This window comes from Salvelinus namaycush, chromosome 11 (genome assembly GCF_016432855.1).
Source record: "Salvelinus namaycush isolate Seneca chromosome 11, SaNama_1.0, whole genome shotgun sequence".
In the NCBI taxonomy this organism is placed as follows: Eukaryota; Metazoa; Chordata; class Actinopteri; order Salmoniformes; family Salmonidae; genus Salvelinus; species Salvelinus namaycush.
Window position 1 is genome coordinate 2,153,503 of NC_052317.1, and position 144,179 is coordinate 2,297,681.

Consider the following 144,179-nt stretch of genomic DNA (forward strand, 5'->3'; position numbering starts at 1 on the left):
TGGTCTTGTAGCCCATTCCAGCCTTATGTAGGTCTACAATCTTGTCCCTGACATCCTTGGAAAGATCTTTGGTCTTGGCCATGGTGGAGAGTTTGGAATCTGATTGAATCAAATCAAATCAAATGTATTTATATAGCCCTTCGTACATCAGCTGATATCTCAAAGTACTGTACAGAAACCCAGCCTAAAACCCCAAACAGCAAGCAATGCAGGTGTAGAAGCACGGTGGCTAGGAAAAACTCCCTAGAAAGGCCAAAACCTAGGAAGAAACCAAGAGAGGAACCAGGCTATGAGGGGTGGCCAGTCCTCTTCTGGCTGTGCCGGGTGGAGATTATAACAGAACATGGCCAAGATGTTCAAATGTTCATAAATGACCAGCATGGTCAAATAATAATAATCACAGTAGTTGTCGAGGGTGCAACAAGTCAGCACCTCAGGAGTAAATGTCAGTTGGCTTTTCATAGCCGATCATTAAGAGTATCTCTACCGCTCCTGCGGTCTCTAGAGAGTTGAAAACAGCAGGTCTGGGACAGGTAGCACATCCGGTGAACAGGTCAGGGTTCCATAGCCGCAGGCAGAACAGTTGAAACTGGAGCAGCAGCACGGCCAGGTGGACTGGGGACAGCAAGGAGTCATCATGCCAGGTAGTCCTGAGGCATGGTCTTAGGGCTCAGGTCCTCCGAGAGAGAGAAAGAAAGAGAGAAAGAGAGAATTAGAGAGAGCATACTTAAATTCACACAGGACACCGGATAAGACAGGAGAAGTACTCCAGATATAACAAACTGACCCAAGCGCCCCGACACATAAACTACTGCAGCATAAATACTGGAGGCTGAGACAGGAGGGGTCAGGAGACACTGTGGCCCCATCCGATGATACCCCCGGACAGGGCCAAACAGGAAGGATATAACCCCACCCACTTTGCCAAAGCACAGCCCCCACACCACTAGAGGGATATCTTCAACCACCAACTTACCTTCCTGAGACAAGGCCGAGTATAGCCCACAAAGATCTCCGCCACGGCACAACCCAAGGGGGGCGCCAACCCAGACAGGAAGATCACGTCAGTGACTCAACCCACTCAAGTGATGCACCCCTCCTAGGGACGGCATGAAAGAGCACCAGTAAGCCAGTGACTCAGCCCCTGTAATAGGGTTAGAGGCAGAGAATCCCAGTGGAGAGAAGGGAACCGGCCAGGCAGAGACAGCAAGGGCGGTTCGTTGCTCCAGAGCCTTTCCGTTCACCTTCACACTCCTGGGCCAGACTACACTCAATCATATGACCCACTGAAGAGATGAGTCTTCAGTAAAGACTTAAAAGTTGAGACCGAGTCTGCGTCTCTCACATGGGTAGGCAGACCATTCCATAAAAATGGAGATCTATAGGAGAAAGCCCTGCCTAGAAATTCTAGGGACAATTAGGAGGCCTGCGTCTTGTGACCGTAGCGTACGTGTAAGTATGTACGGCAGGACCAAATCGGAAAGATAGGTAGGAGCAAGCCCATGTAATGCTTTGTAGGTTAGCAGTAAAACCTTGAAATCAGCCCTTGCCTTAACAGGAAGCCAGTGTAGGGAGGCTAGCACTGGAGTAATATGATCACATTTTTTGGGTTTAGTCAGGATTCTAGCAGCCGTATTTAGCACTAACTGAAGTTTATTTAGTGCTTTATCCGGGTAGCCGGAAAGTAGAGCATTGCAGTAGTCTAACCTAGAAGTAACAAAAGCATGGATTGATTGATTGCTTCTGTGGACAGGTGTCTTTTATACAGGTAACAAGCTGAGATTAGGAGCACTCCCTTTAAGACTGTGCTCCTAATCGCAGCTCGTTACCTGTATTAAAGACACCTGGGAGCCAGAAATCTTTCTGATTGAGATGGGGTCAAATACTTATTTCCCTCATTAAAATGCAAATCAATTTATAACTTTTTTGACATGTGTTTTTCAGGATTTTTTTGTTGTTATTCTGTCTCTCACTGTTCAAATAAACCTACCATTAAAGTTATAGACGGGTCATTTCTTTGTCAGTGGGCAAACGTACAAAATCAGCAGGGGATCAAATACTTTTTTCCCTCACTGTACGTACACAGAGGTGGGAAAAGATTCATTAAAATGTATCTGTTACAAAACATAAAATACCCTAAAGACCAATGTATTGTATTGAACTACAAAATACTGGTGCCAACAAATGTATTTGATGAAAATACATGTATTTTGTATTTTCAAAATACAGAAAATACTTTTACAGGCAGCCCCTTTAAATTAGTTATAAAACAGCCTGTGAACCTTGGCTAACACTCTATGAACAGAATCTATTGCTTAGACAATTGTCACAGTTCTAGTGTTAATCTTCAGAGCTTTGTGGCCGCATATTATTCCAAATTCGCTGCATTGGTGTCAGAAAGGAGATACCATATATTACTACGAGCCTTACATCATCAGAGGGTGTAGGTGGAAGGAAAGTGGGTGTAGGTGGAAAGAAAGTCACTTGCGAATGAGAGTGAGTGTAGTGATAGTGTGGCAATAAAAATCGAATTCACTTTCAGTACTTTCAAATACAAATGACAAAATACTCAAAAGTAATTGAAATACCTATCCAATCTCTGTATGTACAAACAGAAAGTATTTCTCAAAATTGTAGACTCTCTGTCTGGAGTGGCACACAGCTATATGCCACTCCGGGCAGAGAGCAGAGAATGCCTCACACTGGTACCTACGAGTGGGATGAGTGTGCCATTAGCAAACATCATCAATATTCAGACCGGCCTCTGCAATTATCCATAACAGCATTGCTAAGACAACATTCATTAGTGCACACTGTAGCAAAACATTTTGCAATGTAATTCGTTTCTTATTAGACAACTTCAGGTAGTCCCTCCCAGTTTCGGTCCGTTTTCTTCCGTTTGATTTCTACTGAACACGACCCAGGACATTTTGTTAACAACATTTTAAATAACCATTTTGTCTATATATACTTAGATGTATTTTTCTAGTGCTGCTTTCATTGTCGATGATTCGCTTTAACACGCTATTCAGAATATTTATTTTCTTTTTGGATGTGAAATGAATACGATATATGAAAAATTGTGGATATTATTGCTTGTAATAAAACATTTATTGCAATCCAGGTTAGGATATTCTCGCTGGTGTTTGTTTGTTGTGTAAATTTGGAATAATCTGCAAATGTTTTATTTCCAATTTCTATAAAGTGTAATTATAGGCTAATTACAGAGATGCATAGATACTCATGCTTTCTTCTGGGCTTTTATTTTAATGTTGTTTCAATGTAATTTGTCAACGTATTGTGAAGTGGAATCTATGTGGAAAATACATTGGATTTGAGTAAAATTGTTTTAAGGGTGAAGTTTCAACCACATGATTATGTCATCGTGGTAACCAAATTTCAACATAGACAAACCTTGTATAAAATATGTTAAATTTGTACCTTTAAAACAACGTCAGATCTTCAACGTTATATCCATCATCAGAAAAAAAAACAATAGGCTGGGCAGTACCCACTGGCGTAGCGGAAACCCCTGCAGCCCCTCACACATCATCTCACACCTATGTCAAAATTGTATAAATGTTTGAAATAAATTATTTTGACTAAATTCAAATCAAATTGTATTTGTCACATGCTTTGTAAACAAAATGTGTAGACTAACAGTGAACTTCTTACTTATTCTTACTTATGTACATATAACTAGGAATAAAGTCACTAGATAACAGGATAGATAATTAACAGTAGCATCAGCGTATGTGATGAGTCAAAAGAGTTAGTGCAAAAAGGGTCAATGCAGATCGTCCGGGTAGCTATTTGGTTAACTATTTAGCAGTTTTTATGGCTTGGGGATAGAAGATGTTCAAGGTCCTGTTGGTTCCAGGCTTGGTGCATCGATACCTCTTATTGTGCGGTAGCAGAGCGAAGAGTATGACTTGGGTGGCTGGAGTCTTTGGCAATTTATAGGGCCTTGCACTGACACCGCCTGGTAAAGAGGTCCTGGATGGCAGGGAGCTCGGCGCAAGTGATGTACTGAGCCATACGCACTGCCCTCTGTAGCACCTTGCGGTTGGATGCCAAGCATTTGCCATAACAAGCGGTGATGCAGCCAGTCAAGATTCTCTCAACTGTGCAGCTGTAGAACTTTTTAAAGGTCCATGCCAAATCGTTTCAGCCTCTTGAGGGAGAAGATGCGTTGTCGTGGCCTTCTTCACGACTGTGTGGGTGTATGTGGACCATGATAATTCATTAGTAATGTGGACACCGAGGAACTTGAAGCTCTCGACCCTCTCCATTACAGCTCCGTCGATGTGAATGGGGCATGCTTGGCCTTCCGTTTCCTGTAGTCCACGATCAGCTCCTTTGTCTTGCTGACGTTAAGGGAGAGGTTGTTGTCCTGGCACCACACTGCCAGGTCACTGACCTCCTCCCTATAGGCTGTCTCATCGTCATCGGTGATCAGGTCAACTACCGCGTTGTCGTCAGCAAACTTAATGATGGTGTTGGAGTTGTGCGCTGCCACCCAGTTTTGGGTGAACAGGGAGTACAGAAGGGGACTAAGCACGCACCACTGAGGGGCCCCCGTGTTGAGGGTCAATGTGGTGGATGTGTTGTTGGCTACCCTTACCACCTGTGGCCTGTCAGGAATTGAGGATCCAGTTACAGAGGGAGGTGTTCAGTCCTCGGGTCCTGAACTTAGTGATGAGCTTGTAGGGCTCAATGGTGTTGAATGCTGAGCTATAGTCAATGAACAGCATTCTCACATAGGTGTTCCTATTGTCCAGGTGGGAAAGGGCAGTGTGGAGTGCAATAGAGATTGCGACATCTGTGTATCTGTTGGGGCCGTATGTGAATTGGAGTGGATTCAAGGTGTCTGGGATGATGGTGTTGATGTGAGCCATGACCAGCCTTTCAAAGCATTTCAAAGCACCAGTGTCCCACTCCTTGAAAGTGGCAACTCAAGCATTTGGCTAAGTGTGGATATTACCTGTAATACACGGCTTCTTGTTGGGATATTTACGGTACATACAGCCACTGTGGGGACGACGTCGTCAATGCACTTATTAATAAAGCCAGTGACTAATATGGTAAACTCTTCAATGCTATTGGATGAGTCCTGGAACATATTCTAGTCTGTGCTAGCTAAACAGTCCTGTAGCTTAGCATCCGCTTCATTGGACCTCTTCCATATTGAGTGCTTCACTGGTACTTTCTGCTTGATTAGTTTTATTTTATACAGTAAATTTGAAATTTTAGCACATCACAGTTGATTAAATTAATTTTTTTCCCTCATCAATCTACACATAATACCCCATAATGACAAAGTGAAAACAGGTCTTTAGAATGTTTGTAAATGTATTAAAAACAAAAAACAGAAATACCTTATTTACATAAGTATTCAGACCCTTTGCTATGAGACTGAAAATTGAGCTCAGGTGCATCTTGTTTCCATTCATCATCCTTGAGATGTTTCTACAACTTGATTGGAGACCACCTATGGTAAATGTTATTGATTCGATATGAAATCAATAAAAGGCACACACCTGTCTATATATTGTCGCACATTTGACAGTGCATGTCAAAGTTAAAACCAAGCCATGAGGTCGAAGGAATTGTCCGTAGAGCTCCGAGACAGGATTGTGTCGAGGCACAGATCTGGGGAAGGGTACCACATTTTTTTGGCAGCATTGAAGGTCCCCAAGTCCTCCATCATTCTTAAATGGAAGAAGTTTGGAACTACCAACACTCTTCCTATAGCTGGCCGCCCGGCCAAACTGAGCATCATGCTGTGGGGATGTTTTTCAGTGGCAGGGACTGGGAGACTAGTCAGGATCGAGGTAAAGATTAACAGAGCAAAGTACAGAGAGATCCTTGATGAAAACCTGCTCCAGAGCGCTCAGGTCCTTAACATAACAACAACCAAACATTAATAACAGAAAAAAATAATAAATAATAATAAATAAATACAGATTATAATATGCAATCGCAGATCATGTAGATTACGCTTCAACCACCTAAAAAATAGAGAATATTCAGATTTACAGTTCCAATGCTTCTACAATATCACCGGTTTACAAAAAAATCTAAATAAAGATCCCAAACACTCTGGGGCAGGTGTACTTGCAATACAGTCGGGGGTACGCCAAATAAAAATGTGATTCAAATAAATAAATACAAATATTCCGATTTTCAAACAGTTAATTTATATTTTCCAACGGGGCTATACATTTGGTTGATGTTTTTTTCTCTCGCCCGAGTAGCCTTGTTTCACTGCCAAAAATAAAATTAAACCATCTAGTGTTCAGTGAAATAACAACACAATGTCAAATACAGGTAGCCTAGTCAAATAATTAACATCCAATCACATTAACCGTTACTCTCTCACGGGAATTCCACTAATGGTCTGTATGTAGCCAAACGTAGCTGCTGCTCATTCCGTTTGCTTGAAAATTGATAAATGGTTAAAAAAAAGTAAGGCTCGCGTCCATAGAAACACATACCAGCTCTACTGGTAGTACTGCTACTACGAGCAGCACTACACCTGCACCTGTCGACGACACAAGTTGTTCTGCTTCCACGAGCACATCAAATGCTAGCATCAGTAATTCTACATTTGTTGTTGGCCCAGCTAGCATGGACATTGACAGTTGTGAATCTGATGCAGCCGAAGAGCTACTGCCCCCTTACCCGGGAAAGCACCGAACAACAGACAGTGATGTTGGACCATCGAAGAGGCGCAAATACGATGATGCACATTTTCTAGGATTAAAAGTTGAAGGAAAAAGGAAACTGCACACTGCTCTTGATAGTATCACTGATATTTAATAAGCTTACGTATCGGGCTCACAGCCTTTGTCAGAGCTTTTATGGATTTTTTTACATTTGCACCCTTATGTAGACCTAGCCCCACCCACATCCATTCCACACATCGAAGGGGGTTGGAAGCAAAGGAAAAACAAATAAGTGCTACCAAATATAACAATATGCATTTCATAAATATTACAAAAGTGTAAAAATAAGACGTATTAAACACGTCTGTAAAACCACAATGAGGACATAGCAAGTTTTCATTCGTCATTGGGTACATCGTACGAAAAACATCAGAGTAATCTTAAATAGGCACATAATTCATGTTCAAATTCACAACATAACATACATTGGCATTTCATGATTAATCATCCTTTAGGAAATAATGTCTGGAGGGTGAAAATCCCAAAATATTCTCTTTTACTCAGAGTATTATTAATATCACCTCCCCTGTCTGATATCTTAACTTTCTCTATGCCACAAAATCTAAAGGTAGAAATGTCATGCTTTAGGTAATTAAAATGTACTGTGACTGGATAATCCCTGTCGTTTCTCCTGATTGAACTTTTATGTTCACTAATTCTCTGTTTGAGAGAGCACCGAACAACAGACAGTGACGTTGGACCATCGAAGGCTCTAGAAGGTTCTCAGGGTGAGAAACAGCCTCGTCCATTTGCAATAACTTAAATAAAAAATCTATGTCGCGAAGATGACAACATTTAGAAAAGTCCCAGAATCACACGACTAGGTGCACTGAAACCGCCTCAGCCCATAGAGATGGACCCTAAAGTTTCTGTCCAATAGCTCTTTCAGAGACCCCGTAGCTTCGCCCGGAAAAAAGTGCATTTTCAGCACTAGTTAAGGTCGCTGCTCGGGCTCCGAATGACCTATCGAGCTGAAAGTCGTGATTCGGGCTCGCCTCAGCTAGGCCTACACATAATGTCAGATCTGGACCCGCAGCTAGAACGTAACTACGTGTTTTATGTATTTTTTTATGGTTTTAACTTCTTATGGCTGCAAGGCAAAGTGTTGAGTAGCCAGTGAAATCGTGCCCATTTCAAACGGCCTCCTACTCAAATCTTGCTCGTACAATATGAATATTATTATTCTTTTTGGATAGAAAACACTTTCTAGTTTCTAAAACAGTTGGAATTATTTCTCTGAGTGAAACACAAGTCCTTCTGCAGCACTTTTCCTGACCAGGAAGTGAAATGTCAGAAATCTATGCTCTTTTCAATCTGATGCCTATACATGGTCTTAACACCTAGGAGTCTGCTGACAGTCTATACGCCTTCCTATTGGTGTAAAGAGGATGTCAGAGAAGAAATTTTTTTGCTCCTCTTGGTCTGTGGTGGAAAAAAACCTATTTCTTTGACCTGAGCGCCCACTTCCGGTATTCTGAAGGAAGTGGGATGGACTTCTGTTTTGCCTTCCTAACGAACGGCTAACGTCTCCGGCTCGATTTTTTTTGGATATATGTGACCATATCATCGTAATGTATGTTTTTTCAATATAGTTTAATCAGATTATTGAAACTTTATTCGGGAGTTTTGCCGTGTTCCGTCGTATGACTGTGTTTACGTTGGACCACGGCTACTGGAAATGGTAAATGAACAGGGATATTTCTCATTCTGAAACGAAACAACGACTCATCTGGACAGAGGACGCCTGTTTCAACATTCTGATGAAAGATCAGCCAAAGTAAGACTCATTTTATGATGTTATTTCATATATCTGTCGTGCATGTGAACGGGTCGTGGGCGCCCAAATGTGTCTCTCTATTGTGGCTACGCTAATATAGCGATACATTTTGTTTTCGCTGTAAAACATTTAATAAATCGGAAATATTGTTTGGAATCACAAGTTGCCTATCTTTCAATTGCTGCAAACTATATATTTTTCGGAAATGTTTTATGATGAGTAATAAGCTATTTGACGTTGGTGTCTGTTGGTGTCTGTAAATATTATGGCTGCTTTCGGTGCACTTTCTGATTTGTAGCTGAAATGTAAAATATGATTTATACCTGAAATATGCACATTTTTCGAAAAAAAATATGCTATACAATAAATATGTTATCAGACTGTCATCTGATGAATTTGTTTCTTGGTTAGTGGCTATTTATATCTTTATTTGGTCGAATTTGTGATAGCACCTGATGGAGTAAGAAACTGATGGAGTTAGAAAAGTGGTGTCATTTGCTAACGTGGTTAGCTAATAGATGTACATATTTTGTCTTCCCTGTAAAACATTTTAAAAATCGGACATGTTGGTTTGATTCACAAGAAGTTTATCTTTCATCTGGTGTCTTGGACTTGTTAATGTGTGAAAGTTAAATATTTTTAAAAACTAGCTTTTGAATTTCGCGCCCTGCACTTTGAGCTGGATGTTGTCATATTGTGGGCGGTGTCGGGCTTGCAGCCCAAACAGGTTAACAGAAGGCGCTGTGAATTTTGGGCCAGCTCTGAAATATGTGATAGTTGGCTTCTAAACGAGTTGGAAAAAGTGGGTTTGTTGTCAGTTATGTATCAGTTTGGTGTCAGAATGATATCTTATTGACTGATGGACGCTGACTTGATGGCTGACTTTTGTCCATTTCCAATAAGTTTAGACGATGAACCGTCACCAAATGGACAGGCTGAAATCAACACTGATTTCAGTTGGCAAATAGCATCATTGTAGTCTCTAGGATGTGCCGAGTTCAACGAGGTGCTCCACTTGACCGTAGCTCGCTCGGTCTGAATGCAGCAACTGTGCAAAAAATTAGGGCCAAAATGAAGTCTGACTTAAATTTGAGGTGCTTTTGGGTTACAGCCACAGAACCATTGAGGCTAGAAACACAATTCAACCACAGGAACATTTCTAAGGTCCTCCCGATCTGCGCAAGCCTAACCTTGACCATGTGGAATTAACCCTTAACAGTTAAAACAGGGTGTTTTCTTCTAACAGTTTACATTGACATCTCTCCCCATAGGAATACATTACCGGCTCCTCTAACTTCAACCTGATGCCTATGTGGGTTATGATTTCCATATCATATCGATGACAATCCATCAGGCCACTATGAGGACTACCTGTGTTGATTCTAAGCTTCCTGGAGCAAATTCACCCTAAAAGTGGTTTTGATTTTACCAACCTGCAGTTAGGTAAAAACACTGCATTCAACCCTCTGTAAATCAGTCAGTTCTTAATGTAAAGACTTGAAACTCAGGATTCTGTAAAAGCCTACCTCAATGAGGATATGTGACAATCGGAAGTGCCTTAAAAATCGAGGTCATATGGGGCTGTTTCCAAGGGTTAAAAAGGTTCACATCTTTCCAAAAATTCTTATGTGTGGTTAGGCAACCCTTATGAACTGTAAATCAGTAATTTCTTCCATCAGATGTCCAAAAAAAACTCACACACACACACAACCAGGATGGAGTGACACGATGTGGGGCTTACAGACACACAGAGCCTGCAATAGTTACCGGTTTTCGAACCATCAAAGAACCGTCAGACCTAGAGCTCTGAAACTTTACAAACCTGTTCTAGAACTTGTCAGAAGTGTACGGTGAGTTATGTGGCTCTAGAAGGTTCTCAGGCCGAGAAACAGCCTCGTCCATTTGAAATAGCTTTAATACATTTTTTACGTTGCGAAAATGACAACATTTAGGAAAGTCCCAGAATCACAAGACTAGGTGCATTGAAACTGCCTCAGCCCATAGAGACTGACACTACACGTTTCTGGTCGATAGCTCATGCAGGGACCCCATAGTCCATAGACCCCCCGAAATAAGTTAATTTTCAGCACTAATTAAGGTCGCTGCTTGGGCTCTGAATGACCTATTGACCCAAAACTCTGGATTCGGGGACACCTCAGATAGGCCTACACATAATGTCAGAACTGGACCCGCAGCTTGAATATAACTATGTTTTTTTAATGGTTTTAACAAAAGGCACTATGAATTGTGGGCCGGCTCTGAAATATGTGAGAGTTGGCTTCTAAAAGAGTTGGACAAAGTGAGTTTGGTGTCAATATGATATCTTATTGACTGACGGCTGACTTGATGGCAGTATAATATATCGGCATTGTACATTTTATATTGCAAATGGACAGTGTACATTTCCAATGTATTTAATGAGGGATTTACCATCACCAAATGGACAGGCTGAAATCAACACCAACGAGCGATGGAGAGGAACCACTATTGCTGCTCGGCCATCTCGAGTTCAACGAGCCAGTCATTTAGGCATTTCTGCAGTATATTAGAGCATGTCCAATTCGTGATGGTAAATGCCCATTGTAATACATTGCAAATGGACAGTGTACATTTCCAATGTATTTCATGAGGGATTTACCATCACCAAATGGACAGGTTGAAATCAATACCAACGAGCGATGGAGAGGAACCACTGTCACTGCTCGGCCATCCTGAGTTCAACGAGCCAGTCAATTGGGTATTTCTGCAGTATATTAGAGCATGTCTAATTCGTGATGGTAAATGCCCATTGTAAGACATTGCAAATGGACAGGTTAAAACTTGTTCAACGAGCCAGAGACAATCTAATGTTAAATACTGTTGAAGTAATATGGCTACAGGTTCATCTGCCTCACCTGCATGAGACAAATGGTGGTCACACCAGATACTGACTGGTTTTCTGATCCACGCCCCTACCTTTTTTAAAGTATCTGTCATCAAAATATTCATATGTGTATTCCCAGTCATGTGAAATCCATAGATTAAGGCCTAATGAATATATTTCAATTGACTGATTTCCTTATATGAACTGTACCTCAGTAAAATCTTTAAAATTGTTGCATGTTGCAAATATATTTTTGTTCCATGTAGTATTTAAGTAATCCATGTTCATGAAGTAGGCCTCAGGGGCCTTATCTATTCAACATTTACATTTACATTTAAGTCATTTAGCAGACGCTCTTATCCAGAGCGACTTACAAATTGGTGCATTCACCTTATGATATCCAGTGGAACAACCACTTTACAATAGTGCATCTAAATCTTTTAAGGGGGGGGGGGGGGGGGGGGGGGGGGGGGGGGGTGGGGGGTAGAAGGATTACTTTATCCTATCCTAGGTATTCCTTAAAGAGGTGGGGTTTCAGGTGTCTTGGTCATTCAAGATGACAATTGTTGGCTATTACATTATTAACATGCTATTATTATGTAACATAAAGATATTATTGTTATATAATAAATATTTGCATCAATTGATGTTCGTTAAATCTGATCAAATAAATAATATATTATTTATGATCTAAAAACCGAAACTGAACAAATTAGAATTATATGTATCTGATCAAGTCAGACAAGACAAAAGTTCTGCAATGGATAGCTACAGACGATAATATGTGGTCATGGTGGATGTTGACAGCGCATTCTCAATCTCATTCTCAATTCTCAAACCTCTTATCATCACCCAGTGCCTGGGCTTGCCTCCGCTGTACCCGTGCCCCACCATACCCCTGTCTGCACATTATGCCCAGAATCTATTCTACCACGCCCATAAATCTGCTCCTTTTATTCCTTGTCCCCAACGCTCTAGGCGACCAGTTTTGATAGCCTTTAGCCGCACCCTCATCCTACTACTCCTCTGTTCCTCGGGTGATGTGGAGGTAAACCCAGGCCCTGCATGTCCCCAGGCACCCTCATTTGTTGACTTCTGTGATCGAAAAAGCCTTGGTCTCATGCATGTCAACATCAGAAGCCTCCTCCCTAAGTTTGTCTTACTCACCGCTTTAGCACACTCTGCCAACCCTGATGTCCTTGCCGTGTCTGAATCCTGGCTTAGGAAGGCCACCAAAAATTCTGAGATTTCCATACCCAACTATAACACTTTCCGTCAAGATAGAACTGCCAAAGGGGGAGGAGTTGCAATCTACTGCAGAGATAGCCTGCAAATTTCTGTCATACTTTCCAGGTCTATGCCCAAACAGTTCGAACTTCTAATTTTAAAAATGAATCTCTCCAGAAATAAGTCTCTCACTGTTGCCGCCTGCTACCGACCCCCCTCAGCTCCCAGCTGTGCCCTGGACACCATCTGTGAATTGATCGCCCCCCATCTAGCTTCAGAGTTTGTTCTGTTAGGTGACCTAAACTGGGATATGCTTAACACCCCGGCAGTCCTACAATCTAAGCTAGATGCCCTCAATCTCACACAAATCATCAAGGAACCCACCAGGTACAACCCTAAATCCGTAAACATGGGCACCCTAATAGACATTATCCTGACCAACTTGCCCTCCAAATACACCTCTGCTGTCTTCAATCAAGATCTCAGCAATCACTGCCTCATTGCCTGTATCCGCTACGGGTCCGCGGTCAAACGACCATCCCTCATCACTGTCAAACGCTCCCTAAAACACTTCTGCGAGCAGGCCTTTCTAATCGACCTGGCCCGGGTACCCTGGAAGGATATTGACCTCATCCCGTCAGTTGAGGATGCCTGGTCATTCTTTAAAAGTTACTTCCTCACCATCTTAGACAAGCATGCTCCGTTCAAAAAATGCAGAACTAAGAACAGATATAGCCCTTGGTTCACTCCAGACCTGACTGCCCTCGACCAGCACAAAAACATCCTGTGGCGAACTGCAATAGCATCGAAGAGTCCCCGCGAAATGCAACTGTTCAGGGAAGTCAGGAACCAATACACGCAGTCAGTCAGGAAAGCAAAGGCCAGCTTTTTCAAGCAGAAATTTGCATCCTGTAGCTCTAACTCCAAAAAGTTCTGGGATACTGTAAAGTCCATGGAGAACAAGAGCACCTCCTCCCAGCTGCCCACTGCACTGAGGCTAGGTAACACGGTCACCACCGATAAATCCGTGATAATCGAAAACTTCAACAAGCATTTCTCAACGGCTGGCCATGCCTTCCTCCTGGCGACTCCAACCTTGGCCAACAGCTCCGCCCCCCCCCCCCCCCGCTGCTACTCGCCCAAGCCTCCCCAGCTTCTCCTTTACCCAAATCCAGATAGCAGATGTTCTGAAAGAGCTGCAAAACCTGGACCCATTCAAATCAGCTGGACTTGACAATCTGGACCCCCTATTTCTGAAACTGTCCGCCGCCATTGTCGCACCCCCTATTACCAGCCTGTTCAACCTCTCCTTCGTATCATCTGAGATCCCCAAGGATTGGAAAGCTGCCGCGGTCATCCCCCTCTTCAAAGGGGGAGACACCCTGGACCCAAACTGTTACAGACCTATATCCATCCTGCCCTGCCTATCTAAGGTCTTCGAAAGCCAAGTCAACAAACAGATCACTGACCATCTCGAATCCCACCGTACCTTCTCCGCTGTGCAATCCGGTTTCCGAGCCGGTCACGGGTGCACCTCAGCCACGCTCAAGGTACTAAACGATATCATAACCGCCATCGATAAAAGACATTACTGTGCAGCCGTCTTCATCGACCTGGCCAAGGCTTTCGACTCTGTCAATCACCATATTCTTATCGCCAGACTCAGTAGCCTCGGTTTTTCTAATGACTGCCTTGCCTGGTTCACCAACTACTTTGCAGACAGAGTTCAGTGTGTCAATTCTCGGGCCGACTCTTTTCTCTGTATATATCAATGATGTTGCTCTTGCTGCGGGCGATTCCCTGATCCACCTCTACGCAGACGACACCATTCTGTATACTTCTGGCCCTTCCTTGGACACTGTGCTATCTAACCTCCAAACGAGCTTCAATGCCATACAACACTCCTTCCGTGGCCTCCAACTGCTCTTAAACGCTAGTAAAACCAAATGCATGCTTTTCAACCGTTCGCTGCCTGCACCCGCACGCCCGACTAGCATCACCACCCTGGACGGTTCCGACCTAGAATATGTGGACATCTATAAGTACCTAGGTGTCTGGCTAGACTGCAAACTCTCCTTCCAGACTCATATCAAACATCTCCAATCCAAAATCAAATCTAGAGTCGGCTTTCTATTTCGCAACAAAGCCTCCTTCACTCACGCCGCCAAACTTACCCTAGTAAAACTGACTATCCTACCGATCCTCGACTTCGGCGATGTCATCTACAAAATAGCTTCCAATACTCTACTCAGCAAACTGGATGCAGTTTATCACAGTGCCATCCGTTTTGTTACTAAAGCACCTTATACGACCCACCACTGCGACCTGTATGCCCTAGTCGGCTGGCCCTCGCTACATGTTCGTCGTCAGACCCACTGGCTCCAGGTCATCTACAAGGCTATGCTAGGTAAAGTGCCGCCTTATCTCAGTTCACTGGTCACGATGGCTACACCCACCCGTAGCACGCGCTCCAGCAGGTGTATCTCACTGATCATCCCTAAAGCCAAAACCTCATTTGGCCGCCTTTCCTTCCAGTTCTCTGCTGCCTGCGACTGGAACGAATTGCAAAAATCTCTGAAGTTGGAGACTTTTATCTCCCTCAACAACTTTAAACATCTGCTATCTGAGCAGCTAACCGATCGCTGCAGCTGTACATAGTCCATCGGTATATAGCCCACCCAATTTACCTACCTCACCCCCATACTGTTTTTATTTATTTACTTTTCTGCTCTTTTGCACACCAGTATCTCTACTTGCACATGATCATCTGATGATTTATCACTCCAGTGTTAATCTGCTAAATTGTAATTATTCGATTTATTGCCTACCTCCTCATGCCTTTTGCACACATTGTATATAGATTCTCTTTTTTCTACCATGTTATTGACTTGTTTATTGTTTACTCCATGTGTAACTCTGTGTTGTTGTCTGTTCACACTGCTATGCTTTATCTTGGCCAGGTCGCAGTTGCAAATGAGAACTTGTTCTCAACTAGCCTACCTGGTTAAATAAAGGTGAAATTAAATTAAATTAAATTTAAAAAAAAATGGTGTAAAGGTGATTCAGATCTGAGGCTGTATACATTGAAGCTCCAAATGGTGGTGTGGGGGGATACCACGCTGTGTTGTTGGGCCTGCTTTATGTTGTTGGGGGACAGCTTTGGTGAGGTAGGACAAGGGCCCCTGCCACACGTTCAAATGTGTTTGCCAAGTGCTGAAACACAGTAAGAAAGATCTTATTTTCACTGCTGAAGCTGCCTTTCACTGCTCTTCTCCTCATTTGCTGTCCATAACCCGGGTGATCTGCAAGCTCGCTCAAGAGGCGGTCAGTCTCCAACTTCATAAACAACATAAATTGTTTCTTCTGTGTGTCTGCAATTGCTGCCATGGTACTTGGTGTGTCAGGTGCCTTCCTTTTCCTCTTTGTCCGCCTAGCCTCACTTGTGGTACATGTCCCCGCTTGCTGGATAACATCCCCTGAAGTACAAGCAGGATCATCTAAAAAACAAAGGTCAAATCATTTAATACATTTGCAGTATTGGTTACTGTAACCAAAAAAAGTTGGAATGTGACTGAGCTAGCTAGTTATTGTAAGCAATGGACTAATCACAGGCTGATGTTACTTGGTCTAAAGTTATTACTTTTTGCTGGCTAGCTCACGTTAGCTTACAGTGTACCATTGCTATGCATAGCCTACTGTCAACTTACCACTGGGGAAGAAATCGTCAATTTCAGATGACAAACTGTTCAGTGTCTTGTTTGGACTTTAACTTGCAGCAGCAGGCACAGGACTGTCTCTGACGATGTATCCACAGTTCCGACTGGATTGCTTGTTGGTCGTGAGCCAATGATAGTGTCAATCATATCAAAATATTGACACTTGTCCTTTTCATCTGCTGAGCTTCCCGACTTCCTGAGTGCATCCCTCGCTGAAATGTATTGTGAGCGTAGTTTAAAAAAAATCTTTGTCCTACACTGCTCTGCATTCCCTGAATAGCCTTTTGCCGTATTTTTGTGGGTGTTTGCCATTTCTGCCTTGATACTCTCCCCCAGATCTGCAGTAAGGTCTCGGTTTCACAGACGGTCCATGTCACCCCTTTGCCCTTATTTGAAATGTAATTTTTTTCCGCTAATTGTCTACCTAACGTTAACTGGATAACAAAAGTTGAATAACCAACAAAAAATTACGAATATCGCTCCAGTTGCAACCTGTATTTTAAAAGTTTTATGACACATGAACATCAGCACAGGGTGTTGCCGTGTCACAATACCTGGTACCCTGGTACTGGATCTCTGACCCACAGCCCTTGAAGGGTCCAGGATTTATTTGTGCCAGGATTCATTTACGTTTCACATATGCTTTTTAGCGTGGATCAGGATATCAACCGCTCCAGGATCCAGATCATACAGAAATATGTGAAATATGTGCCCTCAGTGAGACCTGCTAGGTTGGATATGGGATTTATGGAAGTTGTGTAAAAATTAACAAAATCAAAAATGATAGTTTTGAGATATTTATATAAATATTTTTTTATGTTGAATAAATGAATGTGAGCATTTGTATTTCAGAATCTAGACATACTCCATATGTTACAGCACACTACAGTATAAGGAGCATAATGACACCAATATGTTTGTATCATGTATTTAGGGCCTTACAGGAGGCATGTGTAGGGCATAAAATTGTCCCTTTCGTAATGATTTTCCCAAAAATGGTTTGTGACAAAAAAAAATAACATTTCAAACATCCTCCTAATTTAGTTTCTATGTGAGAATTGCCAGAACAATCTGCAATACCCAAAATATCCAGATTTTCTTTTGATAATGGGCCCTGAGTTGCAAAACCACCCCACTGCAGAAAGGGCCTAGCATTGAGCTGTAAACGTTAAGAACAAAGGCCTCTGCATAAAAGGCCTCCTGAAATATAATGATGTCAAACATAATGTCATGGGTACGTCTACACATTTTACACGCTTTAACTTTAAAAGGGTTGATGTTCATATCCAGCAATAAAACAAGGCATTACAAATTACATAAATGCAACAACAACAATCACATACTAAAAAAAACTGTAGTTCCAGGCTTAGTCCTTACTGGACATCCTTGAGATAATGTGAATGTGAAGAAGATCTTACTCCACTGTCATGTACAGTTTTAAACTTCAGGAAGAACCTAGGAAAACTCCTAGGAACAAGATTCCACAGCAGTGAACACAAGCAACAGCCAACAACAATAGTTCCCTAAATGTGTGTTGCATTGTTGTTTGTTTGTGTTTTTCTATTAGTATATATTTTTTTCATCCCACAATTCAAAGATCAATTGTTGAATGTTAATGACTTAAATTAACTTGAACTCCCCTTACAGCGAGAAAGATGGCCATAACAATTCCCTCATTACTTTAGGCAGAAGATTTGCTGTCCGCATTCTTCCTCAGGTAGTGGAATACACATTTTTGTGCAGAGGTGGCGCTGCCAACTCTGGACCACAAAATGCCTCTTAAATGTCCTGTGCTGTGTTTCACCTCAACTTTCTCCCCCTCTCATTCCTATCTGCATTTAAACATAATAATATGAAAGGGAAGTGGAATTCCAATATACTTAAAAAAAATTATATAATAATATATATAATATATATATACAAAACAGTACCAGTCAAATGTTTGGACACAGCTACTCATTCAAGGGTTTTCTTTATTGAACTATTTTCTACATTGTAGAATAATAATGAAGACAATCAAAACTATGAAATAACACATATGGAATCATGTAGTAACCCAAAAAATATTAAATACATGTATTTCAAATTAGCCACCCTTTGCCTTGATAACAGCTTTGCACACTCTTGGCATTCTCTCAACCAGCTTCATGAGGTAGTCACCTGGAATGCATTTCAATTAACAGGTGTGCCTTGTTAAAAGTTAATTTGTGGGATTTCTTTGGTGTCTTCACCATTATTCTACAATGTAGAAAATAGTAAAAATAAAGAAAAACCTATGAATGAGTAGATGTGTCCAAACTTTTGACTGGTACTGTATATATATGTATATATATACTGAACAAAAATATAAACGCAACATGTAAAGTGTTGGTCCAATGTTTCATGAGCTAAAACATATACATTTTTTGCACAAATTTGTAGTGAGTTAGTGAGCATTTCTCCTTTGCCAGGATAATCCAACCACCTGACAGGTGTGGCATATCAAGAAGCTGATTAAACAACATGATCATCATTACACCTTGTACTGGGGACAATAAAAGGCCACTTTAAAATGTGCACTTTTGTCACACAACACAATGCCACAGATATCTCAAGTTTTGAGGGAGCGTGCAATTGGTGTGCTGACCTAAGAAATGTCCACCAAATCGGTTTCCAGATAATATCTCTAATTTCTCTAACATACACCAGCGTTTTAGAGAATTTGGCAGTACGTCCAACCAGCCTCACAACCGCAGACAACGAGTAACCAAGCCAGTCCAGCACCTCCACATCCAGCATCTTCACCTACGGGATCGCCTGAGACCAGCCACCCAAACAGCTGATGAAACTGGGGGTTTGCACAACTGAAGAATTTCATCACAAACTGTAAGAAACTGTGTCAGGGTCATCTGCGTGCTCGTCGCCCTCACCAGGATCTTTACCTGACTGCAGTTCGGCGTTGTAACCGACCTCAGTGGGCAAATGCTCACATTCGATGGCCACTGGCACGCTGGAGAAGTGTGCTTTTCACGGATGACTCCTGGTTTCAACTGTACCAGGAATCCTGGTTTCAACTGTACCAGGAAGACAGCGTGTATTGAGTCGTGTGGGCAAGCGGTTTGTTGATATCAACGTTGTGAACAGAGTTCCCCATGGTGGCGGTGGGGTTATAGTATGGGCAGGCATAAGCTATGGACAACAAACCCAATTGCATTTTATCAATTGCAATTTGAAACCACAGAGATACCGTGACGAGATCCTGAGGCCCATTGTCGTGGTATTCATCCGCCGCCATCACCTCATGATAAGGCGCGGCTCCATGTCGCAAGAATCTGTACACAATACTCACAAAACATGTCACCAATTGAGCATTTTTGGGACGCTTTGGATCGACGTGTACGAGAGCGCGTTCCAGTTTCCGCCAATATCCAGCAACTTCGCACAGCCATTGCAGAGGAGTGGGACAACATTCAACAGGCCACAATCAACAGCCTGATCAACTCATCTGTCGCGATACATGAGGCGAAACGTGGTCACACCATATACTGACTGGTTTTCTGATTCACGCCCCTACCTTTCTTTATGGTGTCTGTGACCAACAGATGCATATCTGTATTCTCAGTCATGTGAAAACCATAGATTAGGACCTAATGAATTTATTTAAATTGAATGATTTCCTTATATGAACTGTAACTCAGTAAAATCTTAGAAATTGTTGCATGTTGTGTTTATATTTTGGTTCAGTGTACATATATATAAAGATTATTATTGTACTATATTTCCCTTATCAAATCAAGGCAGGGGACATGCCTGCTTCCCTGGTTTACATCCTCAGGCAGTAGGGCTGTAAGTTCTTCCCTCACATCTTCAGACAGAAAAGCAAACTTCCCTCCCTACTACTTCCTTACAAGCCTACCCTTCTTCAACCTCTTGGCCTGCGACAAAGACGACAACAACGGTGACCCGGGCAACAGCGGTGGTGACCGCTGTGTCCATGATGACCGCAGTGTCCATGGCGACAGGGGCGGCTTCACTGGCGGCATGGGCGCAGCCACCTTAACCGTATTCTTCCCATAGAGCCTCTTCTCAAACTCTAGTAGCTGCGCCCAGAAACCCGCGTTGAGTCGTACGTACGGCCGACTCTCCTGCACCCATGCGTGGGCCCGGCACAGAGTCACGCCCCGGTAGCGCATTAGGTATGCTATGACCAGGGCCGGCGAGCGGCTCATGCCAGCCGCACAATGCACCAGCGTACCCCCCGTCCGGTTGCTGTGGATGCGCTCTGCCACACGGTCAAAGTGGTCGCCCAGACGGGCGCTGGGCAGGTCGGAGACGGGCACACGCAGGCACTCCACGCCTGGGTAGACTGGGCAAGCGTGGTTGAGGGTGGCATTGATGATGAGGGTAATGCCCTTGCGGGAGACCAGGGCCTGGTTGAGGGGGGCGTCTGCTCCACTCAGGAACAGGGTGGGGGTGATCTGAGAGACCGACATGGCTGCCTGCGAGGGAAACACAAACAAACACCTCATTACCAATACAAGCTTTAGTTCCGTCTCAGCACTAGTAACACATGCATCAGCCTATCTGGGTCCAGACAAAAAAAATAATGATCAGACCATGATATTACATAATGTTATTGATTATTTGAAACAGGTGTGTGATTGGAGGAACAAAACCTTTACACTCTACCACTTAGAACCTGAGTGGGGGATCTATAATATGCCTAATATGCTGTAGCTACTAACCCTGGTCTTGGAGTGCAGGCTTTTGTTCCAGTTCAGCACTAGCACACCTAATGCATCCAAAGTCATATATCGAAATACATAATCAAGACCTTTAGTTGAATCAGGTGTTTTGGCTGTTTCCAAAGCATAACCTGTTCTCTAGGACCAGACTTGGCGACCACTTCATTTCCATCAATACAACCTAGTAAGAGATCATCATTACTAAATTGTTGAGTTCAACACAAATATTTTACGAGGACCTGGATAGAAACAAATTGTAGCATGATACGCACTCAAAATACTTGTACCACTTTATCATAGTAAAAAGACAACCTTTTGAACAAAGTGGACGTGAAGTTAGTAAGAACCAATCAGTCTTCTATTATTCTATGAATACCCATTCTGCACACTTTCACAATCCTTTACCCTCAGTAAAATGAGCATGTCATGTGGGTGACTAGAAAGACATTGTGGTTCAATACCATGAACATTTTAAACGGTAGGCTTATATGTAGATGCAATGGTGTCATATTCATAAAGTAAAAGCTCTGTGTGTTTAAATGTTTTAGAGTTATTTATGCTTGCCACAGTATGCAAAGCTTGTGCAATTCTCAGTCACGTTTCATAGGAGTGAGCCTATGTGTTGTGTAATGTGTTGTGAGACGATGTTAGTCTCAGCTGCCGCCTGTGTGTTTGTGTGTATAGTGACTCACCTGGTCCTTTAGTAGTAGGCTGCCTCTGTATGTCTGGATCTGTCTCTCAGGTTAGAACATTTCTGGTCACGAGAAGCGAACCCCTGTTGGGGCACTCACATAGCACAAACACACACCCATAAAAAGGCTTTGGGCCTGATGGCCAATAAAGAGAGAGATTAATTTTAGACTACCCCGGCAGCTGGGGTACAGCTCCTGAAAACACCCCCCACATTCCACCCCCCCCCCCCCCCCCCCCCCCCCCCCACACACACACACACACATATACACAAATGTCCTATAGATCCATTTCCATTATCACCAGTCTCTACAGTCGAAATGAAAAGCACTATTAGGCGACATAACATTTGAAGACATTGAACAGTTTCACATAAACATTCAACTTTCTGTTTAACAGAAGTCCCGTCAGTGAATGAATAGCATTTGCAGATGTATTTTAGGTTTTGGATGGAATTACCAGGAGAGGCAGTGACATACGTTACTACAGCAGACAAAAGTCAAACGACATGTTGCAATACACAACAGTTGTCCTTTGATCAGTATTTTTTGTGGTTGTAAAATCTCAGTCAAATTTGTATTCGGGCTCTAGACAGCATACAGCAGCTCTCTCTTCATTGGGTGTCAGATCGGTTTGGATGGGGAAAAGTTAACCAATGCCTAACCTTACCCTAATCCTGACCTTAAATGTAGCCCTATTCTTAGCCCATTTTTATCCCTATGCCTAACCTTAACCATTGGATATACCAGTAGAATATTAACTTCCTTTTCTTATTTGATATGGGGTGGGATGCATGGTCAAATAAAATACATTTAAATCATATCTTGTGACATCAAGACATAGACCTACATTGACATTAGTGGATTAACATACTGTTCATATTTAGGCTAATATGTTTTCTGGATTATTATAACCCTTGTGAAACATGCAATAAATGCACATAAAATATTAAACTTAGTTTTCTTATTCATGTTTTTGTCAGTCACCTTTCAAAAAGACAGACTCTACTAACAAACGTGAAACTTTGTCGATACATTAATCATTTTTTGCCAGGACGTATACCTTGAATTGACTATTAATATCAAATGCATTTGGATCAGAGAGGAAGAGGCAAAGTATATAGATGCTCTATGTTTGGAGGCAGAAATGTCTAACGTTATACACAACATCAATGTGCGTTTAAACGGCAAGTGATGTAGTTAGTCTGCACCATCTTGTTTTTGCATTCCAACCATAGAGATAGATAGAGGACACATCATGAATATAACCTGTTTTAGCATGGACATTGCAATTGAGGGCTTCCACCATGATTCCGCCATTTTAAATTAATCAACTGGTAGCCTAGTGGTTAAGAGAATTGGGCCAGTAACCGAAAGGCCGCTGGTTCAAATCCCAGAGCCGACTAAGTGAAAAATCTGTGACCTTAAGCAAGGCACTTAACCCTAATTGCTCCTGCAAATTGCTCTGGATAAGAGTTTCTGCTAAATTACTAAAATTTAACTGAGTGGGGATTCCTATGGGTTGTAGCCTCAATGGTATAAAGACATGAAGATGAGTCCTCTATCTAGCTCTATGTTTCCAATGCATCGCAAATATTACCCTTCTACTAGCACTACGATCAAGGATCGAGGATCGTCTTTGCAGAGTCCCCCTGCAAAGACATGATGAACTTCCGGCGCCGACAGAGATGGCCGCCTCGCTTCGCGTTCCTAGGAAACTATGAGGTATTTTGTTTTTTTTACGTGTTATTTCTTACATTGGTACCCCAGGTAATCTTAGGTTTTATTACGTACAGTCGGGAGGAACTACTGGATATAAGAGCAACGTCAACTCACCATCATTACGACTAGGAATACGACTTCCCGAAGCGGATCCTCTGTTTTGCCCAGCACCCAGGACAATGGATCGGATCCCAGCCGGCGAACCAAAACAACGTCGCCGTAAAAGGGGCAGACGAAGCGGTCTTCTGGTCAGGCTCCGGAGACGGGCACATCGCGCACCGCTCCCGAGCATACTACTCGCCAATGTCCAGTCTCTTGACAACAAGGTTGATGAAATCCGAGCCAGGGTAGCATTCCAGAGAGACATAAGAGACTGTAACGTTCTTTGCTTCATGGAAACATGGCTCACTCGAGACACGCTATCGGAGTCGGTACAGCCAGCTGGTTTCTTCACGCATCGCGCCGACAGAAACAAACATCTTTCTGGTAAGAAGAGGGGCGGGGGGGTATGCCTTATGATTAACGAGATGTGGTGTGATCATAACAACATACAGGAACTCAAGTCCTTCTGTTCATCTGACTTAGAATTCCTCACAATCAAATGTCGACCGCATTATCTACCAAGAGAATTCTCTTCGATTATAATCACAGCCGCTTATATTCCCCCCCAAGCAGACACATTGACGGCCCTGAACAAACTTTATTTGACTCTATGTAAACTGGAAACCACATATCCTGAGGCTGCATTCATTGTAGCTGGGGATTTTAACAAGGCTAATCTGAAAACAAGACTCCCTAAATTCTATCAGCATATCGATTGTGCTACCAGGGCTGTTAAAACCCTAGATCATTGTTATTCTAACTTCCTCGACGCATATAAGGACCTCCCCCGCCCTCCTTTTGGAAAAGCTGACCACGACTCCATTTTGTTGCTCCCAGCCTATAGACAGAGACTAAAACAGGAAGCTCCCACGCTCAGGTCTGTTCAACGCTGGTCCGACCAATCTGATTCCACGCTTCAAGATTGCTTCGATCACGTGGATTGGGATATGGTCCGCACTGCGTCAAACAATAACATTGACGAATACGCTGATTTGGTGAGCGAGTTTATTAGCAAGTGCATCGGCGATGTCGTACCCACAGAAACTATTAAAACATTCCCAAGCCAGAAACCGTGGATTGATGGCAGCATTCGCGCGAAACTGAAAGCGCGAACCACTGCTTTTAACCAGGGCAAGGTGACCGGAAACATGACCGAATACAAAACAGTTTAGCTATTCCCTCCGCAAGGCAATCAAACAAGCTAAGCGTCAGTATAGAGACGAAGTAGAGTCGCAATTCAACGGCTCAGACACAAGAGGTATGTGGCAGGGTCTACAGTCAATCACGGATTACAAAAAGAAAACCAGCCCCGTCGCGGACCAGGATGTCTTGCTCCCAGACAGACTAAACAATTTCTTTGCTCGCTTTGAGGACAATACAGTGCCACTGACACAGCCCGCTACCAAAACCTGTGGACTCTCCTTCACTGCAGCTGACGTGAGTAAAACATTTAAACGTGTTTAAAACTTTTACTTGGTACTCATCCCAGATCCGGGAGCACCCTCATCAGTAAAAAAGCTGACTAGCATAGCCTAGCATAGCGCCACAAGTAAATACTAGCATCTAAATATCATGAAATCACAAGTCCAAGACACCAGATGAAAGATACACATCTTGTGAATCCAGCCATCATTTCTGTAAAATGTTTTACAGGGAAGACACAATATGTATTTATATTAGCTAACCACGATAGCAAAAGACACAACTTTTTTTTTTCACAATTTTTTTACTGCATAGGTAGCTATCACAAATTCGACCAAATAAAGATATAAATAGTCACTAACCAAGAAACAACTTCATCAGATGACAGTCTGATAACATATTTATTGTATAGCATATGTTTTGTTCGAAAAATGTGCATATTTCAGGTATAAATCATAGTTTTACATTGCAGCCACCATCACAACTCTCACCAAAGCAACTAGAATAACTACAGAGAGCAATGTGAATTACCTAAATACTCATCATAAAACATTTATGAAAAATACACAGTGTACAGCAAATGAAAGACAAAGATCTTGTGAATCCAGCCAATATTTCAGATTTTTTAAGTGTTTTACAGCGAAAACACAATATAGCATTATATTAGCTTACTACAGTGGTGGGCCGTCAGGGCCTGCAAGGCCTTCTCTGCTGGCCTAAACATCATCAGAATATAATTTTTTTTTAAATATATTTTCCCACAAATATGTATTAAATTATTCCCCAGAGTAAGAGTTATACTCTTCATTTCATAGCTTTCCTCTTGGTTGCACTGCTTCCAGCCCCAGGTTGAGATTTGGAGGGCTGGTCTTTATGTTAGATCTTTTATCCAATCATATTCAGCCATCATGTGTTGCCAGGGGTCTAAAATCTGCCCTCAGGCCTTCAGAATCAACAGTGCGGGCGCTTGTAGCTTATAGTGAATGGAAATGAAAATTTTGTGTCAACCAATCAGCTTTAGAGTTGGCTATTGTACGCCTGCTGGCTGGCTCCAGTGTTACACAGGAGCCAGCTAGCAGGCGTAGTGCGTGCACGTCTTTTGATTGGATTACCAATATTGAGAGGCAGGTCCTATGGGCAGGTCTATGCAGATCTAGGAAACTGAATTTGATAAACAAATTAATTCGCGTACTACTAAGCTGTTTTTTCAACCCACAATGGCGGAAGGAGGAGAAGATATCGATTTGGTCGAGGATATAATTATAACGCCATTCTCAAGACGAACTTTTCAAGAAAGGTTAGACATTGTAAGGAGAGGTCGCCCGACGCCACAAAGCCTGTCACAGGCGGGAAAGGGGTTAGTTCGCTCGCCACTTTCAAAGTTTCAACTACGAGCGCTGTCAATGGCTCACAGGCTCCGAGAAGCACTGCAAACTGTACTGCTGGGAATGCCTATTATTTGCAAGTGATCAATTTGGTGTTTGGAGCCACACTGGCTTTGCAAACTTGAGTTGTCTAACCAAGGCAGCAACGAGACACAAGTACGGCTGGGCACTTACAAGCAATGGTGCTTTTGAAAACTTTTGGGGACACCGGAGTGGATCTACAGCTCAAAGAACAAGCGCGCAGGGCAACAGAGCTGCACAATGAAAAGGTGAAGGGAAATATTGAAAAGACTCATTGATTGTGTCATGTTTTTGGGTAAACACTGTTTACCCCAAAATGTCAATTTGTCAATTTCAAGGTGATGCAACGCCTGGTTATACTGCGTTTCTGTCTAAATGTATAGTGTCTAGAGCCATGGCGTCATAATGATGGTAATAAGAGGTGGATTAATTCGGGTGGGACTGTGTAGTACCTCACTGAAGCCCCAGGCCCCAGGCCCACGGCACGCCACTGGCTTACTACAATAGCCAACCACACAACAGCATTGATTCAAGCCAACAGTAGCGATAACGAATAAACCAGCAAAAGATATAAAATTATTCACTAACCTTCTCAAACTTCTTCAGATGACAGTCCTATAACATCAAATTACACAATACATATATGGTTTGTTCGAAAATGTGCATATTTAGCGGCACAAATCGTGGTTATACAATATGAATAGTAGCCAAAATGCAAACAAAATGTCGGGAGAAATCTTGGGAGAGGCACCTAATCTAATCAATAACTAATCATAAACTTGACTAAAAAATACAGGTTGGACAGCAAATGAAAGATACATTAGTTCTTAATGCAACCGCTGTGTTAGATTTTTAAAATGAACGTTACTACGACATACAGCATGCGTTAAAGCGAGACCGCACCGAAATTAATGGCGGAATAATAGTTAAACATTTTTCAACAGAACAACGAATTAACATCATAAATAGTTCTTACTATTTGATGAGCTTCCATCAGAATCTTGTGCAAGTTGTCCTTTGTCCAGAATAATCGTTCCTCGGTTGTAGATTGTCGTCTTCAACTTTGGAATTAGCAGCAAACATTAGCCATGTGGCGAAGACGTGTCCAACTCACAATAACGCAGCACAAATAAAATACCGAAAATCGCAATATACTGATAGCAACTGATATAACTCGGTTTAAAATAACTACATTATGATGTTTTTAACACCTATATCGAATAAAATCAGAGCCGGATATATCTAACGCCTATAAAGAGAGCTTTTCAGAATGCAATCCTGAGGTCTGTCTTGCGTCATGACGAACGTTGAAAAGACTGCACACCCGGTTCCAAGAGCTTTTGTACGGCCTCAGATCTACCTAGACACCCCATTCCAATTCTCACTGCTTACTGACATCTAGGGGAAGGCGTATGCAGTGCATGTCGACCCATAGATTACATGCAAATTAATAAACTGACCCTGGAACAGAGTGCCCGATTTCAGATTTCTCACTTCCTGACAGGAAGTTTGCTGCAAAATGAGTTCTGTTTTACTCACAGATATAATTCAAACGGTTTTAGAAACTAGAGAGTGTTTTCTATCCAATAGTAATAATAATATGCATATTGTACGAGCAAGAATTGAGTACGAGGCAGTTTAATTTGGGAACGTTTTTTTACAAAGTCGAAATGGCGCCACCCTATTGAGAAAAGGTTAACCCTCGCAAGGCTGCAGGCCCAGACGCCATTCCCAGCCGCGTCCTCAAAGCATGCGCAAACCAGCTGGCTGGTGTGTTTACGGACATATTCAATCAATCTTTATCCCAGTCTGCTGTTCCCACATGCTTCAAGAGGGCCACCATTTTTACGGTTCCCAAGAAAGCTAAGGTAACTGAGCTAAACGACTACGACTACGACTACGTAGCACTCACTTCCATCATCATGAAGTGCTTTGAGAGACTAGTCAAGGACCATATCACCTCCACCCTATCTGACACCCTAGACCCACTCCAATTGGCTTACCGCCCCAATAGGTCCACAGACGACGCAATCGCAACCACACTGTACACTGACCTAACCCATCTGGACAAGAGGAATACCTATGTGAGAATGCTGTTCATCGACTACAGCTCAGCATTTAACACCATAGTACCCTCCAAACTCGTCATCAAGCTCGAGACCCTGGGTCTCGACCCCGCCCTGCACAACTGGGTAATGGACTTCCTGACGGGCTACCCCCAGGTGGTGAGGGTAGATAACAACATCTCCACCCGTTGATCCTCAACACTGGGGCCCCACAAGGGTGCGTTCTGAGCCCTCTCCTGTACTCCCTGTTCACCCACGACTGCGTGGCCATGCACACCTCCAACTCAATCATCAAGTTTACAGACGACACTACAGTGGTAGGCTTGATTACCAACAATGACGAGACGGCCTACAGGGAGGAGGTGAGGGCCCTCGGAGTGTGGTGTCAGGAAAATAATCTCACACTCAACGTCAACAAAACAAAGGAGATGATCATGGACTTCAGAAAATAGCAGAGGGGGCACCCCCCTATCCACATCGACTGGAAAGTAGTGGATAGGGTAGTAAGTTTTAAGTTCCTCTGCGTATACATCACGGACAAACTGAATTGGTCCACCCACACAGACAGCGTGGTGAAGAAGGCGCAACAGCGCCTCTTCAACCTCAGGAGGCTGAAGAAATTCGGCTTGTCACCAAAAGCACTCACAAACTTTTACAGATGCACAATCGAGAGCATCCTGTCGGGCTGTATCACCTCCTGGTACGGCAACTGCTCCGCCCACAATCGTAAGGCTCTCCAGAGGGTAGTGAGGTCTGCACAACGCATCACCGGGAGCAAACTACCTGCCCTCCGGGACACCTACACCACCCGATGTCACAGGAAGGCCATAAAGATCATCAAGGGCAACAACCACCCGAGCCACTGCCTGTTCACCCCGCTATCATCCAGAAGGCGAGGTCAGTACAGGTGCATCAAAGCAGGGACCGAGAGACTGAAAAACAGCTTCTATCTCAAGGCCATCAGACTGTTAACTTCTTGTGGCTGCAGGGGTAGTATTGAGTAGCTTGGATGAAAGGTGCACAGAGGTGCCCAGAGTAAACGACCTGCTCCTCAGTCATAGTTTCTAATATATGCATAGTATTATTAGTATTGGATAGCAAACACTCTGAAGTTTCTAAAACTGTTTGAATTATGTCTGTGAGTATAACAGAACTCATATGGCAGGCAAAGACCTGAGAAAAAATCCAAACAGGAAGTGGAAATTATTAGGCTGGTCGAGTTTCAACTGAGATCCCATTGAAATTACAGCGAGATATGAATGAGTTTTTCTACGGCTTCCACTAGATGTCAACAGTCTGTAGAACTTTGTCTGATGCCTCTACTGTGAAGGGGGGCCGAATGAGAGAGGAATTAGTCAAGTCTGCCATGACCTGACCATGCTTTCACCATGCGCATTCCATCGCTCATCTGAAGTCAATGTAATTCTCCGGTTGGAACGTTATTCAAGATTTATGATAACAACATTCTAAAGATTGATTCAATACATCGTTTGACATGTTCCTACTGACTGTTCCTGAACTTTTGGACATTTCGTCAGCTTTTAGGGAACGCGCTTCGTGACTTTGGAATTGTTTACCAAACGCGCTAACAAAAGTAGCTAATTGGACATAAATAACGGACATTATCGAACAAATCAAGCATTTATTGTGGACCTGGGATTCCTGGGAGTGCATTCTGATGAAGATCATCAAAGGTAAGGAAACATTTATCATGTAATTTCTGGTTTCTGTTGACTCCAAAATGGCAGCTAATTTGACTATTGTTCTGAGCGCCGTCTCAGATTATTGCATGGTTTGCTTTTTCCGTAAATTCTTTTTGAAATCTGACACAGTGGTTGCATTAAGGAGAGGTATATCTATAATTCCATGTGTATAACTTGTATTATCATCTACATTTATGATGAGTATTTCTGTTGAAACGATGTGGCTATGCAAAATCACTGGATGTTTTTGGAACTAGTGAATGTAACGCGCCAATGTAAACTCTGATTTTTTTATATAAATATGAACTTTATCAAACAAAACATACATGTATTGTGTAACATGAAGTCCTATGAGTGTCATCTGATGAAGATCATCAAAGGTTAGTGATTAATTTGATCTCTATTTGTGCTTTTTGTGACTCCTATCTTTGGCTGGAAAAATGTCTGTGCTTATTGTGGTTTGATGTGACCTAACATAATCGTTTGTGGTGCTTTCGCTGAAAAGCATATTTGAAATCGGACACTTTGGTGGGATTAACAACAAGATTACCTTTAAAATGGTATAAAACACGTGTATGCCTGAGGAATTTTAATTATGAGATTTCTGTTTTTTGAATTTGGCGCCCTGCACTTTCACTGGTTGTTGTCATATCGATCCCGTTACCGGGATTTCAGCCCTAAGAAGTTTTAAACAGCCACCACTAACATTGAGTGGCTGCTGCCAACATACTGACTCAACTCCAGCCACTTTAATAATGGAAAAATTGATGTAAAAAATGTATCACTAGCCACTTTAAACAATGCCACTTAATATAATTTTTACATAGCCTACATTACTCATCTCATATGTATATACTGTACTCTATACCATCTACTGCATCTTGCCTATGCCGTTCTGTACCATCACTCATTCATATATTTTTATGTACATATTCTTCATCCCTTTACACGTGTGTGTTTAAGGTAGTTGTTGTGAAATTGTTAGGTTAGATTACTCGTTGGTTATTACTGCATTGTCGGAACTAGAAGCACAAGCATTTTGCTACACTCGCATTAACATCTGCTAACCATGTGTATGTGACAAATAAAATTTGATTTGAACTTTGGGAATATACATTTTTTTTGCACTCTAGTGCAGTAGAACTGTTTTCACAGCATTTCAAACACATTTGAAAAAATGTATGGTTAATTTGACATACTTTTACTTTGAATGTTGTATTGTTTATACCAGTATGTCTTTAGAAAGTTTATACCAATACTGGTATGTTGAAGGCTATTGTGTGAGCTATATTTAAAGAAAAATACACTATCAATACAATTCTCTGTAGGGTCTGTAGAATCTAAATGTGGTGTTATTTCATGGGGACTGTGGTATAAATAACCAGCAGCACCTTCTACTCCACCCATTCCATTCAATCCAATGCAATACATTGAATATGAAGTACATATTGGTTTATAGAGAAAAAACTATTCTATGTGCCAAAGTAAAAGTGGGTTTGGGATTACTCAGTAGGGTCTGTAGAATCTACAGTGGCAAGAAAGAGTATGTGAACCCTTTGGAATTACCTGGATTTCTGCATAAATGTGTCATAAAATTTGATCTAATCTTCATCTGTCACAACAATAGACAAACACAGTCTGCTTACACTAATAACACACAATTATACATATTCATGTCTTTATTGAACACACCGTGTAAACATTCACAGTGCAGGGTAGGAAAAGTATGTGAACCCTTTGATTTAATAACTGGTTGACCCTCCTTTTTGCAGCAATAACCTCAACCAAAAATGTTTTGTAGTTGCGGATCAGACCCGCACAACAGTCAGGAGGAATTTTGGGCCATTCCTCTTTACAAAACTGTTTCAGTTCAGCAATATTCTTGGTATGTCTGGTGTGAACCTCTCTCTTGAGGTCATGCCACAGCATCTCAATCGGGTTGAGGTCGGGACTATGACTGATCCACTCCAGAAGGTGTATTTTCTTCTGTTGAAACCATTCTGTTGTTGATTTACTTCTGTGTTTTGGGTTGTTGTCCTGTTGCATCACAGATAGTGTTACACTCTCCTGCAAAATGTCTTGATACACTTGGGAATGAATTTTCCCCATCAATGATAGCAAGCTGTCCAGGTACTGAGGCAGAAAAGCAACCTCAAACCATGATGCTCCCTCCACCATACTTCACAGCGAGAATGAGGTTTTGATGTTGGTGTGCTGTGTCTTTTTTCCCCCACACATAGTGTTATGTGTTCCTTCCAAACAACTCAACTGTATTTTCATCTGTCCACAGAATATTTTGTGTGGACATCCAGGTGCTCTTTTGCAAACTTCAGACGTGCAGCAATGTTTTTTTGGGACAGCAGTGGCTTCTTCCGTGGTGTCCTCCCATGAACACCATTCTTGTTTAGTGTTTTACGAATCGTAGATTCGTCAACAGAGATGTTAGCATGTTCCAGAGATTTCTGTAAGTCTTATATATTGGGTGTTATTTGAAGGGGACTGAGGTATTTGTATTCATTATGGATCCCCATTAGCTGCTGCCAAAGCAGTAACTACTCTTCCTGGGGTCCAGCAAAATTAACCTGTCTGGCAAAGACGTTACGCTAGCGACGCACCTCGACAACATCCTGTGAAATTGCAGAGCGCCAAATTCAAAATACAGAAATAGTCATAATAAACATTCATAACAAATACAAGTGTTATACATCGGCTTAAAGATGAACTTCTTGTTAATCCAGCCGCTTTGTCAGATTTCAAAAAGGCTTTACAGCGAAAGCATACCATGCGATTATCTGAGGACAGCGCCCCGCTTACAAAAGCATACAAACATTTTACAACCACGTAAAGGAATTACAAAAGTCAGAAATAGCGATAAAATTAATCACTTACCTTTGAAGATCTTCATATGGTTGCAGTCACAAGAGTCCCAGCTACACAATAAATGTTAGTTTCGTTCAATAAAGTCCCTCTTTTATATCCCAAAAACTCAGTTTTGTTGGCGCGTTTTGTTCAGTAATCCACTGGCTCAAAGGCGGTCAAAACATGCAGACGAATACATCCTAATAGTACCGGTAAAGTTTGTTGAAACATGTCAAACGATGTTTATAATTAATCCTCAGGTTGTCAATTGTCTAAATAATCGATAATATTTTAACCGGACAATAGCATATTCAATAGAAAGGAAAAACAACGAAGGGCGCGCGATCGGTCACGCGCACAAACCAGCTCTGCGTTCTTCCTCAGTCCACTGAGAGAAAAGTCTCATTCTTCTTCATTTTTCAGAAAACAATCCTGAAACAATGTCTAAAGACTCTTGACATCTAGTGGAAGCCATAGGAACTGCAATCTGGGTCCTAACTCATTGGAAACTCTATAGGCATTCAATTGAAAAGTACCCACATCAAAAAAAATCCCCATTCCTGGATGGATTTTTCTCAGATTTCTTCAGTTCTGTTATACTCACAGACATTATTTTAACAGTTTTCGAAACTTTAGAGTGTTTTCTATCCAATACTACCAATTATATGCATATCCTAGCTTCTGGGCCTGAGTAACAGGCAGTTTACTTTGGGAACCTCAGTCATCCAAACTTCCAAATACTGCCCCCTATCCCTAAGAAGTTTTTAATTTCAATGGGATACAATCCACACTGCTGCAACTCATCTGCCATACATCTGCTGGACTAGGCTGCCGTGCGTGCATGCTTTGGATATTTCCAACTTGTACAGTGGCCTTTCAATTTACCACAGGTGGACGCCAATCAAGTTGTAGCATGTAGTCTCATAGCAAAGGGTCTGAATACTTATGTAAATAAGGTATTTATTTTTTATATTATTTAATCCATTTTAGAATAAGGCTGTAACTTAGGGGGTCTGAATACTTTTCGCAGGCACTGTATGTTGCTTTGCCATGTGGTCACAGAAACTGAAGTAGATAAACCACTGAAGAAGGTGCTTATGTGTAGCTTTCAGCTTTGTGTTTATGGGATGGCTACAATATTTTTTTTAAAGGTAAATATTGAATATTTTTTGCGGTATTTAGGGTATATTTGAGAAGGACATTTTCACAGGAAATGTATATATAGGCTATTTCGCTGAAAAGTTTTCATTCATCTACCACTGTAGCTAGGTTTCCATCCAATTGGTGACAGGTTTTCATGCTAATAATCTAATACTGCATAAAAATAATATGCACATTTTCCACCAGAGATGTTTCCACTGACTTGCGTGATGATGTAGTGCACATGAAAATACATTCATAACTTATTTCATCTGTAACCTAATAAACTGCATGCTTTAGTGGGAGGACCACACAACATGTCATCGCATGTCTCCAAGTTTACTTAGCTTGTCAATCAATAGATGTGCATAAAAACATTTCCACTGACATTTATTTAATTTTACCGACCAAAAAATCCCACCTTTTCTAGCGTATTTTGTTTTGTCAACATCTGGAAAGAAAATGTTTCCATCAGTCCTGTCATGACATTTTTTATCCGACATGTAGACCTACTTTACTCGAATAAAAAGGTTGGATGGAAACTTGGTTAGTTGAGACCGAAGTTTAGGAAGCTCCTGCTCCTTGTTTGAGGACAATAACGCCCGTCGGCGCCCTAGGTCTTTCTGGGTCCAGCTGCTGCTGCAGACCAGAAAGCAGCATGGGGAGTCAAATCGGCTGGTCATGGAACACGGCCTTTTTGGAGAGGAATTACAAAGGTACTTTTGACTTGACCAGGGCCAGTTTGACCTACTCAACAAGATAGGAGCAAGCATTGGGTAAATTGTGTACACTCATTATGTATTTACTTAATTAATAGTTGGCTGCTGATTACAAAATTGCCAATTGTAAATGAAACTATTGACATTGGAAGCTGAAATCTACTAGCCCAAAATGAGTTTGGTATAGCCTACAATACAATACAGCAAGAAACAATATTTTGCCCATGGTACATGAAACTATCAATGTTGGAAGCTGAAATTGAATAGCCTATAATGAGTTTGGTATAGCCTACAATACAATACAACATTGATTAAACAATTATTTGTCAAATATTACATCAGTAATCCAGGGCAGTGCCAGAAAGGTACCGAACGGCAGGCAGGCTCAGGGTCAGGGCAGACAGAATGGTCAAAACTGAAAGAACTAGAAAACAGAGACTAGCGCGAACAGGAGTACGGGGAAAAAACACGCTGGTAGGCTTGACGAGACGAGACGAACTGGCAACAGACATACAGAAAACACAGGTATAAATGCACAGGGGATAATGGGGGAAATGGGCGACACCTGGAGGGGGTGGGGATTTGGCAAGGGTCCTGAGATCCTCAAAAGGTTCTACAGCTGCAACATCGAGAGCATCCTGACCGGTTGCATCACTGCCTGGTACGGCAATTGCTCGGCCTCCGACCGCAAGGCACTTCAGAGGGTAGTGCTTACGGCCCAGTACATCACTGGGGCAAAGCTGCCTGCCATCCAGGACCTCTACACCAGGCGGTGTCAGAGGAAGGCCCTAAAAATTGTCAAAGACCCCAGCCACCCCAGTCTTCGACTGTTCTCTCTACTACCGCATGGCAAGCGGTACCGGAGTGCCAAGTCTAGGACAAAAAGGCTTCTCAACAGTTTTTACCCCCAAGCCATAAGACTCCTGAACAGGTAACCAAACGATTACACGGACTATTTGCATTGTGTGCCCCCCCCCCCCCCCCCAACCCCTCTTTTTACGTTTCTGCTACTCTCTGTTCATCATATATGCATAGTCACTTTAACGATACCTACATGTACATACTACCTCAATAAGCCTGACTAACAGGTGTCTGTATATCCTGTTGAGGACAGAGGGCGCTGTTTTCACTTTGGGGGAAAATCGTGCCCAATTTAAACGGCCTCGTACTCAATTCTTGCTCGTACAATATGCATATTATTATTACTATTGGATAGAAAACACTCTCTAGTTTCTAAACCCGTTTGAATTATATCTGTGAGTAAAACAGAACTCCTTTTGCAGCAAACTTCCTGACAGGAAGTGGAAAATCTGAAATCGATGCACTGTTCTAGGGGCTGCCTATTAAAGTCCTTGATATTTATTAGTTTAGATGCACTTCATACGTCTTCCACTAGATGTCGACAAGCAGTGAGAGAAGAAATTGAGTGTGTAACTTGATCTGGGCTCGGATAATAGCTCTTGGCATGACGTGTCACCAGTTTCCTGTTTTCTGGAGAGCGCGTCAAGGGACCTGGATTTGCCTTCTGATAAGCTGTCGTTATGGACGACTAATATCTCCGGCTTTGATTTTATTTGATACATGTGACAATATCATCGTAAAGTATGTTTTTTCAATATAGTTTAATCAGATTATTGAAACTTTTTCGGGAGTTTTGCTGTGTTCCGTTCTCTTCCGTTTGTTGACGATGGAGAGATTCGCGCCACTTGGCAAGTGTGCTTGCTAAATCGAGAGGGAAAAAGGCCGTTCTAAATCCAAACAACGATTGTTCCCGACAAAGGACCCCTTGTACAACATTCTGATGAAAGATCAGCAAAAGTAGGACCCATTTTATGATGCTATTTCATATATCTGTCGAACATGTTGTGCTAGTCGTTTGCGCCCAGCTTTTGGGTACTCTCTCGCTATACCTAAGCTGGATGTCGTAATTAAGTTATTTTTAGAATTCTAACACGGCGATTGCATTAAGAACTAGTGTATCTATCATTTCCTATACAACATGTATTTTTTAGTTATGTTTATGAATAGTTATTTGGTCAGAATATGTGTGTCAGAAAAAGTGTCAGAAAAATATCCGGACGTTGTGGGAAAAAGATGCTACGTTAGCACAACGTTAGCACAATGTATAACCACTGATTTCAGCTCTAAATATGCACATTTTCTAACAAAACATAAGTGTATGTATAACCTGATGTTATAGGACTGTCATCTGATGAAGCTTATCAAGGTTAGTCAAAAATTATATATCTAGCTGGTTTTTTCCCCTCGCTAACGTGCCTATTGCTATCGCTAACGTGCCTTGATGAATGAATGCGGTAGTGTGGTAGGCTATTGTAGTAAGCTAATATAATGCTATATTGTGTTTTCGCTGTAAAACACTTAAAAAATCGGAAATATTGACAAGATTCACAAGATGTTTGTCTTTAATTTGCTGTACACCATCGATTTTTCAGAAATGTTTTATGATGAGTATTTAGGTATTTGACGTTGGTGTCTGTAATTATTCTGGCTGCTTTCGGTGCAATTTCTGATTGTAGCTGCAATGTAAACTATGATTTATACCTGAAATATGCACATTTTTCGAACAAAACATAGATTTATTGAATAACATGTTATAAGACTGTCATCTGATGAAGTTGTTTGTTGGTTAGTTTGGTTGGTTCTTGGTTAGTTAGGTTGGCTTTGTGCATGCTACCTGTGCTGTGAAAAATGTCTGTCCTTTTTTGTATTTGGTGGTGAGCTAACATAAATATATGTGGTGTTTTCGCTGTAAAACATTTTAAAAATCGGACATGTTGACTGGATTCACAAGATGTGTATCTTTCATTTGCTGTATTGGACCTGTTAATGTGTGAAAGTTAAATATTTCAAAAAAATATATTTTGAATTTCGCGCTCTGCCTTTTCAGTGGAATGTGGGAGGAGTTCCGCTGGCGGAACGCCAGAGCCAGACAGGATATACAGTGCGGCAAAAAAGTATTTAGTCAGCCACCAATTGTGCAAGTTCTCCCACTTAAAAAGATGAGAGAGGCCTGTAATTTTCATCATAGGTACACTTCAACTATGACAGACAAAATGAGGAAAAAAAATCCAGAAAATCACATTGTAGGATTTTTAATGAATTTATTTGCAAATTATGGTGGAAAATAAGTATTTGGTCAATAACAAAAGTTTATCTCAATACTTTGTTATATACCCTTTGTTGGCAATGACAGAGGTCAAACGTTTTCTGTAAGTCTTCACACACTGTTGCTGGTATTTTGGCCCATTCCTCCATGCAGATCTCCTCTAGAGCAGTGATGTTTTGGGGCTGTTGCTGGGCAACACGGACTTTCAACTCCCTCCAAAGATTTTCTATGGGGTTGAGATCTGGAGACTGGCTAGGCCACTCCAGGACCTTGAAATGCTTCTTACGAAGCCACTCCTTTGTTGCCCGAGCGGGCTGTTTGGGATCATTGTCATGCTGAAAGACCCAGCCACGTTTCATCTTCAATGCCCTTGCTGATGGAAGGAGGTTTTCACTCAAAATCTCACGATACATGGCCCCATTCATTCTGTCCTTTACACGGATCAGTCGTCCTGGTCCCTTTGCAGAAAAACAGCCCCAAAGCATGATGTTTCCACCCCCATGTTTCACAGTAGGTATGGTGTTCTTTGGATGCAACTCAGCATTCTTTGTCCTCCAAACACGGCGAGTTGAGTTTTTACCAAAAAGTTATATTTTGGTTTCATCTGACCATATGACATTCTCCCAATCTTCTTCTGGATCATCCAAATGCTCTCTAGCAAACTTCAGACGGGCCTGGACATGTACTGGCTTAAGCAGGGGGACACGTCTGGCACTGCAGGATTTGAGTCCCTGGCGGCGTAGTGTGTTACTGATGGTAGGCTTTGTTACTTTGGTCCCAGCTCTCTGCAGGTCATTCACTAGGTCCCCCCGTGTGGTTCTGGGATTTTTGCTCACTGTTCTTGTGATCATTTTGACCCCACGGGGTGAGATCTTGCGTGGAGCCCCAGATCGAGGGAGATTATCAGTGGTCTTGTATGTCTTCCATTTCCTAATAATTGCTCCCACAGTTGATTTCTTCAAACCAAGCTGCTTACCTATTGCAGATTCAGTCTTCCCAGCCTGGTGCAGGTCTACAATTTTGTTTCTGGTGTCCTTTGACAGCTCTTTGGTCTTGGCCATAGTGGAGTTTGGAGTGTGACTGTTTGAGGTTGTGGACAGGTGTCTTTTATACTGATAACAAGTTCAAACAGGTGCCATTAATACAGGTAACGAGTGGAGGACAGAGGAGCTTAAAGAAGAAGTTACAGGTCTGTGAGAGCCAGAAATCTTGCTTGTTTGTAGGTGACCAAATACTTATTTTCCACCATAATTTTCAAATAAATTCATTAAAAATCCTACAATGTGATTTTCTGGATTTTTTTTCCTCATTTTGTCTGTCATAGTTGAAGTGTACCTATGATGAAAATTACAGGCCTCTCTCATCTTTTTAAGGGCGAGTACTTGCACAATTGGTGGCTGACTAAATACTTTTTTGCCCCACTGTAGCCTTGCTACTCTTTTTTCAAATGTCTTTTTACTGTTGTTTTATTTCTTTACTTACTTACACACACACACACACACACACACACACACACACACACACACACACACACACACACACACACACACACACACACACACACACACACACACACACACACACCTTTTTCCCCGCACCATTGGTAAGTAAGCATTTCACTGTAAGGTCTACCTGTTGTATTCGGCGCACGTGACAAATAAACTTTGATTTGATTTGAGACAAGCACAAGACAGGTGAAACAGATCAGGGTGTGAAACATTTGGTCTATAAACCTTTTTTCCATAACGTTATGGAGCGAATTAAGAAGGAATTTTGATTTAACTTCTAACGACCTAAGAATCAAAATTCGGTTTTCCATTAAAATAATAATTATTGCAGGCTAATGTGACTAATAAAGGAATTTGAATATGTCGTAAGAGAAAATATAATTCTCCCTTAAGTAATGTTAGGCTATTTTCTGGCAATTGTGCCATTATTATGTGTAAGATGTTAAGTCTACAAACCGTTATGAAAGGCCTATTTGCGAGATTGAATTGTCATTTCAATAAGCATAGGCTAGGCCAACAGACTAAAATGTGGGTTTATGATTGTAATTAAACTTTGCCATGGTTTGGTTAACTAGATGCAGGTAGCCTTCGGAAAGTATTCAGACCCCTTGACTTTTTACACATTATGTTAGGTTACAGCCTTATGATAAAATTGATTTAAAAAAAATGGTTTTCCTCATCAATCTACACACACTTGAGTCTTCTTGGGTATGACGCCACAAGCTTGGCACACCTGTATTTGGAGAGTTTCTCCCATTCTTCTCTGCAGATCCTCTCAAGCTCTGTCAGGTTGGATGGGGAGTGTTGCTGCACAGCTAATTTTAGGTCTCTCCACAGATGTTTGATTGGGTTCAAGTCTGGGCTCTGGCTGGGCCACTCAAGGACATTCAGAGACTTGTCCCGAAGCCACTCCTGCATTGTCTTGGCTGTGTGCTTATGGTTGTTGTCCTTTCGGAAGGTGATCCTTCGCACCAGTCTGAGGTCCCGAGTGCTCTGGAGCAGGTTTTCATCAAGGATCTCTCTGTACTTTGCTCCGTTCATCGTTCTCTCGATCCTGACTAGTTTCCCAGTCCCTGCCGCTGAAAAATATCCCCAAAGCAAGATGCTGCCACCCCCATGCTTCACCGTAGGGATGGTACCAGGTTTCTTCCAGATGTGATGCTTGGCATTCAGGCCAAAGAGTAAAATACTGGTTTGATCAGACCAGAGAATGTTGTTTCTCATGGTCTGAGAGTCTTTAGGTGCCTTTTGGCAAACTCCAAGTGGGCTGCCATGTGCCTTTTACTGAGGAGTGGCTTCCATCTGGCCACTCTACCATAAAGGCCTGATTGGTGGACTGCTGCAGAGATGGTTGTCCTTATGGAAGGTTCTCCCATCTCCACAGAGGAACTCTAGAGCTCTATCAGAGAGACCATCAGGTTCTTGGTCACCTCCCTGACCAAGGCCCTTCTCCTCCGATTGCTCAGTTAGGTCGGGCAGCCAGCTCTAGGAAGAGTCTTGGTGGTTCCAAACTTCTTCCATTTAAGAATTATGGAGACCACTGTGTTCTTGGGGACATTCAATGCTGCAGAAATGTTTTGGTACCCTTCCCCAGATCTGTGCCTCGACACAATCCTGTCTCGGAGCTCTAAATCAAATCAAATTTTATTTGTCACATACACATGGTTAGCAGATGTTAATGCGAGTGTAGCGAAATGCTTGTGCTTCTAGTTCCGACCATGCAGTAATATCTAACAAGTAATCTAACAATTTCACAACAACTACCTTATACACACAAGTGTAAAGGAATGAATAAGAACATGTACAGAAAAATATATATGGATGAGCGATGGCCGAACGGCATAGGCAAGATGCAGTAGATGGTATAGAGTACAGTATATACATATGAGATGAGTAGTGTATGTAAGCATTATATAAAGTGACATAGTTTAAAGTGAGTAGTGATACATTTATTACATCCAATTTTTAATTATTAAAGTGGCTAGAGATTGAGTCATTATGTTCGCAGCAGCCACTCAATGTTAGTGATGGCTGTTTAACAGTCTGATGGCCTTGAGATAGAAGCTGTTTTTCAGTCTCTCGGTCCCAGCTTTGATGCACCTGTACTGACCTCGCCTTCTGGATGATAGCAGGGTGAACAGGCAGTGACTCGGGTGGTTGTTGTCCTTGATGATCTTTATGGCCTTCCTGTGACATCGGGTGGTGTAGGTGTCCTGGAGAGCAGGTAGCTTGCCCCCGGTGATGCGTTGTGCAGACCTCACTACCCTCTGGATAGCCTTACGGTTGTGGGCGGAGCAGTTGCCGTACCAGGCGGTGATACAGCCCGACAGGATGCTCTCGATTGTGCATCTGTAAAAGTTTGTGAGTGATTTTGGTGACAAGCGGAATTTCTTCAGCCTCCTGAGGTTGAAGAGGCGCTGTTGCGCCTTCTTCACCACGCTGTCTGTGTGGGTGGACCATTTCAGTTTGTCCGTGATGTGTAAGCCGAGGAACTTAAAACTTTCCACCTTCTCCACAACTGTTCAGTCGATGTGGATAGGGGGGTGCTCCCTCTGCTGTTTCCTGAAGTCCACGATCTTCTCCTTTGTTTTGTTGATGTTGAGTGTGAGGTTATTTTCACGACACCACACTCCGAGGGCCCTAACCTCCTCCCTGTAGGCCGTCTCGTCGTTGTTGATAATCAGGCCTATCACTGTAGTGTCGTCTGCAAACGTGATGATTGAGTTGGAGGCGTGCATGCCACACAGTCATGGGTGAACAGGGAGTACAGGAGTACGGACAATTCCTTCGACCTCATGGCTTGGTTTTTGCTCTGACATGCACTCTCAATTGTGGGACATTATATAGACAGGTGTTTGCCTTTCCAAATCATGTCCAATCAATTTAATTTACCACAGGTGGACTCCAATCAAGTTGTAGAAACATCTAAAGGATGATCAATGGAAACAAGATGCACCCAAGCTCAATTTCGAGTCTCATAGCAAAGGGTCTGAATACTTATGTAAATAAGGTATTTCATTTATTCTGTTTATTTTTTGGCAAAAATTCCAAATATCTGTTTTTGCTTTGTCATTATAGGGTATTATGTGTAAATTGCTAAAGATTTCTTATTTTTTTATCAATTTTAGAATAAGGCTGTAACCTAACAAAATGTGGAAAATGTAAATTGGTCTGAATACTTTCCGAAGGCACTGTAATTTCAGGTATTCTACAGTAAGTAGCCTTGGTAAAATGAACAATTTTGCAGCTTGCTTAGTTCAAATTGACGGACTCATTTATTCAACATGAACAGCGAGGCAATTTCAAGGTAAGAAACGCTTCCGTTGCCCAACAGCCTACTGGAATTGGCTACTAAGGATGGGGTCGTAATTTCAAATCACTGGATCAAATATTAAAATGTGGATATGAACTGAATAGGCCTATGCTTGTCAACAACAACCAGGTTGTTGTTTTTTTACCTGTAGCCTAATCTGATTGACTGTTACCTTCAATCTAATGCATTCGAACAACAGCTGATTGGGAATTGCAATAGAACTGTGACCATGATCACAATTGATAACTTCCCATTTCATTAACTTAACATGGCCAGTAATAATTGCATAATAACACAAGGCTAAAACAACAATACACTGAAGTTATAGGCTAATTGATGGCCAGCAGATGCAAATGTATCATTCTCCACATTTAATATCAGTTTCATTGAGGACTTTTCCCCATAACAGAAGCACTTGAGGGAGTTCCATAACTTCCATTTCAAATGTCCATTTCATCCGTAAAACCCTTTGCTTGATATGGTTATTATCCATAAGCAAAGTCGACATTAGAATGCAAATTAAACCCCCTCCAAGCGAATTTAGCCTAAATTCGTTTTTCTGTGCATTGTCACCATTATTTCTTGAGTTCTAGAGCATTAATATGTTTTATGGAAAAAGGGTTGGAAATATGTGTCTCCATAATGACAATCTTAATAACCTACCCACAACTGGTAAAAAGTTGTTACTACATGCTTGTATGCTGCTCTGTCTCCTTTCACTCACTAGACTCACTTACGTGTACTGTATGGGGGGTGATAGAGGCCTAAATTCAGCCTAGGCAACAGTACCACCGTGTGGGCTGTTGCCTACCATTGAACATCTGACTGACATAAAATGATACCAACGCCTTACTAAGTCTGCGTGACGCCTGCATGTTAATTAAAGTCATAAGGTGCATAGTTTATATTTATATTAATTCAATCTAAACCATAAATGTTAGAAACTTACCGTTTTCCCCAATATACATTACTTTTACCCATTTTATAAGAGAATCACTGAAAGTGAAAAATCCAGGCATTTATAAATAAAATCCAGTCTTACTTTATCAAATTCCTTTTCAAAATCTCTATAAATACCAGGCCTGGCTTCTTAGATGTTTCGTGATGTTCTATTTTTTCTAGTAGTTATAGTATATTATCTCCAATGTATCATCCATGTAAAAAAAAACAGTCTGATCAGGATGAACAATACCTGGTAAAACCCTTTTAATTCTGAGTGCTATGCACTTCGCTAGTATTTTTGCATTGAAGTGTAAGGGGCCTCCAGTTTTTTAGATAGACTGGATCTTTATATTTGCCATCTGGGTCTTTAATTAATAGTGAAAACAGTCCTTCCTGCTGATTACCTGACAGACTACCATTTCTATAGGAGTATTTAAAACAATCTAATAATGGAGATTTTAGTATATCAAAAAAGGCTTGATATAACTCTACCGGTATGCCATCAAGCCCTGACTGAAAGGATTTAATAGCCTCAAAAAGTTATTTATCTATAATTTGGCCTTCGCACTGATCTTTCTGTACATTTGTTAATTTTCCAATTGTTGTATTATTTGGAAAGAATTCCTTACCGTAATCTTCATTCAGTGGGAGAGGATGAGACGGAAAAGAGAACATCTGCTTAAAATATGCAAATTATTTTTGTTAGCATTCCTCTGTTGGAGATTCAGGAAGAATTTTGTGCATTTTTCTCCATATTCCATCCAGTTTGCTTTATTTTTGTAATAGATTACATTAGATCGTTCTTGAATAAGTTCCTCAAGTTCTTTTTGTTATTTATTTTGTATCTCTGGAGTATTGTTTATTTGCTATGTACCTGTACTATTAGTTCATGGATTTCCCTTGTTAGTCTTGTCTCTTTAGCCAGAAACGTATTTTTTATTATTGATGAATATTGAATTGAATGACCTCTGAAGGTACATTTAAAAAGGTATCCCAAACAAGTAGTGGATTTTCTGTTCCTATATTATACTGGGAAAATGCAGTTATATATTATTTTGTCTTAGTGAAAAATAAGTTGTCCTCCAGTAAACTGATAAAATTTCCAATATCCCCGTCCACGAGGAAATTCTATAAGAGTTATGTGAAGGCCAATTAGATGATAATCCGATCGCATTCTGTCTCCTTAACCTTTGATGCAAGAGCGAAAGAGACAAGAATGTAGTCAAGATGATTGATTTCCTTAAAAGGGCACGGTGATGATAGTTTGTAGAGTGATTTCATTTACAGTCCATTGAAGTACTTAACACTGTGTTATAGTCTCCTACCATAATGATTTGATAATTTGTTGCCTGTAGGTTCAATAAATTGGTATAAATATTTGAAGAAGTATGGATCATCCTGATTTTGACCATATAGATTAAGGAAGCAGGGAGTTTAGTGTCACGTGTCATTTCCGGTCACAACTTGCAGACTTGTTTACGTGCTGCTGTGCGTTTTGTTGCTAACCTTACTTTGCTACGACAACTTTACGGTGTTTACTTTTAATTACGTTTATATTTTTAGTTTTTCCCTCACTCAACTTTTTTTTCATTCAACTTTTTCACTCCGGACGCTTTATCTGGACATGGTTCGTCAGGACCTCCACCAGCCGAAGCTAAGTAGTAACATTAACATGATGCCTTCTAATTGCAGTCGCTGTACTCATAATATACAGGAGAACGCTCGCCATACGGCGAGGATAGCTGTGCTACAAGCTAGAAAGATGTGTCGGCATTGAGTAATTGTCTCTGGCCCCCTCCCAGTTAGGGGGAATGATGAGCTCTACAGCAGAGTCTCACAACTCAATCGCTGGTTGAAAACTGTTTTCTCCCCCTCCCAAAATATAGAATTTGTACATAATTGGCCCTCTTTCTGGGACTCACCCACAAACAGGACCAAGCCTGGCCTGTTGAGGAGTGACGGACTCCATCCTACCTGGAGGGGTGCTCTCATCTTATCTACGAACATAGACAGGACTCTAACTCCCCTAGCTCCACAATGAAATAGGGTGCAGGCCAGGCAGCAGGCTGTTAGCCAGCCTGCCAGCTTAGTGGAGTGTACCACTAGCACAGTCAGTGTAGTCAGCTCAGCTATCCCCATTGAGACCGTGTCTGTGCCTCGATCTAGGTTGGGCAAAACTAAACATGGCGGTGTTCGCCTTAGCAATCTCACTAGCATAAAGACCTCCTCCATTTCTGCCATTATTTAAAGAGATTGTGATACCTCACATCTCAAAATAGGGCTACTTAATGTTAGATCCCTCACTTCCAAGGCAGTTATAGTCAATGAACTAATCACTGATCATAATCTTGATGTGATTGGCCTGACTGAAACATGGCTTAAGCCTGTAGAATTTACTGTGTTAAATGAGGCCTCACCTCCTGGTTACACTAGTGACCATATCCCCCGCGCATCCCGCAAATGCGGAGGTGTTGCTAACATTTACAATAGCAAATTTCAATTTACAAAAAACCCCCGAGGTTTTCGTCTTTTGAGCTTCTAGTCATGAAATCTATGCAGCCTGCTCAGGCCTCCTGGGCCATATACAGCGTTCCTCACTGAGTTCCCTGAATTCCTATCGGACCTTGTAGTCATAGCAGATACTATTCAAATTTTTGGTGACTTTAATATTCACATGGAAAAGTCCACAGACCCACTCCAAAAGGCTTTCGGAGCCATCATCGACTCAGTGGGTTTTGTCCAACATGTCTCCGGACCTACTCACTGCCACAGTCATACTCTGGACCTAGTTTTGTCCCATGGAATAAATGTTGTGGATCTTAATGTTTTTCCTCATAATCCTGGACTATCGGACAACCATTCTATTATGTTTGCAATCCCAACAAATAATCTGCTCAGACCCCAACCAAGGATCATCAAAAGTCATGCTATAAATTCTCAGACAACCCAAAGATTCCTTGATGCCCTTCCAGACTCCCTCTGCCTACCCAAGGACGTCAGAGGACAAAAATCAGTTAACCACCTAACTGAGGAACTCAATTTAACCTTGCGCAATGCAGTCGCACCCCTAAAAACAAAAAACATTTGTCATAAGAAACTAGCTCCCTGGTATACAGAAAATACCCGAGCTCTGAAGCAAGCTTCCAGAAAATTGGAACGGAATTTGAGCCACACCAAACTGGAAGTCTTCCGACTAGCTTGGAAAGACAGTACCGTACAGTATCGAAGAGCCCTCACTGCTACTCGATCATCCTATTTTTCCAACTTAATTGAGGAAAATAAGAACAATCCAAAATTTATTTTTGATACTGTCGCAAAGCTAACTAAAAAACAGCATTCCCCAAGAGAGGATGGCTTTCACTTCAGCAGTAATAAATTCATGAACTTCTTTGAGGAAAAGACCATGATCATTAGAAAGCAAATTACGTACTCCTCTTTAAATCTGAATATTCCTCCAAAGCTCAGTTATCCTGAGTCTGCGCAACTCTGCCAGGACCTAGGATCAAGGGAGACACTCAAGTGTTTTAGTACTATATCTCTTGACACAATGATGAAAATAATCATGGCCTCTAAACCTTCAAGCTGCATACTGGACCCTATTCCAACTAAACTACTGAAAGAGCTGCTTCCTGTGCTTGGCCCTCCTATGTTAAACATAATAAATGGCTCTCTATCCACCAGATGTGTACCAAACTCACTAAAAGTGGCAGTAATAAAGCCTCTCTTGAAAAGGTCAAACCTTGACCCAGAAAATATTTAAAAAACGAATCGGCCTATATCGAATCTCCCATTCCTCTCAAGGAAGACAAACAATGTATACGAAATGCTTCGGTCTGGTTTTAGACCCCATCATAGCACTGAGACTGCACTTGTGAAGGTGGTAAATGACCTTTTAATTGTGTCAGACCGAGGCTCTGCATCTGTTCTCATGCTCCTAGACCTTCGTGCTGCTTTTGATACCATCGATCACCACATTTTTTTGGAGAGATTGGAAACCCAAATTGGTCTACACGGACAAGTTCTGGCCTGGTTTAGATCTTATCTGTCGGAAAGATATCAGTTTGTCTCTGTGGATGGTTTGTCCTCTGACAAATCAACTGTAAATTTCGGTGTTCCTCAAGGTTCTGTTTTAGGACCACTATTGTTTTCACGGTGAAGCCCCAAAATTGCCCTCGCTGGAAGCCTGTGTTTCAGACATAAGGAAGTAGATGGCTGCAAACAGACGAACATATCAAGACTGTTTCAAGGACAGCTTTTTTCCATCTACCTAACATTGCAAAAATCAGACATTTTCTGTCAAAAAATGATGCAGAAAAATTAATCCATGCTTTTGTTACTTCTAGGTTAGACTACTGCAATGCTCTACTTTCCGGGCTACCCGGATAAAGCACTAAATAAGCTTCAGTTAGTGCTAAATACGGCTGCTAGAATCCTGACTAGAACAAAAAAAATGGATCATATTACTCCAGTGCTAGCCTCCCTACATTGGCTTCCTGTTAAGGCAAGGGCTGATTTCAAGGTTTTACTGCTAACCTACAAAGCATTACATGGTGTAAGGGGTGCGTATCTAGTGGCAGGGAAGTCAGACGCAGGAGAGCAGAACTTGATTATAGCCGGAGCAGTTTAATAGTAAAACCAACGGCATAAGAAATACAAAGTATGGGCACAATAACCCGACGCGCACCAGTCAAACAAAATGTGCACAAGCACTTACAATAAACAATACCACACAAAGACATGGAGGGAATAGAGGGTTAAATACACCACACATAATGAGGGAAATGAGAACCAGGTGTGTGGGAAAATGAGACAAAACAAATGGAAAATTAAAAATGGATCGACCGCCGAACACTGCCCGAACAAGGAGAGGCATCGACTTCAGCAGAAGTCGTGACACATGGGCTTGCTCCTACCTATCTTTACGATTTGGTCCTGCCGTACATACCTACACGTACGCTACGGTCACAAGACGCAGGCCTCCTAATTGTCCCTAGAATTTCTAAGCAAACAGCTGGAGGCAGGGCTTTCTCCTATAGAGCTCCATTTTTTATGGAATGGTCTGCCTACCCATGTGAGAGAAGCAGACTCGGTCTCAACCTTTAAGTCTTTACTGAAGACTCATCTCTTCAGTAGGTCCTATGATTGAGTGTAGTCTGGCCCAGGAGTGTGAAGGTGAACGGAAAGGCACTGGAGCAACGAACCGCCCTTGCTGTCTCTGCCTGGCCGGTTCCCCTCTCTCCACTGGGATTCTCTGCCTCTAACCCTATTACAGGGGCTGAGTCACTGGCTTACTGGTGCTCTTCCATGCCGTCCCTAGGAGGGGTGCATCACTTGAGTGGGCTGAGTCACTGACGTGGTCTTCCTGTCTGGGTTGGCGCCCCCCCATGGGTTGTGTCGTGGCGGAGATCTTTGTGAGCTATACTCGGCCTTGTCTCAGGATGGTAAGTTGGTGGTTGAAGATATCCTTATAGTGGGGTGGGGGCTGTGCTTTGGCAAAGTGGGTGGGGTTATATCCTGCCTGTTTGGCCCTGTCCGGGGGTATCACTGGATGGGGCCACAGTGTCTCCTGACCCCTCCTGTCTCAGCCTCCAGTATTTATGCTGCAGTAGTTTGTGTCGGGGGGGCTAGGGTCAGTCTGTTATATCTGGAATATTTCTCCTGTCTTATCCTGTGTGAATTGAAGTATGCTCTCTCTAATTCTCTCTTTCCCTCTCTCGGAGGACCTGAACCCTAGGAACATGCCTCAGGACTACCTGGCATGATGACTCCTTGCTGTCCTTAGTTCACCTGGCCGTGCTGCTGCTCCAGGTTAAACTGTTCTGCCTGCGGCAACTGACATTTACTCCTGAGGTGCTGACCTGTTGCACCCTCGACAACTACTGTGATTATTATTATTTGACCATGCTGGTCATTAATGAACATTTGAACATCTTGGCCATGTTCTGTTATAATCTCCAACTGGCACAGCCAGAAGAGCACTGGCCACCCCTCATAGCCTGGTTCTTCTCTAGGTTTCGACCTTTCTAGGGAGTTTTTCCTAGCCACCATGCTTCTACACCTGCATTGCTTGCTGTTTGGGGTTTTAGGCTGGTTTCGGTACTGCACTTTGAGATATCAGTTGATCTAAGAAGGGCTATAAATACATTTGATTTGTTTAATGAGCCAAATCTCTTTTTCATCCACTTTCATATTCAAAAATATCCACCTTCCTTGCGAATCATTCCTAACTATTTGCACATTCAGATCAACATTTTTTCCACGCAACTTCATCTAAGGATGTAGAGGGAGTTTCTTGTAAACAGGATATGTTATATACCTTTCCTTTTAGCCACGTAAAGACTGATCTTTTTTTATAATCTGCTAAATCGTTACAATTATAACTGGCTACACTTATTCACCCCTTACCATAACTAGATACGATTCTCAGTCTAAATTTACCATAATTAGTGCTTGTAAAGTTACTGCCATCAGAGGTATTATGACGGTCAGCTTTCAAATGTCCGATATTTTGGATTCAAGAAATAGGTTCTAGCAATATATGTTTTATTCCCTTGCCTGTTTGCCTGTGAGCCAATGCCACAGATGTTAGAAAATTGAGACAAGATATTATGTGTGTAGTAAACCTGAGTAAGTTGATGTGTATGATATTGGATGTGATTTAGTGTGTGTGTACAATATCTGTATAAGAGTAAGACTATAATGTCTGATGTACAAAAAAATAATAACCCCGCCAATATGCATGGTTGAGTGTCTATGTGTGTAACATGTAGTGCGTATAGTCTTAATATTCATGATGATAATTGTAATCCATATCGTATCACCATCATAGTTGCATCATAATTACATTTAACATAATTGAAAAACACATCCCAGCATTTCCACAGCAATTGACATTTCACATGATCATGAAAGAGACTTTGCATGACTATAGATACAGCTTCACTACAGTACAAATGTATCCTGTACAATGTGTTACTATTTCTTTTTTTCGTAACCTGATGTCCCTGTAGAATTTAGTACAGTCACGGTGTTATGGAGCTGTCTCATTTTGCGATGATCGGTCGGGGACCCTTGGTCTTGTCGCTCCGAGCTCCAAGTCTGTGTACACGGTGGAATGCAGCCTTGTTTACAGTCTCTAGTGGAAGTTTCAAGGCGGATTGCATGAACTCTCTGATCTCGCCCTCTGGATTATTGGATGTGTCCTCAGGAATCCCAGAAAATATTAGATTTTCACGCATGCTACAACTTTGTATGTCTATTAGCGACTCCTTCATCAACCTGTTTTCCCTGAGTAGACAATCCATTTTAGAATCGTGGATTTTTACCTTGGCTGCGAGTGCCTTGTTCTCTTCTTGGAGCGTGAGAATTTCACTCTGGCTAAACTCCCCCTCAGCCCTGCTACCTTCTCACACAACTTTTCCAGTGTTGCATGGATTCCATGGATTAAACAGACACTTAAACTAACACATGATGTGTCGGGTTTACACAACGTGAAAGCTTGATGTACACGTAGATGTCATGTAGACGTTAAGGCGTTCATGGTGATATCTTTCATAATAAACTTACACAAACTGACGTGTCAGTGCCACGTTACACGATGTGAACACTACGTCAACATGACATGAACGTGGCGTGAACGCGTCGGCAGTTTGACGCCTTAGAACAAAACTTCTCCATTGACAGTCCATGTTAATTCATGACGGTATTTTACGTCGCTAGGAAGATGTTAGGTGACTTAGTGAGAGATATCAGTAGCTTCACTAGGTTGAATTCTGGCCTGAATCACTCCCCATAAGTATGTGGTAAATTGCAGCATGTCGCTCCTGCCGCCCATAGTGGCTCGCTTGTGGGTGTGCTGGCAGCATATAGCAGTACGTTCGATTTTGCGTGAAGAATTTGGCATAGCAAGTTTCTATGAAGGTCTGGTTATTAAATGGGTAAATAGTTTAATCCATTCTCTATTTCATGAATTTATTCACTGGTAAATATTCTCTAAACCAATCTGGTGACAAACAAACTTGTTTCCAATCGTCCACATGGCTGGGAAAACCTATTCAAGTAAGTAAATACTACAGTGAAGGCTAACTCAAATGAGTGGCTAACATAGCTAGCTAGCTATCTAGCCAACTTTACCTAATGTATGAATTACATATCACCAGCTACCTAACTTCATATTAGCTAACTATCTTGATGTATTTATCATTGTAAAAAACAAACTCCAAATGCATTTGTAGGTAGCTAGCTAACAGCCATGGAGGAGGGTGAAAGGATAGGAGCCCCAACTGTCAAAGGGACAGAGTAGCCTATTCTGGATAGGGTACTTTTGTGTAATATCAGTCCCTAGAAGTGAGGCCAGAGATAATAGTAACATCATATCCAATGCTGTCTAATTTAAGTATCATGTTTTCTGTCCTCAGATACAGAGAGCTGTGAAAGCCTGTCTGCACATGAAGAGGTCCCAATAAAGAGTGATGGTTCTCGGTCCTGGTCCTGGGGACTCAAAGGGGTGCACATTTTTGTTTTGCATTAGCACTACAAATCAAATCAAATTGTATTTGTCACATGCGCCGAATCCAACAGTTGTAGACCTTACAGTGAAATGCTTACTTACAAGCCCTTAACCAACAATGCTTTAAGAAGTTTTAAGAAAGAAAATTGAAATAAGTGTTAAAACTTCTTCAGGATTGGTGGGTCCCCTGCAGGACGGTTGAGCTAACGTAGGCTAATGCGATTAGCATGAGGTTGTAAGTAACAAGAACATTTCCCAGGACATAGACATATCTGTAATGGGCAGAAAGATTAACAAGAATTTAAGCTAACTGCACTGTCCAATTTACAGTAGTTATTACAGTGAAATAATACCATGCTATTGTTTGAGGAGAGTGTACAGTTATGAACTTGAAAAGTTATTAATAAACCAATTAGGCACATTTGGGCAGTCTTGAAGCAAAAGTTTGAACAGAAATGCAATGATTCATTGGATCAGTCTAAAACGTTGCGCATCCACTGCTGCCATCTAGTGGCCAAAATCTAAATTGCAACTGGGCTGGAATAATACATTATGGCCTTTCGCTTGCATTTCAAAGATGATGGTACACATTTTTTATTTTTAAACGGTTGTTTTTTTCTTTGTATTTTTTTTAACCAGATCTAATGTGTTATATTCTCCTACATTCATTTCACATTTCCACAAACTTCAAAGTGGTTCCTTTCAAATGGTATCAAGAATATGCATATCCTTTCTTCAATGCCTGAGCTACCGGCAGTTAGATTTGGGTATTTCATTTTAGGCGAAAATTGGGGGAAAAAAGGGCAGATCCTTTTAAGTAAAAAATAGGAAATAGAAAATAAAAGTAACAAATAATTAAACAGTAGCAGTAAAATAACAAGCGAGGCTATATTCAGGGGGTACCAGTACAGAGTCAATATGCGTGGGTACCGGTTAGTCGAGGTAATTGAGGTAATATGTACATGTAGGTAGAGTTAAAGTGACTATGCATAGATTATAAACAGAGAGTAGCAGCAGCGTAAAAGAGGGGTCTGAGTAGCCACCTGTTCAGGAGTCTTATGGCTTGGGGGTAGAAGCTGTTAAGCCTTTTGGACCTAGACTTGGCGCTCCTGTACCGCTTGCCGTGCGGTAGCAGAGAGAACAGTCAATGACTAGGGTGGCTGGGGTCTTTGACAATTTTTAGGGCCTTCCTCTGACACCGCCTGGTATGTAGGTCCTGGATGGCAGGACGTACTGGGCCATACGCACTACTGGGCCGTACGATGTACTGGGCCGTATGCACTACCCTCTGTAGTGCCTTGCGGTCGGAGGCCGAGCAGTTGCCATACCAGGCAGTGATGCAACCAGTCAGGATGCTCTCGATGAGGCAGCTGTAGATCCTTTTGAGGATCTGAGGACCCATGCCAAATCATTTCAGTCTCCTGAGGGGGAATAGGCTTTGTCGTGCCCTCTTCATGACTGTCTTAGTGTGTTTGAACCATGATAGTTTGTTGGTGATGTGGACACCAAGGAACTTGAAGCTGTCAAACTGTTCCACTACAGCCACGTCGATGAGAATGGGGGCGTGCTCGGTCCTCCTTTTCCTGTAGTCCACAATCATCGCCTTTGTCTTGATCACGTTGAGGGAGAGGTTTTTGTCCTGGCACCACACGGCCAGGTCTCTGACCTCCTCCCTATAGGCTGTCTCATCGTTGTCGGTGATCAGGCTTACCACTGTTGTGTCATCTGCAAACTTGATGATGGTGTTGGAGTCGTGCCTGGCCATGCATTCATGAGTGAACAGGGAGTACAGGACGGGACTGAGCACGCACCCCTGAAAGGCCCCCGTGTTGAGGATCAGCGTGGCGGATGTGTTGTTCCCTACCCTTACTACCCGGGGGTGGCCCGTCAGGAAGTCCAAGATCCAGTTGCAGAGGGAGGTACCGGACCGCCAAGTCTAGGTCCAAGAGGCTTCTAAACAGCTTCTACACCCAAGCCATACGACTCCTGAACACCTAATCAAATGGCTACCCAGACTATTTGCATTGACCCCCCCCCCTCCCCTCTTTTACACCACTGCTACTCTCTGTTGTTATCATCTATGCATAGTCACTTTATTAACTCTACCTACATATTACCTCAACTAACCGGTGTCCCTGCACATTGATCATGTACTGGTACCCCCCTATATATAGTCTCGCTATTGTTATTTTACTGCTGCTCTTCAATTACTTGTTACTATTATTTCTTATTCTTATCCATATTTTTTTGAAACTGCATTGTTGGTTAGGGGCTCGTAAGTAAGCATTTCACTGTAAGACCTGTTGTATTCGTCACTTGTGACTAATACAATTTGATTTGATTTAAATGTGACCAATACAATTTGATTTGATAGAATGCAAAGAGTATGCAAAGCTGTCATCAAAGCAAAGGGTGTCTAAACGTTTGACGGGTACTGTTTATGTTTAAGAAATTGCCATAGCGGTGCAATTTAGAAGTAGCACAAAAACCCGCAACTCGCGACCAATAGATTTTCACCCCCGACATCGTTTTCAAAGTAGCCCAATTTCAGGAAAACTGCGGACATGACAACCCTGAGTGTGGGTTGAATTGCGACAATTGCGTAATATGTACCATACGGCAACGTGATTACGCAAAATGTGTGCACGCTGTGTCTCTCTATGAGGGAAATGAATGGCGTTTTTGTATGTGTTTTGGATAAACACCGAAAATAAGTTCTGTGGTAATAACAGGCTTAGGATATCTTACACGTTTTGTTCTATGGCATCATATTCATCAGCCAACGTCACTTATTGTGAATTTTGACGAATGTATGTAATAATAAAATAAAACTAATCACAAAGGCTTCATAATTCATTAAGGTCATGTTAACTGACTTTTATGTCAGAAAAAACGCATAGGATATCCTAAGCCTGTGTTAAACTTATGTTCAGTGTGTATCGCAAAACCCTATTCTTTCCCAATAGGGATGGCTGAACGAACCAGAGCTAACTCATTTCCGGGATTTAGGACTACAACTATAGTGAAAAAAAGTGTGGTTTCTGAAGCATAATTCGAATTGTTTTCGTAAATTCCTTTTTGTATTTGAATATAAGCACAATACAAATTGACATTGATTAAAATGTAATATTTTGAATGCGTTATCCACAATGTAAACGTAAGGTCTCGTCATACTAACGTGACGTCATCATTTGTGCTGCAGGCAGAATACTAGTCGCACATAAAGGAAATTTGTCAACATACATGTCGACGAGAAGTTATGGCGGAATTAAATCGAAGTCTTCAAGAATATCTGGCTCAGTCTAAAGGTGGTGCCAAGACGATATCTCAGTCCAGCTCAAGTACGACCATAGATATCGAATCCACTTCAGTAGCTGGGAGCTGGTTCGGTAGCTGGTCGAGCCCGTTCTCTGGCTCCAGCAGTCGCGGCGGAGGTTCGACAGGCCAAGGGTTGGGCAGCGGCTATTCCTGGCCGTGGTCTACGGAGCCAGACCCATGTCTTCCGGGAATGAGTCGCTCGCAACGACTGGTCGCTTTCGGAGTGTGTATTGGGTTCTCAGCGTTGTGCTTTGGACTGTCCGCCCTGTACGCACCCTTGTTGCTGTTGTATGCGCGCAAATTTGCCCTTCTCTGGTCGCTCGGCTCTCTTTTCGCGATTCTGGGAGCAGCGATACTGCGGGGACCCAGTAAGCTCATAGCGAGGCCGACTCCCAGCGCGTTGGTGTATCTGTGCTCTATTGGATGTACACTTTATGCAGCGCTCAGCCTTCACAGCACCATACTCACCGCCATCGGAGCCATTGTCCAGGTTGCCGTAATCGTTGGGTACATCGTCTCTTTGCTGCCGGGCGGTAGCGCAGGAATTCGATTCATGGGAGGGATGGCAGTGTCTGCTATCAAAAGGACTGTCACGGGTAAAACGATGCCAATTTAACCACCACTTCAATTAATCCGAACGGACTTTTGCCCTCTGTTGTGAATAGGACTGAATGACTAGCTTAGAGTGCACTAGCAAAACCAAGTCATAATGTGGCCCATGACAATGGTGTTAATTCCTTGTTTTCTCTTGTAATTTACTTCTGATGGACCAACATGCCCAGTAATATCAGAATAAGACTCAAATGGAACAGACCAGCAGAGAACTATGAAGCCTCATGTCTTTTTTTCCCCAACTAATAAAATGTACAATCTTATCATGGAATGTCTTCTCTATCCTGAACCAAGGGATAGATTATTGGCCTAGAGTGGATGAAATACTTGGTGCAGGACCAAAAGTGCTAAATCAAGCGTATTTCTAAAACCGTAGGCTATTTGAAAGTCTGTATTCAGGTCTGGCTAATTTCAAATGCATATTTCCTGTCTTTCCTTGAGGTTTTACTAATCCAAACATGTCAGATAATGCATCCTGACTTCCTCCTTTTTAGGTAATCACTTATTGAGAGTATCCAAAAAGGCTATGTATGAAGTTCTGATTTAATATAGCCCTTTAGATTGGCAATATGCTTACGAGTCATTGCAATGGTGTCTGAATTAACAGTTAATGTGATGACGTGGGCACTACGTGACCTGCTGAAGTCTACGGAACACCAGTGTATACTACTAGCCTGGTCCCAGATGTGTTTAATGTCTTGACTTCTATGGTCATTGCCACTCCAAACCAGGGAGATGGCAAGACCGATCTAGGACCAGGCTAAGGGTGTACAAGTACACACTCTTCCTCCACCTCCCCACACTGTCATTGCACAAAGAATGAAAGACCAGAAACGAGGGTGACATTTTGCACACATTTCTATTATAGTCTCATACAAAAAAATGGACAAAAGCAATATGACAATCTCATGACAAACTGTACATTTAGAAAGAGAGGAAGGCCGCCTCGATATTCAGGGGAGCCCGGCGATGAGACAGTGATTCTTCTTCTCTCCATTATTGGACATTTAAAAATGAACTTAAATTAATGGAGCCGAGGACTTGGGGGGAATAACACATTCAACGCCCTGTTCTGTTTGTTAACTACCAGTGACAAACAGGACTGCTGAGCATCCCAAATGGCACCCTATTCCCTATATAGTGCACTACTTTTGACCATACCCCATATGGGCCGTGTTAAAAAGTAGTGCACTATATAGGGAATAGGGTGCCATTTGGGATGCAACTTATAGCCGAGGACCAAATCCTCTCCTGGAATAATGAATCTTGAAACGGTGGGCATTTTCAGTGTGGCGCAACAGCCTCTGAACATTTTCAGATATAAATGTAATGTACAGAGTGGACATGGTTCTCTATTCTCCCCAAAACAAACAAAAGTTGTCTGATCTGTACATTGTATTCCTATCGGCAAAGTTCAATGTGTCCAACTGCGTAAAATCCTGGACTCTTTCAATTATGCGTGGTTGATACAGTACATGTAGAAAAGAGAAACTATGGGCAGTTCACATTATCACATGAAGTGTGTCCAGGGGTTTATTCAGGAGGGTGCAGCATTACAAAACATTAAGACAGAAATATGTTGAGAACAGACAATTCTTTCTCATGCAGAATGAGGAATCCTACCAATGCCTGTCTGCAATGTTCTAAACGTTGCACCCTCCTGAATAAACCCCAGGTTTCTTGCAATGCTTTGTTCAAACCACACTGACAAAAACCATTCTGTTATGTGGCCCATGTCTGAACTTGGAATAGAAACCTTGACCAATCAGTGATTGCTTCAGCTTGTCGTGTCCAATCAGGCCACTAGACAACACCTGCAGCGACCAATCAGGATGAGTATGGCAAAGAGCCATAGGGCGGAATCTGTCGTCTAAAGGATCCAAATGTAAAGATAGCAACTCGTCCATCCCGTAGTGAGAGACCTGAGGCTTTCGACACATACAGCAATAAAGGCCCTTTCCCACTCCACGAGGCCCCTATACACACAGTAAACAATCCATCCTCCAGCCTTACAAGCAGGCCTGAAGAGGTGTAGTCTGAGCCCAGAGATGATCCACTGATCTGGGGGACAGGAGGTGGCGGTAGTGGTTGTGTATCTCTTTTTGGTCCCTGTCCTCTTTGCAGGGGGGGGGGGGGTGAATAGGAGGGAAAAGGGGATGGGGAGGTAAGAGAGTGGAGGTTTGGTGGGGAGCAGGTAGGTGGATTGGTAGTGAGTTGTTCCTTCAGTCCTACCGGCCACGCCCTCCTCCCCTGGGGGCCCCGCGGGGCGCCCCCCTCCAGCCCCCTCTGCCGCCGCGGGTCGAGGGGCCGTAGCCGCCTTCCTCTCTCTGGGGCGGTCGGCCTGGAGAGAGCAGAGGGAAAAGACTAGGGTTGGACTCCGTTCCATTTCAAATTAGGACATAAAACCACTTAACCCTAATACCAACAAAGAATGACATGCAAAGACAGATTATAGAAGTCTCAATACAGTGCATTCAGAAAGTATTCAGACCCCTTGACTTTTTCCACATTTTGTTACGTTAGTCTTATTCTAAAAAAAAAATGTTCTTCTTCTTTATACCCCTCAATCTACACACAATACACCATAATGATAAAGCAAAAACAGGTTATACATTTTTGCAAAACTAAACTGAAATATACATAGGTATTCAGACCCTTTACTCAGTACTTTGTTGAAGCACCTTTGGCAGTGATTACAGCTTCGAGTCTTGGGTATGACGCTACAAGCTTGGCGACCTGTATTTGGGGAGTTTCTCTCATTCTCTGCAGATCCTCTCAAGCTCTGTCAGGTTGGATGGGGAGCATCGCTACAGAGCTATTTTCAGGTCTCTCCAAAGGTGTTAGATTGGGTTCAAGTCCGGGCTCTGGCTGGACCACTCAAGGACATTCAGAGACTTGTCCCAAAGCCACTCCTGCGTTGTCTTGGCTGTGTGCTTAGGGTTGTTGTCCTGTTGGAAGGTGAACCTTCACCCTAGTCTGAGGTCCTGAGCGCTCTGGAGCAGTTTTTCATCAAGTATCTCTCTGTACTTTGCTCCGTTAATCTTTTCCTTGCTCCTGACTAGTCTCCCAGTCCCTGCCGCTGAAAAACATGCCCATAGCATGATGCTTCATCGTAGGGATGGTGCCAGGTATCCTCCAGGCGTGACACTTGGCATTCAGGCAAAAGAGTTCAATCTTGGTTTCATCAGACCAGAGAATGTTGTTTCTCATGGTCAGAGTCCTTTAGGTTACTTTAGGCGGACTCCAAGTGGGCTGTCATGTGCCTTTTACTGGAGGAGTGGCTTCCGCCTGGCCACTACCATAAATGCCTGATTGGTGGAGTGCTGCAGAGATGGTTGTCCTTCTAGAAGGTTCTCCCATCTCCACAGAAGAAATCGAGCTCTCTGTCACCATCGGGTTCTTGGTCACCTCCTGTCCAATTGCTCAGTTTGGCCAGGTGGACAGCTCTAGGAAGTCCCGAATTTCTTCCATTTAAGAATGATGGAGGCCACTGTGTTCTTGGGGACCTTCAATGCTGCAGACATTTGTTGGTACCCTTCCCCAGATCTGTACCTCGACACAATCCGGTCTCGGAGCTCTTTAGACATTTCCTTCGACTTCATGGCTTGGTTTTTGCTCTGACATGCACTGTTAACTGTGGGACCTTATATAGACAGGTGTGTGCCTTTCCAAATCATGTCCAATCAATTGAATTTACCACAGGTGGACTCCAATCAAGTTGTGGAAACATCTCAAGGATGATCAATGGAAACAGGATGCACCTGAGCTCAATTTCAAGTCTCATAGCAAAGGGTCTGAATACTTATGTAAATAAGATAATTATTTTATTTTTTATACATTTCTAAAAAGCTTTCATTATGAGGTATTGTGTGTAGATTTTTCTTTAGTTAATCCATTTTAGAATAAGGCTGTAACATTTTTGTTTTTTTATTTCACCTTTATTTAACTAGGTAGGCCAGTTGAGAACAAGTTCTCATTTACAACTGCGACCTGGCCAAGATAAAGCAAAGCAGTGCGACATAAACAAACATACAGTCAATAACACAATAGAAAAAGTCTATATACAGTATGTGCAAATGAGGTAAGATTAGGGAGGTAAGGCAATAAATAGGCCATAGTGGCGAAATAATTACAATTGAGCAATTAAACCCTGAAGTGATAGATGTACAGAAGATGAATGTGCATAACATAATGTGGAAAATGTCAAGGGGTCTGAATACTTTCCGAATGCACTGTATACTGTAAGAGAAATAAAGAGACATGGTGGGCTAGGCTAGTAGTTCAAAGTCTCCATGACATGACAAGTAATGGATACATGACAGCCTTAGCATCAGTCATTGTCACACAAATACCCCCCTAACCCCTCTCCCCTGTATACCTGTTGTCCTGTCCTCTACCCCTGCTCCCGGGGAGTCTTGGTCTCCGGTGCCCGGGCCGTCGTGCCACGGGCGTTTGCGTGGGGGCAGCGAGGCCATGTCCATGCCCTGCAGGGAGGAGGAGCGCTCACGGCTGGCAGGGGACGGGCTGTCGTGCGGCGGGCCGTGCTCGGAGCGCTGGCCTTCTCTGTAAGCCTCGTGACCTGGGAGCACACAGGCACACACAAAAGCACACACACGCAATTACATGAACACAGTAATTTCCCAACAGGGTCAACATGGGGGAGATGTGGATAAAACGGACACTATTACTCACACTACTTGTGGCACTATTTATTTCATAACCTGGCGCTGAGCTGTCAAAATGAACCCCTAAAAAATGAATTCCTTAGTAGTGTCGCACTAAAAATCCTCTGGGGCTGCCATATACATTGACTAGTCCTTTCACTACCTTGAACCTGTACTTCACTTGGAGTGAGACTGGCTGCTAGCCATGATTTCTGTAAGGGTTAGCCTACTATGCTATTATTTCCTTATGGCTAGCGTTGGGAGCTGTTGGCCTGCCACGCAACCCTGGTTCGATAAGACAGCCCCTTTACCTTGATCTTGCCCGCCCTCCCAGGCCTCCTGACTTCTGCCTCCCTCATAGTGTGGGGGGAACTCATCAGGGGTGGGGAGCAAGCCCTGGCGTCCACCTCCACCACCTCCTGAGGTAACAACCGAGGGATGAATGAAAGATAGGACCCATAGATTGATGGACAGATACAGACAGACGAGAAAGAGGTAGAGAGAGAACTAGATGAGGACAGAGACAGATCATAAAAGAGGGACAGACAACACAAACTCAGCTGGTCTCACCTCCTCCTCTGGGTGGGCCCCCTCCTCGGGGGGGTCTCCCCCTCCCACCGTTGTCCCAACCTCCGGCCATCTCATTTGAGGTGTCAAAGTTCTCTTCCGGCCCACCAAACTCATCAGGGAACCCCCTCCCCCCAGGGCGACCCTGTCCAACCCCTCTGTACCTGCACAGAAAAGAGACGCCGTTTGAGTGGAGATACAGAACGCCCGTTGAAACATCCACGCTCCACTGTCCATGCTTTACCCTTTCTTTCGAAAAAAGGAGAGGTTCACATTTCAGGACACTAAGTAAAGGCTATAAAACAAATCACATACGATTGTGCTTACTCTCAGCAGTGTGATATGTGATACTGCAACTGCCAGTCCAAATACATGATTCAAAACAGAATCTCAGCTTCTGTTTTTAGAGGAAACATCCACTAAGAAGATAACTTGGGCAATCCAACGTGCGTTAAAAAGCAGTGCACTAGACAGCCGACAATGCGCCTTTTAAATTCATTTTCCCCAGACGTTTGCAGAGATTGCATTCAGGGTGAACTATGCACATGTCGGCTCAAGTGTAAATTACCTTTAAAAGTCTGCTATAATGCGCTGCTCTATAATGTGACTTGGATTGAATCCTGGCCTTGGTATGCATAATTTCTGTGTTCTAGCTTTCACAGTGTATTTTGACAGTAACGTAGTTAGTAGGAAAGTTGGTCTGCGGGTTTGTAGACGAGTTTGTAGGAAGGCTAGGTTGCCAGTTAGGACAGTTTGTGAGTTAGTAGGAAAGCTAGGTGGCGAGCTGGTAGGCAAGTTAGTCAGTGAGTTAGTAGGAAAGTTAGACCCACGTGTCGTCTGAGTCCTGGCCATGCCTTGGTGGAGGCAGTCTGTCTCTCTGCCTCTGGTCAAACTCCTCTCCTGGACTCACATAACCACCAAACCTGACATGCACACACGCACATAAGCCGATAGTTTGAGCAACCCGAGGCAGAAGCAACCTATAGATCCACTAATATAGTAAGTTAAGGGTCAGAGCAAAGGTAGGTTTGAAAGACGAAGGTTGGGGTTAAGATGAGAATGATGAAAAAGTAAGTGAGAGGTGAGATTTAAGGTGTAGAGGTACAGGTAAACACTATGAGAGCAAAGGTGAGATTTTAAGTAAGTATAAAGATGTAGGTTAGAGAGCCGGTAGAGGTGGCGGCACAGACGTTAAGTAAAGACAGACGCGAGGTTAAAGGTCACAACCGAAAAGCAAGGTAAGCTCACCTGTCGTCCCTGCGGCCTCGGAACTCTCCCCCATCACGGGGGAATCTTTCCTCAGAAGAGCCCCAGTTTCCCCCATTCCCCCCTCCTCCCCCTTGCCCTCCTCCTCCCCCTCCTCCTCTGTGGCCTCCCTGGTATTCCTGGCTGGACCCTCTCCTCCAGCTCTCCTCCCCCCGTCCGTGGAAGTCCTGGCCACCTTCATTGAAGTCGTTGGATCGGCGCCCCTGCTGAGAGTCTCCCCAGTAAGAACCAGAGCCCTGGTCAGGGCCCCCAGGGCCGCCCTGCCCCTGGCCCCCAGGTGGAGGACCCATGTGGTGGTTAGGAGGCCCTCGGGTATCTCCTTGGGAGAATCGGAGACATCAAAACAGAGGGCACATACTGAAATGTAAGTCAGACAAAACATAAAGCTCTTTCAATGGAGAAACGCCATTGAGAATGCTTTTTAGTCCAGGACTAGGCTTAATCTGTGTCTGGGAAACCGGCCCCAAGTGTTTATGCCAGTAAGTATCAACTGTATTTTTTACTACAGTATGTGTTTGAAAAGTCATCGTCCTTGGTTACTTCAGTAATGTTTACATACCGTTTTATCCACTTTACATGTATATACTGTATTTTAGTCATGCCTCATCCTCTATAACTACTGCTGTACACATTTTTAATTTTCATATGCTGCCTTTACGCACCATTATATGTAAACTCTGCAAAAAAAAGAAACGTCCTCTCACTGTCCTCTCCCTGTTATTTTCAGCAAACTTAACATGTGTAAATATTTCTATTAACATAAGAATCAACAACTGAGACAAACTGAAATAGTTCCACAGACATGTGACTAACAGAAATTGAATGATGTGTCCCTGAACAAAGGGGGGGGGCAAAATCAAAAGTGACAGTCAGTATCTGGCGTGGCCACCAGCTACATTAAGTACTGCAATGCATCTCCTCCTCATGGACTGCACCAGATTTGCCAGTTCTTGCTGTGAGATGTTACCCCACTCTTCCACCAAGGCACCTGCAAGTTCCCGGACATTTCTGGGGGGAATGGCCCTAGCCCTCACCCTCCGATCCAAAAGGTCCCAGACGTGCTCAATGGGATTGAGATCCGGGGTCTTCGCTGGCCATGGCAGAACACTGACATTCCTGTCTTGCAGGAAATCGCGCACAGAACGAGCAGTATGGCTGGTGGCATTGTCATGCTGGAGGGTCATGTCAGGATGAGCCTGCAGGAAGGGTACCACATGAGGGAGGAGGATGTCTTCCCTGTAACGCACAGCGTTGAGATTGCCTGCAATGACAACAAGCTCAGTCCGATGATGTGACACACTGCCCCAGACCATGACTGACCCTCCACTTCCAAATCGATCCCGCTTCAGAGTACAGGCCTCGGTGTAATGCTCATTCGTTTGACGATAAATTCAAATCCGACCATCACCCCTGGTGAGACAAAACCGCGACTCGTCAGTGAAGAGCACTTTTTGCCAGTCCTGTCTGGTCCAGCGACGGTGGGTTTGTGCCCATAGGCGACGGTGAGTTTGTGCCCATAGGCGATGTTGTTGCCGGTGATGTCTGGTGAGGACCTGCCTTACAACAGGCCTACAAGCCCTCAGTCCAGCCTCTCTCAGCCTATTGCGGACAGTCTGAGCACTGATGGAGGGATTGTGCGTTTCTGGTGTAACTTGGGCAGTTGTTGTTGCCATCCTGTACCTGTCCCGCAGGTGTGATGTTCGGATGTACCGATCCTGTGCAGGTGTTGTTACACGTGGTCTGCCACTGCGAGGACGATCAGCTGTCCGTCCTGTAGCGCTGTCTTAGGCGTCTATTGCAATTTATTGCCCTGGCCACATCTGCGGTCCTCATGCCTCCTTGCAGCATGCCTAAGGCACATTCACGCAGATGAGCAGGGACTCGGGCGTCTTTCTTTTGGTGTTTTTCAGTCAGTAGAAATGCCTCTTTAGTGTCCTAAGTTTTCATAACTGTGACCTTAATTGCCTACCGTCTGTAAGCTGTTAGTGTCTTAACGACCGTTCCACAGGTGCATGTTCATTAATTGTTTATGGTTCATTGAACAAGCATGGGAAACCTGCCTAGAAGTCCAGCATCCTGGAGTCGCCTCTTCACTGTTGACGTTGAGACTGGTGTTTTGCGGCTACTATTTAATGAAGCTGCCAGTTGAGGACTTGTGAGGCGTCTGTTTCTCAAACTAGACACTCCAATATACTTGTCCTCTTGCTCTGTTGTGCACCGGGGCCTCCCACTCTTTCTATTCTGGTTAGAGCCAGTTTGCGCTGTTCTGTGAAGGGAGTAGTACACAGCGTTGTTTCCAGCTACAATAGTCATTTACAACATTAACAATGTCTACACTGTGTTTCTGATCAATTTGATGTTATTTTAATGGACAAAAAAAAGAAAATTACATTTCTAAGTGACCCCAAACTTTTGAACGGTAGTGTATATATACATACACACACACACATACATAAAATACACACGCCACATACTTCTGCCTCCACTCTTCTGGGAAAGCTTTCCACTAGTTGTTGGAACATTGCTGCGGGGACGTGCTTCCATTCAGCCACAAGACCATTAGAGAGGTTGGGCACTGATGTTGGGCAATTAGGCCTGGCTCGCAGTCAGCATTCCAATTCATCCCCAAAGGTGTTTGATGGAGTTGAGGTCAGGGCTCTGTGCAGGCCATTCAAGTTCTTCCACACAGATCTCAACAAACCATTTCTGTATGGATCTCACTTTTTTCAAGGGGGCATTGTCATGCTGAAAAAGGAAAGGGCCTTCCCCAAACTGTCATTGCATGCTAATTTCCCTTCACTGGAACTAAGGGGCCTAGCTCGAACCATGAAAAAACACCCGCAGACCATTATTCCTCCACCAACAAACTTTACAGTTGGCACTATGCATTGGGGCAGGTAGCGTTCTCCTGATATCTGCCAAACCCAGATATCTGCCAAACCCAGGTGATTCATCACTCCAGAAAACGCATTTCCACTGCTCCAGAGCCAACGCTTGGCATTGTGCATCGTGATCTTAGGCTTGTGTGCAGCTGCTCGGCCATGGCTCCATTTTATGAAGCTCACAAAGAACAGTTCTTGTGCTGATGTTGCTTCCAGAGGCAGTTTGGAAATTGGTAGTGAGTGTTGCAACTGAGGAGAGACAATTTTTACGCGCTACAGCACACGGTGTTCCCGTTCTGTGAGCTTGTGTGACTAGGCCACTTCACGGCTGAGACGTTGTTGCTCCTAAACGTTTCCACTTCACAATAACAGCACTTACAGTTGACCCGGGCAGCTCTAGCAGGGCAGAAATTTGACAAACTGACTGGTGGCATCCTATGACGCTGCCACGTTGAATGTCACTGAGCTCTTCAGTACGGGCCATCCTACTGCCAATGTTTATCAATGGAGATTGCATGGCTGTGCACTCGATTTTATAAACCTGTCAGCAACGGGTGTGGCTGAAATAGCCGAATCCATTCATTTCAAGGGTTGTTCAAATACTTTTGGCCATGTAGTGTATTTATATTCCGGTTTCTGACATTGCTCGTTCTGATATTTCTTCATTTCAGATTTTTTTTCTGGATTATGTGTATATAGTTTATTTTTTACTGCTAGGTATTACTGCACTGTTGGAGATAGAAACACAAGCATTTCGCTGCAACTGCTATAACATCTGCAAATCTGTGTAAGCGACCAAAAAACGTTGATTTTATCTTAGACTCATGAGAATTTGTGTTCACCTACCTTTGCCATTGGGTCCTTGCTGTCCCATCCCATGCATCATGGGGCCAGTGTTTTGTCCCACCTGTGTGAAGTGTTGTTTTTAGGATTTTAGACTTTTTGTAAACAACACAAAGGGGCGTTTCAATAAGCATTGAATTGAACCATCTTGGATCATTTCATATTGCACACAAACAGCCCTACTGCTTAAATATTGAATTTGAACTCAATGTAGCTAGCAAGTTGGCTAACCAACAAGACAATGTTGCTACAATTTCCCCAGATTAACATTTACCTCTTTAGATTCAACAAAAGCTCTTGCCACATTCTTATGAAATTAGCATACCTTCATATTTCTGACATTTATTTTGTTTTACAGCTAGTTTGACAATCTCACCTGGTGCTGCATGTAGGATGGAGGCCCCTGCATGTTGCCTGGTGGGCCCTGCATATTGCCTGGGGGTCCTTGCATGTTTCCAGAGGGGCCCTGCATGTTCCCGGGGGGTCCTTGCATGTTACCCGGTGGGGGCCCGTGCATCCCACCTGGGGGTGGCCCCTGCATGTTGCCCATCCCATGCATGCCCCCCATGCTTGGCATGTTGCCGTGTGTCCTGGGAGGGTTCTGCATGGGAGGCCCCATCCCCACCCCGCCCTGCATGGGTCCCTGTGGGCCCATCATATTCCCCTGAGGGGGCATCATGCCCCCCTGTGGTGGAGGCCCCTGGCCTCGAGGGGGCCCCATCATTCCTCCTGGTGGGGGGCCCTGCATGTTTCCGGGGGGGCCCTGCATCCCTCTGGGTCCGGGAGGCATGCCGTGAGGCCCCTGGGGGCCCATGTTTCTGTGGGGGCCGGGGTGCCTCTGCATGCCTTGGGGCCCATGGAGGTCAGGGGGACCCATCATGCCCTGAGGAGGCCCCTGGTGGTGCTGGGACCCTGGAGGGGGGCCCATCTGGCCCGGACGCATGAACGGAGCCTGATTGACGCCAGGGCCCATGGGGGGCCCCATGTTGTGGGGCATCTGCTGAGGGGGCATGGACTGGGGGAAGCCCTGAGGAGGTGGGGGCATGGTTCCTCCCTGACCAGGGAAAGGTGGCATGGGTCCTTGTGGACCTCCCGGGGGAGGCATGTTCCCATCCATCTGATTCATACGGTCCATCTTCATTTGCTGGGGAAAATGATTCAGCCTATCATACCTGATTCAGCGTATAGTTTAAAGGGATAGTTCACGTTAAATCTATATCTGAGTAAAATTACACTTCCCTTCAGTTGTGTCTGTCTGAAGGCCCATGTTGAAATAATCCATAATAATCTACTCTATTATTTATTTCTAATAATCTATTATTTTCGTCAGATTTCATGAATGGAAACAGCCGAGCTGGAACGTCCTCAAAAACACTAGCGTCGATACTCGCAAGAACCTGTTTTCTTTCCCACGAGAATGTTATTTTTGCAATAAAATTCATTTTTTAATGCTCTGATACTTCTTATGTTCACAGGTCAGTTTTGTTCACATCTGGAAAGCAATACAGGTCTAAGAGCCTGCCACAGGGGATGACGTCATCACTGGAAGATGCATACAGATGCTCTGTGCTGTGGCTACGTGAGGACATAGTTCCAGTTCTGAGTAACCAAATTCCAGCAATTATTTCAGCAGTATGCACGTTAAAAAAATCCCTGCTACCTCCAACTGCCAAACTTAGTTTGAAGTGTTTTTTAGGGAGTTTCGGCTTGTAGTGCAGCTTTGCTAACATAGGTCCGGCCGTTTCCGTTCATGAAATCTGACAACGCTAGCCAGAAGTAAATAATGGATTATTGTGGATTTTGTCACCATGGGCCTTCAGAAACAACTCAAGTTAAGGCCCAAATATAGATTTCGCATGAACTATCCTTTTAATCTGAAACAAATGCCTGTAGCTGCACTGCAGGGCTAGGTTTGTTGACCATTGACCTAAAATGCATTTCTCTTGCAATCGCTCATTCATGTTACACATTTTTGTCACATTTTTGTTGTTTCAAAGAGGACCTCTCACCTCTAGCATCATCGGGTTGGTGTTGGTCTTCCCATCCATTTTCTTCTCATCCATCCTTTCTTTCTTCTCTCCTCCCGGTGGCACGAGAGGCACCTTATTATCTGCCCAGGCCTGAAGGAAGGAAAGGGGGAGGAGACAAAGGAAGTGAGAAAGAGTGAGAAATTTCACGGAGCAAATACTCAAATTTACTCACAACAGACCCGTCTTGCTTCGTTTTTCTTGCTTCTTGTATACAAAACTGAATCAAGACTAAGTTACCTGTTGGAATTGGGCAGGGATGGGTTTGGCGTAGGGGACCTTCTTCTGTGGCACTTTCTTCTGGTCTTTCTGTAAAATCTCCTCAATCCCCCAATCCAGACCTGGGATGCTCATCTCCTCCTCGGCTGCAGTCTCTTTATCTTGAGAAAATCAAACAACGTTACCCATAGTCCACCAATCTACCACGCCAACCTTGCTGGAACTGTATAGACCGTGGAAGTCACAGCCCATTGCTGCAACTTTATTAGAGCTAATTCAACTACAAAACTAAACCTTAACCCCCCCCCCCCAAAACCATCTCTTTGACTTAGACGAGACAAAGAATTGTTTGAGAAGTGTGAATGTGTGTACGTGTGTGTCCTCACCGCTTGCCTCTTGTTCCATGGCAGCTTTGAGCTGATCGGGGATCCCCATGCCAGGAATGGCAGCTAAGCTGTTTGGCTCCATGTCATCTGGAAAACAAACAGACCCAGAACAACAAGTCAAATGGTGACACCATGTAACCTTGACCGGACACGTTAAAAACATTTTTTTCTACATGACTTCAAACACCCACTATAGAAAACATTCTTTAAGGTGATCAACATGTGTCCTCCAAATTCTGCCAAATATTTCTGTATTTAACTAGATAGTTCAGTCCTTCAGTTTGTTACTGAGGGTGAATACAAGGCTTTCCAATTGATAGCTATACATTTCTTTGCAGCAATAAGACCTAGATTACAAAACCTTCTAGACAAAAATGAAATGATAGCACAATACTGTACATTATCCCAAAATGACCATGCAATAAGAGTTCCTTTTTGCATCTCCAACAGAGATGTGACATTTCTGGGTGCATTACATGCATTCTGGCAGGAGTGCATGAAATGTCCTGTGAATGATCTTAAATTGCAGTAGTTTATGTCTTATGAGCAGGTATGAGCATTTTCACATATCTGTGACGAATGGTTCTCCTCAGTTTTCCATTGTTTCCTTCTAGGTTCTGAACCATCAGGTAGAGTTTCAATCAACCCTTGATATAACTTGGCAATCAACTTCTTTGGCGTAGCAGCTTCTCTCAGGATTGTTTCTATGCTAGATGCCTTCAGTTCATCCAGATTCTGTTGAAGCGATTGTACTTAAAGAAATCAGCCTTGGATAAGCCAACTCTTTCTTGTAATTGATTGAATGACAGTAGAGATCCATCATAGTACATGTTCAAAAGTCATGATGCCACTTTGGTGCCAGGACTGAAAGGTGTTGTCACTAAACACTAGAGGTAAGGTGGGGTTATTCCAAATAGGGGTGCCTGGCGATATTGGTTCTTTTCACCTCATGAATTTATATGAATTCTCCCAAACACAAATGGAATTGAGAATCATTGGATTGTCCGTTTCTGTTTTCCACGCCTTGGACCCGAAGTAGTGAATCTATTTTAGATCATAAAGGTGTAACATTTATGGCTTAGATAATCATCCATGCACAAGGATAATCTGCTGTCTATTGCTTAGTGAACACAGTTGTGCAGCCCAGTAATCGAGTACCACAGTATGAGTCATAATATCCATAAAACCTAGCGGTCAAACAAGGAAATTGTTCCAATAATTTTCCCACCATACATTTTTCCCATAGGGGATTTTAGAAACACTTAAAAATAAGGGCTGTGTTACGTGTAGGCTTACCCTGGCGTGACGTTTTGATAACCGTGTAAATCTCTCTAGGACAAGGTGAGTTACCAATATATTCGCCTGTATTTACCCCCAAAAAATCAAACGCTAATTAGCTGCTAATGTGGCCATCAAAGAACTACAAATGCCATGTTGATCAGGCATTTGACTGCCGAATCGAGGCAAAGGTAAGAATGTCTGGATTAACTATCTAATGTTAGCGAAATTGTAATAAATAAACTGGTGAAATTTAATTCAATTGACAATTCTGTGAACTGTCTTGTGCAAGTTTTAAATTGACACAATAACTGTTAGCAAAGCTGTCTGCTAGAGACGACGTGCAGGAGCTTGCAGGGATTTGTAGTCTTGCATGTTGTCTACTTTGATGCTAATTAGCATTTTGTAAATAGAGCCGAACATATTGATGAAAGTCACCTTGTCCTAGAGATTTACATGGTTATCAAAACATTATGCCATGGTAAGCCTACACTAAACACATTCCTTATTTTAAGTGATTCTAAAATTCCCTACGGGAAAAATGAATTGTGGAAAAAAGATTGGAACAATTTCCCTGTTATGACACATCCACTGTGGGGCTCTATACACAGACAAATTCAAAACACACACACACACACACACACACACAGCATACATACTTACACCTCGCACAAAATATTCCTACACATCATACCGTATTCCACTCCATCCTCTGACATCCCAGGTAACAAATTCAGATTGTATCTGTCCCTCATCTTGTCCCCTGGCCGATTCCTCGTCCAGAATTTACTGAAAGGGATATAAATCACGCAGGAAACACTTCAAAGCACACCAGAACAGACATCCAAAATAACAATAATTTGTCCTATTTCACAGGTGTGTATTATACTCATGTGTGAATTGGAAATGTGTTTTTTGCATATCCCAACTACCCTGAGACACCCTTGGAGAGTGGGGTCCGGGCAGGGTTTGCCATTATCAACGGCGACCCTGGAGCAATTAGGATTAAGTGCCTTGCACAAGGGCACAGACAATTTTTCACCTGGTCGGCTCGTGATTTTGAACTAGAGACCTTTAGGTTAATGGCCCCACGCTCTAAGCCTAGGCTATCTGCCACTCTCGCAACACATTCAGTATGCGGCCAATGTGGAAATCAAACCCAAAACCTACCAACAGAGCCTTTAGCAAACCATGGGACAATAGAAATATGGGAGAAAGGTCTATCAATGGGGGTGTGCAAGACAAGACAATTCAAGAACCATGTCGGCTCCGATATGATACAGGAACGATACGTTTAAGTTCAAAATGATTAGTTGAGATTCGATGCACTAACATTTGTTGCATTAAGACATGAGTTTTCCATTCTAAATGAAGGCCTACCTCTCGCTGGACAGTGCGGGAAGCTGTGCACCGCGCGTAGAAATGTTACAAAGGATAATGACAGCTATTGGGGGTGGCTCGGCATGCAAGATGACTTGTAGATCCATTACTGTCATACACAGTTACACATAGGAAAGGGCGCCCCAGTTCAGTCAGAAAAGACTCAAATAATTTTTGGAAGGGGAAAAGAAAGTAATGCGAGTAAAAAACATTAGTGAACCGGTGGTTTGTAAAGTTAATAGTTTTTCTGACCGATACATGCCACATTTGGATCAGTTAAGAGTCCCACGGACCAACGTGCTCGTATCTTAAACATTTGAACCGGATTCCGATCTATATCAGTTTATTGTTACACCCTCATCTTTCAACCTTATGAACAATTCCATTTAGTCTTGCTTCCCTGTCTACACTGAACAAAAATATAAAACGCAACAAGTGTTGGTCCCATGTTTCATGAGCTGAAATAGAAAATCCAGGGAAATGTTCCATATTCACAAAAAGCTTGTTCCTCTAAAATGTTGTGCACAAATGTTTACATCCCTGTTGGTGAGCATTTCTCTTTAACAAGGGTAATCCATCCACCTGACAGGTGTGGCATATAAAGAAGCTGATTAAACAGCATGATCCTTAGACAGGTGCACCTTGTGCTGGGGACAATAAAAGGCCACTCTAAAATGTGCAGTTTTGTCAAACAAACAACAAGTTGAGGGCCCGTACAATTGGCCTGCTGACTGTAGGAATGTCCACCGGAGCTGTTGCCAGATAATTGAATGTTCATTTCTCGACTATAAGCCTCCTCCAACGTCATTTTGAGAATTTCGCAGTATGTCCAACCAGCCTCATAACCGCAGACCAAGTGTATGGCGTCATGTGAGCGAGCGGTTTTCTGATGTCAACGTTGTGGTGGCGGTGGGGTTATGGTATGGGCAGACATAAGCTACATACAACAAACACAATTGCATTTTGTCAATGGCAATTTGAATGCACAAAAATAACGTGATGAGATCCTGAGGCCCATTGTAATGCCATTCATTTGCCGGCATCACCTAATTTTTCAGCATGATAATGATGCAAAGATCTGTACACAATTCCTGGAAGCTGAACATTTCCTAGTTATTCCATGGCTTCCAGACTCAGACATGTCACCCATTGAGAATGTTTTGGATCGACATGTACGACAGTGTGTTCCAGTTCTCGCCAATATCCAGCAACTTCGCACAGCCATTGAAGTGGAGTTGGACAACATTCCAAAATCAACAGCCTGATCAACTGTATGCCAAGGCGATGTGTCGCGCCTCATGAGGCAAATGGTGGTCACACCATTTGTTGCGTTGATATTTTTGTTCAGTATACACTCTGGTATGGGTGGAGAGTTAGTGTACGCCCAATTGTTGTGATTCTCTAGGTCTTGTGTATACAGTGCATTCGGAAAGTATTCAGACCCCTTGAGTTTTCCATACTTTATTATGTTACAGCCTTACTCAAAAATGTATTACATTGTTTTTTCCCCCCTCAATCTACATACAATACTACAAAATCACAAAGCAAAAAGTTTAGAAAGTTTAGAAATTTTATCAAATGTATTTAAAATAAAAAGCTGAAATATCACTTTAACGTAAGTATTCAGACCCTTTACTCAGTAATTTGTTTTAGCACCTTTGGCAACGATTTCATGCTTGAATCTTCTTGGGTAAGACGCTACAAGCTTGGCACACCTGTATTTGGGGAGTTTCTCCCATTCTTCTCTGCAGATCCTCTCAAACTGTGTCAAGTTTGATGGGGAGCGTCGCTGCACAGATATTTTTGGTCTCTCCAGAGATGTTCGATTGGGTTCAAGTCCGGGGTCTAACTGGGCTTCTCAAGGACATTCAGAGACTTGTCCCTAAGCCACTCCTGCGTTGTCTTGGCTGTGTGCTGAGGGTCATTGTCCTGTTGGAAGGTGAACCTTCGCCACAGTCTGAAGTCCTGAGTGCTCTGGAGCAGGTTTTCATCAAGGATCTCTCTGTACTTTGCTCGGTTCCTCATTCCCTCGATCCTTACTAGTCTCCCAGTCCCTACCGCTGAAAAACATCCCAACACCATGATGCTGCCACCACCATGCTTCACGTAGGGATGGTGCCAGGTTTCCTCCAGACGTGACGCTTGGCATTCAGGCCAAAGAGTTCAATCTTGGTTTCATCTGAACAGAGAATCTTGTCTCTCATTGTCTGAGAGTCCTTTAGGTGCCTTTTGGCAAATGTTTGAGGAGTGGCTTCTGTCTGGCCACTCTACCATAAAGGCATGATTGTTGGAGTGCTGCAGAGATGGTTGTCCTTCTGGAAGGTTCTCCCATCTCCACTCTGGAGCTTTGTCACAATAACCATTGGGTTCTTGGTCACCTCCCTGTCCAAGGCCCTTCTCCCCCAACTGCTCAGTTTGGCCTGGGCGGCCTGCTCTAGGTAGAGTCTGGTGGTTCCAAACTTCTTCCATTGAAGAATGATGGAGGCCATTGTGTTCTTGGGGACCTTCAATGCTGCAGACATGTTTTGGTACCCTTCCCCAGATCTGTGCCTCGACAAAATCCTGTCTCGGGGCTCTACGGACAATTCCTTCGTCCACATGGCTTGGTTTTTGCCCTGACATGCACTGTCAACTGTGGGACCTTATATAGACAGGTGTGACAGGTGTTATATAGACAAATCATGTCTTATCAAACATCTCAAGGATGATCAATTGAAACAGGATGCACCTGAGCTCAAATTTCAAGTCTCATAGCAAAGGGTCTGAATACTAATGTAAATAAGGTATCTATTTACTATTTTTAATACATTTGCAGAAATGTATAAAAACCTGTTTTCGCTTTGTCATTATGGGGTTTTGTGTGTAGATTGAGGAAAAATGTTGTATTTAATCAATTTTATAATAAGGCTCTAATGTAACAAAACGTGGAAAACGTCAAGGGGACTGAATACTTTCCGTATGCACTGTATGCAACTTGTAAGCTTACCTGGTGTGGTCGTTGGATCCCGAGCAGAGGATGTGCCCGAGCGGGTGCCATGCCAGGCTCCATATCATGCCCTCATGGGCCATCTCCATTCCGCCCACCTCCTTCTCCACACTGACAGAAAGCACAGTAGGAATAAATCATAAGGGCGGGGTGTGACATGAAACGGTCATAATTGGTAATGAACCCAGTCCTTTGTAACAAGTCTAATGTCATGAATACAGGTTTTGTGTAGGAATTATTCACTTTCAGAGGTATCCTGACTACATTTATGAGCATTGCCTCTTACACACGATTAATGCTTGCAATCATACATTTTTTACTTTGTTCATTGAAATGACAGTCCGACAAAGGAATCAGGCCTCTGGCAAGTGATTGGTAGAGGAAACGAGATCCTGTGTGTCGATTTGAGGGTTGAGCTGTCACTCTTACCCTACGTTCCAGAAGAGGAGGGATCCGTCTGAGCCTCCGCTGGCGAACAGGCCCTCGTGGACAGGGTGCCACGCTACAGCTGGAGACAGGAGACAAAGGGTTAACACACATATTTCACTAACATAAGTTTAATGTCTCAAACTCAGGATCACCACAAAAATAAAGTGGTCTGTCAACTCAAGGAGTTTCTCCTGCACCAGTAAAAACGATAGAGGACGTATTCACACCCTTGACAGAGCACTGCAGAAACAATCCATGGAAACACAGGGTAAATAAACTAAGCAACTTTTGGCATCATAACATTCCTCTAACTACAGCAGAGGCCATTTGCTGAACTAGGTGCTAAATGGAATAAGCCAAGTCAAGTCAGTCAAGACAAAGCATACCTGTGGCCTCTTTCTTGTGGCCCCGGAACACCTGCAGCTCCTCCTTGAGGTTGCGGATGTCAAAGAGTTTACACAGGTGGTCGCGTGACGCTGTCAGCAGCCAGTTACCGTTCAGGTTCCACTTCACCTCCATCACCGTGTTCTTATGGGCGTGACTGACGGAGAGGTAGGGTGTATATCAGAGCCATCACAGTACAGATCAGCTTGGCACAGTAGTGTAAAAAGGGTATAAGTTTCTTTCTATCCTCCAAGTTGCCTCAAGCATTTTAAAAAGGATTGAACTATTTTACAGCTCCCTTTAACATCAGTCATCTACTGAGAAACTACACAGTAACAACAATTTTAACAAGAAGGCACAAATTGTAACGGAGAAGTACCACATTTTGTTAGATAATTTCTCAGGCGGCTCTGGGTTTTGGGGATGAGGTGCTTTATGCCACTTTCCGCTGCCTTTGAGTAAAACTCACAGTGTGGCCAAACTCTGTCCGGTCTTGGGATCCCAGAATTTTATTGGCTGCTGGCTATCTTTGCTCCCAGAAACCACCAGGCCTTTAGTGGGATGCCAGTCCACGCACTTCACGTCAGCTCCGTGACCTGTGGAGGAAGAACACCTTTAGTATCTGTAGGTGTGTGTCAAAGGCAAAAGGACAGGACAAATATACAATCGTTCACTTGTATGTGAATGTAAGAGATGGTGCGGTCTACGGGTATGTGTGACAAAGACTGTGTGCTTAGGGGAGTCACTCAATTCCACCCTCACTCACTGTGGGGTGAGTAAACATAAAACTTGGGCAATATACTTGTACCCATGCACATACATTATTATTAAAATAGTAGATGTGGTAGCAGACCAAATCCAAAGTAATTACACATACCGGAAGATTGCAAAGTGTGTGTGTGTATGCCAAGAGAGAGCAAAAGAAGTGAACAAACGTAATTGAGACACCAACAAGGTTTAACAATGTGTACATTTGTGTGTGAGGAGATACATGAGTGTACAAACCATTGGTGATAACATGACTGGTTGACCTTGTAAAAATTTGGAACAAATTAACTAAGCCAATTCCTCTGGGTGTTAGGCACTCAACAATTTTACCTTTTGATTCTACAAGTAGTAAGTAAGTAAGTCCTTCTTCAGGTCTACATAAGCACTACATGACACCAAATAAACGTTGCCTTTGTTTTACCTTATATTGCTATGTGCAGTTTAACATTCTACAAACAAATATGTTGGGATTTATGACAGTTTACATCAAGTGATTTTGAGCAGTGCATTCTTGCGTGTAACCCCTTCAGCCTAAATATTTACGTGAAAGCACACACAGGGGTTCCATTACAAGAATATGTGCACAGGTAGATATATGCTTGTGATAATGTACCATGTAAAAACAAAACATGGTGAAGGAGTGAGAAGACAATTCACTTTGTCTGGCTTTAAAATGGGTGCAGATTGACTGTGTGTGTGTGTGTGTGTGTGTGTGTGTGTGTGTGTGTGTGTGTGTGTGTGTGTGTGTGTGTAAATCATCTGCACACTAGAGATTGGATACCCTGCGATTCAGCATCCTCACAGTCTAAGACACATCTTAGATAATCATGGCTTGACACATTCCACATTCCAACGAGCTTAGATTGACAGCTTTTAAAAACATGTTCCAACTTAACTCTAAATTATACAAATACAAGTTACATTGAAAATAATGTCCTCAGTCTGCTGGGTCCTTCGTACCGGTGTTCATGTTTGAATCAACTCCATCTCACATAACACAAATGCTTTGTGGTTCCCTTACTAAACCAGAATAAGATCAGGGGGAGGGGAGGGGGGGGGGGGGGGGGTACTTGCTAGATTAACTTTAGTTAAAAGCTGCTAATTTTGCCTTTTGACTATATTGTAAAATAGTACTAAATCCATTTTTAACTAGAAGTGCAGCAAGGCATTTCTGCTGTAAAAGCACATTATTTTAATAAGAACATAAGACAAATGGGTAAATTGATAGCAACATAACCAATCAATTTATTAAAGTGGTAACAAAACTAAGGGAGTAGTGAAATAAACTCAGCAAAAAAAGAAACGTCCCTTTTTCAGGACCCTGTCTTTCGAAGATAATTCGTAAAAATCCAAATAACTTCACAGATCTTCATTGTAAAGGATTTAAACACTGTTTCCCATGCTTGTTCAATGAACCGTAAACAATTAATGAACATGCACCTGTGGAACGACCGTTAAGACACTAACAGCTTACACACGGTAGGCAATTAAGGTCACAGTTATAAAAACTTAGGACACTAAAAAGGCCTTTCTACTGACTCTGAAAAACACCAAAAGAAAGATGCCCAGGGTCCCTGCTCATCTGTGTGAACGTGCCTTAGGCATGCTGCAAGGAGGCATGAGGACTGCAGATGTGGCCAGGGCAATAAATTGCAATGTCAGTACTGTGAGACGCCTAAGACAGCGCTACAGGGAGACAGGACGGACAGCTGATCGTCCTCGCTATGGCAGACCACATGTAACAACACCTGCACAGGATCGGTACATCCGAACATCACACCTGCGGGACAGGTACGGGATGGCAACAACAACTGCCCAAGTTACACCAGGAACGCACAATCCCTCCATCAGTGCTCAGACTGTCCGCAATAGGCTGAGAGAGGCTGGACTGAGGGCTTGTAGGCCTGTTGTAAGGCAGGTCCTCACCAGACATCACCGGCAACAACGTCGCCTATGGGCACAAACCCACCAGGGGTGGACCAGACAGGACTGGTAAAAAGTGCTCTTCACTGACGAGTTGTGGTTTTGTCTTACTAGGGGTGATGGTCGGATTCACGTTTATCGTCGAAGGAATGAGCGTTACACCGAGGCCTGTACTTTGGAGCGGGATTGATTTGGAGGTGGCGGGTCCGTCATGGTCTGGGGCGGTGTGTCACAGCATCATCGGACTGAGCTTGTCGTCATTGCAGGCAATCGCAACGCTGTGCATTACAGGGAAGACATCCTCCTCCCTCATGTGGCACCCTTCCTGCAGGCTCATCCTGACATGACGCTCCATTATGACAATGCCACCAGCCAAACTGCTCGTTCTGTGCGCGATTTCCGGCAAGACAGGAATGTCAGTGTCAGCGAAGAGCCCGGATCTCAATCCCATTGAGCACGTCTGGGACCTGTTGGATCGGAGGCTGACGGCGAGGGCCATTCCCCCCAGAAATGTCCGGGAACTTGCAGGTGCCTTGGTGGAAGAGTGGGGTAACATCTCACAGCAAGAACTGGCAAATCTGGTGCAATCCATGAGGAGGAGATGCACTGCAGTACTTATTGCAGCTGGTGGCCACACCAGATACTGACTGTTACTTTTGATTTTGACCACCCCTTTGTTCAGGGACACATTACTCCATTTCTGTTAGTCACATGTCTGTGGAACTATTTCAGTTTGTCTCAGTTGTTGAATCTTATGTTCATACAAATATTTACACATGTTAAGTTTGCTGAAAATAAACGCAGTTGACAGTGAGAGGACGTTTCTTTTTTTGCTGAGTGTATATAAATTAAAAGTCAATTCACTCAAGATTTGCACAAATCTGAGTGCATCTCTAGTTTTGGTACACAAGGCTTCTCAATACCCACAAATCAAAACAACCGTTGTCGACCAACGGTAATGCATTAGGTTATATTCAAAATATCAGGGTGTCTACTAGAGGAAAAAGAAACAGCAAACTTGTTAAGTAAAAGTAAAACTCTGCATTTATTCTTCAATGAGCACAGAAAAGTTTAGTTTATTGAAAGGCTAAAAAAAAACAAAAGCAAGACAAACTGGTTTCAAGTAGGCTAAGTGATCATTTATGCATTATTCTTCAATGAGCACAGCAAACATTATTTTGTTTCAAAATAAATAAAGCAAGCAAAAGGGCCTTAACCGAAGTCGGACGACAAGTAAACTTGCACACACGGTACAGAATCTGTGAATAAGCCAATTGCAGATGAGGCCTAAACTTTCTGCATGGCCTGTGAATAGTTAAAGTACACAAATTGTCAGACTGCAACTGTGAACATATTAGCATAATACTAAAACAAGATGTTTGCTTTATTCATACTTGGCTGAAAGCATTTTATTCAATTCGCACAAGGATGCAAACATGCACTACAATGAATTACCCCCAGTCCCTTCGCTAGTCTGAGTACCTGTCTAACTTCCACTCACTCCTTGTACTCCGTGTCATGTGACAAAGACAAACTACACAGAGTACAAGGAGTGGAACGTAATAGCTGAACACAGACCGGCAACAAGGCTATCCCTTCCCAGCAATTATTAAAAGAAAGCAAAGCATGTTATCAAGGAGGACTGTTTTTTCCTGACTAGGGTGTTTATGCAACAAAGACTTGATGTCTTGATGTGACTGTGAATCATGCTGAACCATCCTGATCCTAACATAGGAAACACTACAGAAAACACACCAAACCGTGTACTCTTATGATGTACTAATATACAAGGAGGTGGGACGCTGAAAACCGGTTCCTGTGGATATAGTATACCATCACTAATAAATCCTGCTCAGCCTACAGTGCATTCGGAAAGGATTTTCCACATTTTGTTACGATACAGCCTTATTCTAAAATGCATTAAATCGGTTTTTCCCGCTCATCAACCTACACACAATAATGACAATGCAAACACAGGTCTTGAGAAATGTTTGCAAATTTATACAAAAAAAAAAAAAACGGAAATATCACATTTACATAAGTATTCAGACCTTTTACTCAGTACTTTGTTGAAGCACCTTTGGCAGCGATTACAGCCTTGAATCTTCTGGGGTATGACGCTACAAGCTTTTCCCATTCTTCTCTGCAGATCAGGTTGGATGGGGAGCGACGCTGCACAGCTATATTTAGATCTCTCCAGGGATGTTCGATTGGGTTCAAGTCCGGGCCACTCAAGGACATTAAGACTTGTCCCGGAAGCCACTCCTGCGTTGTCTTGGCTGTGTGCTTACGGTCATTGTATAGTTGGAAGGTGAACCTTTGCCCCAGTCTGAGTGCTCTGGAACAGGTTTTCATCAAGGATCTCTCTGTACTTTGCTCCGTTCCTCTTTCCCTCGATCCTGACTAGTCTCCCAGTCCCTGCTGCTGAAAAACATCCCCACAACATGATACTGCCACCACCATGCTTCACCGTAGGGATGGTACCAGGTTTCCTCCAGAAGTGACGATTGGCATTGAGGCCAAAGAGTTCAATCTTGGTTTCATCAAACCAGAGAATCTTGTTTGGCAAACTCCAAGCGGGCTGTCATGTGCCTTTTACTGAGGAGTGGCTTCTGTCTGGCCACTCTACCATAAAGGCCTGATTGTTGGAGTGCTGCAGAGATGGTTGTTGGATTGTTGGAGTGCTGCAGAGATCCTCTGTGCAGAGATCTCCACAGAGGAAATCTAGAGCTCCGTCAGAGTGACCATCGGGTTCTCGGTCACCTCCCTGACCAAGGGGATTCTCCCCCGATTGCTCAGTTCGGCCGGGCAGCCAGCTCTTGGAAGAGTCTTGGTGGTTCCAAACTTCTTCCATTTAAGAATGATGAAGGCCACTGTGTTCTTGGGGACCTTCAATGCTGCAGAAATTTTTTGGTATCCTTCCCCAGACCTGTGCCTCGACATAATCCAGTCTCGAACTCTACGGACAATTCCTTCGACCTCATGGCTTGGTTTTTGATCTGACATGCACTGTCAACTGTGGGACTTTATATAGACAGGTGTGTGCCTTTCCAAATCATGTCCATTCAATATAATTTACCACAGGTGGACTCCAATCAAGTTGTAGAAACATCCCAAGGATGATCAATGGAAACAAAATGCACGTGAGCTCAATTTCAAGTCTTATAGCAAAGGGTCTGAATACTTATGTAAATAAGGTCTGTTTTTATTTTTATACATTTGCAAACATTTCTACAAATCTATTTTCGCTTTGTTATTATGGGGTATTATGTGGAGATTGATGGAAAAAAGTATTTAATCCATTTTAGAATAAGGTTGCAGCGTAACAAAATGTGGAAAAAGTCAAGGGGTCTGAATACTTTCCGTATGCACTGTAGTAGTGCATGTAATGGTGTTGAAAGATGAACAATAAAGGGGAAGTTCAGTACTGTACACCTTAATGTAAGATAGTTGCTCATGAAAGTAGTCGATGGGCCAGTACAAAATGTAATCCACGGTTTCTTTATACAGTAACTTCAGCTAACTTTAGCCATCGTTATCTAAAAATCTAAATGGGAGTGGTTACATGCGGTTCCTGGAAATATTTTTTTTTCTCTCAAATCACCTTTAAGTAACATCAAACCAAATTATTAAGCTATCTGGCCATTCCATTTTTAACGGGTGCCCCATTACTCCCATTGATTTTTAGCTGGCTGTGGCAAAAGTTACCTCAAGTTTGTGGTAGCTGTTAAAAGAAATATATATATATATATAAATAAATGAACCATGGATTAGTTTCTCCTGGCCCATAGACTACTTCAGGGGAAGAACCATGAAACATAAAGCAATATTAAGGAAAACATTAAGAAACCATCTAAAATTAAGGTGCAAAATATGAACTTCCATTTTAAACTTCTAGCTAGCTAGATGAAAAGAAGCAGCTGTTCATTACTGCAGATAGTGGTGTGAACTGTAACTGCAGCTTCAAAAACCTAGCTATGGTTTATCTAACGCCATAAGAATGGTGTATCAAAAATAATAAACATGAAATAAATATGCTAATGATAGCATGCTAAACGTCAATGCTTCCGTACTGCAGAGCCCAAAGTATTTCACTAATTCAAAAACGATTGGAATAATAACCTGTTACTAACCAACGTCACCACGTAAAATACATTGTGTACGACATATATGTTTGGAAACTGAACTAGCTTTAGCCTTTATAGCTACATTATATAAAATACAATTAAAAGTCAATGCTCATGCAACGTGCCTAGTTGGTGTTGGGCTAGGCCTACCTGTACAATCACCAAGGTTTGTGTTCATGGATGGTTCAGACTTATGGTTACAGTAAAGGTACATGTTGCGGTGCAGTCACCTAAAAGTGTCTGCAGGAGTGTCTTTTTCCGGGGGGGGGGGGGGGGGGGGGGGGGGGGTGAGTCAGTGTTCAGTGGCGTGTATCAATGAGGTACAGCTGTATGTGTATTCAACAGAAAACATACCTCTGAGAATTCTCTCCTCGTGACAGCGTAGAAAGTCCCAGATGCGTACGGTTCCGTCATCAGAGCAAGTGGCAAATTTATTATCCGTAGGTGAGAAACTGAAGACAGAGTGAGGCAGGAAGAGAATCAACAATGCAGGAAGACACAGTTGGGCTCCCAGGGTTTACAACAGCGTCAAATCCTAGTACAACTTAGTACAGTACAACCACTTAGGGGGGCATCTCCCGGGCACAACAGCAACCTCTCCCATCAAGCTGTGTAGTGGCAATTTAACAAAATTCACAAAACTTGACCGGACCAGTAATGGAAACTCAATACAAATACTATTTCATTCAACAGTCTTTCCCCACAACTAACATGTTGAGTCAAGACACTAGAACGTATCTACCCAAAATGAAACACCTACACTATATATACAAAAGTATGTGGACACCCCTTCAAATGAGTGGATTCGGCTATTTCAGCCACAGGTGTATAAAATCGGTGTATAAAATCGAGCACACAGCCATGCAATTTCCATAGACAAACATTGGCAGTAGAATGGCCTTAATGAAGAGCTCAGTGACTTAACGTGGCACCGTCATAAGATGCGACCTTTCCAACAAGTCAGTTGATCATATTTCTGCCCTGCTAGAGCTGTCCCGGTCAACTGTAAGTGCTGTTATTGTGAAGTGGAAATGTCTAGGAGCAACAACGGATCAGCCACGAAGTGGTAGACCACACAAGCTCACAGAACAGGAAAGCCAAGTGCTGAAGCGCGTAAAAATCGTCTGTTCACGGTTGCAACACTCACTACCGACTTCCAAACTGCCTCTGGAACCAACGTCTGCACAAGAACTGCTCGGCGGGAACATCATGAAATGGGTTTCCATGGCAGAGCAGCCGCACACAAGCCTAAGAACACCATGCGCAATGCCAAGCATCGGCTGGAGAGGTGCAAAGCTTGCCGCCAATGGACTCTGGAGCAGTGGAAACGCCTTCTCTGGAGTGATGAATCACGCTTCACCATCTGGCAGTCCGACGGACGAATCTGTGTTTGGCAGATGCCAGGAGAGCGCTACCTGCCCCAATGCATAGTGCCAACTGTAAAGTTTGGTGGAGGAAGAATAATGGTCTGGGGCTGTTTTTCATGGTTTGGGCTAGGCCCCTTATTTCTAGTGAAGGGAAATCTTAAAGCTATACAATGACATTCTAGACAATTCTGTGCTTCCAACTTTGTGGCAACAGTTTGGGGGAAGGCCCTTTCCCGCTTCAGCATGACAATGCCCTCGTGCACAAAGCAAGGGCCATACAGAAATAGTTTGTTGAGATCGGTGTGGAAGAACTTTACTGGCCTGCACAGAGCCCTGACCTCAACCCCATTGAACACCTCTGGGATGAATTGGAATGCCGACTGAGAGCCAGGCCTAATCGCCCAACATCAGTGTCTGACCTTACTAATGCTCTTGTGGCTGAATGGAAGCAAGTACCCGCAGCAAAGTTCCAACATCTATTGGAAAGCCTTCCCAGAAGAGTGGAGGCTGTTATAGCAGCAAAGTGGGGACCAACTCCATATTAATGCCCGATTTTGGAATGAGATGTTCGATGAGCAGGTGTCCACATAAATATGTATAACAATAAAAATGAAAAACACACAATCGGGTCTAAACTGTAACCCAAAAGCAAGCTTCACACTAGACCCAAGTTAAATTAATCTTTCTCAGGTTTACACAAGCATTACCATCTATACTCCACCACAAATTACCAATACCTACAATAAGTGCATTTGTCTTGGCCTTACACTAAAGCAACAGTAAGCAAGCCAGCTAAAAATCGAAGTTCTGTTGAAATTCAAAATGAAATCTAAACCTACCCTTCTTATCAACATGCACAATATCTGCAAGCGATTCATGATCTTCAACAACTCTTAGTCAGTCCCATTGCGGTCCTACCCACCTCTATTCCTATTCCCTTCAGTGTTTACAGACGGAGGTGATCAGAAAGGTGAAGCCAATATGGCGAAAGCTCCGCCTTGCCCTCCACTAGACCTTGTGAAACGGCCATAATGAACTAAATCAGATTTGTGCACACAAACAAGTAGAAGCTAGGGGAAAATGTAACTCGGATGTCTAGTGTGAGATTACAGAGCAGTAGTATTTGACCAACTGGACTTCTGTAGAGATATGTTTTGTGGATCAAGCAATATACACTTTACAAAATGATGGAAATGATAAGCGGTGGCACCATATTATTTCCAGATTTGCTTAGGCCTAGGTCTGAAAACAGACAAACTGATTTATTTTTTACAGCGTCATGAGGTAGTGCATTCCTGTTAGTCAGTCAGATAATATGGCTCCATCTGTAGTTGGAGCAACAGTTGTAACATGATGATGAGCTAACATACTAGAGCCCCCCTGACCATCCAGCCTATAGGCCCGAACTTGACTCATACCAACAGCAAAGACAGCCTACACCTGACATAACAGACACCTGAGGAACTTCTTGACTAGTTCCCTAATTGCAATCTTCAGTTTTGGAGCATAGCCATCAATGCTTGTATGATGGCAGTGCCCTTTTCCTCCTGTCACAATTTCCTCAGGGCTATGGCCACAGCCCTGAGACGCTTTATTTTCAATTGGTCCTGGAGATTCAATGCACGTTAAACATTAACAACAAGACAGTAAAAGTGTCTCACAAACATTAACAGTCAAAGAAAATAAGTGGTGGCATTGAGAAATGATGTATTCAACAGTGAAGCTTTAAGTTGTTTTAGATCAGAGATAAACCCAGCATAAAACCCTATTCATGATCTTTATTGAATATTTTCGTAAAGCTCCATGAAGGCAACCACCACCAAAGGTAGAAATATACACAATGGCAACCTTTTATTCAATAAATCCCTCTAACTCCACCGCCCCATTCAATGTAGATATTAAAGCTGCAATATGTAACTTTTTGGCTGACCCAACCAAATGCACATAGAAAAGTGTGTCATAGATCTGTCACTCATTGAAAGCAAGTCTAAGAAGCGGTAGATTTGTTCTATGTGCACTATTTCTATACTTCCCGTTCTTAAAGTTTTGTTTTTGCATCTTTTACTTTCGGTTTTGTACACAAGCTTCAAACAGCTGAAAATGCAATATTTCACAGCGGTTTAGATGGTACAATGATACTCTACACTATACTTGCTTGTTTTGTCACAAACTGACAATTAGGCAAACTATTCGAATTTTAGCAACGAAGCAATGGCAGAGCGATTTCTGCATAGTGCATCTTTAACTTTGAATATACCAGGGTTATTGGGGTGGTGGGAAGGTGGGTGGTCAAAGCGACCTTGTGGGTAGCATAGGAACTATAAGTGAAGGGTGATAGCCAACTGCTCTAAACCCCAGAGGAAATTTGGTAGCGTGTTCAACAGAAATAAAGTCTTTATTCAAGAAGCTATGGGGTCACTTGTGGATGTGGGTTTTGTTACTGGGATAAATTAAACGGGAGACAACATGGGGGTGGCAATATTGGTGGATTCAAAAGGTGGGAATTGTAGATATGCATTTGCCTACATCTCAAAAAACTTCAAACCAACCATGGGACTGTGGTACAGTGTGTGTATGGAGACCCTATGTGTCCATAAGAGGGATAATACTGTCCCCTTGTGGAAGTGCGCCACATTCAAAACTCCCTATGCAGCAACGTCAAGTGCAACCTCTCCAACTTTATTTGGTATTACTCTGTCCCTCTGGGCTCATCTATGTAAACCAGTAGTCTTTTAACGTGCGCCAATACCTTTTGAATATAGATATAGATCAACACTTTATTTAACAACACCGTGAAAATCAACCTTTTCTGTACATAGTAGTTATGTATAGAAAAAATCAAGATACACAACTCATCGTGAGCCACAGGCAATGATGATGGCAAGAAGAAGAGATCAGTGCAGTGTTGCGACAGCACAGACGTACATGTATCAATCATTTTCAGGGGAAACAGCAATAACAACAGTAATAGGCTGGGGTTAACTACAGAAAATGGTAGATTGTGTATAGACCTGGCCTCTCTAATCGCCTCCTTGTGAGCCTGGAACATCTTGACGTTGTTCATGTTGGACTGCCAGTACTTGACGTAGCCGCCGTGGTCAGCCGTCAGCATCCACATGTCGTTGTGAGACCAGGTCATGGCCCGCACGGGGCTGTCATGGGCCTGAGGGGTGTAGAGAGACAGACGCAGTCAGAGAGAGCACTAGGACACAAAAACACAGGGCTGGAGACACATTTCTAGAAGACGGTGGATATACAGCTGACGTTTCTTGTGGTTCCAAGAGGTGATTCGCTAACCCCATGCCTAACCTTAAACTTCTTTTTTTAAGAAAGTGTATTCAGGCAGCGGAGCCAAAAGGTTAAGTTCATTGTAAAGTGTTGTAGGAGGGTGGATTCAATGTTCACCTGTAAGATGGTCTCAAAGTTGAAGGTGAGTCCGTTCCACAAGGTGAACTCTCCACTGGAGGCTCCTGTGACAAGTCGCCTCCCCTCAGGAGTCCACTATGAACGAGGGATGGAGGAGACATGAGAGAAAGGGAGGCAAAAATAGGTAAGAAAAGGAAGAGAGTGAGACTGAACTTAGTAATCATATTCTGAAGTGCACATTTATATTCTGCAGAAAACTCATTTCCTGGTGGGGCCAAGGGTGTGGGTTTTGGCTTATCCCTTGTACTTGATTGATCAATTAAGTGCAAGAGCTATGTTTCCATAAACGTATCCCAAATTTTTTTTGTCGACATTTAAAAAGTTTGCATAGAAAATAGATGCAACAAATGGCTGCTACGTTGCATTTCCACTGAACTGTTGTGTCGAATAAAAACAGCTTAACGTAATGACAAAACACCCCACACAAAAAAAGTCAGCTAAAACCTTGAGTGTCGAATAAAAAGGAAGTGGTTGAAGTGTTTCCAAACTTGCGCATTAGTGACTGCCCTCCCACCTAACTGTTTCATGTCTCAGGTAGCCCACAAAAGCCAGCATGGACACAATGCAAGAATTGACTAATATTTGCCATATTCTAATCATTCTCATGTGCCAACGTATCGCCGCGGTCCGTACCACGGTGTAACTTGCCCTCCCCGGGGCACAACTGAGCAAGAGGACAAGTACATTAGAGTGTCTAGTTTGAGAAACAGACGCCTCACAAGTCCTCAACTAGCAAGTTCATTAAATAGTATCCGCAGAACACCAGGATCAATGTCAACAGTGAAGAGGCGACTCCGGGATGCTGGCCTTCTAGGAAGAGTTCCTCTTTCTAGTGTCTGTTCTTTTGCCCATCTTTTTCTTTCCTTTTTATTGGCCAGTCTGAGATACGCCACTTCACTGTTGACGTTGAGACTGGTGTTTGCGGGTACTATTTAATGAAGCTGCCAGTTGATGACTTGTGAGGCGTCTGTTTCTAAAACTAGACATTCTAATGTACTTGTCCTCTTGCTCAGTTGTGCACTGGGGCCTCCCACTCCACTTTCTATTCTGGTTAGAGCCAGTTTGAGCTGTTCTGTGAAGGGAGTAGTACACAGCGTTGTACGAGATCTTCAGTTTCTTGGCACTTTCTCGCATGGAATAGCCTTCATTTCGCAGAACAAAAATAGACTGACGAGTTTCAGAAGAAAGATCCTTTGTTTCTGGCCATTTTGAACCTGTAATAGAACCCACAAATTCTGATGCTCCAGATACTCAACTATTCTAAATAAGGACAGTTTTATTGCTTCTTTAAAATCAGAACAACAATTTTCAGCTATGCTAACATATTTGCAAAAGGGTTTTCTAATGATCAATTAGACTTTTCAAATTATAAACTTGGATTAGCTAACACAACGTGCCATTGGAACACAGGAGTGATGGTTGCTGATAATGGGCCTCTGTACACCTATGTCGATATTTCATAAAAAATCAGCCGTTTCCAGCTACAATAGTCATTTACAACATTAACAATGTCCACACTGTATTTCTGATCAATTTGATGTTATTTTAAATGGGATTTTTTTTGCTTTTCTTTCAAAAACAAGGACATTTCTAAGTGACCCCCAACTTTGAACGGTAGTGTATGTTTTAGCACGATGTTCCAAATGCTTGTATCGCAAGAATCAAGGTATTTTTCTTCGTGTGTCTTCTTGGTCTCGTTTCCTTCGCTCCTTCTGTGCTGTGTGCACCTTTCCCCTCGCACAGACACCAAGCCCCTCCCCCCGACACTCACAAAAAAGGGACGAAAGATCACTTCCTCCTCTCTGACAACAAGCAGTTTCAACTCGCTATTTGCATTTAAGGTATGTCCCAACATGTAACCTTTGTAACAATACCCTTTTTATGTCTCAACTCCCAAAATGCACAACAGAGCAGTCCCTACTAAGACAGGAGTATCAAGAATTAACACGATTGTGGAAAATAAACGCTCAGTTTGTCGCCTGCGGCATTGCGGTACCACGCATTGGTAGCACCACTTTAGCCACAGGCTTATGTGCAAGCCGTCTAGTCTGTTTTAAATAAACACGCATTGAGCATTAAAAAATGCATTTGTATAAGGAATTAGCAACTCGTTCACATTCTGAGAAATAAGCATCTTCTTATCCATGTAGCTAGGCCACTTGAGTTCACGACTAAAAGGGAACGGGCTGTGCTGTTCAAACAGTTGGAGACGGACAGGAGGGTGCATTCATAACAGTTCAACTGTTCTACCTTGTTAGCAAGCAAATAGATACAAGTTGGCTAGACTTTAAACATAAAGGATTAGCTGGCTACTCACCAGCAGTGGGCTTGTGCTTGAGAGATTGTTTATGAGACCTGTATACATTTTCTACAATGCCTGCTACCAGAAGTTGGTCATTATTAGTGGATGTGCAATGTGAATGGTTCTATTTACATTTGTAAAAAGGGCATTTTCGTAGACATACTTGAAAGCCAGATAAGTGATTATTGCAACAAAGCAGGTAATCTATTTTGATCAAATAATTAAATGATTAGGGGGTCTAATGGTTGAAGGCTTATATTTAGCTTAGGTATAATTTTACAAGTCTTCATTGGATAATTCCAGACTGTTTGAAATGCAGTGTATTGATGTTTACTTGTGCAACAAAGCGAATTTCTTTAAATCGGGCTCTACAGGTCATTCAGAACATTTTGTTACGTTACAGCCTTATTCTATAATATTTGTCTCTCATTTATCTACACACAATACCCCATAATGACAAAGCGAAAAAAGGTTTTTAGCTTAGCAAATAAAATATTTCAAAAAAGAAAAGATACCTAAATTCAATTGATTGAACATGATTTGGAAAGGCACACACCTGTCTATGTAAGATCCCACAGTTGACAGTGCATGTCAGAGCAAAAACCAAGCCAGGAGGTCAGAGGAATAGCGCTCCATAGCGCTCCCAGACAGGATTGTGTCGAGGCACAGATCTGGGGAAGGGTATCAAAAAATGTCTGCAGCATTGAAGGTCCCCAAGAACAAAGTGGCCTCAATCATTCTAAAATGATGTTCAATTTGTAAGTCGCTCTGGATAAGAGCGTCTGCTAAATGACTTAAATGTAATGTTCCTCTGTGGAGATGGGAGAACCTTCCAGAAGGACCACCATCTCTGCAGCACTCCACCAATCAGGCCTTTATGGGAAAGTGGCCAGACAGAAGCCACTCCTCAGTGAAAGAGGCACATGACAGCCTGCTTGGAGTTTGCCAAAAGGCAATAGAAGGACTCTGACCATGAAAAACAAGATTCTCTGGTCTGATGAAACCAAGATTGAACTCTTTGGTCTGAATGCCAAGCGTCACGTCTGGAAGAAACCTGGCACCATCCCTATGGTGAAGCATGGTGGTGGCAGCATCACGCTGTGGGGATTCTTTTCATTGTCAGGGACTGGGAGACTAGTCAAGATCGAGGGAAAGATGAACAGAGTGAAGTACAGAGAGATCCTTGATGAAAACCTGCTCAGGACCTCAGACTGGAGCGAAAGTTGACCTTCCAACAGGAAAACGACCCTACACAGGAGTGGCTTCGGCACAAGTCTCTGAATGTCCTTGAGTGGCCCAGCCGGAGCCAGGGCATGAACCCAATCGAACATCTCTGGAGACCGGAAATAGCTGTGCAGCGACACTTCCCATCCAACCTGACAAAGCTTGAGAGGATCTGCAGAGAAGAGTGGGAGAATCTCCCCAAATACAAGTGTGACAAGCTCGTAGCGTCATACCCAAGAAGATTTGAGGCTGTAGTCGTTGCCAAAGGTGCTTCAACACAGTACTGCGTAAGAGTCTGAATACTTATGTAAACGTGATATCATTTTTTTGTTCTAAAAACCTGTTCGTGCTTAGTCATTATGGGTATTGTGTGTAGATTGATGAAAAAATATATACATTTATCAATTTTAGAAAAGGATGTAACATAACAAAATGTGGAAAAAGGCAAGGGGACTGAATACTTTCCGAATGCACTGTATATTGTGAATTGCCCATTAGTAAAAATATATATTTTTTACATTAAAATTAAAGCTTTTTAGGCCTTATAGCCCAGCCCTAATTCGGAGGTGAAACTTGCATTGGAAGGTGAAACTTGCATCCAGCCAACCAGAAAAGCAAGGCGAAGATATTCAGGCATTCTTGAAAGCGAGGACAATCCTTCTTCAGCAAATAAACATTTTTATAGTTGGGGAAAAAAATGATTTAGCAAGCAGTAGGCATTTAATTTAAAATGTGGACTGGAGCTTTATAGATACGCGTACCTTCAAAACTATTCGGCAATCATTTATTTTAAAAAAACAGTTTCCATCATTTGTCGCAGTGAAGAAAGTCAGACAAAATAAAATCCATCCGCTGAACAGAAGAACTTTGTCCATCTTTAGAACATTTCTCCTATAGCTGCCTTTTCCATTACACATGCCGCAATGTTTTTTTGCAACATTGCTTTTGTCTATGGAAACCTGCCTAATGATTAGTTAGGAACTCCCTTCACCTGGTTGTCTAGGTCTTAAATTGGACACAAAATGAACAGAAATAAAAACCAGATGACACACAGCCCTCCAGGAATTGAGTGACACCCCTGCACTATGGGCTTCACATGGTCTCAGAAAAATACAAGTAGTCTGCCCTGAACAAGTGCGGAAAGTGTGAGAGAAAAGAAACTTACCCTTATGACAAAGACAGGGCACTTCACTTTGTTCGTGGAAGTTCGGACAAACTTTGTGGTAACTGCATTCATGGGGTTACTCAAGATGCCCACAGGAGGAACCAGCTACAAGAGCCAGAGGAATAAAGAGCCAGAGGAATAAACACATTTCAGCATATTGTCTACAAATGGGTACAACATTTATCAGATCTAGGCAGGAACAAGAACTTGCTAACACCCGGACACAGATTCATTGATAGCATATTTTCTTCTTAAATTACGGACACCGTAAGGTCAAAATCCCAGTTTTAACTGTAAATCATATAAGCCTATTATCTGTCCATACTTACATCATTGTAGCATCCTGCATCTGGTTGGATAGCACGGAAATCTCTGTGGTCTCGCTGCCACAAACGATTCTGCAGTCAAGAAAAAGAGAGCATTTAAGGAACCATGAAAAAAAATGGACAAAGGTCTTTGCATTTAAACACATTTCAGCCAAATACATACAGTTCAATCAGAAAGTATTCAGTCCCCTTTACTTTTTTCACATTTTGTTATGTTATAGCCTTATTCTACAATGGATTAAATAAAAGTTTCCTCAATCTACACACAACGACAAAGCGAAAACAGGTTTAGACATTTTTGCTAATGCATTAAAAATAACAGAAATACCTTTCCATAAGTATTCAGACCCTTTGCTATAAGACTCGAAATTGAGCTCAGGTGCATCCTGTTTCCATTGATCGTCCTTAAGATGTTTCTACAACTTGGAGTCCACCTGCGGTAAATTCAATTGATTGGACATGATTTGAGTGGTGCAATCGGCTCCCGAGAGGCGCAGCAGTCTAAGGCACTGCATCTCAGTGCAAGAGGCTTCAGTACAGTCCCTGGTTCGAATCCAGGCTGTATCGCATCTGGCCGTCATTGGGAGTCCCATAGGGCGGCGTACAATTGGCTCAGAGTCGTCCGGGTTTGGCCAGGGTAGGCCGTCATTGAAAATAAGAATTTGTTCCTATCTGACTTGCCTAGTTAAATAAAGATTACATTTAAAACCAAGCCATGATGTCAAAGGTAGATCTCCGAGATATGATTGTGTCTAGGCACAGATCTGTGTAAGGAAAATGTCTGTAACATTGAAGGTCCCCAAGAACACAGGGGCATCTACCATTCTTAAAAAGAAGAAGTTTGTAACCAACAAGACTCTTCCTAGAGCTGGCCGCCCGGCCAAACTGAGCAATCGGGGGAGAAGGGCCTTCGTCAGGGACATGACCAAGAACCGAATGGTCACTGACAGAGCTCCAGAGTTTCTCTGTGGAGATGGGAGAACCTTCCAGAAGGACAACCATCTCTGCAGCACTCCAAAAATCAGGCCTTTATGGGAAAGTGGCCAGCCCCTCAGTAGAAGGCATATGACAACCTGCTTGGAGTTTTCCAAAAGGCACCTATAGGACTCTCAGACCATGAGAAATAAGATTCTCTGGTCTGATGAAACCAAGATTGAACTCTTTGGCCTCAATGCCAAGCGACATGTCTAGAGGAAACCTGGCACCATCCCTACGGTGAAGCATGGGGGTGGCAGCATCATGCTTTGGGGATGTTTTTCAGCGGCAGAGACTGGGAGACTAGTCAGGTTTGAGGGAAAGATGCACAAAGTACAGAGAGATCCTTGATGAAAACCTGTTCCAGAGCACTCAGGACAGACTGGGGCGAAGGCTCACCTTCCAACAGGACAGCGACCCTAAGCACACAGCCAAGACAACGCAGGAGTGGCTTCGGGACAAGTCTCAATGTCCTTTAGTGGCCAAGCCAAAGCCCAGACTTGAACCCGATCGACCATTTCAGGAGACCTGAAAACAGCTGTGCAGCAACGCTCCCCATCCAACCTGACAGAGCTTGAGAAAAGTGGGAGAAACTCCCCAAATACAGGTGTGCCAAGCCTGTAGCGTCAGAGCCAAGAAGACTCGAGGCTGTAATCGCTGCCAAAGGTGCTTCAACAAAGTACTGAGTAAAGGGTCTCAATACTTATGTAAATCAGATTTTTTTTAAATGATAAATTAGCTGATTTTATTTTTACATAAACAGTTCTTGCTTTGTCATTATAGGGTATTGTGTGTAGATTGGTTAGGGGATTTTTAAAAATCGATTTTAGAATAAGGCTGTAACGTAACAAAACGTGGAAAGTCTAGGGATCTGAATACTTTCCAAATGCACTGTACATACGTGGGAGTGATTGCTCAAGTACATTTTTCCACGTTCATTGTCATGTCTGCGTGTGGATATTAGAAACTGGCCGTGTCTGAATAGCCGTACTTGCATTCTAAATAGTAGTAATGTTGGGTACGGGAAAAAATTAAGCTTTTATAACATTTAGAAAATGTAGTATCCGTTAAATGCCAGGATGTCATACTCATTTTGGCTTTTCATATAGTAAAATTTGCTGCACACTATTGAGGAAGAGAAACGTCAATGAAGACAGTTGTCAGCGCATGCTCCGAGTACGCGTCCTGGTAATCCGTCTGGCCCTGCGGCCTTGTGAATGTCGACCTGTTTAAAAGGTCTTACTCACATCGGCTATGGACAGGGTGATCACTTAGTCCCCTGGAACAGGTAGTGCTCTCATGCATGGTTCCATGTTAGCCTCGAAGCGAGCATAGAAGGAATTCAGCTCGTCTGGTAGGGTCGCGTCACTGGGCAGCTTGTGGCTGGGTTTCCCTTTGTAATTTGTGAGTTTGCAAGCCCTGCCACATCCAATGAGCCAAAGAGCGTCAGAGAAGTTGTAGTAGGATTCGATCTTTCATAATATTTGTCAAACATTACCAGCATTTAGCCTATATTTATGTAATTAAAAGTCTTATTAAAGTTAGGCTACATTTTCTGTCACCTACCTCATGTCAGCATCGGTTTGGACATGACGCTGTAAGCCAATATCACCTGCATATTACCTACTCTTTGACATGCAGGCTTTTTTAATTTATATATATGTAAAGGCCTACATGAAAAACAGATTTGAATATTATTCCAATATTGGCCTTTGATCAGAATAAATACGTTGATAGTGATTTGTGTATTTATTTTATTTGTCTGATTTTTATTTTACTTGTCTTGGAAAATAGGACAATGTTGAGCCCTGAGCTGCTATCCAATGCAGCGCCATTAATCTGTTCACAAAGTCCAGTTTCTCTAGAAACACGCCTGTGCTTTGGTAGCTGGAAAAAGGTTGTTCATTGAGTGGGTCACAAGAGAACCTAAAAGTTTGGTCACAAAATAACTGATGCTTCATGTCACGTCCATTACCTCCAGGTGTCTAATGACCGAGGGGTTGTAGTCGATGGTCTTGCGGTTGACAGCCTTACGCATGCGCTTGCCGTCGAAGGTGAGCTGCTGCATGGCCTGCTGCTGGGCGAAGTCGGGGCGCTTGTAGAAGAGCTGCCGTGGTGCCTGGTGCTGGAACCGCGGCATGTGGAAGAACCGTGGCGGGGAGCTGGTGTCCGTCGCCATGGTCAATCTGCTGCTCCTTTAAACCTGGGGAGAGATGGAAGATGGGGGCGGAGGTGAGAGGCAATTGATCGGTTGGTTGAAAAGTAATGTGTCATGAGTACAGAGAAAATGCTAAACACAATATTCTCACAAAACACTTGGGCAGTGCTTCTTCAAAATATAACGTACTAAATCTATTTTGAAAGGGCATCAAAGCCATCTCATCGGGTCTAACAGGTTTGTGCAGCCATTATTTAGGAGATTAATTATACTGTAACTACAGATGACAAATTCAGCTTCGGCCCATGTAACTGATTAGGCATGGAATTTGCAACATTCCTCTACCAAGAAGCTTTATCATCACCAACACCCACAATATACAATTCTCAGAACAGTCAACTTATAAGTAGATGCTGTCTAATTGCAGAGTTCTGTCTTTTCAAAAAACAAGGCATGACACCACCCCTGACTGGACAGGCACAGCTGAAACTGCGAACATACACCACAGGTGGGAAGTGATCACAGTTTTAGACAAATCTAGGATCAGCCGATCCAACCCCAAATTCTAACAACCTTAAAGTACGCCTATTTACTGGTGCCGGGATGATACCCATTAGTATCGTGGCAAGTAAACAAACAAAGCAGATATGAACTCATTTAGGAAATCAGCCCTAATGTTGGAAACAAACATGTTGTCATCCAGAGTCACATTTATTTAAATTTTCCAAGCTATAGCACAATATTTCACATACAGCAGGTTCTTAAAGAATCAAAGAGTTGTGTGCTTCGTGTTTTCACTTTTGTCATGGGCCTACTATTTAGGTCAATAAAAACATCTGACCCTGGACTAGCAGTGACTGATGTAAATCAGTTCAGGTGAGTTCTAGTTTGGTGAGCTTGCAAATATGGGCAAGTCTAAATTAATGAGTGGCAAAAGGGGTGTTGTTGCAACAGGTTTCCAGACTTTCTTTGCCAGTCTCTCATAACAAGAGACATAGGAAACAAACAAAAAAACATGGCTTCAGTCATACCATCTTGCAAGCATCAATTATAGGTTTCATTTAAACTTTGTACTGGCATACTATCGTGCACAAGCTTATTAATCTATACATTGAACCTATGGTGAACCTAGGTGTACAGCAAACCTGCCATGAACACAATTCAAACTAAGAACGCAACAGTCAGTCTACGCTATTGCACCGTGACATTCATGTATGCCTCATGTAAGCAGTACCCGAGTGAGCTTTGAGCACCCCACTTTCCACACAAACTCAGTTTAGGCAAATTAGCCTATGTAGAGGCCTACTAGAGCAACAACATTCAGTACTGTACACACATTTGCAGAATGGGTTTACATAAAGGAAAATGACCAGAAACATAAAAACACAAACATATCCTACAACTAGATGTGATACTAATATGTTTATCATCAAAGAGTGGGACCACTTATAATAATTGGGCAATGAAGCAATATCCCAACATGCTCTGGTCCCACACTGTAGCCAACTCCTTTATCAATGTCATACATGTTATGTCATACCTGTTTAGCTTGAAACGTGTTTGGCATGACAATGAATGAACACAGTTGCCTAAAGAACAAACAAACTGTATCACAAGGCTAATCAAAGTGCATTTCATTACATTTTCACATGTAAATAACTAAATGAGCAGACATTTTACATAATGTGGTAATAAAAACAGAACCCACTGGCAGTAATACCCTTTATCAAACGTTAAGCTCAGGAACTTCACAAAATGACTCGTATCAAATAGGCTACAGTTGACAAAATGGTTTCATGTCATTCTTTTCAATACATCAACATTTTCCCAACATGTGTCCATAATAAAATCCACTTTATTTTGTGCATAAGGACAGTCCATTATAACCAGGACACTAGTGAGGAAAAATGCAGTGATTCGGTGTGCAATTGTTCCTTGTTGGATTTGTATAATTGACAACTTTAAAAGTAAACGATAAAACAGTTTAATTGACAGACATAACTCACTAGCTACCTTGTGAGGGCAACATATGCAACTATTCAAACAACTTTATTTGTACCCCTAGCCCGGGTCCAAAATATAGTTTACTGGGATGAGTGTCCAAAGCCAGCATGGTTGGGAGGTAGCTAGCTAACGTTAACTGGAATCAACTTAAGCTAATTGATTAGCTAACTAAAGTTACCCGAAACGTTATTATGTCCAGAGTCAGAGAGGTAGCTAATTACCAGTAGTTAACTAAGGTTGGTTAGCTATTGGTTACTAAGACAGATAGCTAAATGTATAAGCTAGCTGGCTACTGTTTCAGTTCTATGAGTCTGAATTTCTTGCCGCGGTAACGTTATCTAGCTAGCAGCACACGAGGTTTCTATGCTAGTTAGCTAACCAGCTAATGTTAGCTAGCACACAGTAGATCCTGGCAACCAGTGATCGGCTGATTAGCTAAGTTAACGTGAAGTTACACTGGCTGGTTTGGTTGTTATCCAAGTTGTTGACCAACTGCAATAGTTAAGACCCCAATAGTATTTTATTTGGGGGAAACTAAGCCTAAAGTTAGCTAACTAGTTAAGTTGATGTCAACAAGCCATTAACGTTACTAGTCTTGGAAATGGACGAGGTGGTGGCTAGCCAGCTAACGTTAACGCTTGCTAGCTAATTCTTAGCTAACACGCTAACGTAGGTCAATATGAATAACAAAGAAAAACGTTAGTTAGCTGCCAAACTATTAAGGGATTAGTTTACGGCGTATGGATGGATAGTAAGCTATTTCAAGGTTTGTGTCTAACACGAAAATAGACATCACAATCCGTTCCTCTTCAAATTGATGTTTTGTTCCTGACTTGACAACGTAATTAAATGGCGCCCGGTGGAAGTCGTCTTTACAACAACAACGCGATGCTTAGAAACTCACCAACAATATCCAATGCAGAGTTATCTAGCTATGGATAACTAGATTCTTCTCAGATATACTCTTTTTGAGAATCATAAGCGCCTCAAAGTTTATTGAAAATGTATCGGTTTGTCACTTCTCGTGTTTAGCCACCTACGCCGGCCTCCATTTCGGCGCTTTCTCCTCGTTCAGCTTCTATTTTTTTTCAACACGACTGACTACATTACGCCTGCGGTGGGAGTTTCAAACGTCATCACGTAATTAGGGTACTGGTACTACTACTACAACTAATAATAAATAATAATAATAATAACAATAAGGGGATTCGATCATCTGGACCGGGCGCCCGGGTAGGCGTCTATTGCACCGGCGCCCTTACAAAAAATATTACCGTTTTAAAATCTGCAGTAACTGCAGTCAACTGTGATATTTTGGATGCATTAATCGCAGTTATACTGCAAAATTACTGAAGTAAAAAAAAAATGTCATTTTGGACGTAGCATACTGCAGTTATACTGCACTCTTATTGCAATCGTTTTCCTCAAGGGTAAAAAGTTGATAAAAAAATTGTTCAACATGACTGACTACATTAAGCCTGCAGTTAGAGATTCCTAATGTCATCACATAATTATGGTACTGTTACTACTAATAGCTACTACTACAAATAATAATAAGGGCATTCAATTTATTGCGAGTGTAGCGAAATGCTTGTGCTTCTAGTTCCGACAGTGCAGCAATATCTAACAAGTAATATCTAACAATTCCACAACAAATACCTAATACACACAAATCTAAGTAAAGGAAAGGAATAAGAAAATATTAATATAAATATATGGATGAACAATGGCAGAGCGGCATAGGCTGAGATGCAATAGATAGTATGGAATACAGTATATACATATGAGATGAGTAATGCAAGATAAACTCAGCAAAAAAAGAAACGTCCTCTCACTGTCAAGTGCGTTTATTTTCAGCAAACTTAACATGTGTAAATATTTGTATGAACATTCAACCTCCAAATCGATCCCGCTCCAAAGTACAGGCCTCGGTGTAACGCTCATTCCTTCGACGATAAACGCGAATCCGACCATCCCCTCTGGTGAGACAAAACCACGACTCGTCAGTGAAGAGCACTTTTTACCAGTCCTGTCTGGTCCACCCCTGGTGGGTTTGTGCCCATAGGCGACGTTGTTGCCGGTGATGTCTGGTGAGGACCTGCCTTACAACAGGCCTACAAGCCCTCAGTCCAGCCTCTCTCAGCCTATTGTGGACAGTCTGAGCACTGATGGAGGGATTGTGCGTTCCTGGTGTAACTCGTGCAGTTGTTGTTGCCATCCTGTACCTGTCCCGCAGGTGTGATGTTCGGATGTACCGATCCTGTGCAGGTGTTGTTACACGTGGTTTGCCACTGCAAGGACGATCAGCTGTCCGTCCTGTCTCCCTGTAGCGCTGTCTTAGGCGTCTCACAGTACTGACATTGCAATTTATTGCCCTGGGCACATCTGCAGTCCTCATGCCTCCTTGCAGCATGCCTAAGGCACGTTCACGCAGATGAGCAGGGACCCTGGGCATCTTTCTTTTGGTGTTCTTCAGAGTCTTTGGTGTCCTATGTTTTCATAACTGTGACCTTAATTGCCTACCGTCTGTAAGCTGTTAGTGTCTTAACAGCCGTTCCACAGGTGCATGTTCATTAATTGTTTATGGTTCAATGAACAATCATGGGAAACAGTGTTTAAACCCTTTACAATGAAGATCTGTGAAGTTATTGGGATTTTTACGAATTATCTTTGAAAGACAGGGTCCTGAAAAAGGGACGTTTATTTTTTTGCTGAGTTTTATGTATTCATTATTAAAGTGACTGGTGTTCCATTTATTAAAGTGGCTAATGATTTCAAGTCTGTATGTAGGCAGCAGCCTAGTGCTAGTGATGGCTGTTTAACAGTCTGATGGCCTTGAGATGGAAGCTGTTTTTCAGTCTCTCGGTCCCAGCTTTGATGCACCTGTACTGACCTCGCCTTCTGGATGGTAGCGGGGTGAACAGGCAGTGGCTCGGGTGATTGTTGTCCTTGATGGTCTTTTTGGCATTCCTGTGACATCGGGTGCTGTAGGTGTCCTGGAGGGCTGGTAGTTTGTCCCCGATGAAGCGTTGGCAAGCCAAATTTATTCAGCCTCATGAGGTTGAAGAGGCGCTGTTGCGCCTTCTTCACCACCCTGTCTGTGTGGGTGGACCATTTCAGTTTGTCAGTGATGTGTACGCCAAATCAACTGTGGTATTTTCGACGCAGTAATTGCAGAATAACTGTAGTGTACTGCAGTTGAACTGCAGTTATACTGCACTATAACTGCAGTTAGACTGCAAAATTACTGCAGTAAAAAAACTGTGTTATTTTGGATGAAGTATTTGCAGCATACTGCAGTTATAATGCACTCTAACTGCATTTATACTGCACACTGACTGCAATCTATTTTCGCGAGGCGGAAAAGTTGATCCCATTCGTTTTGGAACCAGGTTCCCTGTTCAAAGCCCATGGCGAAGTCGGCTCAAAACAAAAATGACGTAAGCATGTGGAGTAATGAGTAGGATTTTGTGTTTTCACATGCAAAAGGGTTTGCTTTTGATATAAACGCTTAATCTGCCTTCCCAATGAAAACTAGTTTAAAAATTCAAACATATATTTTATGTGTTTGTATGTTTCTGGACAATGCACCATAATGCCTTGTTGACAACATGACTGAGTGGTGCAGAGAGGTTACTGTTGATTAGGGAAGGGCATTCCTCCCTCATCGCTTTTTCTGTTCATGTCACAAGCCATAGACCAGTGCCCCGCGGCTCAGCATAATCCAATCCGCCCACTGTAAAGTAGAAATGTCCCAATGTTTAAAGGTTATTTTGTGGCCATGTTTTTAAACCCGAAACCATTTTTTTGCATAAACCTATACAACAACCTAGCTGTACTCTTTGAAGATAGAATTTTACGGCGCTTGGTTACTAGCCTCTTCATTCATCTCTTTCTCTCTCTCTCGCTCCCTCGCTCTCAGCTAAATATACCTACAGACAACTGAGATCGGTGCTTCTCTTTTCCTCTCTCTCGCCTCACGTGTTGGCCTACCAGACTCTTCGCGCATTTGGGTGGAAGTGTCTGGGAACTAAATTAAATCAAACACAACTGAGAACACACATAGACTTCATATAACAGTGAAAACAGTTTTATGTGTAGGGCAGACTAAAACGACTGACACACATACAGACACACATATATGGAGGTTGAGATGTGCGTGTCTTGGTGAAAGAAGAGGAAGGTTATGTTTTTTGGGATGTTCTTCCTCAGAGGGAGCAGCAGGTTAGAGCCCTCACACACTAACCCCTTCAGAGAGGACAGAGGGTATAACACAGTCCGCCTTCTCACTTCATACACATAGACAGACAGACAGACAGACAGACAGACAGACAGACAGACAGACAGACAGACAGACAGACAGACAGAAAGAAAGAAAGAAAGAAAGAAAGAAAGAAAGAAAGAAAGAAAGAAAGAAAGAAAGAAAGAAAGAAAGAAAGAAAGAAAGAAAGAAAGAAAGAAAGAAAGAAAGAAAGAAAGAAAGAAAGACAGATAAATACTGTAAGCTATGGATGGGCTGGAGTAGGCATCAGGCAATTGCTGAGTCAGTCAGAGTTTCACCTCCAAAGCCCAGTGATGATGAAGCAGGAGGATAGGGTGGTGGTGACACAGCAAGCAGGACAGCTGCACAGACTGGCACCAAGTCTGTGTGTGTGTGCATGTCTCTGAATCAATGAGATTCTTATTAGTTCATAGGATTTCAGTGAATTTATGATTGTGGAATACTGGTGTGTTTATGGTCATAATGAATTGTATTAATCATATGTTTTCCATCACACATAACCAGCTTCAAATGTGTGCTTTTTTTGTATAGTTCATTCACTGTGTGAATGTATACTCTTTTAATTTATATAATTCAATTTCCTCTCTGATCTACTTTTCAGATGTGTGTGTGTTGTGCATATGTGTGTGGGTGCACACTGCATGATCACTACACTAAAAATGACCACCTACTCTATTAAATCTAACCCCAGCTCATCACATAGAATATGAATCACTGTGGATCCTTCGAACGTGAACGAACTGGTGTTAGGACCCAGGGAGTGCCTGACCGTGGACCTGCCTACCCCCTACAATAAATATAGCTTGCTATTAGGACAGAGTCAGATGGCCAGAGCTGACCGACATGACAACCCCCACATGCCATAGACTGAAGGAGAGACAGTTTCCCTATGAAGAGTGTGTGTTGCAGTGAGAGAGCAAGTGCGTAGACGGTTTTTCGTGAGTGTATGTATGTTTGTGGAATTGATGAATGTCACCTTAAGTGTGATTGGATGTGTTTATATTGTCATTAGGGGGTGCACGAGAAAAGTGTGAATCTACTTGTGTGCAGTGTGTATGCTACTGTTATTTATTTGTGTGTGTAGTGTGAGAATGTCACTGTGAAGTGTTTGTGGGAAAGATACAAGTCAAAAGTGTTGTACGCAAGTGCATGTATGTACGTGGAATAGGAGAAAGTAAAGTTGACATTGGTGCGAGTGAGTGTGTGAGCGCAGCACAGGGTTAGTTAGCAAAGGTCGACGTGTCACCAGGGTCAAAGGTCATCCGTCGAAGATGCTCCAGCCGCAGCTCCAGCTGTGCAAGGTCACCAACGCGCTGTTCATCAGCAATGCACGCTCGGCCTGCACTGACGACCTCATCCAGCAGGAGGCAGTGACGCTGTGCATCAACGTGTCCAAGCAGCAGCCCTTCCCCGAGTCGTCACGCATCGCTGCGCTGCGTGTGCCCGTCTACGACGACCCCACTGAGGACCTTTACCGCTACTTCGATAGCTGTGCAGACGCTATCCGGGACGAGGCATCCAAGGGAGGCCACACCGTCGTCTATTGCAAGAACGGCCGCAGCCGCTCGGCCACCATCTGCGTGGCCTACCTCATGAAATACCGCAAGCTCTCATTGGCTGAGGCGTTTACGGTAGGTGACAAAAAGAGGGAGGGAGGAGTGGATGGGAGTGATGGGTTAAAGATGGCTTTTGGTCTAATTGTCATTTTAATGTAATTGTGCTTCTTTTCATGGCTAGATGGTTAATAGCTCTGTCAATTCACAAAGTGAATACTCAAAATCCTCATTGACAATAACTGGGACTTTTCCAATGACCTCCTGAATAGACTGAATTTAAATTGAATTCACCCAAACTCAGCCTCTAATGCAAAGTAGAATAATCAACTGATTATCTGTCTGTCTTTGTTTTTCTGCTTGTAAAACGTATGAGTGCATCTCAAAGGCCTCAGCATTCTTCAGTTCGCCTGGCACCTAGCCGAACTCTGATAGGCGAACCGAACCGAAGTGTGCTGACATGCTCCCCTAAAAGACCTTTACGTGAACAACGAGAAAAAAGCGGCAATGGTACTGTTTGTCCAATTTGAGATGCCGTAGCCAATATACGCTTCCTCAAAATAGTCAGCATTCATTTATAAGATAACTCAAGAAACCTGACATACATTTTGAAGGTTTTTGCTGAAGAGATCTTAGTTGCGCAATTTTAAATGTTTGGTGCAGTATTTGACAATGAAAAATGTGCATGAAAATGAGTCGTCTCTCATTGAATGACAACAAATACTTTATTGAAGAATCCCTACTGTTGACCAATCACAGACGAAGGGGCATAGACTTCTGCTACAGACTTTGGCTTGCCTAGAGAAAAAATGTTGTGTGCCCAACAGACGAAAAAACCCTTGACCGAAGTCCAAAACGAACAATATACAGTACCGGTCAAAAGTTTGGACACACCTACTCATTCCAGGGTTTTCTTTATATTTACTATTTTCTAAATTGTAAAATAATAGTGAAGACATCAAAGCTATAAAATAACACATGTAGTAGTTGATGACAGCTTTGCACACTCTTGGCATTCTCTCAACCAGCATCATGCCGTAGTCACCTGGAATGCATTTCAATTAACAGGTGTGCCTTGTTAAAAGTTAATTTGTGGAATTTCTTTCCTTTATAATGCATCTGAACACATCAGTTGTGTTATGACAAGGTAGGGGTGGTATACAGAACACCAGTCCCTTTAATAATGTCTACAAATCTTGCATTACCCATCTCATATGTATATACTGTATCCTATACTATTCTACTGTAGCTTATTCTATGACATTGCTCGTCCATGTATTTTTATATTCTTAATTCCATTCCTTTTCTAGATGTGTGTGTATTGGGTATATGTTGTGTAATTATTAGATATTACTTGTTAGATATTACTGCACTGTCGAAGCTAGAAGCACAAGCATTTCGCTACACCGGCAATAACATCTGCTATACACGTGTATGTGACCAATAAAATTTGATTTGATTTGATTACAGACAGGGTTGGGGAGTAACAGATTACATCTAAAATATTGTAATCAGATTACAGATACTTTTGAAAAACTAGATGATTACTTCAAGTATTACTTTTCAATTCAGAAAGGATGTTTGCGAAAAAAAAATCTTTGACAGTTCTCTGTTTTCTCATTGACCTTCAAATCAGCATTGAAAAAAGGCTCAAGTTTAAGTTTGTTCCACTTGAGTGAGTCTGACCACGAGTCAGAGACCACTATGATGACACACCAAATGGGTTTGATGGATCGTGGGAAAAGAGTAGGAATAGGCGTGTGGTGTGACTACTGTAGTCATCCAAAGTCAAACTCACACACTTTTGATAGACTTAAAGGGGCAATCTGTAGTTGCTACATCCATTTTTGGATTTATGTAGAAAATAGTAAAAATATATATAGAAAAATATATATATTTACAGTACCAGTAAAAAGTTTGGACACACCTACTCATTCAAGGGTTTTTCTTTATTTTTACTATTTTCTACACTTTCAAATAACCCATATGGAATCATGTAGTAACCAAAAAAGTGTTAAACAAATCGAAATATATTTTATATTTTATATTCTTAGACACCCTTTGCCTTGATGACAGCTTTGCACACTCTTGGCATTCTCTCAACCAGCTTCACCTGGAATGTTTTTCCAACAGTCTTGAAGGAGTTCCCACATATGCTGAGCACTTGTTGGCTGCTTTTCCTTCCCTCTGCGGTTCAACTCATCCCAAACCATCTCAGTTGGATTGAGGTCGGGTGAATGTGGAGGCCAGGTCATCTGATGCAGCACTCCATCACTCCCCTTCTTGGTCAGATAGCCCTTACACAGCCTGGAGGTGATGTAATAATGAAACCGTCAACTCAAGTCTTGACTGTTGGGCCGAGAGCCTACCCTTTACAGACCATGCTTAAATACCTGATACCAAGATTGCTCAGTCATAGCTGGTTCAACCCCCCCATATAGATTGGGGGCACCATAAGCCACTTTGGGTTCATCTTCTGGTCATCTGCCTCTGGTGTTGTCTCCCAGATACCATGATAAATTGGAATACTGGCCTTTGTTCTGTGCCTCCAGGCTCTCTCCATCTCAGTGACACCTACCACATCTGATCTATGGAATGCCAGCTGTAGGTTTTTTATCACCAAGCCATCACTTAATCAGATGCCAGCACAAGCTCCATAAACTCAGCACAAACTCCACTCAGTTAACTCAGAGAGAGTCCTAAGAGCCTTACTCTATAAAAAACAAAAAAACATTTGGTGAATAAATATAACAATCTTGAGATTAAAAAATAAATAAAAATAATATAGGACAAAACACACATCACAACAAGAGAGACAATACACTCCTTCATTTATCACTAAATACATATCACTCAAGGTGTGTAAACTTCAATTAAAAAAACCTCAAGACGGGTAATTCCCCATCTTGACACATGACTCACCATAGTGACTGTAAAAACAACACTACTGGTTAAGAAATAAAACAAAACAATTTAAAATAACAAAATCTAATTAGAATCACTACCCATAATAACTCCATAATGTAATGGGGCGGTGAGTCGGAAGCAGGTGCAACGTTTTAATAAAACAACAAAACCAAGAACACGACACTAACATGAGGCAGAACGCTGATACACAATAACAATACCAACTGGTGAGTGAACATGGGAGTGTGACATAAAGGGGATGAAGGTGATGAAGGTAATGGAGTCCAGGTGTGATGAATCCCAGGATCGGTGGTTAGTACTCTGGCGACGTCGTACGCCGGAAGGGAGGAGCAGGAGCAGACGTGACACATAAAGAAAAATTTGTACCGATAACTTGATTCAAGGAATAGAAAAATAAACTAGAGACAGGACTATCCTTCTCGTGGTCCGAATTACAAATAGAACAATTAATTATAACCTCCTCCGTAATTATCATCAGTACAAATTACCTTTTGGCTTTCCAGTGAGGATGATCAAACCACACTAGAAAGTCAGGACAGAGGTTAGAGGTCATTCAAACCCTTTAAATAAGTGTTTCTTACTATATTAGACTAATTCATGAAAAACAATAAATAATTTCATACATTTTGTATCCCAGGTTTACAGTAAGATTACAGTACATTTCTTATCAGAAGAATTCACATGTGGTCAATTAAAACTCAGGAAAGAAAAACTTCAGGAAATTCCATGTGTATGCCCTTTTAAGATACCTTGGCACTAACCCATATTCATAATCAGTAGGTTGTGTGCCTGCTGGTGTGTGTAAGGTAAATCATTGTCACGCCCTGATCTTAGAGATCCTTATTTATTCTCTATGTTTGGTTAGGTCAGGGTGTGACTCGGGTGGGAGAATCTATGTTTTCTATTTCTTTGTGTTTTTGGCTGAGTATGGTTCCCAATCAGAGGCAGCTGTCTATCGTTGTCTCTGATTGGGGATCATATATAGGTTGTCATTTTCCGTTTGGGTTTTGTGGGGAGTTATTTTCTGTTTAGCTGTTTTTGTAGCCTGACAGAACTGTGCGCTTTCGTTTTTTCTACTTTGTTATTTTGTTGCGGTGTTCAGTTGATTAAAAATCCTGAACCCCTACCACGCTGCCCCTTGGTCTCCTTCTTCATCCGACGAGTGCCGTTACAGAACTCCCCACCACAAAAAGACCAAGCAGCGTAATCGGGAGGAATGGACGTGGGAGGACATCTTGAATGGTAAAGGATCCTGGACGTGGGAGGAAATCCTGGCTGGGAGGGATCACCTCCCATGGGAGCAGACGGAGGCAGCAAGGAGGGAGCAACTATACAAGGGGTCACGGCTAACACAGAAGCCCGAGAGGCAGCTCCCAAACATGTTTTGGGGGGGTCCACGGGGTGATCGGCGGAGTCAGGGTTTAGACCTGAGCCAACTCCCCGTGCTTACCGTGGGGAGCGTGTGACCGGTCGGGCACCGTGTTATGCGGTGATGCGCACCATGTCTCCAGTACGCATTCATAGCCCAGTGCGCTATATTCCAGGTCCCCGCAGTTGCCGTGCTAGAATGGGCATTCAGCCAGGACGGATTGTGCCGGCTCAGCGCTCCTGGCCTCCGGTGCGTCTCTTCAGTCCAGGATATCCTGCTCCAGGTCTACGCACGGTATCCCCAGTTCGCCAGCACAGCTCAGTGCGGCCTGTTCCAGCTCCCCGCACTTGCCGTGCTACAGGGGGGATTCAGCCAGGACGCGTTGTGCCAGCTCTGCGCTCCAGACCTCCAGTGCGCCTCCACGGCCCAGCACATCCTGCGCCGGCTCTACGCACTATGCCTCCAGTGCGTCGTCATAGCCCAGTGCGTCCCGTGCCAGCTCTCCACACTCACCGAGCTGGAGTGGGTATCCAGCCAAGATGTGTTGTGGCAGCTCCCCGCACCAGGCTTCCAGCACGTCTCCTCAGTCCGGTGAGACCTGTTCCGGCTCCACGTACGAAGCCTTCAGTGATGATCCATGGTCCAAAGCCTCCAGGGATGATTAATGGCCCGGAGCCTGTAGTGATGATCCATGGCACGAAGCCTCCAGTGATAATCCATGGCCCGGAGCCTCTAGTGATAATCCATGGCCCGGAGCCTCTAGTGATAATCCATGGCACGAAGCCTCCAGTGATGATCCATGGCCCAAAGCCTGTAGCGACGATCCATGGCAAGGAGCCTGCAGCGACGATCCGCAGTCCGGAGCCTCCAGCGACGATCCGCAGTCCGGAGCCTCCAGCGACGATCCGCAGTCCGGAGTCTTCAGCGACGAGCTGCAGTCCAGAGCCTCCAGCGGCGGTTCCCAGTCCAGAGCCTCCGGCGATGATCCGCCGTCCTGAGCCTCCAGCAACGATCCGCAGTCCGGAGCCTCCAGCGACGATCCACAGTCCGGAGTATTCAGCGACGAGCTGCAGTCCAGAGCCCCCAGCGGCAGTGTGCAGTCCAGAGCCTCCGGCGATGATCTACGATCCGGAGGTCCCGGCGACGATCCCTGCAACGGAGGCGCCACTAAAGTGGGGTGAGCCTAAAGCAGGGTGGGGTCTGCGTCCCGCACCGGAGCCCCCATCGAGAGTAGATGCCCACCCGGACCCTCCCCTATAGGTTCAGATTTGCGGCCAGAGTCCGCACCTTTGGGGGGGGGGGGGGGGGGGGGGGTACTGTCACGCCCTGACCTTAGAGATCCTTATTTATTCTCTATGTTTGGTTAGGTCAGGGTGTGACTCGGGTGGGAGAATCTATGTTTTCTATTTCTTTGTGTTTTTGGTATGGTTCCCAATCAGAGGCAGCTGTCTATCATTGTCTCTGATTGGGGATCATATATAGGTTGTCATTTTCCGTTTGGGTTTTGTGGGGAGTTATTTTCTGTTTAGCTGTTTTTGTTACCTGACAGAACTGTGCGCTTTCGTTTTTTCTACTTTGTTATTTTGTTGCGGTGTTCAGTTTATTAAAAATCATGAATGCCTACCACGCTGCACCTTGGTCTCCTTCTTCATCCGACGAGTGGCGTTACAGTCTTATGGCAAAAAAAATGGCCAGGCTTTATTTAATTTGGTAGTTTACTCTTATACTAACTACACTGCAGAATTTAACTCACTGCTCTCTCACAAAAACCATAGCCTTGGGAAAGGTTTCAAAGAGAGAGAAAAAAAATGACTGCCCACATTCTCCTGGAAAAAAAGTGTCAATTTATTTAGCATAAGGAATCAGTGATATTTGATCCCAGGCATCTATTAAAAAGTTGTTTGAAACGTGGTCTCCTACGTCTCCCTTAACATAAAGAGCGTAATCTTTATGAACCACTATTGATCTAACTGAGGCCATACACCGCTATGTACCATTTTCCTGTCCTGCTGCTTTCAAGAGGATTTGTTGCTGCTCTTTTGAAAAGATGCTACGGCTTGCATCGCAGCATCCCCCCCCCCAATGCAGCGGGCGCAGTAGTCTCCATTACCACTCTACTCATTATTTAACCTTGTACCTTGTTCTACTAAAACATTGCATCATTAGAGTGCTATCAAAAAACTCACAAATAACATATTACCATTCACATATTGTCAACACTCATTAAGTGTACATCAACCCTCTTTATCAATGTCTTAGTCACTGTCACCCATCGTAAGGTTTAGAAAATAAAAGAAACCAAACCATGATTATTCTCTCCTTACTAGAAGACAATGCGCCAAATGTATAAAATACATCAGCCAATTCATAAGGCAAAAACAAATTTTGGTGGGCACAATATCACAGCCTCTTACCACCCGAAACTTCGATCCATTGCTGTTGTAGCCTTGTTTTATCATGATCATGGTCACAGCTCTATTGCAATTGCCTATCCGCTATTATCAGAATTCATTAGATTTAGGCAACTGTCTCTCCTGAGTAGGCTACAAGTAAGAAAACAAAACACTTGCAATTGTTTACAAGCATACATTCAGTTCATGATTCAGTGATTCAAATACGACTCCATTCTCACAAGGTTTTTCCAGCAGACCATTTAGGCCACACAACGTATTACATCGAAATCGCCTCGCTATTAAATTAGCCTTTCAATTATAGTCAAAACAAAGATAACTTCTGTTCACAGGGAGGCCACTTTAACATGTTATCTCTTATCCACTCTCCTTGATCCAAAATCTACTAAGGAGCAAGGTTGATCTTGATCCAACTCTCATAAAATATAATACTTTTCTTGCCTCACACCCAAGCTAACTGGCTAAAGTTGGCTAGCTTGCTAGCTAACGCTACTTCCAGACACAAACAAGAGAATACGTCTTCACTCTCCATTCTACTCATCTAGCAGAGCTGGCTAGGCTTTTTTCATGTCTTCACTATTTTTCAATGATGTCTTCACTATTATTTCACATTGTAGAAAATAGTTAAAATAAAGAAAAACCCTTGAATGAGTAGGTGTGTCCAAACTTTTGACTGGTACTGTATGCACAAACTCTTCTGAACTGTTTCAGCTGAGAAGCATGCCTTTAGTCTCCTATCCTCGTCTCCTCTCTTTCATCTTCAACGATCTGAAATTAACCACGGCTGAGTTAAAGCTATATCAAGGATGCTTACCAAGACTTTGCTTGCTTGAAATACCTGCCCAGTTCTTTGTCATTGCATCAGGAGGAGAGGAGAGGAAGTCATATTAGAGTATTGAGATGCACCCAATGTGTTGTGTGATTCAGGTACAGTATGTATGTACCAGGGCTGATCAGGTAACTGATTACCATTATACACTCCTTTTCTTCGTCTTCTTCTCCAGAAAGTGAGGACTTCACGCTCAGTGGTGGACCCCAACTCGGGATTCTGGGCCCAGCTGGAAAGATATGAGCAAGAGCTGAAAAAGAGGCGGGGGGAGGTGGACAACGCCCCAACCTAACGTTGTGCCAAATACCTCGCCCTCTAGGACCCTGCAGCTCTCCACCGTAAACCAACAGTCCTGAAACTCTTTGGCACAGATTAAGCCTAATCCTAGATTAAAAACCGTGGTCAATAGAGCATCTCCATTTTAAATCCAGGACTAGGTTTAATGATACATGCGTTTTACATAGCATTTTTAAAGGACATCTGTGTCTGGGAAACTAGCATTGTATCTAAAAAGGTGGACGAGCCTCCGGTCTAGAGGAGCCCCCACCTCTGGAGTTGGTAGAAGTTGCCCCTATAATCGCTGGGCCAGGGTCCGATATTGTCCATCCTCCTAATGGTTGTTATGATTTTGGGTTGGGTAATCTGATCCTAGATCTGTGGTAGGCTAGGGGCTACTTCTACATCGAACTCCACCCGGTGTGACCCTGGCCCTCTCTACCCCTTAGAGAACCAAAGAGAAGCGCTACTTTTTACCCTCAAAATGACCCTCCATTTGTTCATTACAAAGCCAATGCGTTACAAAGCCACATGCTTTGTAATGCATTCTAAATTCATTACATGTATGCATTTATATAATTTCTTATAAGAAGCCATATGGAGTCCTTTTAGCAAAAATATGTCTATGTATATGTGTTATGAATACATGTGTAGCCTTTAGGCATTTAAAAAGCCTGCTGAAAGGAGCCATGCACTGCTATGAATGCTTATAGCAAGTCATATAATGGAAAAAGGGTATTATAATGCACAAGTGGGTGATAATAGACAATGTAAGTGCCATCATAATGCATTATGTACAGTTGGTTCATAAATCAACCCAATCTCTTAAATTATATGTCACAATAATGTATATTTCCATGGGGTTGCATAGAGTGTTACTCTGGCTCTATAGTCATTGACAGCACGTGCCCCTGTACAAACACTGAAGAGGCTGTTGCAGTGCCACCTTTAACCTCTAGAGGGAAGTATTACAATGGAATAGAGTCAAAAACACGACAAACCAGATGGGGTGCTTTGTGGAGACATACTACCACAGACTTTTTGCGTTGAAATCTCTACAGCTCAGAAACTTTTCTCCTCTGCACATGAAATATTTATCTGAGCAATACTCTGAATCTTAACTCTGCAGGGATTTAACGAGTCTTAGCCGTTAAACGTTAGTTATAGCAGCTAATGTAGAGCAGGTGCAATGACCTGTGCTCAGGTAATACAACAAGTCACAATAGAGGGCTGCTATTGACTAGATAAAGCATCAAATCAAATCAAATCAAATCGTATTGGTCACGTGTTTTTTTTATTTTTTTTATACATATTTTGCAGATGTTATCGCGGGTGTAGCGAAATGCTTATGTTCCTAGCTCCAACAGTGCAGTAACGCCTGACAATACAAAACAATACACACAAATCCCCAAAATAAAAAGAAAGGAATATAGGAATATTAGAACAAGCAATGTCAGAGTCCGGAATATAAATATATATATGAACATGATGGTGTGTATAGACATTATGGACAGTATATGAATAGAAAAGGTGTGTACAGCAGTAGTTATATAGGATGAGCCTTGCCTAGAATACACTATATACATATGAAGTGGGTAAAACAGTATGTAAACGTTATTAAAGTGACCAGTGTTCAATTGTACATAGGGCAGTGTTCTTTAAGGTGCGGGGTTGAGTACTGGTTGGCAGCTGGCTAGTAGCAGTGACAAAAATTCAAGCCAGGATATTGGGTGGAGGCCAGCTAGTCGTGAATATTTAACAGTCTGATGGCCTGGAGATAAAAGCAGTTTTTCAGTATGATGCACATGTACTGTCTCCGCCTTCTAGATGGTAGTGGGGTGAACATGCCGTTGATTGGGTGGATGAGGTCCTTGACGACCTTTTTGGCCTTCCTGTGACACAGGGTGCTGCAGATGTCCTGGATGGCAGGCAGTGTGTCCCCAGTGATGTGTTTGGCTGACCGCACCACCCTCTGGAGAGCCCTGTGGTTGCGGACGGTGCAGTTGCCGTACTGTACCAGGCGGTAATACATCTGGACAGGATGCTCTCAATGGTGCAACTGTAGAAATTTGTGAGGGTCTTAGGGGCCAAGCCAAATTTCTTCAGCCTCTTGAGGTTGAAGAGGCGCTTTTGCACCTTCTTCACCACACTGTCTATGTGGATGGACCATTTCAGGTTGTCAGTGATGTGCACGCCAAGGAACTTGAAGCTTTTCATCCTCTCTGGTCGATGGATATGGATGGGGGCGTGCTCACTCTGCTGTCTCCTGAAGTCCACGATCAGCTCCTTCTCTTTGTTGACATTGAGGGAGAGGTTCATTTTACTGGCAGAACTCCGCCAAGGCCCTCATCTCCTCCCTCTAAGCTGTCTAGTCATTGTTGGTAATCAGCCCTACCACTGTTGTGTCGTCTGTAAACTAGATGTTTGAGTTGGAGACGTGCATGGCCACGCAGTCATGGGTGAACAGGGAGTACAGGAGGAGGCTGAGCACGTACCTTTGTGGAGCCCCTGTCTTGAGGATCAGCGTAGCGGAGGTGTTGTTACCTACCTTCACCCCCTAACTGGGGTCGGCCCGTCAGGAAATTCAGGACCCAGTTACACAGGGCGGGTTTCAGACCCAGGGCTCTGACCTTAGTGGATCTGAAGGCTGAGCCATAGTCAATATACAGCATTCTTACATAGGTATTCCTCGTGTCCAGATGGTGTGCAGTGCGATGGTGATTGCGCCATCCGTGGATCTGTTAAGGCGGTATGCAAATTGTAGTGGGTCTTCGATGTTGGGTAAGTTGGAGGTGATATGATCCTTAACTAGCCTCTCAAAGCACTTCATGAGATAGAAGTGAGTGCTACGTGGCGATAGTCATTTAGTTCAGTTCCCTTTGCTTTCTTGGGTACAGGAACAATGGTGGACATAATGAAGCAAGTGGGGACGACAGATTGCTCTGAGGACGCGGCTAGGATAATTTGTAGCTTTAAAGATGCATTGAATGTTGTTTTACTATATAAACACTTACAGTAATGTAAATGATGATATATACATATACAGTACCAGTCAAAAGTTTGGACACACCTACTGGGGGCTCCCAAGTGGAGCAGCAGTCTGACCCTGCTACCATCTAGAAGGAGGAGACAGTACAGGTGCATCAAAACTGGGATCGAGAGGTTGAAAGACAGCTTTTATCTCCAGGCCATCAGACAGTTAAATAGTTATCACTAGCCGGCCTCTGCCAAGTAACCTGAATTGAACTTAGTCACTGTTACTAGCCGGCTACCACCAGGTACTCTACCCTGTACCTTAGAGACTGCTGCCCTATGTACATAGTCATTGGTCACCTCCCTGACCAAGGCCCTTCTCCCCGATTGATCAGTTTGGCCGGGCGGCCAGCTCTAGGAAGAGTCTTGGTGGTTCCAAACTTCTTTCATTTAAGAATGATGGAGGCCACTGTGTTCTTGGGGACTTTCAATGCTGAAAATTTTTTGGTACCCTTCCAGAGATCTGTGCCTCGACACAATCCTGTCTCGGAGCTCTAAAAAATGTCAAAAACCTGTTTTCGCTTTGTCATTATGGGGTATTGTGTGTAGATTGCTGCTGATTTTTAAAAATACAATACATTTTAGAACAAGACTGTAACGTAACAAGATGTGAAAAAAGTAAAAGGCACTGTATATATATATATATATATACTGGATTCTGACATTGCTTGTTCTGATATTTCTTAAGTTCTTTCATAAAATTTTTTTCATTTGTGTATGGTTTTGTATTGTTCGGTGTACTACACTGTTGGAGCTAGAAACATAATCATTTTGCTGCACCTGCGATAAAATCGGCAAAATATGTGTACTTGACCAATACAATTTGATTTGATTTGGCTGTTGGGGTTCTTATATGGCGCTTATATGGGTGCCCACTTTAACATTTTGAACTCAGGGTGCCCTGGCGCCACAGTGCCCTGATTTGTTATTGGGAGTGCATCCCAGCACCCATTTCATGTAAACCTGTTTGCAACCATGATCAGATGTTCCCCTTATATGGGGCAAGTGGTAGCATAGCGGTTTAAAGCATAGAGCCAGGAACTGAAAGGTCACTGGTTCAAATCCCCAAGCCAACGATGTGGAAAAATCGGTCGACGTACCCTTAAGGAAGGCACTTTGCACTAATTGCTTCTGGATGAAACTGTCTGCTGAATGTATACACGGGGGACATCTTGGGTGCTTTCAGGCATTTTTAACACTCTATTCCCTTTGTCAGTGTCGTTTAATGTTGTTCATTGCTATAGGTTAATCTATGACCTGTCTTTGGTATTACATGCATTTTGTTTACATGCATTACGTGCCAGGTGCTGCTTGTGTAGCCTAAAATATTTGAGACTTTACCGAAGCTATGTGTCTGACATGTTTAAGCCATAAAAAAATCGAGACAAGAGACAAATAAAATCTAGACGAGAGAGAAGAAATCAACCATATGATAATTGAGACTGTATATCTGTGAATTTCAAAAAGAATGCTGTACAACTGTTTGTACAAGTGCTGGCCTTTAACTGTGATACTGTATGTGCTACAACAAGGTAGAAATAGCCAATAGAAAAAATACTTCTGTATGAACTAGGGCTGAATATTAGGCAACTACAATCCCTTTAATAAAGTATATCACTGTAAATCTCATAGGAAAACCTTAACCCTTATCCTAACCCTAAACTTAACCCTTAACCTAACCCTAACCTTAACCCTTACCCTTTACTCTAAAGTTGTAACCCTAACCTTAGCAAGCAATTGCTTACCAACAGATAGTTTTTTTATAGTATGACCATCTGTAGATCATCTTTATGGGACTATCCAAATAATGTGTGATTAGAATCTCTCCTTGGTGGTCTAGTGGTTAGGATTTGGCGCTTTCACCATTGCAGCCCGGGTTTAATTCCCGGTCAGGGAATTGGGCTCCCGAGTGGTGCAGCAGTCTATCTCAGTGCTAGAGGCGGTGCTGCAGATCCTGGTGTGATTCCAGGCTGTATCACAACTGGCTGTGATAGGGAGTCCCATAGGGCAGTTGGCGTCCCAGCATTGTTAGAGTTTGGCCGTAGTAGGCCGTCTTTGTAAATAAGAATTTGTTCTTAACTGAATTGCCTAGTTAAATAAAAAAAGAATGTGAATTATACCAAAGGCCAGTATTCTACTGTACCTTAATGAATCATGAATAATGAATAATGAATCAGTAACATTAAAGAAAAACTGTGAAACTTGAGAATGTGTTGATTTATTTCACAAAGCATGTTACATATCTAAACTGTAGTCGGGTGGATAGACTCAGTAGGGAGGATGGAGGGAAGGAATTGGAAGCATAGAGGGACTTGTCTTAGGGCTCAGGAGCCTTGTCTCACCCCTTCCGCACACTCTCAATCCACTCATTGTAGTTGGACACCTTGGTGTAGATGCCCAGTTTGTCCTCGTCACCACAACCCTCGCCCCAGGACACCAGGCCGATGAGGAACCAGGTATCACGGTACAAGGTGACCATTGGGCCGCCGCTGTCGCCCTCGCACGCGTCCTCCCGCCGGCCTAGCACACCGGCGCACAGAACATTGCCTGTCACGTTGTTGACCATCTGACGGGCACACAGCTCATGCTCCACCAGCGGCACCTCGATGAAGTTGAGAGCTGAGGTGAAGCGCTGGGAGTTCTGCTCCTCCTTGCCCCAACCCGTCACCACTGTGCGTGTGCCGTTGAGGTGGAGCACACCCTCGGCCAGAGCACGGCTAGGGAGGCATGCCGGGAGGATGTACTCGGAGAAGGAGACAGGAGAGGCCAGGCGCAGCAGGGCGATGTCGTTGTCCACCGTGACTTTGTCATAGTTCGGATGAGAGAAGGTCTTGATCACCTGCACGGTGACTTCGGTGCCCTCCAACTTATAGCGCTCATAGTCACCTGTTGTTGAAATAGTAGATGAGTGAAAGTTAAATATGGATAATCAGTGATAAAGAGCTGGTTGCAGCAACATAGGATAAAGTGTTTTACAGTCACTGATAAGAAACACTCATTTTCCATTGCAATAGGTTTTAAACTTTTCCTTTGCATTGAACACTACCCTAATCTGGCCATGTATAGGGAGAAGAAGGTGAGAAGGATTGGTCTGCTGGAGTGTATAATAATAATAATCGCAATAATCAACTTACCTTGTATCGGGGAAGTAATGAAGGTATAATGTGACTTACCCAGTCTGACGCTGAAGCGAAGGCTACCGGTCAGGCAATGGGCTGCGGTGAGGACCCAGTTCTCATCAATTAAGACCCCTCCGCAGTGAAACTTTCCCTTTGCATTCAACACAAGAGCCTAAGACACACACAAACAACTTTAGGAATTTTTAAAGCCGTATTACACTCCTGAATGTATGTTCGTCAGATGTTTTCAGATTTCCGCTGTAGTCTAATGTCAACATGATTCCACATCCCACGTCATTGGTTGTATAGATCCAGCTAGATGTTTCAACCCAAAATGAATGAAAAAGATAATATTGCCCTGCAAATCTGGAAATGTCTATCTTTTCCCTTTATGGGCTGGGAAGTGGAATCATCTTGACACTTGACTACTTTTGATGTCAGTTGTAGTGCATGGGTACTGAAACAGAATCAATGTATGGGTAGTGTATGGATCAAGGTATGGATGGTACCTGCCAGGGGCTCTCCCCCTTCTTGCCCATTTCTCCCCCTACCAGCCAGGGCAGTAGTCCTTGAATGGGTTTACTGTAGGAGGTCTTGGCCACCAGTATCTGCCCACAGGAGTGGGCACCTAAAGGTAAGAAAGGAATGGAGAGAGACTGTACTGTACACTAAAACACAAGCAGTCATCCTCCTCAGTGAATTTCATAAAGATTTATAAAGTTAAAAAACATTTAAAAAGTTATCATTTTTAGATAAATATAAATATAACAATTTAAAAAAGATATAACTTTCAGTTTCACAGCTAGCAAATGCAGCTAGCTAGTTTAGCCTACTGAAACACCCCGCTCAAAGAGAGGGGTGCTATGTTAGCTAGCTGGCTATAACTTATTATAATTTTTTTGTTGTATTTTTCACCCCCTTTTTCTCCCCAATTTCATGATATCCAATTGGTAGTAGTTACAGTCTTGTCTCACCGCTGAAACTCCCGTACGGACTCGGGAGAGGCGAAGGTCGAGAGCCATGCGTCCTCCGAAACACAACCCAACCAAGCCGCACTGCTTCTTGACACAATGCCCATCCAATCCGGAAGCCAGCCGCACCAATGTGTTGGAGGAAACACCGTACACCTGGCGACTGTGTCAGCGTGCACTGCGCCCGGCCCACCACAGGAGTTGCTAGTGCACGATGAGACAAGGATATCCCTGCTGGCCAAAACCTCCCTAACCCGGATGACGCTGGGCCAATTGTGCGCCACCCCATGGGCCTCCCGGTCGCGGCCTGCTGCGACAGAGCCTGGACTTGAACCCAGAATCTCTAGTGGCACAGCTAGCCTTAGACCACTGCGCCACTCGGGAGGCCCTGGCTATGACTTTTCAACACAACACTGGAACTCTTCCAATTCAAGGTAAGCTTTTGGTATTACTAATTTATTGCCATCGGGCCCACCGGTGTAACTGCTTACTGACTGTACACTGTAATGTTACTGCATGATTGTAGCGGCTTTACTAATGCGTTAGTTCTATTAGCCATGCTGACCTTGACGTTACTTTAGCTAATATGGTGACAACGATGTAGGCTGTGTGTAGCGGGTTGGCTTGGAAAGTTTTTTTGGCCTGGTCACATACAGCTGATGTGTTTTGCATTGAGGTCCACAAGCAAAGGGAAGAGGTGAGAGGAGGAGAGCGCATAGATGCGAGAAGGAATACAACGTGCCTGCTATGAAAGTGAACTGTGTTTACACGTGATCAGGGGTGTATTCATTCCGCCGATTCTGTTGAAAAAGTTTCTTAAACGCAATCAAATGGAACAAAACAGGGATAAACATAGCTGAATTTGTCCAATAGAAACTCTTGTTTGCAACTGTTGGACTAATGATTACACCCTATATCAGCTAGGTGCAGGCAAGAGTGTGCAAGGCGGTATTGAATGTCACTGTGTGCCATGTATCACTGTCTGTTACCTCAAATTTGTCTCTCGACCTGTGGGCACCTACGTTGTAAACTTTCATTCATAGGCTAGGTTGTAGCAACCTCATGATGAGTATAGGGAAAATTGTAGTATCAGGTAGTAGCCTAAACCTATCGCTGTTACATTGAACTGGGTGAATAGAGTATGAATGAGAGTCTTCCAATATGCTGTAATAGAAATAAGGCCATGCTCATGAATTTATTTTGTCCACCCTTTAATGGCACTGACCGCCACTGGTGTGTGTGATTTATTTTAGAATGCATGGTTTTGAATTATAAACTGGGTGGGTCGAGCCCTGAATGCTGATCGGCTGACAGCCGTGGTATATCAGACCATATACCACAGGTATGACAAAACTGTTATTTTTACTGCTCGAATTACGTTGGTAAACAGTTTAGAATAGCAATAAGGCTCCTCGGGGATTTGTGATAAGGCACTCGGCATTGCGTCGAGGACAGCCCTTAGCCGTGGTATATTGGCCATATACCACACCCCCTCGTTCCTTATTGCTTAATTATAATGACCCAACCGAAGCACGGTGGGTGGGTTGTTCGCTTTGACGCCTCGCTCAATTAGAACGTATCTCTATCTTTACTTATTTGGGCACCGTAGTCACACAAAACACAAAACATTTTGTCATTATTAACTTTTTTTTTTGCTCAAATTGAAGAGGTATCTAAGGGTTGAGGCTTTACCATACATGCTAAATTAGACCAATTTATCCACTTATGGAAACACAACATCGCTGTCCCGTCCTTTCCACCTGCCTCATTCTGCTTTCTCCACCTGCTCGAGTTTTTCGTTTAAGACACACATGGATGAACATTTCCAAAACACTGTGTACTCTTGTACACATTTTTACAACACATACTTACAAATTAGACAATCCCCTACATAAATGTTATCCCGTTTGAGGAGAATTCCCTGTACCACAGAAGAGAGCCAGGCATGGTTCAGAAACATCCCTAGCCAGGGTTGTTTCTAGACAGGGCCCCAGAGTAATTCTTACCTTCGGGGACACAGTGTCTAGAGTTTTGGTGGAGACGGTATCGCCGGACACAGCTGCAGGTACGTCTCAGGCCATCCTTATCGTTTTGGCACTCATGGTCACAACCACCGTTGGCTATTGCACAATTAGTGGCTGTGCTAGCTAAACACAACAGACAGTATCAAAGCCAAAACACAAAGAAGCACCGACACAAGGAACATAACCAGAACCAGAGACATAACAAGTACTCTCCCAGACAAAACACACATCAGAAAAGACGTTTCACATCCCATCACAGACATAACAAACACATGTTAATGTTTGTTTCTCATATATTAGAAAACAAAAAGTTGATCACAGAAAAAAGATACACGACAAACAGTCAAAAGTCAAGAACATCGCAGGTGCAAACGTATCAAACACAGCGGTGTAAAGGGGCTCACGTTGGTCGCAGTGTTTTCCCTCAAATCCTGGATTGCAGCGGCAGGCATAGGACTGGTAGAGGTCCACACAGGTCCCATTCACACATGGGTTTGAAATGCACTGATTTCCATCTAAGACACACACCAAAGACAGATGTAACCCTGAACTCCGATAAGCAGGCCAAACAACATGGCAACATTTTCTCTCCATCACAGGACAGAAGCTTTGTACGCTGTGTCTGAGAGGTACAGTACATTGACACAGGGAGACCGACAGTGAAGCTGTTTTGGTAGAAAACATTTGCTTGTAGTTTAACCGTTGTGTAGATATCTGTTTGTTCATTCAACTGATTCCCGAATATGCATGTTTGCCAATGTCCTTACAAAGTGTACAACATAAACAGTATAAAATGCAAGACAGTTAGAAGGATATATGAGTCTATTCGGAACAAAAGACTTCACTGACCTGTATAAACCGTCCAGAATTCCAACTGAAAAGTAGTAGAAAACGGTCCATGTATATTATTCCTTAGCCATACAGAATTGATAAACGATATACACAAAAACGTAACATTTCATTTAATTAAAAACAGCTTACCGTGGCTTCCCTGGCTATGAAAATCTCCCTTGCCTCCTCAAACTCACATCTCTCCTCCACGCATTCCCGCTCCATTGATGGAGGCTTCAGTTCCTCCAGGAAGGTGTTGGCCCTTTTGGAGCGGAGAAGCATGTTGGCCTCAGGACCGCTGGAAAACACTGACCAACAAAACCAGGTATGTTCATTTGGCATTAAGAGGAGGAAAACCGGCTATAACAGAGAGGGACTACCATGGACCAGTGGTGTAAAGTACTTAAGTAAAAATACTTTAAAGTACTACTTAAGTAGATTTTTGGGGGTATCTGTACTATACTTTACTATTTAGATTTTTGACAACTACTTTTACTTCACTACATTCCTAAAGAAAATAATGTACTTTTTACTCCATACATTTTCCCTTACACCCAAAAGTACTTGTTACATTTTAACTGGAAAATGGTCCAATTTACCCCCTTATAAAGAAAACATCCCTGGTCATCCCTACTGCCTCTGATCTGGTGGACTCACTAAACACAAATGCTTAATTTTTAAATTAATGTCTGAGTGTTGGAGTGTGCCCCTGGCTATCAGTAAAGAAAATTAAAACACAAGAAAATGTGCCTTCTGGTTTGCATAACATAAGGAATTTGAAATGATTCATACTTTTACTTTTGATACTTAAGTATATTTTAGCAATTCCATTTACTTTCAATACTTAAGTACATTTAAAACCATATACTTTTAGACTTTTACTCAAGTAGTATTTCAATGAGTGACTTTCACTTTTACTTGAGTCCTTTTCTATGAAGGTTTCTTTACTTTTACTACAATATGACATTTGGGTACTTTTTCCACCCCTGCCACGTACTTGTCCAATATGAAACTTTCATTTTTGCGTTGCATTGCAAAATGCAACTTATATTAGACCTCAATGAACTGTCTTGTAAGGTTTAGAATGTTATTCAATGTTCTTGTGCAACATGGCACACAAACTTTCAGGAAATGTAACTCTTTAAGCACCAGAACTGTGCATTAGTGTAGCCCTGTGATATTTGGAATCACAACACTTTCGCTACCTACACACAACCCAATCACCGGTCTCTCCTATTACACATGCAGTACTATTATATACTATATAGAAACATGACAAAAATACAGAAACACTTAGCAGTGTTTGTCCGTACAGCTGTGACCTTACAGGTGATCGCATCGTATTGGTGGTGGACAATATGTTTAATGCCATTGAAAAACGTGCTACTGGTTCTTCAGATGATCATTTTTTTTACCTGATGTGCTGAGAGCAGAAGCCGACCACAAAGCGAGAGCCGCACTCACACAGAGGAAAAGCTCGCCCATGATATCTACAGACCCTGCAGCCAATGGAAACTGCAACAGGGAACGCATTTGTGAATGGTAGCATAGAGATCTATGTTGACATCAATCTGATGTTCACACAGTAGCTGAACACTCAGTATGAACACGTTGTATTGGTATAAGATCTATATCTTCATTAAACCACATGAATTATTGCTCAATAAAAATAGAGGTCCCATAACAGATAGTTAAAGACCTACAAACTCAATTATCTCCACTTCAATGTTCTTCTCGAAGAAAACAGAGATTCAAAATATCAAACTGGTGTGCTGATTCCCTATGCTTTGGGTTACTTCGGTTGCATCTTTCCTCATGCAACGTTTATAAAGATACGACTAGCGACCGTGGAATCTCTACAAACATGGCCCTGTCCAAATGATAGGAGGGACACATGCCCATAGAGTGAATTAGCATTGAATCATGACCTTGCCCTCAACTAATAAAAACATATCATTGATCAAACCAGACAATTTTCCAATGAAAAAGAGAAATGCCAAAACAAAGCATTCATAAAATATATATTTTTTACTTACATCTTCAGAAACAAGGCCGGGACAGGTCTGACGGGATGTGCTGTTTAAACTGTGTTAATGACTAACTACAGATGTTTACTGTGAGTCCACAGTCTGTGTTACTACTGTCTATCTCAGTCAGTGTTCCCTAACACAATACTCACCTCCCATTCTAACCTGAGCACGCACAAATGAGCAAAAGCACAGGCACGCGCACATGAATACACATTAATTAAGGTCATATACATAAAATCAAATGTTATCATTAATGTGTACATACATGTTGTTATATAATGTACCAAATTCTGTTAAATCATTAATAGTTATTAAGTAAGAAACATATAAGAGATACATGACATGCAAAATAGTACAAACAAGCATGCTCCCTGCTCATAATTGTAACGGTTGTCCTCCTCCTCTTCGTCCGAAGAGGAGGAGTAGGGATTGGACCAAAGCGCAGCGTTGTGATATGACATAATGAATTTATTAAAGTAATGACGAAACACGAAAATACTCCAACAAACTACAAAAACAAATAAACGATGTAGACAGACCTGAACGAGAGAACTTACATAAACACGAAGAACGCATGAACAGGTACAGACTACACAAACGAACGAACAAACGAAACAGTCCCGTGTGGTGCACAGACACAAACACGGAAGACAACCACCCACAAACAAACAGTGTGAACAACCTACCTTAATATGGTTCTCAATCAGAGGAAACGTAAAACACCTGTCCCTGATTGAGAACCATATCAGGCTAAATGACAATGAACCTAAACATAGAAACACATAACATAGAATGCCCACCCCAACTCACGCCCTGACCAACTAAACACATACAAAAACAAGAGAAAACAGGTCAGGAACGTGACATAACCCCCCCCCTCAAGGTGCGAACTCCGGACGCACCACCAAAAGTCTAGGGGAGGGTCTGGGTGGGCATCTGTCCACGGTGGTGGCTCAGGCTCTGGGCGTGGTCCCCATCCCACCATAATCAATCCCCGCTTTTTTAGCCTCCTCCCAATGACCACCCTCCAAATTAACCCCACTGGATTAAGGGGCAGCACCGGACTAAGGGGCAATACCGGAATGAGGGGCAGCACCGGAATGAGGGGCAACACCGGAATGAGGGGCAACACCAGAATGAGGGGCAACACCAGAATGTGGGGCAACACCAGAATGAGGGGCAACACCGGATTGAGGGGCAACTCCGAAGTGAAGGGCAGCTCCGGACTGAGGGGCAGCTCCGGACTGAGGGGCAGCTCCGGACTGGCTGACGGCTCTGGCTGGTCATGGCTGGCTGACGGCTCTGGCTGGTCATGGCTGGCTGACGGCTCTGGCTGGTCATGGCTGGCTGACGGCTCTGGCTGGTCATGGCTGGCTGACGGCTCTGGCTGGTCATGGCTGGCTGACGGCTCTGGCTGGTCATGGCTGGCTGACGGCTCTGGCTGGTCATGGCTGGCTGACGGCTCTGGCTGGTCATGGCTCGCTGACGGCTCTGGCTGATCCTGTCTGGCGGAAGGCTCTGGCTGATCCTGTCTGGCGGAAGGCTCTGGCTGATCCTGTCTGGCGGAAGGCTCTGGCTGATCCTGTCTGGCGGAAGGCTCTGGCTGATCCTGTCTGGCGGAAGGCTCTGGCTGATCCTGTCTGGCGGAAGGCTTTGGCTGCTCCTGTCTGGTGGAAGGCTCTAGCGGCTCCTGTCTGGCGGAAGGCTCTAGCGGCTCCTGTCTGGCAGACGGCTCTGAAGGCTCATGGCAGACGGGCGGCTTTGCAGGCTCAGTACAGACGGGCGGCTTTGAAGGCTCAGTACAGACGGGCAGTTCATGCGGCGCTTGGCAGACGGACAGTTCAGACGGCGTTGGGCAGACGGGCAGTTCAGGCGCCGTTGGGCAGACGGGCAGTTCAGGCGCCGCTGGGCAGACGGGCAGTTCAGGCGCCGCTGGGCAGACGGGCAGTTCAGGCGCCGCTGGGCAGACGGCAGACTCTGGCCGGCTGAGACGCACTGTAGGCCTGGTGCATGGTGCCGGAACTGGAGGTACCAGGCTAAAGACACGCACCTTCAGGCTAGTGCGGGGAACAACAACAGGGCACACTGGACTCTCAAGGCGTACTATAGGCCTGGTGCGTGGTACCGGCACTGGTGGTACCGGGCTGAGGGCACGCACATCAGGGCGAGTACGGGGAGAAGGAACAGTGCGTACAGGGCTCTGGAGACGCACAGGAGGCTTGATGCGTGGTGCCGGAACTGGAGGCACTGGGCTGGATACACGCACCACAGGGAGAGTGCGTGGAAGAGGAACAGGGCTCTGGAGACGCACTGGAAGCCTGGTGCGTGGTGTAGGCACTGGTGGTACTGGGCTGGAGCGAGGAGGTGGCGCCGGAAATACCGGACCGTGCAGGCGTACTGGCTCCTTTGAGCACTGAGCCTGCCCAACCTTACCTGGTTGTATGCTCCCCGTCGCCCGACCAGTGCGGGGAGGTGGAATAACCCGCACCGGGCTATGTAGGCGAACCGGGGACACCATGCGTAAGGCTGGTGCCATGTAAGCCCTCCCGAGGAGACGCACTGGTGGCCAGATATGTAGAGCCGGCTTCATGGCACTTGGCTCAATGCTCAATCTGGCCCGGCCGATACGAGGAGCTGGTATGTACCGCACCGGGCTATGCACACATACAGGAGACACCATGCGCTCTACTGCGTAACACGGTGTCTGCCCGTACTTTCGCTCTCCACGGTAAGTACAGGGAGTAGGCGCAGGTCTCCTACCTGACTTCGCCACTCTCCCTTTTAGCCCCCCCCCCCCCAAGAAATTTTTGGGGTTTACTTTCGGGTTTCCAGCCACGTCTCCTACCTGCCTCCTCATACCACCGATCCTGGGCTTTCGCTGACTCCATCGCCTCCCGAGAGCGGCGATTCTCTCCCACCTTAGCCCAGGGTCCTTCTCCGTTCAATATTTCCTCCCAAGTCCACGAGTCCTGTTTTTTTGGCCGCTGCTGCTGGTTCCTCTCACGCTGCTTGATCCTTGTTAGGTGGGTGGTTCTGTAACGGTTGTCCTCCTCCTCTTCGTCCGAAGAGGAGGAGTAGGGATTGGACCAAAGCGCAGCGTTGTGATATGACATAATGAATTTATTAAAGTAATGACGAAACACGAAAATACTCCAACAAACTACAAAAACAAATAAACGATGTAGACAGACCTGAACGAGAGAACTTACATAAACACGAAGAACGCATGAACAGGTACAGACTACACAAACGAACGAACAAACGAAACAGTCCCGTGTGGTGCACAGACACAAACACGGAAGACAACCACCCACAAACAAACAGTGTGAACAACCTACCTTAATATGGTTCTCAATCAGAGGAAACGTAAAACACCTGTCCCTGATTGAGAACCATATCAGGCTAAATGACAATGAACCTAAACATAGAAACACATAACATAGAATGCCCACCCCAACTCACGCCCTGACCAACTAAACACATACAAAAACAAGAGAAAACAGGTCAGGAACGTGACATAACCCCCCCCCTCAAGGTGCGAACTCCGGACGCACCACCAAAAGTCTAGGGGAGGGTCTGGGTGGGCATCTGTCCACGGTGGTGGCTCAGGCTCTGGGCGTGGTCCCCATCCCACCATAATCAATCCCCGCTTTTTTAGCCTCCTCCCAATGACCACCCTCCAAATTAACCCCACTGGATTAAGGGGCAGCACCGGACTAAGGGGCAATACCGGAATGAGGGGCAGCACCGGAATGAGGGGCAACACCGGAATGAGGGGCAACACCAGAATGAGGGGCAACACCAGAATGTGGGGCAACACCAGAATGAGGGGCAACACCGGATTGAGGGGCAACTCCGAAGTGAAGGGCAGCTCCGGACTGAGGGGCAGCTCCGGACTGAGGGGCAGCTCCGGACTGGCTGACGGCTCTGGCTGGTCATGGCTGGCTGACGGCTCTGGCTGGTCATGGCTGGCTGACGGCTCTGGCTGGTCATGGCTGGCTGACGGCTCTGGCTGGTCATGGCTGGCTGACGGCTCTGGCTGGTCATGGCTGGCTGACGGCTCTGGCTGGTCATGGCTGGCTGACGGCTCTGGCTGGTCATGGCTGGCTGACGGCTCTGGCTGGTCATGGCTCGCTGACGGCTCTGGCTGATCCTGTCTGGCGGAAGGCTCTGGCTGATCCTGTCTGGCGGAAGGCTCTGGCTGATCCTGTCTGGCGGAAGGCTCTGGCTGATCCTGTCTGGCGGAAGGCTCTGGCTGATCCTGTCTGGCGGAAGGCTCTGGCTGATCCTGTCTGGCGGAAGGCTTTGGCTGCTCCTGTCTGGTGGAAGGCTCTAGCGGCTCCTGTCTGGCGGAAGGCTCTAGCGGCTCCTGTCTGGCAGACGGCTCTGAAGGCTCATGGCAGACGGGCGGCTTTGCAGGCTCAGTACAGACGGGCGGCTTTGAAGGCTCAGTACAGACGGGCAGTTCATGCGGCGCTTGGCAGACGGACAGTTCAGACGGCGTTGGGCAGACGGGCAGTTCAGGCGCCGTTGGGCAGACGGGCAGTTCAGGCGCCGCTGGGCAGACGGGCAGTTCAGGCGCCGCTGGGCAGACGGGCAGTTCAGGCGCCGCTGGGCAGACGGCAGACTCTGGCCGGCTGAGACGCACTGTAGGCCTGGTGCATGGTGCCGGAACTGGAGGTACCAGGCTAAAGACACGCACCTTCAGGCTAGTGCGGGGAACAACAACAGGGCACACTGGACTCTCAAGGCGTACTATAGGCCTGGTGCGTGGTACCGGCACTGGTGGTACCGGGCTGAGGGCACGCACATCAGGGCGAGTACGGGGAGAAGGAACAGTGCGTACAGGGCTCTGGAGACGCACAGGAGGCTTGATGCGTGGTGCCGGAACTGGAGGCACTGGGCTGGATACACGCACCACAGGGAGAGTGCGTGGAAGAGGAACAGGGCTCTGGAGACGCACTGGAAGCCTGGTGCGTGGTGTAGGCACTGGTGGTACTGGGCTGGAGCGAGGAGGTGGCGCCGGAAATACCGGACCGTGCAGGCGTACTGGCTCCTTTGAGCACTGAGCCTGCCCAACCTTACCTGGTTGTATGCTCCCCATCGCCCGACCAGTGCGGGGAGGTGGAATAACCCGCACCGGGCTATGTAGGCGAACCGGGGACACCATGCGTAAGGCTGGTGCCATGTAAGCCCTCCCGAGGAGACGCACTGGTGGCCAGATATGTAGAGCCGGCTTCATGGCACTTGGCTCAATGCTCAATCTGGCCCGGCCGATACGAGGAGCTGGTATGTACCGCACCGGGCTATGCACACATACAGGAGACACCATGCGCTCTACTGCGTAACACGGTGTCTGCCCGTACTTTCGCTCTCCACGGTAAGTACAGGGAGTAGGCGCAGGTCTCCTACCTGACTTCGCCACTCTCCCTTTTAGCCCCCCCCCCCCCAAGAAATTTTTGGGGTTTACTTTCGGGTTTCCAGCCACGTCTCCTACCTGCCTCCTCATACCACCGATCCTGGGCTTTCGCTGACTCCATCGCCTCCCGAGAGCGGCGATTCTCTCCCACCTTAGCCCAGGGTCCTTCTCCGTTCAATATTTCCTCCCAAGTCCACGAGTCCTGTTTTTTTGGCCGCTGCTGCTGGTTCCTCTCACGCTGCTTGATCCTTGTTAGGTGGGTGGTTCTGTAACGGTTGTCCTCCTCCTCTTCGTCCGAAGAGGAGGAGTAGGGATTGGACCAAAGCGCAGCGTTGTGATATGACATAATGAATTTATTAAAGTAATGACGAAACACGAAAATACTCCAACAAACTACAAAAACAAATAAACGATGTAGACAGACCTGAACGAGAGAACTTACATAAACACGAAGAACGCATGAACAGGTACAGACTACACAAACGAACGAACAAACGAAACAGTCCCGTGTGGTGCACAGACACAAACACGGAAGACAACCACCCACAAACAAACAGTGTGAACAACCTACCTTAATATGGTTCTCAATCAGAGGAAACGTAAAACACCTGTCCCTGATTGAGAACCATATCAGGCTAAATGACAATGAACCTAAACATAGAAACACATAACATAGAATGCCCACCCCAACTCACGCCCTGACCAACTAAACACATACAAAAACAAGAGAAAACAGGTCAGGAACGTGACATAACCCCCCCCCTCAAGGTGCGAACTCTGGACGCACCACCAAAAGTCTAGGGGAGGGTCTGGGTGGGCATCTGTCCACGGTGGTGGCTCAGGCTCTGGGCGTGGTCCCCATCCCACCATAATCAATCCCCGCTTTTTTAGCCTCCTCCCAATGACCACCCTCCAAATTAACCCCACTGGATTAAGGGGCAGCACCGGACTAAGGGGCAATACCGGAATGAGGGGCAGCACCGGAATGAGGGGCAACACCGGAATGAGGGGCAACACCAGAATGAGGGGCAACACCAGAATGTGGGGCAACACCAGAATGAGGGGCAACACCGGATTGAGGGGCAACTCCGAAGTGAAGGGCAGCTCCGGACTGAGGGGCAGCTCCGGACTGAGGGGCAGCTCCGGACTGGCTGACGGCTCTGGCTGGTCATGGCTGGCTGACGGCTCTGGCTGGTCATGGCTGGCTGACGGCTCTGGCTGGTCATGGCTGGCTGACGGCTCTGGCTGGTCATGGCTGGCTGACGGCTCTGGCTGGTCATGGCTGGCTGACGGCTCTGGCTGGTCATGGCTGGCTGACGGCTCTGGCTGGTCATGGCTGGCTGACGGCTCTGGCTGGTCATGGCTCGCTGACGGCTCTGGCTGATCCTGTCTGGCGGAAGGCTCTGGCTGATCCTGTCTGGCGGAAGGCTCTGGCTGATCCTGTCTGGCGGAAGGCTCTGGCTGATCCTGTCTGGCGGAAGGCTCTGGCTGATCCTGTCTGGCGGAAGGCTCTGGCTGATCCTGTCTGGCGGAAGGCTTTGGCTGCTCCTGTCTGGCGGAAGGCTCTAGCGGCTCCTGTCTGGCGGAAGGCTCTAGCGGCTCCTGTCTGGCAGACGGCTCTGAAGGCTCATGGCAGACGGGCGGCTTTGCAGGCTCAGTACAGACGGGCGGCTTTGAAGGCTCAGTACAGACGGGCAGTTCATGCGGCGCTTGGCAGACGGACAGTTCAGACGGCGTTGGGCAGACGGGCAGTTCAGGCGCCGTTGGGCAGACGGGCAGTTCAGGCGCCGCTGGGCAGACGGGCAGTTCAGGCGCCGCTGGGCAGACGGGCAGTTCAGGCGCCGCTGGGCAGACGGCAGACTCTGGCCGGCTGAGACGCACTGTAGGCCTGGTGCATGGTGCCGGAACTGGAGGTACCAGGCTAAAGACACGCACCTTCAGGCTAGTGCGGGGAACAACAACAGGGCACACTGGACTCTCAAGGCGTACTATAGGCCTGGTGCGTGGTACCGGCACTGGTGGTACCGGGCTGAGGGCACGCACATCAGGGCGAGTACGGGGAGAAGGAACAGTGCGTACAGGGCTCTGGAGACGCACAGGAGGCTTGATGCGTGGTGCCGGAACTGGAGGCACTGGGCTGGATACACGCACCACAGGGAGAGTGCGTGGAAGAGGAACAGGGCTCTGGAGACGCACTGGAAGCCTGGTGCGTGGTGTAGGCACTGGTGGTACTGGGCTGGAGCGAGGAGGTGGCGCCGGAAATACCGGACCGTGCAGGCGTACTGGCTCCTTTGAGCACTGAGCCTGCCCAACCTTACCTGGTTGTATGCTCCCCGTCGCCCGACCAGTGCGGGGAGGTGGAATAACCCGCACCGGGCTATGTAGGCGAACCGGGGACACCATGCGTAAGGCTGGTGCCATGTAAGCCCTCCCGAGGAGACGCACTGGTGGCCAGATATGTAGAGCCGGCTTCATGGCACTTGGCTCAATGCTCAATCTGGCCCGGCCGATACGAGGAGCTGGTATGTACCGCACCGGGCTATGCACACATACAGGAGACACCATGCGCTCTACTGCGTAACACGGTGTCTGCCCGTACTTTCGCTCTCCACGGTAAGTACAGGGAGTAGGCGCAGGTCTCCTACCTGACTTCGCCACTCTCCCTTTTAGCCCCCCCCCCCCCAAGAAATTTTTGGGGTTTACTTTCGGGTTTCCAGCCACGTCTCCTACCTGCCTCCTCATACCACCGATCCTGGGCTTTCGCTGACTCCATCGCCTCCCGAGAGCGGCGATTCTCTCCCACCTTAGCCCAGGGTCCTTCTCCGTTCAATATTTCCTCCCAAGTCCACGAGTCCTGTTTTTTTGGCCGCTGCTGCTGGTTCCTCTCACGCTGCTTGATCCTTGTTAGGTGGGTGGTTCTGTAACGGTTGTCCTCCTCCTCTTCGTCCGAAGAGGAGGAGTAGGGATTGGACCAAAGCGCAGCGTTGTGATATGACATAATGAATTTATTAAAGTAATGACGAAACACGAAAATACTCCAACAAACTACAAAAACAAATAAACGATGTAGACAGACCTGAACGAGAGAACTTACATAAACACGAAGAACGCATGAACAGGTACAGACTACACAAACGAACGAACAAACGAAACAGTCCCGTGTGGTGCACAGACACAAACACGGAAGACAACCACCCACAAACAAACAGTGTGAACAACCTACCTTAATATGGTTCTCAATCAGAGGAAACGTAAAACACCTGTCCCTGATTGAGAACCATATCAGGCTAAATGACAATGAACCTAAACATAGAAACACATAACATAGAATGCCCACCCCAACTCACGCCCTGACCAACTAAACACATACAAAAACAAGAGAAAACAGGTCAGGAACGTGACAATAATACTTTATGTGTGTAGTTATAGATGCTTATGAGCAGCTATTAGCAACTCTGTTGTTGATAGTGCATTATGCATAGCTCATAAAGCATTGTGAATGTGCTTATAATGCATAATGGAGAAGGAATTCATATGAAGGCTTACCAATACTTTCTACAAATTCTGTTAATTTGGGTCAACAGTGGATTACAACGCTGTACGGACAAACTCAAATCATCCCTGTCCATGAAAGGCATGAAGATATGAATGATTCTTCTCATTTTTCAATTATGTAGCACACACTCCCATGCAAATTCACACAACTCAGAAAGAGGGAAGGCATCAAATAGCCTTCTTAAGATACTACTGTCCTTCTCAACACGATAGCGTAGGAAGCCTCAATTTAAAGCTCAAAATACTCTAAACTTAAACACATAGGACTACATATGGACGAACAATAGAGCACAGAGAAAAGCATGAATAAATGTGTGCGCACACGCGCATGCTCACACACGCATACGAGCACACACACACACACACACACACACACACACACACACACACACACACACACACACACACACACACACACACACACACACACACACACACACACACACACACACACACAGACATACTACACCTTCGATATACTGTTGAAAGGGGCACAAAGATGAGAAAGAGCAGAGGGTACTAGAAAACAGAGGCACGTTGACAACACACCACCTTCGGTTGGCCTGTTTTTGTGTCTGAGAGCGTGGAAATGAGGACAGTTATTAGGGTTAGCCATTCATCCTCCATTATCCTCATTGTGCTTGAGCCTTGTGTCTATGGCTCAGGTTTCTGTTGTATCCACGCTGTTGATTTATTACAGAACCGGCCTGGATAATAGAGTTCTGCGGGAGGAACAAAGGTGTTTGGAGCAAAGGTTGTGGTTATTCCCCAGGACACAATGGGTACAGAACTGGCCGTCCCGCTAGACGGTCCCCCACGCGTAACAGGGCCAGGGGTTTGTTTTGGTCGCTAGGGGCCTGTTTTGTGTCCCAGACCAGTTTACCGGTCCACCCTAATCCTCTTTCCCTGAAACACGTGAGAAGCACAGTCATCATTGGTGGGGCTTCATTTGTACCCAAAAAATGTGTATGTGCAGATTTGATCGTAAAGACATAAATCCTCAACTCGTGAAATACGTGATTTACTTTGACTTAATATATTAAAGCTACCAATTATGTAACTTTTGGGCGACCCAACAAAATTCACATAGAAATGTGGGTTATAGGTCTGTCATTCTCATTGAAAGCAAGTCGGTAGATCTGTTCAAGCGGTAGATCTGTTCTATGCGTGTTCGTTTTTGCATCTTTTACTTTCGGTTTTGTACACAAGCTTCGAACAGCTGAAAATACAATATTTTTAGTGATTGAAAATATATTTCACTGCAGTTTAGATGGTACAATGATTCTCTACACTATACAGTACTTGCTTGTTTTGTCACATAAACTGAAATGAGGTAAACCATCAGGATTTTAGCAACCATGTAACGTTTGTCGTCGGAAGGAGACCAAGGTGCAGCGTGGTAGGCGTACATTCTTTTATTTAAATGTTCCACCAAGAAAAACAATACAACGACCAAAAAGCTTCGTCGTGCAAACTCCCTGCACTCAAACAAAGACAAGATCCCGCACTGAAGGAGGGAAAAAGGGCTGCCTAAGTATGATCCCCAATCAGAGACAATGAAAGACAGCTGTCTCTGATTGGGAGCCACACTCGGCCAAACACAAAGAAATAGAGAACATAGAATGCCCACCCAAATCACACCCTGACCTAACCAAACATAGAGAATAACAAGGATCTCTAAGGTCAGGGCGTGACAAACCAGGAAAAGAGTGGAGACATTTCTGCATAGTGCATCTTTTATTATGCTTATATGATGGAATTAACATTATTGATGAACATAACATTATTAATCCATATAGACATTTTATAAATAATTGTCACACAAATTATCTGAACTATTGCCCTTAATTAATTTGCCTTTGGGTCATATTTCTACAAAAGTTTCCTTTTCTCTGAAAACCCCAAAGACAAGACCATGTCACCCTTCCATTACTTTAAACAAGACTTCAACATATATTTCCTCAATAAAATGCAGTGTGTCAATACAATATTTTATTATATTGGGGGATATTGGAAAATATTACAGACATACCAATGTCTTTGAGCAAGTCCTGGATATAAAATAAATATTATACAAGAGACTCCACACACTGCACTCGCTCCAATGTGATTTATCAGAGCCTGTAGGCATAAAGCATCTCAAAGTATGAGTGCTGATCTCGGATAGGGTCACCCCCAGTCCATCCAATCTGATTCATTTTGATCTAAAAGGCGAAACAGATCCTAGATGAGTTATTCTACTCTGAGATGCTTTATGAATATGGGCCCAGGTCTATATTGGGGGGTCCTGACATTTCCTGTTAGGGGCCTACAGCAGTCCAGTCCAGAAACAGACACGAGCTGAAGTAGGCCAGTGGAGCCCCTTGTGTCTCTGGAGTGCTGGTTACAACAGACCCAGCTGTCTGAAATAGATCTGCTTTCTGTCTGAGCTCCTTATCTCTCCATCAACACCTTCTCTGAAACCTCGTAGAGGGGAGAGAGAGAGGCAGAGAATGAGAGGGAAAGGGAGATGGAGAGATAGTGAAAAAGGGGAAGAAAGTAGAGGTGATAGAAAGGAGCGAGAGAAGAGAGAGAGGAAGACTGAAAAGTGACATTAAGGGAGAGAAGTGAGAGGTGAGAGGAAAAGGGAAGACATAGCAAGGTGGAGGGAGTCATGGGACATGGAATAGGGTGGAATATACTGTAGCAACACGGGTGACGCCTCTCTCTCACTTTTTTACCCGTCTATTATTTTTATTATAATTCTGTGGCCCATGCTGTTGATCGCTAATGAGGTCGTCTTACAGGTAGAAGCCCTAGTTACTCTGTCCACAGCACAATGAAGTATCTCTTCCTCCTCCCTCCCACCCTCCATTCCTCCCTCCTATCCTTTGTCTGCAGGTCTAGAGGGTGCGAGGTGGATTGAAAGAAGTGTTTTTTTGGGGCAAGGCCTATATATTGATCAATGCTTCTGTCCCGCTCATCATTCCACCAACATCTCTCATCCTGCACATGATGATACAAGACTCTAAAGGAATGGTGAGTGCAACTCTTTAAATTGTGAGTGGGTTCTTTGGGGCTTTTCACACTACTGAGCAGAACTGAGCTGAGCCAAACCAAGCTGTACTGAGTTGGCCTAGTTGTATACATCCACCATAGCTGCTGGAACTTTGCTGAAAAGGACCATGTAAAAATTAAAGAGTCAGCACAGTTTGGTTTGAAACGGCAAGGTAGTGTGAAAAGGATATCTGTGGTGGTTGAAAATCCGCACGGAGCACTCACTGATAACAGTCTTTTGAATAATGGAAAACTTCAAAAGACTATTACCAGTGAGTCAAGGCTGTTGGTTAGGACCGTTGATAGTTTGGGCTGTTCTTGTATGAGTATTGACCAATGGGATTGGTGAGTCGTGAATGAGTGATCAGTTTTATGGATGAGTGGTACAATTGATGTGTTGATAAGTGTTTTGGTGATTGATGTGTTATTGGTTGGTAGGGATTGCATGGTCCTATAGTAAGAAGCACATTTCTTTTATTGCATTATCTGTAGTAGATGATAGTCTTCATGGTGAACTTTAATAAACTGGTTAGACATGAGTGTGCAGTGATTGGTAAGGGATTGGTGGATAATTCTCAGGAAACAAGTACATTAGTCACTAATCACTATTATAACTTTGCGATAAACAAAATGAAGTATGGTATAGGTTAACTGAAAACATCCCACTGGGCACACCACATCATTTCAGCATGGAAATGTGGGTAATATTTGGTTGAGACGTTGATCAATGAGATTTCAAGCTTTATTCACACAAAAGACAGCCAGAAGTTTGTTGAATTCTAGTGTTTTACCAAGCACAACCAAATTTCTATGGAAAAACCATGTCTGATTTGTCATCGAAATGTGTTGTCATTGCGGTTTCAATCATTTAAAAACACAACAAAGTTAAAATGGGAATACAATGTCAGATAGATTTACAACAACTTAATGTGTTATCACCATGCTTCATTTAATAGCACAACCAAATGACCTGGATTGCAGTTGAGATTACATCAATGCTGTTCAAGATTCTGCATAGATTACTACAGCAATTGTGAAGCTCTCCACAGACCTGTGACCTTTGCATGCTATCTTGAACATGCACGCTTTCTATGATTACATAAGAAGACATTTATTGTAATCTTAAAATGTGGCCATGGGTGTGTTACTCATTTTTAAGGTTGAATAAATTTTGGCACATTAGTTTGTAAGAAAGTCTTACCTTTACACTATTTACTGTATTGCAAAAGTGATATTGAATTGTGTTTGGTTGTCAACGCAACCTAATATCAACATTTGAAGGAGATGTATATTTTGTGCCACTGACTTAGTCTGGTGTTAATTCAAGTTAGTCTACAAACGAATAATTTGTATGTTGGATACATGTCTCCATCTCAACCAAAAATCTAAATGAAAGAATAGTACTGAGTTAGATTTTTGGCTGAGATAGATAGAACATTTGTAGTAGTCAGTGATAAATATCAAAGCTGGGATTGGTTAAAATCCTGGACGAGAGACCAAATGGATAGCTCTAGATAGAACAGCTTTCCAGTAGGAGGTGCTGCCCAGCCTATTGTTTTTTTCTGATGGTGGATATAACGTTGAAGATCTGACGTCGTTTCAAAGGTACAAGTGCAACATATTTTGTACAAGGTTTGTCTATGTTGAAAATTGGTTACCACGATGACATAATCCTGTGGTTGAAGTTTCACCCTCAAAAAAACAGTTTACGTTAAGGACCTTTTTCAAATCCAATGTATTTTCCACGTAGGTGCCATGTCACAAATGACGTTGAAACAATGTTGATTTAACCAGTTTGTGCCCGATGGGATACCACGGTATTTTTCTTCCCATTTTGTAGCAAAAATAAGTTTTGGGTCATTGTTTGAAGAAATTAAATTGATTAAGTAGTTCTCTTGAATGATTATATTATACAAAAATCATGAAAACAGCTGGACAAATCTCTCACTCTATCTGTCTCTCTCTTTTTGTCTCTCTGGATCTGTGTGTGTATGTCTGTCTCTTTTTCTGTCTCTCTCTCTCTCTGTCTAGAAGACTACCAGTCTGCTGGGACTGATCCTATGCACCACCATCTCCTCTGCGATGCATACTTCACCCAAAGGGGAATACAACGAGATGCCCCCTCACCCGTTCACAGGCTCCCAAGACAGCCCCATCCCCCCTACGGACCTCCACATGGACCCAATGCGATCTGGCTACCCTATGCCCACCAACAACCAGAACATGAATGCCCACAGCGGTCCAATGCCCCCCTCCGACTACCCCAATCATGGCTTCCCCATGCCACCAAGCCCTTACATGAACATGACTGGGAACCGGCGAACTGGGGAACTGCTGGTAGTTGAGGACGGGTCGGAGCCGGACATGTCGTACTGCCAGACACTACTGGAGGTGCCAGTGCCACCAACCATGGACCAGGTGCCCTGGTTCTGTGTCTGCTCCCGCTGCAAGGCCAGCGTGGGACCCAAAGGGGACAGAGGAGACAGGGGCCTCACAGGTATGTAGAAAGGCATGGAATAGTATACATTTTTATTTCACCTTTATTTTACCAGGTAGTTCCATTAGAAGTAGAAAAAGAGATGTACACTCTCTTAAAATGGTTTATCTGAAATGGATCAAAAACATGTCGTTTTTTTCACCCTAATTAGAAGTGTGGACCTTTTCTTTTGCTCTGACAGTATTTTAGGTCTAACACACCATCTAAACTTACTAAACAAATGATATAACTAGCTGCATCCACAGTCTTTGCCTCATTCTCTGTTCTCTCTCTCCCTGCCACTCTCAAGCATAGATATAAGATATTAAATACAGTACATTAGCTAGCTACATATTGTTTACGTCATTGTTCTTAACCCACAAAGGTATTCCAGGAAGTCCTGGGAGAAGAGGACTCACAGGGTTCAGAGGTCACCCTGGGTTCGTGGGCCACCAAGGGCTGAAGGGTAAGTGATACTTGTCAATTCTGTTAAGACTCAAAAAAAAGCAAAAAAGCTGTGTCTGAGCAATGACCGTAAAACAAGCTTGCAGAAAATGATTTGCAACTTTGTTCTCTCTTTCTCTTACTTTCTACCTATTTGTTACAGGTCAGAAGGGTGATGAAAATGAGAAGGGCGAACGTGGGCTAGTGGGTTTCACCGGCACCAAGGGGGCCCGCGGCTTCAAAGGTCAGTCAAACAACAGATGCAGAACTTAAACTCATCTCTCCGTCATCCAACTTTGGAACTTTAGATCTCATCTATGTGTATGTATGCGTGTGTGTGTATGTGTGTTGTGCGCGGTGTGCATTTTTGTGTGTTTCAGGGGACAAAGGGGACCAGGGTCTGGAGGGTGCACAAGGAGAGATGGGGCCCCGGGGAGAGGTAGGGACCTGTCCTGCGTCCTGTGAAAGTGTTCAGGGCCGTGCAGGACAACCAGGGATACCCGGAGTGGCTGGAGCCAGGGGTCTCCCTGGAGTAGCAGGCCCTCCAGGGACTACGGGGGCCAAGGGCGAAACAGGGTACATGGGTTCCCCTGGGGTCCCCGGGACGAATGGTGAGAAAGGTGAACTAGGGGCGAAGGGCGAGTGCAACTGCACAGATGGAGCAGACGGGGCAGACGGTCAACAAGGGATCCCTGGGCCCAAGGGAGTGCAAGGTGAGTTGGGCCCTCAGGGTGCCGTGGGTTTCAACGGTAAAAAGGGAGACCAGGGTGACCTCGGTATGATGGGCATTCCCGGGCCATGCTCTCCAGCCATCCAGTCCTCATTCACCGCCGCGCTCGGCACAATTTACCCGCTACCGGACAAGCCCGTGCCGTTTACCCAAGTCATCAACAACCGGCAGTTTCATTTCGACCCCATCATGGGCATCTACAGGGCACCAGTGAATGGCACCTATGTCTTCAGCTACCACCTGATGGTGTTCAGCAAGGTGCTGAAGGTGGGTCTGTTCCATAATTTCAACTCTATCGTGAAGACCACAGAGCCAGCCCAACTGGGCACCGCTAGCCACCAGGTGGTGCTCCACCTGGTCATGGGCGACCGGGTGTGGCTGCAGGTGAAGGACAACATCTCCAACGGCATGTATGCTGACAACGAGAGCAGAAGCACCTTCTCTGGCTTCCTGCTCTACCCCGACTCCTGTGACTTGCCCTTGTTCCGAGACTTTCCTCCAGCAGGCGCTCCAGGTGGTGACGAGGGGATCTATAGTTGGGGGTAGATAGAGGGGCCATCCACCACCCCATCGCCTTAGTGAGAGTCAGGTACACAGACACAGGTTACACACACATAGAATTTGAAGACACACAATCCACATACACATACATTAACAAAGTTCTCGAAGTTAACACCAACAGAGCACCTTCTATAAATCAAAAGCCATTTCCAATGGTCTGTTAGCTCTGGGTAGTTTTCTATAACATGAATGAATAAAATTTCCTACAAAACGACCTATTTGTTTGACTGATTTGTTTATCTTAATGAGTGAGAGTGTGCTCATGAATGTATTGTTTAGCAAAATCTCTTATTCTTGCATAGTGCAGATTTAGGAAATTTTATTCCTGGAGCTTTGTGACCTCCACATTCACATATAAGCTCCATATATGAGAACAAAATCTCAGTTAACTATTTTGAATTTATCTGCTTTTTGATACAAAAATCCAACTTCATGTTGCTACTCACATGTTTACAATATTAGCGGTCTGATAATAAGAGCTATATTTTTGGGATTCAACATTAGAGCTATTGTAAAAAAAAAAAAAATCTGCATAAGACGGTTAATATTTTCGACTGCATGAATACATTTTCATGTCGTCCACAATATTTAATTAATGAACAGAGACGGTATAGGTGTAGAGGAGGAGCTGCAACAGGATACTTCTGCTAGCTGTTTTCAAAGTAAAAGCTGTGTGACTATCTGACGTTACCTGACCATCACTCCAGCTAGCTAGCTTTCGACCAGGTTAGTTATAAATAAGGGCCACCAACAAGCAATGTTAGTTCGTTAGCTAGCCAGCTGCCTTCCTTCAATACTTGGTGTCTTTATATTTAAAGCATCGAGCTAAAGGCTGAAGCTAGCGAGCTATCATACCATACAATTGTGTGTGTCTGTAGACTGTACACGGCTCATTCAAGACAATCCAGCCCCAGCTAACAAGGCTTGACATACCAAGTTTTGAGCATCACCCTCTCTCTGTCATGAGGTGAGTATTAATTAAGTATCAACAATTGTCTATATGCTGTAGGTAGCTAGCTATAGGTGGTTATTCCCTCCACCTAATAATGGCAGAGATGAAAGGAATTAGGATGGATCGTTCAATCATTCTCAATAATAATTAGTGAGTATAGGTGAGTACATCTGTAGAGGAAAAATAGGTGGGAATACTGAGTATGCCAGAGTATGACCACCAATACCCCTGCACCACTGGGTGAGATTGAAGCTGGCAGTGTTGACAGTGACACTACACATATATATTAAAACCCCAAACAGCAAGCAATGCAGGTGCAGGTGGATAGGAAAAACTCCCTAGAAAGGCCAAAACCTAGGAAGAAACCTAGAAGGAACCAGGCTATGACGGGTGGCCAGTCCTCTTCTGGCTGTGCAGGGTGGAGATTATAACAGCACATAGCCAAGATGTTCAAATGTTCATAAATGACCAGCATGGTCAAATAATAGTAATCACAGTGAACAGGTCAGGGTTCCATAGCCGCAGGCAGAACAGTTGAAACTGGAGCAGCAGCACAGCCAGGTGGACTGGGGACAACAAGGAGTCATCATGCCAGGTTGTCCTGAGGCATGGTCCTAGGGCTCAGGTCCTCCGAGAGAGAGAAAGAGAGAAAGAATTAGAGAGAGCATACTTAAATTCACACAGGACACCGGATGAGACAGGAAAAATACTCCAGATATTATAGACTGACCATAGCCCCCCCCCCCCCCCCCCCCGACACAAACTACTGAGACAGGAGGAACTCTAGAGCTCTGTCAGTGACCATCGGGTAGTTGGTCATCTCCCTGACCAATTCCCTTCTCCCCCGTTTGCTCAGTCTCCCTCGATTGCTCTAGGAAGAGTCTTGGTGATTCCAAACTTCTTCCATTTAATTAAGAATGATGGAGGCCACTGTGTTCTTGTGGACCTTCAATGTTGCAGAAAGGTTTTGGTACCCTTCCCCAGATCATGCCTCAACATAATCCTGTCTTGGCGCTCTACGGACAATTCCTTCAACCTCATGGCTTGGATTTTGCTCTGACATTCACTGTCAACTATGGGACCTTATATAGACAGTTGTGTGCCTTTTCAAATCATGTCCAATCAATTGAATTTACCACAGGTGGACTCCAATCAAGTTGTAGAAACATCTCAAGGATGATCAATGGAAACAGGATGCACCTGAGCTCAATTTCAGGTCTAATATCAAAGGGGCTGAATACTTGTATGTAAATATGGTATTTAATTATTTTTTTTATTACATTTGCAAAATGTAGAAAATTGTTTTCGCTTTGTCATTATGGGGTTTTGTGTGTAGATTGCTGAATAATTTGTTTTATTTAATCAATTTTAGAATAAGGCTGTAACATAACAAATGTGGAAAAAGTCAAGGGGTCTGAATACTTTCCGAAGGCACTGTATGTGATGGGATGTATAGACATTATGGACAGTTTATGGATACAATATGTAGTATATCTGTAGAATACGTAGGATAGAATGGTATATGTACAGCAAGAGTTAAATAGGATAGGACATGACTAGAATACAGTATATACATATGTGGGTCAAACAGTATGTAAACAATACTAAAGGGACCAGTGTTCCATGACTATGTACTTAGGGGCAGCAACCTCTAAGGTGCAGGGTTGAGGAACTGGGTGGTAGCCAGCTAGTTACAGTGACTAAAGTTCAAGGCAGGGTACTGTTCTGGGCAGAGGCCGGCTAGTGGTGACTATTTAACAGTCTGATGGCCTTGATAGAAGCTGTCTCTCGGTCCCAGCTTTGATGCACCTGTACTGATCTCCCCTTCTGGATAGTAGCGGGATTAACAGGCCGTGGCTCGGGTGGCTGAGGTCCTAGATTAACTTCTTGGCTTTCCTGTAACAGCAGGTCCTGGAGGGCAGGCAGTGTGCAGGCAGTGATGCATTGGGCAGACAGCACCACCCTCTGGCGAGCCCTGCGGTTGCAGATGGTGCAGTTGCTGTACCATGCAGCGATACATATCCCGACAGGATGCTCTCAGTGGTGCATCTGTAGAAGTTTGTGAGGGTCTTAGATGCCAAGCCAAATTTCTTCAGCCTCTATAGGTTGAAGAGGCGCTGTTGCATCTTCACCACACTGTCTGTGTGGGTGTACCATTTCATATGTACACAGAGCAACTTGAAGCTTTTCCCCTTTTTTTGCTAATCTTTTTCAAGGGTGTCAATTGTTGGAACTGATTATATTTTGTCTTGGCGTGAAGTTGTTAATATATTTTTGTTATGTTACAATAAAAACATTGACTTGTTAGTAAATGCAGCGGGTTCTGTACATTTATGAATCATTGTACATAGTCGCCAGCTGTCCGTTTTGTAATGAATTAATATGTGTTAGGAGTAGACATGATAATTTCCCTAGGAAATAAGGGCAGTGAAGTTAAACAAACAATCGCATTAGTAACTTTATTCTTACAAATGTATGGGGTGATCACATCAGAGCGAAAGCAAAGTACCAGTTACTAAAATACCACACTTGAGTATAAAGTTCTTAACAGAAATCAACCATGGAAATATACAAGACATAACTAACTCTTGTGATTGCCATATCGACAGAGTTGATTGGAATTGTTTTCAGTGAAGCTCAGTCATACAATAACGGTAAAAACTATCACACAATTGAAATACAAAACCTCCATTAAAGCGTTCATATTTGATGATCGAGGGCCTCTGTACATAATAATGACAAGAGTATTGTCCTCACTAAAGTGCCTGTGAGAGGAAGCTAACAGACTATTGAGACGCAGCCAGTGTGTTGACAAGGAGAGGTGTTGAATGTGCCACCTGGAGGTCAGTGGGGGGCGAAGGAGGAGAAGTCCTTCGAGGGCAAACAAGAAGACATTGCTCGTTTTCGTGGTGAAAGGAACTGCAAGAAGTTGGCCGTCATGGCAAGGAGCTCCAGGTGCTGCTGCAGGTACGAGGCATGCTCCGCCTTCAACTCTTCCTGTAACACACATCAGGTCATGTTGGAAACTTAGGGGTTAGCGGTTAAGTGGAAGGGGCTAGGTGAGAGTAGGGGGTAATGGTAGGGTATAAGGAAAGACTAATATGTCACCTTTCTGTCCAGAAACTGTGAGTGCATCTCCATGTCCTCCTCCCACACACCGTCTTATTATCCCTTAACTCTGACACCACACATATATTTAAATAGGCTAGCATTCCTAATAGTGTCCGTGTGTGTGTTTGTGTACCCATGTGTTTTTGGGGCGGGAGCAGCAGGATCCTCATGTTGACAGGAGAGCCTACCTGCACTCAGCTGGCCAGGTGCCTAAACAGGATATGTAATCACACAGGGAGAAAGAGAGGCAGGAACAGTGGTGCCCTGTATGTCCCGGGTTCCCCTGGTGTAGGCCGGGTTACTGTAAAAGCACTTTGTGACATCTGCTGGTGGGGAAAAAACGCCATTGAAATTTGCTTGATGGATTGTATAAGTAGAAGTGATGTCAACTTACCCATCAGGTAAATGACTGGGATGTCGTCCACTGAGTCCATCGTCCTCGCCACCCCAAACACCTCTACTTCCACCCCCACCATTTGCTGTCTGCACCCCAGCTCCCTCTGACCACAGTTTGAGGCGTTAGCCTACCAGAATTTTTGTGCATTTGGGCAGGAGTGTCTGGGAACGAGATCAAATCAAACACAACTGAGAATGCACATCAACTTCATAGAACAGTGAAAACACTTCACACCCACCACTTCTCTAGCCACCCTTTGCCTTGACAGCTTTGCACACTCTTGGCAATCTCTCAACCAGCTTCACCTGGAATGCTTTTCCAACAGTATTTAAGGAGTTCCCACATATGCTGAGCTCTTGTAGGCTGCTTTTTCTTCACTCTGCTATCCAACTCATCCCAAACCATCTCAATTGGGTTGAGGTCGGGTGATTGTGGAGGCCAGGTCATCTGATGCAGCACTCCATCACTCTCCTTCTTGGTCAAATAGCCCTTACACAGCCTGGAGGTGTGTTGGGTCATTGTCCTGTTGAAAAACAAATGATAGTAACACTAAGCCCAAACCAGATGGGATGGC

The 144,179-nt window shown here is 43.8% G+C and overlaps 6 protein-coding genes across 8 annotated transcripts; 3 read left to right on the forward strand and 3 right to left on the reverse strand.

Moving 5' to 3' along the window:
- Positions 1–19,967: 19,967 nt before the first annotated feature.
- Positions 19,968–20,783, reverse strand: si:ch1073-184j22.2 (dual specificity protein phosphatase 18). The gene has a single exon (XM_039003318.1). It carries the CDS (start codon positions 20,781–20,783, stop codon positions 20,187–20,189), a length of 597 nt encoding a protein of 198 aa, XP_038859246.1. The 3' UTR covers positions 19,968–20,186.
- A 34,669-nt stretch (positions 20,784–55,452) lies between these two features.
- On the forward strand, positions 55,453–56,460 carry sft2d3 (SFT2 domain containing 3). Its single transcript, XM_039003626.1, has one exon. It carries the CDS (start codon positions 55,522–55,524, stop codon positions 56,194–56,196), a length of 675 nt encoding a protein of 224 aa, XP_038859554.1. The 5' UTR covers positions 55,453–55,521; the 3' UTR covers positions 56,197–56,460.
- Positions 56,461–57,032: 572 nt separating this feature from the next.
- On the reverse strand, positions 57,033–98,359 carry wdr33 (WD repeat domain 33). Its single transcript, XM_039004457.1, has 23 exons — positions 98,173–98,359; positions 95,082–95,309; positions 92,135–92,203; positions 91,806–91,910; positions 87,094–87,189; positions 86,700–86,851; positions 82,676–82,773; positions 75,973–76,099; positions 75,506–75,660; positions 75,120–75,198; positions 74,691–74,801; positions 71,019–71,113; positions 69,047–69,133; positions 68,682–68,821; positions 68,424–68,534; positions 66,791–67,558; positions 66,418–66,478; positions 62,771–63,008; positions 62,254–62,346; positions 61,427–61,587; positions 61,168–61,275; positions 60,571–60,771; positions 57,033–58,533 (listed from the first exon to the last, which is right to left on the reverse strand). Exons 2-23 carry the CDS (start codon positions 95,283–95,285, stop codon positions 58,421–58,423), a joined length of 3,372 nt encoding a protein of 1,123 aa, XP_038860385.1. The 5' UTR covers positions 95,286–95,309; positions 98,173–98,359; the 3' UTR covers positions 57,033–58,420.
- A 3,369-nt stretch (positions 98,360–101,728) lies between these two features.
- dusp28 (dual specificity phosphatase 28) lies at positions 101,729–112,209 on the forward strand. 3 transcript variants are annotated; one of them, XM_039003628.1, is made up of 3 exons: positions 101,731–102,470; positions 102,800–103,181; positions 110,816–112,209. In XM_039003628.1, exons 2-3 carry the CDS (start codon positions 102,822–102,824, stop codon positions 110,930–110,932), a joined length of 477 nt encoding a protein of 158 aa, XP_038859556.1. In that variant the 5' UTR covers positions 101,731–102,470; positions 102,800–102,821; the 3' UTR covers positions 110,933–112,209. The 3 variants fall into 3 exon arrangements, with proteins under 3 accessions (XP_038859557.1, XP_038859556.1, XP_038859555.1); XM_039003629.1 differs by lacking the exon at positions 110,816–112,209 and adding an exon at positions 107,134–107,777 and having other exon boundaries at positions 101,729–103,181; XM_039003627.1 differs by having other exon boundaries at positions 101,734–103,181.
- Positions 112,210–116,145: 3,936 nt separating this feature from the next.
- Positions 116,146–123,064, reverse strand: proca (protein C (inactivator of coagulation factors Va and VIIIa), a). Its single transcript, XM_039003630.1, has 9 exons — positions 122,931–123,064; positions 122,310–122,409; positions 121,045–121,202; positions 120,913–120,937; positions 120,468–120,578; positions 120,046–120,186; positions 117,578–117,696; positions 117,123–117,240; positions 116,146–116,835 (listed from the first exon to the last, which is right to left on the reverse strand). Exons 2-9 carry the CDS (start codon positions 122,377–122,379, stop codon positions 116,288–116,290), a joined length of 1,290 nt encoding a protein of 429 aa, XP_038859558.1. The 5' UTR covers positions 122,380–122,409; positions 122,931–123,064; the 3' UTR covers positions 116,146–116,287.
- Positions 123,065–134,784: 11,720 nt separating this feature from the next.
- LOC120056215 (inner ear-specific collagen) lies at positions 134,785–139,343 on the forward strand. Its single transcript, XM_039004463.1, has 5 exons — positions 134,785–134,916; positions 136,966–137,431; positions 137,796–137,876; positions 138,018–138,098; positions 138,235–139,343. The coding sequence occupies exons 1-5, from the start codon at positions 134,890–134,892 to the stop codon at positions 139,128–139,130; spliced, it is 1,551 nt and encodes a 516-aa protein (XP_038860391.1). The 5' UTR covers positions 134,785–134,889; the 3' UTR covers positions 139,131–139,343.
- Positions 139,344–144,179: the final 4,836 nt, after the last annotated feature.

What these genes read in the sequence shown, in the direction of transcription:
- si:ch1073-184j22.2 (XM_039003318.1), bottom strand. Translation starts at nt 20,783, where the DNA reads ATGTCGGTCTCTCAGATCACCCCCACCCTGTTCCTGAGTGGAGCAGAC.
- sft2d3 (XM_039003626.1), top strand. Translation starts at nt 55,522, where the DNA reads ATGGCGGAATTAAATCGAAGTCTTCAAGAATATCTGGCTCAGTCTAAA.
- wdr33 (XM_039004457.1), bottom strand. Translation starts at nt 95,285, where the DNA reads ATGGCGACGGACACCAGCTCCCCGCCACGGTTCTTCCACATGCCGCGG. An exon ending in ACTTTGAGACCATCTTACAG is followed by an intron (nt 86,852 to 87,093) that starts GTGAACATTGAA and finishes TACACCCCTCAG; the next exon opens with GCCCATGACAGCCCCGTGCG. An exon ending in GGGCCCACCCAGAGGAGGAG is followed by an intron (nt 61,276 to 61,426) that starts GTGAGACCAGCT and finishes TTGTTACCTCAG; the next exon opens with GAGGTGGTGGAGGTGGACGC.
- dusp28 (XM_039003628.1), top strand. Translation starts at nt 102,822, where the DNA reads ATGCTCCAGCCGCAGCTCCAGCTGTGCAAGGTCACCAACGCGCTGTTC. An exon ending in CATTGGCTGAGGCGTTTACG is followed by an intron (nt 103,182 to 110,815) that starts GTAGGTGACAAA and finishes CTTCTTCTCCAG; the next exon opens with AAAGTGAGGACTTCACGCTC.
- proca (XM_039003630.1), bottom strand. Translation starts at nt 122,379, where the DNA reads ATGGGCGAGCTTTTCCTCTGTGTGAGTGCGGCTCTCGCTTTGTGGTCG. An exon ending in TAGACACTGTGTCCCCGAAG is followed by an intron (nt 117,697 to 120,045) that starts GTAAGAATTACT and finishes TCTTACCTTTAG; the next exon opens with GTGCCCACTCCTGTGGGCAG. An exon ending in TCGCTTCAGCGTCAGACTGG is followed by an intron (nt 116,836 to 117,122) that starts GTAAGTCACATT and finishes TTTCAACAACAG; the next exon opens with GTGACTATGAGCGCTATAAG.
- LOC120056215 (XM_039004463.1), top strand. Translation starts at nt 134,890, where the DNA reads ATGATGATACAAGACTCTAAAGGAATG. An exon ending in TACAAGACTCTAAAGGAATG is followed by an intron (nt 134,917 to 136,965) that starts GTGAGTGCAACT and finishes CTCTCTGTCTAG; the next exon opens with AAGACTACCAGTCTGCTGGG. An exon ending in AGGAGACAGGGGCCTCACAG is followed by an intron (nt 137,432 to 137,795) that starts GTATGTAGAAAG and finishes TAACCCACAAAG; the next exon opens with GTATTCCAGGAAGTCCTGGG.